Raw genomic sequence first — 137,292 nt, forward strand, 5'->3', positions numbered from 1 at the left:
TCCACATTCCTGTGAATCCCCTTAAACCTTCGGCTTCACTAGGAATTCGTATTCGTGCTGAGATTGATAATCGTTGTGGTGCTACCACATTTCATAGCTTCTTCATTGGGTGTATTTCTGAATGCAGAATTTCAGTATAGTCGAGTTAAAGGTAGTGGTTCAAAATTCACTTACTAATTATGACCTGAACTCATACTTTATCCAGAAAAAAATAACTTCCAAAGAAGCGAAAAAGAAGTAGAATTTACTGTATGGAAGTACCTGCAGAAGTGATGATTTAAACATAGGCTTGTCATAGGAGGGATGTCCTTTTTATTTGATTCCAAATTCACTACTTCTGAAGTAATTCTCAAAAAGTAATTTTTATGTTATTTTTATGGAAGTTATTTGGTAGTAAAATTGTAGTATTATAGAATACAAATAATTTGACTTAAATACATGCAAAAATGCAAAAAAATTTTGCATTAGTGCAAAGTGAATGTAATTTTCATGACTTATAAAAACGTCAGAACAAAGAATTGTTTTCGCTTCTTCGGAAGTTATTAACCATCACTTCAACAATTTATTGTCTTATATTAACATCCAATTTGACTTAAAAGAAAAAGATTTCATACACTTAAAGACAAAATTCTTTCTATTCTTTCTCTGCCGTTACTTACTTCATTATTAGGAGTCAGTGGAGCTAAACTAATAACTAAAGGGATGTAAAGGATGAAACATGATACAAAAGGAGTGGGTGGTTGTTATTTATATTTTGTTTTCAACGTGCAGCAGAGTCATAGGGCATGCGCATTAGAAATCGACCGACTATCAGACAAACAGGCACATTGCATTGCAATTTATGGACATAGCATTTGCATTGATGTTTATTTATGAAATTCCTTCGAGAATTATGAGGTTGTGATCTTAATCTACACCATGTATAACAGAAGGTCTCAAAAAAAATGCTTTTATGACACAGAATGCCCATAAAAAGCATAGTCTGCTAAAATCGACTTTCTGTAAGTTCCACGATTTTGAATTTATTTGTACAAAAACTATTCAAAAAAACTACGCTCCATTCAGCCATTTTTATTTATAAAAACACAAATTTTCTGATTGTTTTGAAATACTTTTCAAAAATTTTCATTTGTAGAAATAACGTTTTTTCAACAATTTAAACTTATTTTTTATAATTTAAATTTATTTTTTAATTTTTATTTAAATTCTAATTTATTAATTATGAGCGATAAGAAAATTACATCCCGTTCAAATCGTTTGTCTGAGGATAAAATATCAAGTTCCGATGAAGAGTTGGTGAAGAAACCAAAAAAACTAGTGGATGTGAGTTTATTTTTAATTTAATCCTTTTTCTATTTTAATGTGTTTTTATTTAAACTTCTTAAGGCTTCTGATATACCAATGGAACCTGGTCACCGAAGACGTCGTGGTGGAAGACGACGTTCACGATCACGAAGTCGCAGACGCCGCAGCCGTAGTAGACGTCGCTAGACATCAAGTATAAATTGTTTGTTGTGGTTGTCTTTAAAATAAATCTTTTGTTTGCAAATTTTTATTAAATAAAAAAATTTTAAATAAATCTATTTAAATTGCAATTGTTTACATAGTATGTAGGATTGGTCAAGATGGGACCAAGGTTTAAAAATATTTCTGCTCATATAGTTCTCGACCCTAATTCTGCAAGTCGAAAAGTAGTAAAGTTGGCATGTCTACTAAACGTTTTCGTATATTTGAAGGACTTACCAAACAATATTTCGCAGAGGCTGCAGTTGCTTAGTTCAAAACTTAAAATGGCTCCTCTGATGACATGCAATCAACATCAAAATACAATAGAAGATGCTTAAATTTCATCGACGTTATTGTGACGTGAGGTATCCGCATTAAATACCCAGCAAAAACTTATATTGACAGTAATGAGCTAATATCACTTTTTACTACTTATACAGTAGCATTTGATCTCAATAAAACCGCTCTCGCTTACTAATAAGTACAAAAATAAGTAATTACAAATAGAGAGTTAAAAAGGTTTCTGTATTACTCACAAATACCGACAAATATACGAACTAGGTTATCGTGTTTCTTATTCCGCTGTCAACATCACAGCTCACTTACTACTTTATGGACTTTCATTTCTTAAAACAGATCTAGTAAAAGCTTACTAATGTCTTTTTTTCTAGGAAATGTAGTGATAACTTAAAAAAAACCTAATTTAATTGTTTTTTCCACAATCACTTGATATGTTTCATTATAATTTTTAGTGTCCTATTCAGACAGATTTTAAAAGTAAAAACTATGTAGTAAGGAAATAATTTAATTTCTTTTTAATATTTTAATCATTTTTTTTAAATAATTTATTATAAATCTATATTAATTTCTTTTTGCATAAGTATGTATGAATGTAATTAAAAATAAACAAATTAAATAAAACAAAAAATCTGAATAATATTTAGTAACAATTTAATTTCTTGTTGTATATTTTTTTTCATTAACTATAGTTTACTGTTTTTAATTTATAACAGGATAATTAAACATATTATTCTTTAATTATATTTTATACAAGTTAAACTTCATTAATTTTGCAAACAAATATTAATGAGTAAAGAAAGTAAATAGTAGCAAAATAAAAGTTTTGAAGGAAGAATAAGAAAATTATGTATGAAATACGGGGGGATGTTTATTTCTTAAAGGTGTAGAACTTTAAGCCAGTCGCACTGTTTCAGCCATTTTAATAGATTTAAGTCTTTTCATGTTTAGTTTTGGTATCACTTTGTATATGAGGTGTGATCTCGAAATTATTAAAATATTTTGATTATGGAGATCGTGAAATTGAATAACTCTGGAATATAGGCTCCAGTATAGGCTTTTTATTCAAAAACCACAACATTCACCGTAATATTACCGACTTATGTACGGATATTTAAGAAAAAATAAGGTTTTTGTAGTAAAATGTTTACATGTACAAAGTACCATTGCACTCACAGCCAAGGCAATCACAATCCAAAAAATATATCGAACCTTGACCGTAAAAATAGCTTAAAGCTACATTATAATCGATTTTCAATATTAAATGAAAACCAATAATTTAGAATAATACAATACATAGGTTATCATTTTAAAGCAAATGTTATTTAAATTTAAGTGCTGTTCATACAAAAGTTTATATTTAACATTTAAGTTAATTTTCTTTCTCAAGACAATTTTATTGCAATTAATACAATTTATTATTTTAAAGTTCTACACCCACCTAAAAAACAAACTTTACGTTAAATATCAGGACTTAACAAAATAAAATAATTAATAATCTTAATATTTTATTTAGCATTTTTTGTTTTGTTTTCTCTTCTTTTGTTTTAATGTAATTTTACAATCTCTCACTTAAAATCTTCCTTCTTATACTACAATACGCTCACTCACTCTTAGTGGCAACGAGATTTTTTGAGTCATTTTAGCCCTCTAACATAGGACGAGGACGTTTAGTACACTGGTCGATGACCATTCGCGCTATACCTTTAATTTCCTCATATGGACTCGGATGGTCAATAAGTTCATTCAGTATTTGTATGCCATTCTCTTGTTCAACAAGTTGACAATATTTGTCTGGATACACCTGATTTGATTTAAATATTCATATTATTTGCAGGCAATTTATATTTTATAACAAAAAAATACTTACTTGTGTTAGATTTGCCAAAGCCCAAACAGCCCAATGTTGGCACTGTGGTGTTTCATAACACCGTACTAGTCCTAGAATAGGTTCAAAACTGCGGTAATTAATATTACGTTCACTTTTAATATCCCAACGTCTTATGGCATTCACCATACTTATAAGAACCTCATCACGTGAAGGTTCTTTAATTGTCCATGCTTCTGCACCATCTGAAGCTATATGTGCCAGCACACCAGCTGCATTGTAACTTACCTAAGTTTAAAAAAAAATAACAAAAATTTAAGTATTTACAAAATAAAAGTATTTTTTAAGTTTTTATGAGCAAATTTTCCATGCAAAAAACTAATTTTCGCATGATCTCTCCAGTTGGAAAACTATTCGTTTCATATAATCAAACATACGTACCTCTATGCCATCACTTTCGGATGATAATAGTTCAGCAAAAACTTCAATAAATTTTTGAGTCATTAATTTTGGCCTCAACCATTTAACTTCGGCTACATTGCCCAACAAGCCCATCATGTTTCGTAGCAATTCATCACGTTCCCTAAATGCCTGCAATAAAACCAATATACAAACACACGAACACATACAAAAAAGGAATGATTTTAAAGAAAGGTAGGATGGTAGGAAAGTGTAAAATAAATACTTACACAATTACTTACATTTAAACATCTCAAAAAATACTCCATACCATGGCCATCCAAAAATCTCTTACAATTAATAGCAGTCTCATCAGTTACATTCCACATAGTTGACCATGCCACTTCCATGACATCATCGAATACCGAACGTGTTAAACGATCTTTAATTAAGCTTAACATAGTCTGTTGAAACAAAAAATAATTAAAATAAAAACTGTAATATAAAATTAATAATGCAAAAAATACTTACACTTACAACTCCAAGTTCACCCAAAAATAGTTTTTGGCGACCATCAACCTGACAGGCCAATGTATTTAATAAATATATAGCTATTCTCTGTACAAAACCTTCTTGTTCTGTTTTCGAAACTCCATACAAGAGTATGGTAATCAGACGTTCATACTCAAACAACTGGAAATGGAAACAAAAGTTAGTTAAATGTATTCCATTCTCAAATTGAGTACATACCACATCAGTGGGCATTTGAAATTGTGTTAAAGTAAGGTAACCATTTCGTAGCATTGTATCGTCGTTTACATGCATCTCCATGCCATTGAGCAATGTCCGTATTATGTGATTTCTTAGAGGTGTACCAAATTTAGAACGATCTCGTCCCTTTACTATATAAAATAATGTCGCACTAAATAAAATAAAAATTGTAAGAATTTAAAACAATTTCGAAATATAATTGACATTAAACTAACCTGCCAGATATTTGCATATGTTTAAATTTCAAATGTCTATCCATAGCAGTCAATACAACATCTAAAGCGGTGTGTATATCTTTGCAGTTTTCAAACCGGAAGAGATGATATAAATCATTGAGAACCTTAAGAAAAGTATGAAATGATTATATTAATATTATACATTGTACTGTAAACTTTTCTAAAGTCTCGACTATAGACTCTTCTATAGGCTCGACTATAGACAGTTCAATAATCATGACTGTTCACTAGACACGACCATAGACTGTTCTACAGTCCTGACTATAGTCTGTTCTATAGTCTCGACTATAGACGGTTCTATAGACTCGACTATAGACTGTTCTATAGCCTCGACTATATACTGTTCTATAGTCTCGACTATAGACAGTTATAGAGTCACGACTATAGTCTGTTCTATAGTCTCGACTATAGACAGTTATATAGTCTCGACTATAGACAGTTATATAGTCTCGACTATAGACTGTTCTATAGTCTCGACTATAGGCTGTTCTATAGTCTCGGCTATAGACTGTTCTATAGCCTTGACTATGGACTGTTCTATAGTCTCGCCTATATACTGTTCTAGAGTCTCGCCTATATACTGTTCTATATTCTCAACTATATACTGTTATAGTCTCGACTATAGACTGTTCTATAGTCTCGACTATAGTCTGTTCTATAGTCTCGACTATAGACTGTTCTATAGTCTCGACTATAGATTGTTCTATAGTCTCGACTATAGACTGTTCTATAGTCTCGACTATAGACTGTTCTATAGTCTCGACTACAGACTTTCTAAGTCTCGACTATAGACTGTTCTATAGTTTCGACTATAGACTGTTCTATAGTTTCGACTATAGACTCTTCTATAGTTTCGACTATAGACTATTCTATAGTTTCGACTATGGACTCTTCTATAGTTCTATAGTCTTAACTGTTCTATAGTGTCGACGGTAGACAGTTCTACAGTATTGACTACAGACGAGTCCGTAGCCTCGACTATAGACAGTTCTATAGTTCTATAGTCTCAACTATATACTGTTCTATAGTCTCGACTATATACTGTTCTATAGTCTCGACTATAGACTGTTCTATAGTCTGTTCTATAGTCTCGACTATAGACTGTTCTATAGTCTCGACTATAGATTGTTCTATAGTCTCGACTATAGACTGTTCTATAGTCTCGACTATAGACTGTTCTATAGTCTCGACTATGGACTCTTCTATAGTTCTATAGTCTTAACTGTTCTATAGTGTCGACGGTAGACAGTTCTACAGTATTGACTACAGACGAGTCCGTAGCCTCGACTATAGACAGTTCTATAGTTCTATAGTCTCAACTATATACTGTTCTATAGTCTCGACTATATACTGTTCTATAGTCTCGACTATAGACTGTTCTATAGTCTCGACTATAGTCTGTTCTATAGTCTCGACTATAGACTGTTCTATAGTCTCGACTATAGATTGTTCTATAGTCTCGACTATAGACTGTTCTATAGTCTCGACTATAGACTGTTCTATAGTCTCGACTATAGATTGTTCTATAGTCTCGGCTACAGACTTTCTAAGTCTCGACTATAGACTGTTCTATAGTTTCGACTATAGACTCTTCTATAGTTTCGACTATAGACTCTTCTATAGTTTCGACTATGGACTCTTCTATAGTTCTATAGTCTTAACTGTTCTATAGTATCGACGGTAGACAGTTCTACAGTATTGACTACAGACGAGTCCGTAGCCTCGACTATAGACAGTTCAATAATCATGACGATAAGCTGTTCTATAGACATGACCATAGACTGTTCTACAATCCTGGATATAGACTGCTTTATAGTCACGACTATACACTATTCTCGGCTATAGACTGTTCTATAGTCTAGACTATGCACTGTTCTATAGTTTCGACTGTCTACTTTTCTACTACACATTGTTCGATAAAAGTGCAAAATATTATATTAGTAAACTTACTCTTGTTAATAGAACAGGTCTATCGTAATAGTACCGCGCAGCAGTTAAAATTTGTTGTTCATTTGCATCGCCGGCAATCTACGAAAAAAAATAATAAATATCAAATACATTAGCAAAATTATATAATAAAGTCTGAAGAACTTTTTGCTCATGAGTCATGACATTACAAAGCATAATAGTACTACACCGTCCCCATCCCCACTTTCTTTCTTACATTTTCCTATAGAACTTATTGAAAAGGTTCATACGTGTTTCATAAAGAGACTCTAAACTGGCTATCATGTGCACTCCGCACGGACATATACTCTTGTCATTATCAATCCGTTTATGGAAACTAAATTCTCTGAGTTAATCAAATTTGTATCCGCTGCAGCAGTTGTCAATCCTTAGACTCTGTTCCTAATTTTGGAATCTGCGATAACTACTGTCATACATATGAAGAGCGATCTTTTTACACTAATACATCCAAAACAAGTGGTAAAATTAAAGTAGTAAAAAGTATTAAAATTCAAATATTAAAAATTAAACGAGATGAAAATCAAATGCCATAGAAGATCTGACAGGAACAGTTATCTCTTATCGTTGTGATATACACTAGTCTTGAAATGAAATTGTAAAAGAATCAATTATACTCTTGTGGGTACAATTTCCGAATTATAGTTAAACATTTCTGAAATATAATATGATTTTTTGCCAGATTCAAACTCTGGTTTAATTTAACAGTTATTGTAATAATAAAATTTTTAAAATTGTAATTTGATAACATATATAAGACCTTCATATGAAAAACATAAAACAAAAGCCATCCATCCTCAAAAAATTCAGAATTTCTGACTTTCTTATTTACAGAATTCGTAAAAAAAAACTTACCTCTATAGCTGGTATATCATGACGTTTGCAAGCCCAATGTGCTGTATGATATAAACCTAAAAATTGTAACGGCCTTTGTGTCCGTGTCGCAAGGCCCGGTATATCTGTATTCACTTTATGACTGGACTCTTTCGTTGCCACACCATTACCAGCCAAATTAGTACCGGATATATCCAAATGTGTTAAATCTCGCAGATTATCCATTAACATTTCAAGCGATTGATCTGGCAAATCGTAGGTGCCATGACCATTGCCCGAACTCGATATCGAAATATCTAATGTACGAAGACGTCGTAAACAGCAAATGGCAGGTAATTGATTTACGATAGGCCAGACGTTAAAGAGTATTAGTGTATGAAGTTTAGGCAGGGTATCCAGGGCTTGAAGACTGAAATTCGCTAAAACACATGAAGTCAAATCCAAGTGTGTTAAATCTTCCAGATGTGCAAATTGCAAACGATGATGTAAAACAACACCGTTCAATACAAGACGACGTAGGTGTGGACAATTGAATTGAAAGTCAACAGGGTCTTTATCATTCGGCTCAGCGTTCTGTAGCATATGCGAGCCAATACCCAATTCCAACGAACGTAAACTTTCACCATAATGAGCGAGTAGTTCGTGAGATTGTACGGTAACGTTGTCGCAATACCACATCGAAAGTGAATATAATTTGTGGCGCATTAGTATTTCGAGTCCTGTAATCAAATAAAATAAGGTATTATTCAAATTTTGTTCTACATACACACAAACATTTATTAGAGCAATTGGTGGTCTGAAAGGTAATATTTCTGTATAGATATCATGTTATCCCGGTAAATTAATAATAATAATAATATGTGTGAATTTATATTAAAATAAATACATATGTATGTATGTCATAGAGAAAACCGTATTAATGTATTGAATTAAGATTAATCACACATAGCAATCACGTCAGGTCAACAGCATTTTATTGAATGAATATATACGGTTAAACGGCAACACACCTTGTAATATCAGTTTATCATCACTATGAGGAAAATTTAAATTGACCGCTTATCAATACATTTCTCGAATGAAATCAATAACGTAAGCGACAATTTTTCTAAATGTGTTACAAAAAAACCAACAACAACAGTAAGAATAAAATCACACAAATGCTATAGATAAGGTTTATTGTAATAAATCAATTAATTATATTACATTTTAATATTATTATAGCAATAGATTATACAGAAGGTGATAGAGAGAGATTGTTGTACTTACCATAATTTGTTAAATGACTATTACGCAAATGTACAACATTTAATGAAGTCCTGTTTGTATCTCTAAATAAACTGATAAATTTATCATCAAACTGTCGATAGAAGTGTTTTTGATACGTATCTATAAGACGATCGCAAATGTCATTTGGTAAGACGATGCCATCCCGTAAATGATAACGTTTTTCATCGTCATTATCGACATCATCAATGTCATGGTCATCGTCGATGTCTTCACATCTAACAACATCTAGATTTTTGCAGATATAACGATATACAATATCCTGGAGTGTTAATGGATCTTCATCCAAAATTCCATTCGACTTTAAACGAACTTTGCCGCTCATTTCAATGATTTTATTTGTTTTCGGTCCGAACGCCTGTAAATATAAATATAAAAAAAAAACAAAGTTATGTAAAGTTTGTTAAAACAAAATCACTTGTTATTGTTTACTATCTGTATCAGATTTGCGCTGTTAATCGCGTTCATTGTTGACATGTATTTATTAATTTTACCAGTTTTCTATTTGTATCTATTTCTAGAACGAATTTCTTAAAAATAATTAATTTTCTAAAAAGTTCTAAATTTCGTTAAAATTTTCACTTCATTTATGAATTAAACGTCTCTTTGTTGAAGGTTAACTATAGTTATCCACGTTTCTATGATTCTTTTCCAAAGTGCCTAAGATTGTAGGATACATTTAAAACAATGAAGTATCTTTTTAAATCATGTGTTATTTTAATTACAATAATCTATTTTAAAAAAAAATTCTTTCTGGTTTCTCATTTTTCAAGATTTTAACAAAATGTTTCGAAAATAACTTCGAATCATCTGTTGTCTACGCATAGTAAACATGTTTGAAAATTTGGATATTTACATGGATATTTAATGACTAATTAAGCAATGTCTTTCAAATGGTATGTTAATTTTAATACAGTTATCTGTAGAAAGAGTGAATAATGATATCTACATGACTAAGCTTTTACATTCTATTTATATTTTTAATACTAACGTTAATAGAAAGTTTTTCTAAAAGAGTACTTTTTAAATTTGGAACCGGAAATGGCTGTAAAGGGTTAGGTTAGACTAACAAGTGTTATGAATAAAAGAGAATCACTAGGATCTAGAGTTTCTAATTTCTCGGATATTTTCCATATCCGCGAATTGACTTTTCAAAATGTTCATTCCCGGAAATTCCCAGAAATTTTATAAAATTTTTTGATATATGATAACCTGCAACTTTTTAAAGACACAATGTATTTTTTTATAAGTTTCGTTCATTTCTGTAACATTTCTAATGTTTAAAAATTGCATATAATTTTTTTCTTTGCCAGAGCAGTAAATCCCGCCCTAAATGTAATTTGTATATCTGATAACATTATCTTCAAAATAATTCAGGTTTTCGTCTTGAAAGCATGACACATAATTCAGTTATAATTTACTATTAAGTAAAATCATCACCAGTAAAAAAATTTTATTAATGCAAGAGTTTCCTTAAATTATCTAATATTTTTATCACATTTGTGAATAGGTAGGTAGGTAGGTCGATAGGAGGATGTAAGAAATACACCTAGGCCACTATCGGGCCTGTTGTGCACTTCTTTTATTTTTTATTTATTTAATTTGTCTTATCATGAAAAAAAAAACGAAAGAATTATTTTTCAGTGTTCAGAAACTCAGTTTCCTGAACGTAATTCCTAAGAATCTTCCAATCAGTGTTAGTCAGGAATGTTATTTCCGGAATAACATCACTTCCTAGATACTTCGATCTAATTTCGACGAATACCTGGCAGTGGCAAAGAAAGTGCTCCAGAGTTTTACTGTCCTCTTCACATGCTCTACATTCATCTGAATCCGCACGTCCAATTTTTCGTAGTCCCGTGTGTCCACTCAGAATACGTACCATCATACTAACTTCAGACTTGCTCATTTTGAGGAGATTTTTCGTCTTGCTCTCATCAGGATCACCCCATAGGATCTTCGTGGTTCTACCCATTGTTTCATTATTCCAAGAGGCCTTATGGGATTCTCTCACCCATATTTTTAGTTCAGCTTTTGTTGCGTCGAATGGTTTTGCGTTTGTCAGGTTAACTGCCTCGAGCTCCCTTCCCTTTAAAGCTATTACATTCGCCCTTTCGTTACCGACTACTCCCGAGTGGGCTGGTACCCATATGATGTGAACCTTACCTCTGGGAGAGTATTCAGTTAAAGCTTTCTTACAATCCAATACGGTCTTAGATTTAGTTCTATCGCGTGATATCGCCCTAATTGCCTTCTGGCTGTAGGTAAATATATTAAGCGCTGTGGGCGCCATATTTATTATAATCCAATTTACGCATTCCGTTATTGCTCGTACTTCTGCCTGCAAGCTTGTGTTATGATTTGGTAAACGGTGGTATAATTCTGTTTCTGGGTCTTCAATATAGAAACCCAGCCCCACTTTGTCCCCCAATTTAGAGCCATCCATGTAACAACGGATTCCTAATGGTATTTGCTCTAATGTTCCGCTTGACCAAGACATTCTATCTGGGACCAGCGTTGCAAAGTTTCCGACATATTCTGTGTCTGGTATACGATCAGGCACGTCCGATGATTGTGTATAACCTTCCAATGTGTCCAGTATACATTGATAACGTGACCTATAACCGCTTTTGACCAGTTCGCCTAAAGTAAAGAGCCGTTCGGCTGTAAGCGCCGCCTCATATCCTAAATATGTTTCAATAGGTGGAATATCTAGCAACGTTTCCAGAGCCTTCGTTGAAGTAGTACACATGGCACCACTTATACCCAAGCAGCATGTACGCTGAACTCCCTGTAGCAGTTTGATATTGCACTTTTTGTCTAAAGCAGGTCACCAGATTTTTGAAGCATAAGATAGAATTGGTCTAATCACACTTTTATAAAGCCAATTTGTCATAGTAGGACTAAGACCCCATTTCATGCCTATAGCTTTCCTACATATCGCCCAGCACCGATGTGCCTTGTTGATCCTATCCTCTATGTGGTGTCTCCATTTTAATTTCCGGTCGAGGATTACACCTAAGTACTTAACTTTGTCTGTCACTGGTATCTTCTTGCCCAGGAAGCAAGGTTCAGTGTACGTAGAAATTTTTGTCTTTCTTGTGAAAAGACAGATTTCCGTTTTGCCGGGTTAACATTGATGCCTCTCGGTTGAGCCCAGCTCAAGGCCGTATTCAGAACCTTCTCAGCTCTTCTACACAAATAATTTGGATCCTTTCCATTTGTGAATAAATATTCAAAAGGAATTCCCGCATGCCCCGTTATAACCCCTGCCAGAGTCAATAAGTATCCTGGTTGGTTTCGCATTGGATATTCTATTTTTATTTTTTTTTTTTTATAATATCCATATCAGGATCGGGGTTATCGAAAGCCTTTACAAAATTATTAATAATAAATTGGTTCATCTAAAACAGATTACTACAATTTAATATCGATTATACAATTTGAGAAGTTTTTTCCAAATGTTAATTTTACATAACAATACGCATTTTTATGGATCTGCTTCTCCTTAAATTTTTTTTTTTCATTTAAAATATTTCGCGTAAAGTTAGCATTTCAAAAAGGATAAATTCTTCATATAAATAAAAAGAAAAAAGTATTTTTCTCAAAAAACTAGAAAAATGTGCCTTTTTTGAAATGCATATAACTTTATAATCAGTCATTATTTTTAAACAACTCTTTTTTATTCGATATTTCGTTAGCTTAGTACACAAACGTAACAAGTCCACTTTTTATAAAAATTGAGATTTTAATGCAGAATGGTAGTATAACTTGAAATACACATGATATAATCAAAAAATTACCTTTTTTATACTTTAAACATGTACTTTTGCTCCGGTATGCAAACGTGCTAAGTCCTCAAAACAATAAAAATATACAAAGAAAAAGTGTTAAGTCCTTACAATTTGCTATTATAAACGCATTAATTAGTCATGTAAAAAGAAATATCAATCATTTTGCACATCAACGTCTAGGAAATAGTGTGTAGTTTGTAAAATCTTCAATTAAGTAAGAAATCATGGAATACTTTTTTAAAATAAAGTAAAACAAGTAAATATTGACAATAAACTGATTTTCTTTAAGAGGGATGATATAGAGAATAGCGTAAGTTATGGACCGAATGTCATAGTAGTTAGCAAAGAAATTTTGATTCCTATAAAACTTGTTAACGTTGAATTGCATCGCTATACTGCTATTTTAAGCCAGTTGTGTGCTTTAAAGTCGTTGGGGTAGGGTCAAACATTGCCCTATCCTCATAAAATGTTGTATATAGTGTTTGGGTCCCATAAAACTTGTTTATGTCGGATTTCATCACTATTCTGGTATTTTAAAAACAGTTATAAGCGTTAGAGTAATTTGTTCAAGGTTACTTTATATGGGAGCTATGGTCAAATATGGACCGATACTCATTAAAATTAGTGTAGCAATTTAAGTTCATTAAAGTTTTCTCTATATAGAATTTCAAAGCTATACTGATAGGTTTAATGGATTTATGAGCGTTAAAAATACCTTTCTGAAGGGCATCTTATATGGGGGCAAGGATCAAATAAAGTCCGATGACCGCCATTCTTTACTATATAATTTTTCAATACAAAAAAATAACTTGCTCCAAATTTGATCACGATTACAAGCTTCTCAACATGTTTATTTCTCTTTAATCTCTTTTTCAAGCAGCCGCTTGTATGAGGGCTATAAGAAATAGTGGACCTACACTAACAAAATTTTATACACTTCGTCCGAAGGACACAGCAAAATATTTGTATCAAATTATATCAAATTATCTTCAAAATAGAACCTGTACGTAAGGAAAAAGTTATAAGAAAATGTGCTAAGTCCAGCAAAAAATAAAAATTCAGAAAAAGAAAACGTGCTAAGTCCTAAAAAATCCGCTGTAAATATTCAACAGCATTATTTTTAAATTGTTTTACTACCGATATTAAAAAGGAGATATCTAAGAAAAAAAACTACGTTTACAGATTTTAAAAATATAAAATACAAGAGAAGTTATGAAGTTTTTTGCTTCTCCTGTAAAATTTTCAAAAGAGGACTTGTTACGTTTGCGTACTAAGCTAACGATATACATTTTTTATTAGTCCGATAAGAAATGGAAAAAATCGGTAAAAGTTTGGGCAAGTTATTATCAAACAAGTATGTAGCCAATATTCTACTTTGCCGAACCTTATATACCTTTCACCATAGTATGTTTAAAAAATATAATTTTATAAAACTTCAATTTATTTAATTTTTCTCGACTCAAAAAAATACGCAAAGCAATGAAACCAATACATATCCAAACATACATACATATGTATGTATGCTTTTTTGTTAAAGCATGCAAAAAAATTTTATTTTTTGATGAAATTTTCCGAGGTTGTCTGAGATTTTTGCTCATCCGTCATTTGTGACGGATTTTGCTGATTTTAAATAGGAAACTTCTCGAAAGCATGTCTGACAGAATTATTGAAGATTTGTATCCCGAAGATATCTGGGGTCTTCAGCAAATTGATTTTCACAAAAAGACAGACATGGCTTAATCCACTCCGCTTTCTATAAGGATCCAGAATATATGTATATATGTACATATGTACTTTATAGGGTCGGAAAATTATATTGTGGAAATTACAAACAGAATGACAAGCTTATACATATGGGCAATTGATTTTCACAAAAAGGCGGACATGGCTTAATCCACTCCGCTTTCTATAAGGATCCAGAATATATATATATACATATGTACTTTATAGGGTCGGAAAATTATATTGTGGAAATTACAAACAGAATGACAAGCTTATACATATGGGCAATTTCGAGTCAAGTGACCCAACTTTTAAAATCGAAGTCTTCCGATTAGGCTGAAATTTCCACCAATGTTAGTACTATTGGATAGTAGGACAGGTCAGCTGTATCGGTCAAGAACTGCCGGACTTAAGTGGGTCAAACTTGGACATTTTGGTCATAGAGGGTTTTATTCAAATGAGTGTAACTTTTCACTTATTGGTCCTAGCAAAAATTATCTAAAGAAGTTCAGATAGCTATTTCTTCATTGTTTCCAAAAAAAAAAATTTATTTTTTTTTTCAAAATGGGCCATTTTTTGCTCAAAAGAAAGCTTATACGATTTCCTTTAAGGGCTTTATAGTCCCATAATGGGATGGACTAAGCTTCTTTTGAACAAAAGAAAATACAACAAAAAACGTCTATTTTGAGAAAATTAGGGTAAAATTAAGTTAAATTTTTTAAAAATTATTTTTTTTGGAAATAGAAGAAATGGCTATCTAAGTTCTTGACCAAATTCCTCAAAATCGATTTTTTGAGTTGGGTCTTTGACATGAAATTCCCCATATATTCTCACGAAGGGAATAAAAACGAAAGTATTGTGGTTAAAAATGCTGTAAATATCGGGACACGAAGGAAAAAATAGAATCCTTAAACTTAAACTCGAAAACACTTCCTCTTTGCTTATGTAAAATTTCGTTCAAATCGGACTAAAACTTTAGAATTTTTAGAAATAGGATCGTTAAACCTAACCTCTAAAGCTGACCATTTTTGCGAATGTAAAACTTCGTTTAAAGTTTTTAAAAATTACAGAATTATAAGGGGATCAGTTGAAGACTAATATGTCTCAATCCGCATTTTGGACGAAGTGGCCTTTAGTCTCATTTCCCTTCCTTGTTTCAATTGTTTATTATTTTATGGTAATGGTTCTTTGGATTTTAAATAATAATAAACATCAAACTTTGTTGACCCCTTAAATATTTACGTGCTCTATGTTTCTATATTTTGAAAAGCATTTCCTATTAAAATAATGCTAATAAACAACAAATAAAATCAATTGCAAATTAATGTGTTAAACAAATGTTTGTATTTTAATTTGTTTGTTTACATGCTTACGTATCTACTATTTTTTGTGTTTATGTGTGACAGAGAAGTTGTTACAATTTGCATTGTTAGTTACTTCAATGTTTATACCCTATAGGCTGGGTATTACAAGTTTCTTCAAAAGTATGTACACAAAAAATTGATCTCATTTTAATTTTACTTTATCAAGCTTTCATGGGAGTATTTTTCAATGAACCCTTATTGTTATCGGTATTGGAAAAATAGAGTTTAAAAATATTTTATAACAAATCATTGCGAAACGGTTTATATTAAAGCATCACTTTTTCAGTAGTTAAAGGTATCATATGGTCGGGACTACCCGACAATACTTTCTTAATTATTTTATTGTAACAACTTTTTAATTACAATAACAACAACGGCGGCGTCGATAGAAGCTGCTGCAACAATAACGGCAGCATATCAAACAACATACTGAAGGCAAGGCTAACAACAAAGAAAAAGTGCTATTGGGGAATAGAAAACAAACAAAACATATATAACAAATATATATATATATATATGTATATACATATACGATCGTGTTTTTAACAACCCCCTACAGTTGAAAGTGGTCAGCAATCCAGCCTGTCAGACGGACGGACATAGAGATACATAACCAAATGAACTTGCGACATTCATATAGAAAATAAAAGAACAAACATGCAATCGTATACATACGACGTCATACAATGTTTAGAAGATATATAGTATACTAGATTGTATCTTATAAGCGCATATTACCTATACGCTGCTGCAGCAACAAATTATGTGCAACTCTCACTTTTGTCCTTGCAACCGCAGTGGGCGTGCGGACGGTATGTAATAATGTGGTGATGATCTTTTCTTTTGCCTTTTCTTCTTGAGCTTTTTTCGGAACACTTATCACTTGGCACTATATGCAATTATACAATTATTATTTTGACTTTATTGTCACTCTAATTAAAATTCGTAAAGAAATCGAAATTTAGTTTTTTCTTTTATTTTGTTATGTCGTTTCTTCTGGAATTCTAACAAAAGTCACAGTATAATTTTTTTCTTTATTTATCCACTTCCCATTCACTTTTATTTATGTTTGTGATTCATTATGTTAAGTAGGTTTCGTTTATTCATTTTTGCTTTCGATTTTTATTTGTTTATAATTAATTAATTTGGAAATATTTTTTAGCTTTTTTCTGGTATTCTTTTTGCAAACAATTTTTTTTTCGAGGAAATAAGTGAAATTTCGTTGTTCAATTTTTTGTTTGACGTTTTGGTTGTCATTTACATATGGCTGGTTAACAGAGACCTCCGCCGACGAAAATTAACGGCGTTTGCAGTTAACATTAATTATTTCGGCGGCATATAAAAACCAACTGCAAGCCGACTAAATTTTTAAATATAAAAAAATTAAAACAAGAAAAATTGACACAAAATGTTATATATATTTTTTAATAAAGCATTTTCTTTGAATTTTGCCATATAATAAATTCTGAACAATAACTGATTTTCCGAAAAAATCTTTTTATGTTATCTAAGGCCGACAGTGGTAAAATTTAATGCAGAGATTCTTGTTTATATAAAAATAATGTATACCGAATTTTATTGTTATTAGTGATTTATGGATCTGAAGTGCCGAATAATCGACAATTTCAAAAATTTTAAGTCGTTTTTCCATAAATTTTAAAAAATCAACTTTTTTCAACTATAGAACCCTACTTGGAATATTAAACACCCCAACAATAGTATTAAAAGCACAAAGTTGATAACACTGCTCCAAAAAAAATATTTTAAATCTGTTTACAATCTTACAATCTTTACAATTTATTGTTTAAAATTGTTTGGGTAATTATGGTATCGAATTTTATTGCGGGTGCTATAATCGACGACTTGCTGGAACAGGAAGAGGACGAAATAGAAGCTAAAAGAAGGAAGAGGAAAAAAGAGAAAGTGGATACTACCAAAGGAACCCTATTCTAAGAACAAACTTTTGAAAACTTTAAAGGAAAATGGGACAATGGATTACAAAAATTATATACAGATGACCGACGAAATGTTTGATGACATTTTGTCAAAAGCTTTAATATACATACAAAAACAAGATACATTGATGAGAAAGGCTATACCTGCAAGAAATCGTTTAGCAATAACACTACGTTTCTTAGCAACAGGATGTTCATATGAAGACCTTAAACTTTCAATGGATGTATCTACACAGTCGATAGGAAAAATAGTCATTGAAACATGCGAGGCTATTATAAAAGTTTTAAAACCCTTTATGAAGGTATAAGTTACATTAAATCTGAATTGCCTTTTAAACTTAACCTTTTACTTTAAGTTACCTGAAACTCCTAACGAATGGATGGATGTTTCTGATCATTTTTATGAAAAATCAATGTTCCCCAATTGTTTAGGATTCCTTACCGGAAAGCACATAAATATTGTTAGGCCATTGCAATCCGGACATTCTTATTATAACTACAAAAAAAACGTTTAGTATTATCTTAATGGCTATAGTAAATAGCGACGATTTTTTGATGGTAGATGTATGTACAAATGGTAGAATAGCGGACGAAGATATATTTTCAAAAAGTAAATTTTTCGAAAAACTCGGAAATTTTCAACTAAATCTACCTGACCCGAAACCTGTGCTAAATGGACAAGAGCCATTGCCTTATATATTTGTTTCAGATGCAGAGTTTCCTTTGCACAAAAACGTTTTAAAAACTTTTGACCATTTGAATTTGACGGATGATGAGATCCTTTATAATAGAACACTGAACTCAATTCAAGTAAATGCCGAAAATGCTTTTGGAATTTTAGCTTCTCGCTTTGGTGTACTACGAACAACTATAAATTTAAGTCCTGAGAAATCATCTGTAGTTATTTTAGCATGCTGCTATTTACACAATTATTTGTGTCGTTCATCTAGAACTAAATTTGGAAAGAGTTGTGGCATTATCAGGAATGGAACCAACTATCAATGAAAATTCATCCAATGAAACACAAGAAATTAGGCTTAAGTTTTGTGAAGCAATAAAACAATTGAAGCAATTTAATTAAATTATGAACACTCTTACGTAAATCTCTTCACCAAAGATGAGTTTATTTTTTAAAACAAAAATTAAAATTTATTTGTTAATTATTTCTTAGCGTTCATGATTCATTCTTTGGAAAATGGATAGAGTCTTCATTGAAATTTACCGGTATCGAGGGGGTAGAACATGGTGTAGTATCTCTTGAAATTGAAGTGTGGAAATTAGCAGATTGATTGGTAATACATTGTACAGTGTCAAAATTCAATTTGTTGAATCGTCCCAATATTAAAATTTCTTCGATTGCTCGTTTGGCAAATAATTGTTGATTTGTATTCATTTGCTTATACATGTAAGCCCATCCATTTGCATAAGTATCAGCTTCGTCTTCGACTCTTGCAATTTTTGAAGATGACTCTAAATGATCGACCGCTTTCTTAAGTAATTCAATTCTTGTGTCGGCTGCTAATGATTTCTTGGATACCTGCTTCTTTTCCTAATTATAAAATAATAAAATGTTAACAATAGGGTAATAGCTTTTATAAAATTTTTTAAAATATCAAATCGGCCTTATCTATTCCACATAGTTTTTTGTCTCAAAGTATAATTAATCAGCTCTATTCTGCATTTCGATTACGTTTCCGCATTTAGTTACCATACGATCGAAAACTGCTATTCCAAAAAAAAAAAAAACCAAAATCGTATGAAAATAAGAAAGCAATTTCATTTAATTCCAATGATTTACGATTGTGTTTTCTCCATTACGATCGTAACAACGATTTTATTTCCTGCAAAATGCAGAATACTAAACTTGCCAAACGGAAAAAAATTTGATTCGAATTGAAATGCAGAATAGAGGTGAATGAACAAACGAATACAAAATTGTATGACTTTCACTACATACCACTTTTATAATACCACTTTCTTCTTCATCTGAACTTAAATTCGTTCGACCTGGCATTTCCACATCTCGCAAAAAATCAAAATAGTCATAGTACCATAAATTTGATACATAAATGTCATCTGCTCCAGACTTTTTGCTTCTAAGGACTTTCCTTAATTCGCGGCGATAGCACGTACGCATATTGGCGATTTTCTTCTTTAATTCATCAAGTGTAGCATCTTTTTTCACTTTTTTATATTCAATTAATAGTTTATTATACCTCTTATTGCGAATGTTTTTATTTTTATAATTTTCATTTTTGCAGTTCCACAGTTCCGGCATAGTTTTGTATAATTCTATACAACTACGCAACTTGCTTGTATCTTCCATTTTTTATCCTTTTTATAAATAAATTGATTATTGATCTGCACAACACGTACATTCACGTTGCGACAAATTTGTACAACTTGCTAAAATACCAACAACCAATAAAGTAGCATCACTTGAACATCTATTTTTTTTAAACTAGATAAATGAAACATGATATTTGTTAAAATTTGTGAAAAGTTAATTATTTTAATTTTTTCCATACAAATTTTTTGAACGTTTGTCGTTTCATTTTATAAAATGAGACCGTCAATATTTTAAACATAAAAAGTAATTTCTTATTTATGTTGTCTTTACATTGTTGTTAAAAGAAATTTTATAAACAAAAAACATATGGTTTTGATCCAATCGACACCAGAGCTCTGCGCCGACAAATATTAACGGCGGCGGCGACTGACACTAAATATGTCGGCGGTGGCTTAAAATCGACTGTAAGCCGGCAAAGTTTTCAACTACGTTTAGTTTTTAAATTTTCAACGATTTTATACTATGTTTCCACTGGCTTGAACTCTGCTAGATTTGCGTAAACCTCTTCAAGGTGTTTTTACTGAGCTTACTCGTTTTTAATATTCGAATTTTCGAACAAATTCTGTCACTTTATTTTTTCATATCCACAATAAAGTTAATTTTATTTAAAATTACATATTAAAAATAAAAAATTACAGTTGTAAGCGAACAAATTTATTTATTAAATGCCACTAATTTTAAAATTATAATTTGTTATTATTTTCACTTCGAAATTAATTGTCACTTTTTGGATAAAAACATTCATTTTGAATGTATTGCCCAAAGAAGTATTTGCTTATCCTATACACATTGCAGTGTTCCATAAGCAAATCTTGTTCGAAAAAATACATTTTCGGCATGTTTTAAATCAAATCTAGTAGATTAACTAGATTTGGATGTGTCAAAAATGTATGGGAAATCTACATGATTTCAACTAGTTTTGCCCAAATCAACTAGATTTGCTCAAAACACCTCAGTGGAAACATAGCATTAAATAAAAACGGAATCCAAGAGATCAGAAAGTGGGATTTTGGAAGCAAATATATTGTTTATAACAACAAAACAGAGCAAGCTCAAAAGTGAGAAATTATGCAGGGATGAATAAAAAATTCTTAAAAATTAAAAACAAATCCTTTCTCCAAGTTTTACGAGGATCTGCCGATATTTAACCCATCATCCATATAAAACATCTTGCAGAAAATCAGTTTCTAAAAAATTTTGCATTAAGAAAATGATCTCCATCACCTGGATAACAATCTTGCCACGATGTGGCTTTAGTGTCGGCTGTGGTTCTTTTGCATTGCAAATACACTCGGTATAAGCCCTTTGTATTTGGAAGACACTGAACTTAAAAGCTTTCATGACCAAAGGTTATCCCACCTATCCTCATTTTCCAATTTTTCCTATAAAAAATCCCGTCTCCTCCTCTTCCCCATCCCCCACTTTTAAGGTTAAGGTGGTTGGTAGCAGAATCTGAATGGCTAATCAGTGGACCTAACAGTCGCAAAGGTAGAGCTACCGCACAACAGAAGCTTCATAATTGCCTCAAGCTATATGGCACATGAGAAGACAGCACCACCAGACGAAGTGAGCGATCTCCTGGCCGTAATTGAGACATCTGACGACATAATCCTAGGCTGTGATGCCAATGCAAGGCATACAATCTGGGGTAGCAGTGAAACTAATGAAAGGGGTGAGTCAATCTTTAATTTCATTAATACTAACAACCTAAACATATGTAACGCTTTCAACAAACCTACATTAATTTTTCCAAGTACGGATAATTACAATGGGTGGGAGGAAGTACTGGACATTACACTCATTAACGACAGATCTAAAATATCAGTTGACAGGTGGAGGGTATCCAATGAAAAAGTCTTTTTCAGACCACAATTGGATTCTCTTCGATATTATACTACAAAACTCGACGGAAAAAATGGTCTACAGGAACCCAAGAAGAACCGACTGGTTTAAGTATAAAGGGATCCTTAGATATAAGCTTAAGAAAATTCCCGTGGTTGATGATTCAATCGCCGGTCTTGAAACAATAGAGGAAAATTTTAGCAAAGTCTTAGGCAAAGCTTTCGAAATCTCCTGCCCGCCCAATCACAAAGGTAAAGAAAAGCTTCCCTCCATGGTGGAATTCGGAGCTATCCAGGTTACGTAAAGAAACACGTAGGGCCTTTAACACATGCTACAACAATAAATCGTGGCAGCCATACCGCGACAAACTAAAAGTCTATAGCACTCGCAAAAATAACATCATGGATAAGTTTCTGCGAATCTATAGATAACACAAAGGACTCTGCTAGACTCAGCAAAATTCTTGCCAAGGGCCAATCTAATCCAACCTATATTAAGAGGAAGGACGACACTTGGTCAGAAATTTCGGCAGAATCTTGACACCCTACTGAATACTCACTTCCTTGGCTGCAAAGATGCTGTCAAGGAAATCTTCATAGTTTTCCCCTTTCAAATCACCAGGACCTGATGGTATTTTGCCAAGGATGTTACAAAGTGCAAAAGAATATATCATCCCCTGGCTTCATAGAATATACACGCTCAGCCTCTCTCTCAACCATATTCCGGCAAATTGGAGAAAGGTTACGGTCGTTTTTATTCCCAAAGCTGGCAAAAGGAGTCATGAAAATGCGAAGGACTTTAGACTAATTAGTCTTTCATCTTTTCAACTCAAAACGCTGGAAAGACTCATCGACTCACATATTACTTAGGCAACGACTAGAAAGCTCATCACGGCTTTCAACCAGTCAACATGCCTACCTCAAAGGACGATCTACTGAGACAGCTCTACATGAGATTGTAAGAGTCATAGAAAGATCCCTCGAATTCAAACAATACACTATGGGAGGCTTCCTAGACATAGAAGGTGCTTTTAATAACGTAAATATTCTGCAATTCAACAAGCTCTTGCTTATGTGGTTGTTGAAGAGTATATCAGCAACTGGTTGGTAACTATGTTGAAATCCAGAATAATTACTGCAAGTCTTGGTAATAGCGTTAAGTTCAAATAAGTGGAACGAGGCACACCTCAAGGCGGCGTAATCTCCCCACTACTTTGGCTTATCGTTGTTAACTCGATTCTTAAGGAACTGGACAACAGAGGGATAAAGGTTGTTGCTTATGCGGACGACGTTGTGATACTGGTATCAGGAATGTTCCCAGACGTGATTAGCGACATTATGTCTGGAGCTCTGGTGCTACTCAGCAACTGGGCCACAGACAGTGGTTTAGGAGTAAATCCAAGCAAGACAGAACTGGTACTATTCACAACAAAGACCAAGATTCCAAGCTTCAACCTGCCACGGTTAAAAAACCGCGAAATCCCCTTATAAAGCAATGCCAAATATCTAGGAACTATTCTAGACTCCAAACTATCATGGAAACTCAACATCCAACACAGAGTCGAAAAGGCAACGGTCGCCTACTATACCTGTCGTAAGATATTTGGAATGAAATGGGGACTTAGTCCCAACATAGTCAAATGGATGTACACGGCTATAGTACGTCCTGTTCTTACATACGGATCTCTTGTTTGGTGGACTTCAACTAAGAAGAAGTTTGTTGTAGATGAGCTATACAAAGTTCAGAGATCATGCATTGGAATAACAGGTGCTATAAGAACTAGTACATCAGAAGCTCTGAACACTATATTGCACATCTTACCTATAGATCTGCATATAATGGCCATATCTGCTTGCAGCGCAGTAAGGCTTAACTCATCCGGAAGTTGGAGATCAAGAACATATGGACACGCTAGGATTTTAAGCTTGTTACCTCCGATCTTGAACCAACCATCCGACTATATTACCCCACACACGGACTTTGATAGAGTCTTCAAAGACAGAGTTCCTTCCAGGAGCGAGCGCTGCAGAGGCAATCTACCGAACGAATATACCACCAGAATCTTTACAGATGGTTCTAAAATGAACTGCGGTGTTGGTTCTGGTGTCTTCTGCGAAGAAGCTGGGGTAAGTCTATCCCACCGCCTTCCCAACAACTGTAGTGTCTTCCAGGCTGAAATATTAGCAATAATGTCAGCCTGTAGGGTATTACATGACCTCAATATTCGCGGGAACATAGGAATCTTTGTCGACAGTCAAGCGGCACTTATCTCACTAAACTCTTATACTACTACTTCCCTATTAGTTAAACAATGCAAGAAGGATCTATCAATGCTGGGTCGTCTGTCTGACATTACCCTTGTTTGGGTCCCTGCGCATAGGGACTACTACGGTAATGAACAGGCAGATGAGCTTGCCAGAATGGGATCTGCTCTTGATATCTCCGACGCCGTTTTAGTAGCAACTCCGTTAAGTTTTATCAAGAGCAATATCCTCAGATTCTTTCTTCAAAAAACAGAAATCAGGTGGAATAACCTAGACACATGCAAAGGGGCCAAGTTATTGTGGCCCTCCTTCAATGAGAAACGCACAAGACACCTTGTAAACCGAAGTAGGCTGGACATATCAAGGCTGATAGCAGTAATAACAGGACACTGGGTAGTAGGCAGACACGCAAGTCGGCTTGGTCTTCCTCACAATGATCATTGTCGCAGTTGCAAAGACAAGGAAAAGGAAGAAACGGTCTTCCATCTCCTCTGCGAATGCCCTGCTCTTGGCAATCACTTCATATCTAACCTTGGTGAGATATATGAGTTTAGGCTTAATGATATCACAGCTACGGGCTGGATCTAATACTAAAAAAATACAACATCTGACGAGTGGAGTGGTCCGGTCAAAACGGAGTCTCTTAGATTCTACTTGACAGTGAACTACCACGTAAACCAACCAACCAAGGAAATGATCAATGACGTAAAAACAAAGATATTTTATTTGTTTATTTACTAGCTATACCCAGTGTGCTGTGCTACCCTAAAAGCAATATAAATAAGAAACCTACTTAAAGATTTTGATGATTCTAACTACAATGGTTTTCCAATTATTGGTAAAAAAAAATGTGTGGTAAAAAGCTTTTATACACTTACACTTCTAAAGAAAATCTTACCAATACATATTTAGAGTTAGGTTTTTTTGACAGCTGAGTTAGGTTTTTTCCGGGAGAGTTGGCCTTCAACGGTAATATTCTATGTTTCTAGGTTTAATATTATAGAAACATCAAAAAGTTCCTTTTGAAGAACGATTCTCAAGTGCTTAATTACATGTTTCTAAGTTCTAAGTCAAAAAAGTACCAGTGTAAGTACGATAAAGTACCAATAAGTCCCATTTTATAGATTCTCATTTACTCCGGAGTCTACTTGCTTAAAAAGTACCTTTGTAGAACGAAAACGTTCCGAAAAGTCCCTTAATTATTAATTTTATGTTTCCCCGTGTCTATATTAGCCAAATATTTATCACGATACTTGACAAAACGTCGGCAGAAAAACTGTCAGTTTTTTGTTTACGTTAATGCATAGGGGTAACAAAATGCTGATTTTATCACGACAACTCACAGATAATTCTATTGAAATAATGCTAAATTTTATAAAAACAATTAAAATTTAATGAACATTTTGTAAATAAACACTAATTTCACTAAAACTTATGTTAAAACTCAATTTTAATTGCACAAAAACAAAATTCTAAACAAATTTTACAATAAAATGACATTTGTTATCAAAACAACGTTGTCAAAACAATTGTTTAGACAACACTGTCATAACGACGTTATAACGCTAATAAATGCCGTCTGTACCTGCTAATTTTTTATCATGCCAACAATAAAAAGACAAACTTTAAGACAAACTTTTATGGACTGGAAAGCTTTTATAGTTACGAACCTCAAATTTTGCAAGAACTACATTGGCATCTACTTGAATAATTGGAACAAATGGATAGTCTACCGAAGCACATTGGACATAGCTAAAACATACCTTTTATTAAAACAACTTAGAGTGCTATATTCGGCTATGCCGAATCTTAAATACCCTCCACCAGCAAGCTACTTTTTATTGAAACCCATCTATCTAATTTTTAGATAACTTGCCAAAATTTTTGTCGAACTAATTTTGATTAGGTCCAGAAAAATTTATATTAATACGCCAGTTCGAAAACATTTTAATAGAATGATTTATCTATACACAGAACATACTCATGTCGAATTTCATCCGGATATAATAATTTAATAACGAATTAAATGTTATTAAGTGATTTTCAGAAGTTAACCTTATATGGGAGCTAAGACAACTTATGGACCGGTCAAGAAAAAAATCCGTATAATGATTTATATACATATATACAAAATACACATTTATGTCAAATTTTATATCTATGTATAAATGTGCGTTTAAATAATTTTCAGAAATGGTCCTTTTATAGGAGTTGTGACCAATTATGGACTGATCAGGAAACAATTTCGTATAATGATTTATATGCAGAAAAAGATAAAGCCTAATTTTACTAAAATAGCTTTATTAATCAATGAAATATGTGCGTTTAGGTGACTTTAGAAAGTGGACTTTATATAGGAGCTATGAGCAATTAAGGGCCTATCCGGAAATTTTTCGCAGAGTGATTCATATGTGCACAAATCATATTTTATCAAGATATCTTTATTTGATAATTAAATATGTGCGTTTAAGGGATTTTTTTAAGTGGACCTATTACCAAATATGGACCGATCCAGAAAAAATTTGGTACAATGTTTTATATGCCTATCCGAAAAAATTTCGTAGAGTGATTTATGTAAAGACAAAACATATTTGTGTCGAATTTTATCAAGATAGTTTTATTTGACAATTAAATATGTGCTTTTAAGTGACTCTCAGAAATGGACCTTATATGGAAGCTATGACCAATAATGGACCGATCCGAGAAAAAAGTGGTAGAATGTTTCATATGTACACAAAACTTATTCAAGTCGAATTTTACCCCTATAGCTTTAGAATTCAATGAAATATATGCGTGTAAGTGATTTTCGGAAGTGGACCTTATATGGGAACTATGACCAATTATGGGCCTATTCGGGAAAAATTTCAGAGAGTGATCCATATTTGGACAAAACATGTTTGTGTCGAATTTTATGAAGATAGCTTTGTTGGGAGTTATGACCAATAATGGACCGACCCGTAAAAAATTTATATAATGATTTGTACGTACACAAAACATATTCAAGTCGAATTTTATTCCAATAGCTATAGAATTCAATGAAATATATGCGTGTAAGTGATTTTCGGAAGTGGACCTTATATGGGAGCTATGACCAATTATAGGCCTATCCGGAAAAAATTTCGTAGAGTCATTCATTTTTAGGCAAACCATATTTGTGTCGAATTTTGTCAAGATAGCTTTACTTGACATTGAAATATGTGCTTTTAAGTGATTTTCGGAAGTGGGCCTTATATGGGATCTATGACCAATTATGGACCGATCCGTAAAAAAATTTGTAGAATGATTTGTATGTATACAAAACAGATTTGTGTCGAATTTCATCAAAATAGCTTTAGTTGACAATGAAATATGAGCTTTTAAATGATTTTCGGAAGTGGGCCTTATATGGGAGCTATGACCAATAATGGACCGATCCGTAAAAAAATTGGTAAAATGATTTGTATGTACACAAAACATATCCAACTGGAATTTTATCACAATAGCTTTATTCATCAATGAAATATGTGCGTTTAGGTGATTTTCGGAAGTGGACCTTATATGGGAGCTATGACCAATTGTGGACCGACTGAGACCTACGTTGACAGTATGATTTCTCTTCATATTATATTTACATGTACAAAATTTCGTGTTGATACCGATATATTTGGGAGTTATTAACGATAAACTAATTTCCGGGAATATATAACTTTGTATGGGGGCTATGGAAATATTGGATCGATTGTAAAGATTTTGAATATAATTGATCACTGCCCTGAAAAAATAATGTGTGACAAAATTCATCGAAATATCTTTGGTAGTTTCTGACAAAACTTCAAAAGAATTTTGAAACAAACGTAATTTTTTTCGAGGTTGTCTGAAATTTTTACTCATAACTTTTTACGTTGTGAACTGATTTTGCTGATTTTCAATACCAAACTGCTTAGGATAATAATAAATATTTTGGGTGAATTTGGTTGATTTCCTTTGCTTAGTTTTAACGTGAGCGTGTTTTACACAGACAGACAGACGGACATAGCTAAATCGACTCAGAATTTGATAAGGACCCAGAATATATATATATACTTTGTTGGGTCTTAGATGAACATTGAACTTCAAAAAATAAAATAATTGAAAACGAGGTTTTGGTAATTGAAATCGTTTTTCAGTTTTTTCTGTGTATAACAAAAATTGTATATTCAATTACTACTTATAATATAGAAAAATAAATATACCCAGCGGTAAATGAAACAAAGTACTTAGATAATATTCGATGACATCAGTATGACGTTCTAAGCGAGCAATCTAAGTACTTAGAGTGCAATATATGCGTAATCCAACATATCATGCACTTTAATTATAACATAGATTACGATTTAAGCAGAGAGTTATCTGCCTTTTTCATGTTTTTTTTTTGTTTTTATTTCTTTATAAAAAAAACTTAACTAAAGTACCGTTTTATTTTTCTTTTGTATACTACATACATGAAAAGAAGAATATTTTTGTTTCAGTTTAAAGTTGATCTTTTGTAAGTGACGTTGTGTTTTGTTAAAAAAGTTATTTTATTGTAAAAATTTAAAATAATTGTGGTGATCTAAATGGCAGAAACGGACTTAAAAATTGGGGTAAATTTACTTCATATATTCTTGTTTTAATACTGACAATTTCCTCTTGATTATTTACAGGATCTCTAAAGGAAGATGACCGAAAGTTTCAAAAGAAAATTAAGTTTCATTTCATTTATCTTCGTTAAAATTGTTTAATTATATTTTTATTGAATTAACTATAAAACATGTTTATTATTTGATGATAATTTTTAAATAAACTTGCATAATGTTAAAAGAAATATAAAAAGTATATATTTTTTCTATAACAAATGCAAATAGGATTGTAATCTACATACATTACATTCTTATTTGCAAGCGTTTATAGGCGTCTTATTAACTTCGCTTAGAACTCCACACATTATGTAAGTGAAATTTTAATTTGTCTTAATAACATTGTGGCTTACATTCTAAGCGAGAGCACATCGATGAGGCAGCCTAGGACACTTTTATGTTAAATCTAAGTGGAAGAATAAGTGAAAGCATCACCACTGACTGCCACGAAATATCACTTAGATAAGCGAGTACATAATGTGTATTTTTACCGCTGGGTAGAACTGAAACTGAGAATAAGAAATATTACTCTCTCACATGTACAGGTTCTGTGTGAATTTAATACAATTGTATGAGTATTTTTGTTTTTGTTTACATAAAATAACAAAAATATGAAAGTACAAAATGTATCCGAATACACCATACCCTACCACATTGCGAGTAAGTAGCAATAAGTTATTTAGTATTTTTTAATGTAGAAGTTATATTCAAGAGATTGATGTTTGCTTAATTAATGAATGTACTACTCATTATAACAATATATAGTCAAAATTTCGTATATATAAAATTTGTTGAGTCGAATTTTATAAATACTCTATTCTTGTATAGCATGTACCGCTTACAAAAAAGTTCAATAGGCTAATTTATGGGCGGATTACATCATTACATCGACGCAGGTGTTACAAACTTTAAGACGTGAACAAAATACCGCTCCCATTAGTGTGGTGTAGGGTGTATTTTGACTGCATTTGGGCTGCATTGAAATTAACAATAATCGTTCATATCAAGCGTTAATTTTAGCATTAGCACAATTCCTTTGGCAAAATAGCCCCTGCTGCTGCAATAAACACTGCTAAAAGTTATGTTTTCCCATAAAATTATTGAAAACATTTTCAGAAAAAAAAAAACAAATTTTTCAATCGTTTTTATTTTTTAATATTATTTTCAAGTGTCAATATTGACTCAACCCAGCAACCACAAAGAGTTTATTTAAAATTAAAAATAATTTTTAATGAAGATCTTTCTTACATTGGTCAACTGATATTGAATAAAAATGGCTAATTCAAACCATTATTTCATAAAATATCGAAATATAATATCAAACAAAAATATAAAAACTTTTTAAACGAAAGAGTTTGTGTTTGTTGGGTTACATATTTTTCAACTAATACATTCTCACGACTTAGGTTTTTGACAGCAGACTTAGGTTTTGTTATACTCAGTTTCAGTTCTATGTATACCTTTTCTATGACTTATAATCAGCGTTACCGTTGTGAGACTAAAGTCGCAATTTGACCCTTTTTCGAGTGCTTTGCCACTTTTTATGACCCCTTGTCAAAATGAACTAAATTTACGACTTCTTTCGTTTTTTGCCACTTTTTGCCCCTTTTTGAATAAAACACATTTTTGTGTTCTTATACCCACCATAAAAAAGATGGGGATTGTTTTTGTCATTCCGTTTGTAACACATCGAAGTATATCCACAAAAGTATACATACATATATATTCTGGGTCCTATTGAATTCTAAGACTATCTAGCCATGTCCGTCTGTCTGTCTGTTGAAAGCATGATCGAGACCGAACGAAAAAAGCTAGAGCAATTTTACACATATATATCCTATATGTTGGGCTTGTTTAGTATTGATAATGGACAATATTAGCCAACTTTTTCGCATAGCCTCCATACAAGTGCCCTCCGAAAAACAACTTTAACAGACATAGATACCCCACTTTCTCAATGTCTAGTTATATTTTATCGGAACGATACATTGACAGTTTTCATACAAATATATTTTTAACCGGCAGAATATCTAGAGGTTAAACGATAACCGGAGATTGAGATAACGGATAACGGAACTAGTTTGATAAAAACCGAAATCTTTGTTCAAAAATGTATAAGGATCGGAACATATTTGACCCAATTCCCATATTTAGGGTCCGCTTCAAAAAATTACTTTAATGCTAAATACTGGCTTGGTAAACCTGTTTATATGTATCTTTCTTTAAAAATGTATATCCCCCAGAAAAACAAGTACAGCAATGAAATTCGACAAAAACTCATTTTATATTAACCGAAATATTTTAGTTAAGTTTTAATAAGAATCCGTCCATAATTGACCTTTTTCCCTTTAGACGGTCCTCTTCAAAATATAAGTTTAACGCTCATAACAGTCTTTAACTTCTATAGAATCTGAAAACTGCATACTAAATTTTATGAGGATCTAGATATAATTAACCCATAAAAAATAAACAAATTAATCTTTTTACCAAATTTTATGAAGATTGGTTTATAGTTGACACTACACCCATATGATCTTCATCTCCTACAGAAAATAACTTTAACACTCATTACAGATTTAAAAGTGTTGTTATACCTATGAAATTCGGGATAAATAAATTTTAAAGAAACCAAAATATTTCTACCAATGTTTATGTGGATCGGTCTATAAATGTTCTTACCCCATTGAATGCACTATTCCGAAAATAGTATTGATGTTCATGAAACTATTGATATACGATAATGAAATTCAGTATTATTGATTAAATCCTAGTCAAATATAGGATTAAATTCCGAAAATCGCTTAAAATTTATTTATTGGTCCAAGATGTGCCAAATTTTATAAAATTATCTTGTAATTTGCGGTTAAGATATGAGCGCATAAATTTTATAGCAATATATGTTCTTACATGTAGAAGACGCTCAACGATTTTATGTAGGCTTTTATATATGTAAATCTATTTCTGTATATTTGACTGTTCTAGGCATGACTGGGCCCACAAATAGTGAGCATGGTAAGTGGAATTTTCAAACATATTCTGAGTTGATCAAGGAGTTTACTCTGTATTTCGATTCAAAAGGTCTTTCGTAACACAATGTATTTAACATACAAATTCGAAAATTTGTTCATTCGAATCGAGTTACAGAGTAAACCCCCAGTATTTGATATTCAAAATTGGTGAATCGTCTAACTGGAAAAATATTTTATGAATGTCCTTAATACGCTGAAACCTTAGAGCTGACAGCTAAAGAACGATTTAAAAAATATAAAAATCGTTGATTTAATACAAATTTATGTCTCTTCTCAGCCTCCGTTTATTCTATTTCGGAAAGATATTACAACGATAAATGCAGAAGATGGGGTAAATTATTTGATAGTGGGTGCATCGACAGAATTTTTATTTTACATCTGAGCATTATTATTATAATTTTATGCTAATTAAAATATGGTTAATTATTAAATATGGTTAATTATTTACTAATTTAATGCACATTTAAATACAAATGAAATGATTTTGCCTACGTTGACACTTTTTGTGTTAAAAATCCCCTTTCAGTGCGACTTTTTGAGAAAAATACCCTTTTTGTGCAACTTTTTTTTTTTTAAATACGTATTTGATTACACATTTTTATGATTCAAATACAAAATGAATTGAACCCTTTTAAAATTTTCGATTAATCGTTTAATTGAAAATTTTTTAAAATTATTTTTTTCTGTGTACAAAATGAATGAAATATGATTCTTAGGCCCGGTAACTTATCTCCAATGTTTAAATTTCTATAATCAATGATTTAGAAATCATTGTTTAATACTTAAACTTTTAGAAATTAATCTAGATAACTTATTTGAATTTAAACTATGATTTACAAAACATTTTAGAGAATGGTACAAAAATTTACTTTTTCATAAAAAGGTTTCGAAATTGGCTAAATATTTAAAAAAAGGTAACAAAATCAACTATATTATAAACAAGAAAGAAAGTATAATCAGTCATGCCCGTCATATAATACCGTACAGCAGTTATTAATATATTTAAGATCTTTTTATACAATACAATCGGTTTCATTGTTTACCACTTCTGTAGGATTTTACCTCAATTCCTAGATATTTATCATATTTATTAACTACAAGCTGAGTTTCTGAAAGGGACTTTGTATGGGAGTTATAGGTCAAATATGGACCTATACACATAAAATGTGAGGTGATTTGTGCTGGGGGCTATGGTCAATTATGGACTTATCACTACGAAATTCGGCAGCTTCAAAAAAATATGTGTGAGTCTTATTTGTAAATAAATTCGGAGGTATATGTATATTGCCAGTTTTCTGGCAATATAAACAGCATTTTACCAAATCTTGTTGTGTAGTTTTCACTTATACCTCTTTTTTCTAGGCACTATTGATAAAAAGATGATAAGGACTCAATATTTCAATGGATAAGACGAGTTGGAGGGGAGCTTGACCTTGTTTTAAAAGTTATTTTTTACTTTTTTGAAGATTTATGACAAATTTTCACTCAAAACAACAGCATACTAGCATCCGAATTGTAAGAAACTCTTCTATCTTCATTTTTGTTAAAAATAACTGAAATTTTAATGCATTTTTACATTTATTTTTAATAAAAAATGATTGTCAAACATAGTTTAAATTTTTAAACACAGAAATTTCTATGTTTAATTTTAATCAATGATTTAGAAAAATCATAGATTAACATTTGATAAGTTACTGTAATTATTAAATAACCAATGATTATACACTTAATTTCTGATTAAAGTTTGATAAGTTACCGGGCCTTATTACATATTATATACATATGTATGTATGTATATTTTTTTAACAAATTATCGCATTATTGTTGACTTGAGCAGCCCAAATATGTGGCATTTCATTCACAAACAAATTTAGTACGTTTATTTGTTCAAAATTTGCCTATAAATTTAATATATTTTTAAAGAAAATTTAGACGTAACCGACGCCTGCTGTTCCAAAATTCATAAACAGAAAATATATGTATGTGTACTTACGTCTTTTTTCTTTTTCTTGTAAAGTTGAATCTGTTAAATCTATAGCTACGAAATTTTCAGAGATGATGCTAATAGACTTTAATTATCGATTTCTATAAAAAAACTAAAATCGAAAATCATGTCGCTTACGTCCATTTTGCAAAAAGGGCTCGATATCAATCGAAATCTCTATAGGCCATAATTGACACTGCCCCCTTCAATAATTGATTTTAACGTTTTCTACGTACTTAATAATACTATAATAAAACAATTTTTGTTGGAACGAAAATATGTCTACCAAATTTTATGACGATCGAAGCATAATTCACCCTAAACCCATATGAAATCTTCTTCAGAAAATGACTTAAACGCATATAAATGGCTTTCAAATGTCGATGTCGACGAAAAAAACACTTTTAGGAACCGAAACCTACATTTATGAAAAATTAAATTATGAGGATCGGTCCGCCAATATAACCCTCTTACAGAAAATCAGTTTATAGCTAATACATCATTCCAAAAGTTATCATTTTATGATAGAATTATGGTAGAATTAAAAAAAAAAATACTTTAAATTATAGAGAACTTGGTCCATAATTGACCCAATTCCACATTTAAGTTCCTAATCCGAAAATCACGCTGACGTTCTTATTAATCTAATGATCAAAGTCCATATATATATGTATATGACCACTTCCGAAATTTGCTTTTTTACGACATATGATTTGCCGAATATAACTCTTACTTCTTACTTATTTTAATCATAAAGAAATTACCGCTAAAATAGGAATAGTCTGCCTTTAGAGTTGCGAGTTTTCATACACTCTAATAATGTTTTCAAAGTGAAACTTTTGGAATATTTTTCAATCTCTTTGTGATCCCTTTAATTGATGTTGTTCTGGAAGAAACTGATTTTCTGCTCTGTTTTGTTGTTATAAACAATATATTTGCTTTCAAAATCCCACTTTCTGATCTCTCGGATTCCGTTTTTATTCAAAATCGTTGAATATTTAAAAACTAAACGTAGTTGAAAACTTAGCCGGCTTACAGTCGATTTTAAGCCGCCGCCGATATATTTAGTGTCAGTCGCCGCCGCCGTTAATATTTGTCGGCGCAGGGCTCTGATAAATAGCGGAAAAATATTTGTTTATTTTGCAGCCCTAAAACGTAAGAATAATAAAGTTTAAAAAACAAAATGAGTAATATTTACATACAAGAACCACCAACATCGGGCAAGGTAAAACATTCCCATTGCATCACAAAATTTTCGAAAAATAATTAACATGACTTATAGGTTCTTCTCCAAACCACCGTGGGAGATATTGACATTGAATTATGGTCTCGTGAGTGCCCTAAGGCCTGTAGAAATTTCATACAGTTGTGTATGGAAGGCTATTACAATAACACAATATTTCATCGAGTGGTAAAGGATTTCATAGTACAGGGTGGTGATCCTAATGGTGATGGCACGGGTGGTGAATCAATTTATGGTCATCCATTTAAAGATGAATTTCATTCACGTCTTCGCTATACCAGGCGTGGTCTGGTGGGTATGGCTAACTCAGATAAGGATGACAATGCTTCGCAATTCTTTTTCACTATGGCCCCGACACCTGAGCTACAAAATAAGAATACCCTTTTCGGCAAAGTGACGGGAGATACAATTTTCAATATGCTTAAATTGGAGGAAGGACTAGTAGATCACAATGAAAGGCCCATGTATCCACATAAAATTATAAAAGCCGAAATACTCAATAACCCCTTTGATGATATTGTACCCCGAGAACTGAATAGAGAAGTTAAGAAAGAAAAGAAAAAAAAGAAGGAAAAGGGTGTCAAGTAAGTGATTAGCTATCAATATATGTATAAACATTCATTAATCGTATTTCTTTTTATCTAGAAATTTTGGTTTACTGTCATTTGGCGAAGAAGCTGAAGAGGATGAGGTTGAAACAAATGAATTTGTGCAAAAGAATGCTGGTAAGGCAAAATCACTTCATGATGTAGTTGATGATCCAAAGTTAAGCAAGGAACCAATCAAAGTAAAAACTGAAAGAGCCGATGAAGAATCGGAACCAGAAGATTATCATGTAATCATAAAAGAAGAAAGACTGGATGAAGACGAGTCAGCTGAAAGAAAACAGCGTATTAAGGATAAACTTAAATCAAAATTAAACAAGAACTCTAAAAATCATGTAAAACCTGTAGAAATAAAAATAGAAAGTTCTGATTCCGAAGATGACATGCTGTTGACACACGAGCAGGAAAAGAAACAACAGAGCGAAAAAAAGAAGTATGTATACAAAACAAAATTTCCTATATTCTGTATATAACTTTTTAATTTTTTATTACAGAGAAGAAATTCGCCAAGAAATACATTCGTTGAAAAAACAATATCAAACAGATAAGAAAATTAAAGACGAACAATTGGAAAAGAAAATGCAAAAGGACACCAAAAGAAAAACAGTGGATGGCGAAGATAATGAACTTATTAAAAGTTTTATAGAAGAAAAGGAAAAGTATGAAAAACTTAAAACGAAAATACCTAAAAAAGGACCATCACGAGAAGATTTTACGTTAAGTCTACTTTCAAAATTCCGCTCTAAATTGGATGCTATTAAACAAAAAAAGGAAGAGGACAATGAAGAGATTGAAGAAAAAATTGATGAGATGGAAGTGGAAAAAGAAATACAAGGCGATGATTGGCTGTGTCACACTTTGAAATTTCAAGATGATGCCCCCATATTGGCAAAAGATGCTTCAACTAAGGGTGACGACTGGTACGATGTTTACGATCCACGTAATCCCCTTAATAAGCGAAAACGTAAAGAACTTGGCGGCGGTAGTCGTTCTCATGGCTCCAAAGAAATTAAACGTGTACGATAATTTATGATATTTCAAAGGAATTTATTTAAAAAAGAAGGAAATTTGTAGACAGTAAAAAATACATTAAAAGAAATGCACAAAAATGCTTTTTGTCACAATGATGCTGTTTATGGGGAATTTAAATTTTGTTTTAATTATTTTTCTCAAAGTATTTGGTTTTTTCTTTGGGATTTGGCACAATCTGAAATGGATAATAATAAATATGTATTAAAAAATAAAATTACATAAAGGTTTCTCCAACATACAGTATCAGCACCAGGTTTCCAACCAGCTGGACATACTTCTCCATGTGTATCGGTATATTGGAATGCTTGCACTAATCTTATAGTTTCATCAACAGATCGACCAACTGGCAAGTCATTCATGGTGATTTGACGTAAAACGCCACGTTGATCAATAATAAAGAGACCACGCAATGTATGACCCAAGTCATCCAAATAAACGCCATAATCTTTGCTAATTTTATGTGTTAAATCGGAAAGAAGAGGTATCTTAACATTGCCCAAACCACCCTCTTTGCGTGGCGTATTAATCCAGGCCAGATGGGTGAAATGCGAATCGACGCTGCAGGCAATAACTTCGGTATTTATTTCATGGAACTCTTGAATACGATCGGAGAAAGCGATAATTTCAGTTGGGCATACAAAAGTACTGAAAATATAAAAATAAAAAAATAACAAAAAGCTAATTTTTTAACGTTTTTCTATTTTTTTTTTATTTTTTACTCAAAGAAATGTTACAAAATTTTGATATTATGCGAAAGGCTTTCAATAGACTTATTCAATGCAATTAACTGAAATTAATATTTCGTAAATCTCTTTTTCTACTATGTGTACATTAGGATCGTTCTACGGTACTGATGTGCCCAACGACATGGGTCAAAAGATAAAAAGTTAATTTTTTACGTTTTTCTTTTTTCATGTTTCACACAAAGGAATTTTACAAACTTTTTTCGTAAATCTCAATAAATTTTGCTGAAACTGTTTTTTTTTATGTTTTAATGTAGATCAAATCTAATTTGATTTCTTCGAAATATTCAAAACGTTATTAATAAAGCACGACATCAAATAGATTTTTCAGTAAAACTGTCAATTCCTGTGTTTCAACTTTTTAAAAATTTGTCGGTCTGTGTAATTAATGTAAATAATTAACATTTTAATCTATAAAATTAGAACACTCTTTTGGATTTAAAATTATGCTAAATCGGTAAAAGATGTTACTTACAAATCTAATGGATAGAAGAGCAATACCACATATTTGCCAGCAAACTGTGATAAAGATAGTTTAACAATTTCTTTGTTAACTACGGCAGTACCTTCAAATGGAGGAGCTGGTTTTGAAACTGAAACAAAATAAAATTTATGTTTCTTGGGTGTCATAATTAAATTTAAAAATAACTACTTACTGACTGCTTTCGTTGTTTGCAGAGTGTGATCACCCTTGGGCGCCTCAGCTGGATATACCGAACCCCCGGCAAATGAATAACAAGAATCGGCATCGTCTGCTGTGGCTAATGTTTGTGAGACTAGAGCCGCCAAACTCACCAACAAAATTGTGTAAGGAATATTCGAAAACATTTCCTTTTTAAATTAGGCAACCTAATGGAAATAAAAATGAAAACAATATTAGTTTTTACGCCCACTCTAACAACAAGCTCAACGATACCAAATAAGCCACGCAGACAATTTTCAAAATTTTAATTAGATTTATTTTGTACGATAAGAAAGAAGAAATGTGCCACAAGTAAAAGAGTTTTAACACTTTTGAGTGTATGTTTACACAGTTGTTTGTATACCAAGGAACGCTATATTTAATTTATTTGCTCTTATTTTATTTGTTATCAATTATTTTTCAAGATTGCTTTTGTTATCAATTATTAAAATAGGTGGGAAATTTTCGCTTTATACTTTAGCAGCTATTGAAATAAAATTATTGAAATTATATTGTGCTAAAACTGTTTCTGGGATTTACAGTTTGATAAAATTGTTAGGTAGGTAGGTAGGTAGGTTGATAGGAGGATGTATACTACATCAAATCCGAAGAAATACACCTAGGCCACTATCGGGCCTGTTGTGCGCTCCAATTCAAGAAAAAAAAAAAAAAAAAAATTGTTCACTGAATGTATTATTTTTCCATGTTCAGAAACTCAGTTTCCTGGACGTAATTCCTAAGAATCTTCCAATCGGTGTTGGTTAAGAATGTTATTTCTGGAATAACATCACTTCCAAGATACTTGGATCTAACTTCGACGAATGCCTGACAATGGCAAAGAAAGTGCTCCAGAGTTTCACTGTCCTCTCCACATGCTCTACATTCGTCTGAATTCGCACGTCCAATTTTGTATAGATGTGCTCGTAATCCTGTGTGTCCACTGAGAATACGTACCATCATACTAACCTCAGACTTGCTCATTTTGAGAAGATTTCTCGTCTTGCTCTCATCAGGGTCACCCCATAGAATCTTTGTGGTTCTACCCACCGTTTCATTATTCCAAGAGGCCTTATGGGATTCTCTCATCCATATTTTTAATTCAGCTTTTGTTGCGTCGAATGGTTTTGCGTTTGTCAGGTTAACTACATCGAGCTCCCTTCCCTTTAAAGCTATTACATTCGCCCTTTCGTTGCCGGCTACTCCCGAGTGGCCTGGTACCCATATGATGTGAACCTTACCTCTGGGAGAGTATTCAGTTAAAGCTTTCTTACAATCCAATACGGTCTTAGATTTAATTCTATCACCTGATATCGCACAAATTGCCTTCTGGCTGTCGGTAAATATATTAAGCCCTGTGGGCGCCATATTTATTCTAATCCAATTTACACATTCCGTTATTGCTCGTACTTCTGCCTGGAAGCTTGTGTTATGATTAGGTAAACGGTGGTATATTTCTGTTTCTGGGTCTTCAATATAGAACCCCAGACCCACTTTGTCCCCTAATTTAGAGCCATCCGTGTAGCAACGGATTCCTACTGGTATTTGCTCTAATGTTCCGCTTGACCAAGACATTCTATCTGGGATTAGCGTTTCAAAGTTTCCGACATATTCAGTGTCTGGTATGCGATCAGGCACGTCCGATGAATGTGTATAATCTTCCAATGTGTCCAGTATACATTGATGACGTGTCCTATAACCGTTTTTGGCCAGTTCGCCTAAAGTAAAGAGCCGTTCGGCTGTAAGCGCCGCCTCATATCTTATATATGTTTCAATGGGTGGAATATCTAGCAACGTTTCCAGAGCCTTGGTTGAAGTAGTACACATGGCACCACTTATACCCAAGCAGCATGTACGCTGAACTCCCTGTAGTAGTTTGATATTACACTTTTTGTCCAAAGCAGTCCACCAGATTATTGAAGCATAAGCTAGAATTGGTCTAATTACACTTTTATAAAGCCAATTTGTCATAGTAGGACTAAGACCCCATTTCATGCCTATGGTTCTCCTACATATCGCCCAGCACCGATGTGCCTTGTTGATCCTATCCTCTATGTGGTGTCTCCATTTTAATTTCCGGTCAAGTATTACACCTAAGTACTTAACTTTGTCTGTCACCGGTATCTTCTTGCCCAAGAAGCAAGGTTCAGTATATGTAGAAATTTTTGTCTTTCTTGTGAAAAGACAGATTTCCGTCTTCGCCGGGTTAACATTGAGGCCTCTCGGTTGAGCCCAGCTCAAGGCCGTATTCAGAGCCTCCTCAGCTCTTCTACACAAGTAATTTGGATCCTTTCCCTTTAAAAGTATTACGACATCGTCTGCATAGCAGACAGGTCTAAGTCCTTTCTCGGTTAGGGTCCTTAGGAGGCTATTAATCGTGGTGACCCAGAGTAAAGGTGACAAAATGCCACCCTGTGGTATACCGCGAAATACCTTTTTCCTGATAGTTATATCGTACATCTCGCAGCTTATCCATCTGTTCCTTAGCATGTAGTTGATCCAGTTACGGAGCACCCGGTCAACATAAAACTGGTCTAGGGATTGGATAAGGGTATCAGTGTGCACGTTATTGAAAGCGCCTTCGATGTCAATGCATACTGCCAGTGTATACAGTTTGCTATCGAAAGATTCACTTATGTAGTGGACAACTTCATTTAAAGCGGTCTCCACCGATCGTCCCTTTACATAAGCATGCTGCTTATATTTAAGGTCATTGTATGGTATGCTGCTTTTAACCATGCTATCGACTATCCGTTCCAAGGTTTTAAGTAGGAAGGACGTAAGACTTATCGGTCGATAGGACTTAGGTGTCGCATAGCTAGGTTTCCCTGGTTTGGGTATAAATATTACCCTTGCATCCTGCCATTTAACTGGGGTATATGCCAATTTTAAGCATGCAGTGAATATCTGTGACAGATGTACGGAAACCAGTCCCGCCTCCATCTGCAAAAGTGCCGGGAAAATTCCATCCGGCCCTGCAGCTTTATAGGGAGCAAAGCTCTTGATTGCCCCTTTAACCATGTCAGTTGTAATAACTATTTCCGTGTTACCCTCCCCTTCCTCCAATATCGGTTCATCTATGTTATTCGATATACCGGGTGGGAAATGAGAATCCATTAGGAGTTTCATTGTCTCCTCCATATCCTCAAGCCTCCTGCCCGTGTCATCGATCATAGATTCCGGTTGGACATGAGTTTTGGATAGGAATTTTTTTATCTTCGATACCTCATTTACGCTATCTACCTGTTCACAGAAAAGTTTCCAGGAGTCTCGTTTGGCTCTTCGAACGATTTTCTTATATTCACCAAGTTTATTACGATACTCATCCCAGTATACTGCGGTCTTTTTACGCCGTGCCCGGTTAAATAGTTTGCGAAGAGTCTTCCCAAGGTTCCGGATCTCCCCAGTTACCCAGGGTTTTTCCTGGGCAGATCTCCGCTCTCGCAGAGGGCAGCTGTCCTCGAACGATTCAACCAGGGCACTTGTGAACGTTTCCACTTTGGCATCTATATCCTCTTTATTTCGACATTGAAAAGTGTCCTGACCTAAACGGTTCTTTAGTAAGGCCCCGAACATTGTCCAATTAGTTTTAGACTTATTCCGAAACTTTATCGGCTTTGGTGGTGGCCTTAGTATTTTGAATCTTATGTACCGATGATCAGAAAAGGAGTGCTCGTCCGAAACTCTCCAATCCTGAATTTCGTTTATAAGCTCTTCTGAACATATAGTTATATCTAATACTTCTTCTCTGATTCTATTGACGAAGGTAGCTTTATTACCTAAGTTCAATGTTATCAAGTCTTTAGTATTAAAGAAATCCATGAGGGCTTGTCCCCTGCGATTGGTGTTTGTACTACCCCAAGCTACATGATGCGAGTTGGCATCACAACCTATTACAATTTTCTTATTTTTCCTTTGTGCCTCTTCAACCAGTTTCATCAGATCCGACGTTGGTGGTAGGGTCGGAGAATCGAAAGGCAGGTAAATAGATGCAAGGTATATGTTGCCTCGACCTTGCTTCAGCACCGTTGCATCCGATGTTGATAATCCTGTTGAGAGGAGAAAACATAAGTTCTTGTGACATAAGATACATGTTCTCGGGCGAGATCCTGTATCAGCGTAGAAAAGTTGGAAATTTACGTGATTTAATCCAGAAACCTTGTTGCGAATCGTCCAAGGTTCCTGGATTAAAGCTATATGTATTTTACCTGTGTTGATTTTAGCCATCAGAGCGTTGGTAGCTGTCTCGCTCCGATGGAGGTTTATTTGGATAACCTCAATCATGGTCATCCATTAAACTGTCTTCCAGCGAGTTGGTGGTCACCTCCTCGCTCTTTGGATTTGACTCCTCCGGATAGCCTGAAGTGGCTATTAATGCAGTGAGTACTGTTGATGGCACTGCGGTGTCCTTATCAGGCATAGGAATAGCAGTATTTTTAATAGACACATTCCCAATTCTGGAGAGCATTGCTGTTCTGTCTTCTGGCGGGTGAGTGATTTCCTCCTCGCTTTTAGGATTTGACTCCTCAACATTGCTAGTACTTGCTAATGATGCTTTGGGTACTGTCTTAGGTGTTTTAGTGTCCTTGTCGGGGCCGGTTTTGACAGCCCTTTCAATCGGCGCCTTCCCAATTTTGGAAAGGGCAACTACACTTTCTTCTGGCGAGTTAATGGTAAATTCCTCGATTTTAGGATTTGACTCCTCAACGTTATCAGTAGTGGATACTGTGGTCTTAGGTTTTTTAGTGTCCTTTTCGAGGCTTGTTGTAACAGCCCTTCCAATCGGCACCTTCCCAATTTTGAATATGACAGATTTAGAGGCGAAGTAAGCCCTACCTTTATTCTTGGCAAGACTAGCCATGGATTTCTGGTCGATACCTATTACAAATAAAGTTCCCTCAGGTTCTTCTTTCCTGTAAAAGACATCCCATTTTTCCACGGCCAGCTCAGCATTTTGACCTCCAAGAATTTCCAGTATACGTTCATTAGCCAGTTTACTGCCCCATCCTTTTATGTAGACAGTGGACTTTAGGAGCACCGGAAGCTCGCTCTTCTTTGCCAGTCCCAGCCTAGCGCCGTCCCAGGGAGGAGGGATACTTTCCACCAAGTTCTTTAGGGTGCTAACACATTGGTGAGATGCCAACCTCATCAACATCACGCCCATGCTGAACTCGCAGCTCTCGCTCTCTATTGGTTGTTTGCCCTTTGAAGCTATTGCATGGTCCACTATCTTATTGTTGACCAGGTCTTCTATTTTACTCTGTTGGTCTATTGGAATTTTGCCTGTCGGATTACCGGCATCGTAAACTGCATAGCAGAGATCGTCCCGGTGCCTACTTCTGGCAACTTTGGCGTAAGATGGCGGCTCTTTACCTTTTCCTCCGTCTAGCTTCTCCTTCCTCGTTTTTCGGGGCTTCTTTTGAGATTCCCTTACCTTCGAGGTTGATTTCGCCGACGTGTTCGTCTTCGGAATATCTGGCTTGGCGTTGTCACCCTTACTCGCAGGATTCTCACTTGAGATTCCTTTGAGTGAAGTATGGCTTGGCTTCGACTGTGTATTAGAAGACGGGGAGCTCTTTTTCTTCTTAGGCTTATTCTCAGTTGTCAACTCCTCGGGTGACCTGATCCTTTTTGCCTCAGATCTTGTGAGAGAGTCCGATTCCTTTGGAGTGTCGTGGGATTGACTAACTATGATTTCCTGAAGCATCTTTTTCAACTTCCTCCTCTGTGCTCCAGAAAGTCTTTTCTTAGTAATAGGTAGTTTAGCTATGCTATCACTCACCTCTTTCACCATTTGCTCTACTTCATCCTTTTTGGGATTTGCTATAATGGTATTATTATTATTATCATCTGAGGATTCAGAGTCGGAACCCTCACCTAAAATTGTTAAAACTTACAATTTTTAAACTTTTATTATAAAATATTTTTATGTTGTTAAAATAAATAACAAAATAAATGATGCCGGTTACAATGTTGCCGATACTTTTTCTCTAAAGTGAAAGCTGTCAGATAAATTTAAAACGTTGCCACCAGAGCAAGGTATATAAAATAAATATACCTTGCCACCAGAGTATGCTTCTTGATGGTTGCCACTCTAAAATAAATTTAACCCTTGAATATCGATGTTATAAAATATGTACTAAACAAATTTAAATACCGTTCGTAATTCAAGTACAAAGTGAATAAATTTTCTACTAATCTTATAAAATTACGGTAATTTTTCTAAAATTCGTACAAAAGTATGAAAATTAATAGTTAGTTAGTTTGAAAGGAGGATGAATATACATCAAATCCGAAGAAATGCATATAGGCCTCTATCGTACTAAGTGGTACCTTTGCTTATGATATCGTTTTCGCGGTTTTCGCTATAATAATTTTCAAAAATAACGATAGTAAAATCGCCTTTCCTCAGCTTTTTTAGTGAATGCTATTTGGTACATAAAATTATATTTTTTCTGTTTTTACGCTAAAATAAGATAAGACATTTGGAAAAGGAAACATAACATGCAATAAGAATAAGAGAGAAAATTCTTATCTTATTTTAGCGTAAAAACAGATATTTGAACAAGTTAGAGTGCTATATTCGGCTATGCCGAATCTTAAATACCCTCCACCAGCAAGCTACTTTTTATTGAAACCCATCTAACTATCTAATTTTTAGATAACTTGCCAAATTTTTGTTGAACTAATTTTGATTAGATCCAGAAAAATTTATATTAATACGCCAGTTCGAAAACATTTCAATAAAATGATTTATCTATACACAGAACATACTCATGCCGAATTTTATCCGGATATAATAATTTAATAACGAATTAAGTGGTATTAAGTGATTTTCAGAAGTTAACCTTATATGGGAGCTAAGACAACTTATGGACCGGTCCGGAAAAAATTCCGTTTAATATACAAAATACACATTTATGTCAAATTTTACACCTATGTATAAAATGTGTGTTTAAATAATTTTCAGAAATGGTCCTTATATAGGAGTTGTGACCAATTATGGACCGATCAGGAAGCAATTTCGTATAATGATTTATATGCAGAAAAAGATCAAGTCTAATTTTACTCCAATAGCTTTATTAGTCAATGAAATATGTGGTTTAGGTGATTTTAGGAAGTGGACTTTATATAGGAGCTATGAGCAATTAAGGGGGCCTATCCGGAAAAACTTCGCAGAGTGATTCATATGTACTCAAATCATATTTTATCAACATATCTTTATCTGATAATGAAATATGTGCGTTTAAGGGATTTTTTGAAGTGGACCTTATATAGGAGCTATTACCAAATATGGACCGATCCAGAAAAAATTTGGTAGAATGTTTTATATGCTTATCAGCAAAAAATTTCGTAGAGTGATTTATGTAAAGACAAAACAAATTTGTGTCGAATTTTCTCAAGATAACTTTATTTGACAATAAAATATGTGCGTTTAAATGATTCTCAGAAGTGGACCTTATATGGGAGCTATGACCAACATTGGACCGATCCGAGAAAAAAGTTGTAGAATGATTTAAATGTACACAAAACTTATTGAAGTCGAATTTTATCCCCATAGCTATAGAATTTAATGAAATATATGCGTTTAAGTTATTTTCGGAAGTGGACCTTATATGGGAACTATGACCAATTATGGGCCTATTCGGGAAAAATTCGCAGAGTAATTCATATTTGGACAAAACATGAATTTTATCAAGATAGCTTTATTTGATAATGAAATATGTGCTTTTAAGTGATTTTCGTAAGTGGGCCTTATATGGGAGTTATGACCTATAATGGACCGATCCGTAAAAAATTTTGTAAAATGATTTGTACGTACACAAAACATATTCAAGTCGAATTTCATCAGTGATTTTCGGAAGTGGGCCTTATATGGGAGCTATGACCAATAATGGATCGATCCGTAAAAAATTTGGTAGAATGATTTGTATGTACACAAAACATATCCAACTCTAATTTCATCACAATAGCTTTATTCATCAATGAAATATGTGCGTTTAGGTGATTTACGGAAGTGGACCGTATATGGGAGCTATGACCAATTGTGGACCAAATTAGAAAAAAAACGTATTTTTTTCCGAGGTAGTCTGAAATTTTTACTCATAACTTTTTACGTTGTGAACCGATTTTGTTGATTTTCAATACCAAACTGCTTAGGATAATAATAAATATTTTGGGTGAATTTGGTTGATTTGCTTTGCTTAGTTTTAACGTGAGCGTGTTTTACACAGACAGACAGACGGGCATAGCTAAATCGACTCAGAATTTCATAAGGACCCAGAATATATATACTTTGTTGGGTCTTAGATGAATATTTCTTGGTGTTACACACGGAACGACAAACTTATATATACCCTCTATCACCACTGATGGTGGTGGAGGGTATAAAAAGGAAATATAACATGCAATAAGAATAGAGATAAAAATTAAAGAAAAATCTGAAACAAAGGGAACTTAACATGCGTATTTTGTTATACATAATCATATTTTGCATTATTATGTTGCAATAACTGAAATTTTTAAAGATTATATATAAAGAAAAATTACCAAAAGCTAACAGTCAAAAACAACATTTGAAGATTATTTTTAATTTAATCACAGTCTTAAAAACTAATATACAAACATCGCGTGTACATTTGATTTATGTACATATTTACATCAGCATTGCCTTCGAAAACTAAAAAAAATAAGTCAAATAGACTGCTTACATATTAAGATTTCTACAATTCTTGCGTAAACGATATAACTCCTGCATGACGCCCGCTTGAAACTCGTCTTTTATATCTATTGGCAGGTCCTGCATCAAACATAGCACTATTTTAATGAATGATTCATCTGTTGTCTCCTTCTTTTGCACAATCGGCACAGCTAAGCCTCTTTCAATATTCTCTATAGTCTCACCAAATTTTTGGCAGAGGCTATCTAGAGTGTGCATAGATTTCTTTGGTGGGGTTGGAATGCTCATTAGAGGTTCCAACAAGCTATCACCACTGCATGTGGCTTGTTCGAAGTCTGTTTCTATATCCTGTTGCTTAACATTATAATAAGAGCTAGAAAATAAAATTTAATTATTTAGAAAAGAACAAAATTAATATTACTTACAACTATATACCTACCGTCGCGGTGCGAGAAAATCCTTTAAAAATAACATGGGCTGCATAAATTTCCATTCTCCATTGGACATTATACTACCTGATAGGTTTTCCATTTTTTTCAGCTCCTTACAAAAACGTTCTCGTAGCAATTTCCATTTGTGTTTGCAGTCTTCTCCTTTAATTCATGACGTTATGGAAGTTAATAGCCGAAAATTGTAATTTATTGTATACATATATTGTATACATACCACTTTTGCTGCAATTTTCTCCTATTTCATTCCATGTCTTGTCCTTGATACTCCTATTAAAGTAAAAGGGATCACTTTTGTCGTAGAGACATTTCTTTTTTTCCACATTCGCAATTAAATTTAAAACAAAAACGGATTCTTGTTCCATTTTAGTTTTATTTTCCGTGTATACAATAAATAAACTGCTGATTCCGTACGGAATATGTTAACAATTTTGGAACTTTGTTTAAGCAAATAACAAGTAATAATGACGAAACTTGACGAATAATTTCATTAAGTACATTATATTTGGCACATTTTACATTTATATATGTATGTATGTATGTATGTATGTATGTATGTATGTATGTATGTATGTATGTATGTATGTATGTATGTATGTATGTATGTATGTATGTATGTATGTATGTATGTATGTATGTATGTATGTATGTATGTATGTATGTATGTATGTATGTATGTATGTATACACAAAGTTGCTTAAGCGACACGGCCACACATCAAATTTGTTTGACACAAACGGTAAGTTTTTTGATTGTGTTAGTGAAAAAACTCACATGTATATATGCAGTGTGAGTTTTTTTACTAACACAATCAAAAAACTTGCCGTTTGAGTCAAACAATTTGATGTGTCGCCAAGGCGCTTAAGCTGACTTAAGTTAATGTTAAAACTGAACGAAAAACATGCCAATTGCACACAATAATGGCATCAGACAGCTTAAGGTAACGTCAAAACCGAACGAAAAGTCTGTCAAATGCTTAAGTAAATCCGACGAGATTTTTAGGTGACAATATTGTAAATACAGTGACTGCCCTGCCAGCAACTCAACTAACTTTAAATGCATTAAGAGCCGACTTTTTCATCAACTAGTTATGGTTGATTCTTGGATTATTCTTAATGGAGCCAACTGACTATTTTAACATGGCGATGTCCTACGCAGTAGTCAATTGTCCGACTCTGCATGACTTTTCAACTAGCTTAAAGTAAGTTACTAAAAAATTAGCTTAAAGGTAACTCTTTATTAACTAACTTAAAGTTAGTTTCAGAAAAGTCAAGTAATAGTTTTCTTTTGTATTCCCTACTGTATTAATTAATAACATTTTATTTAATATATTTAAAATTTAACTACTAGTTATCTAAATTATATTTCGCTTTAATACAAGTTATGATATTAGTTCGTTAAAATTAATAGACATCAGTTTTCTGCAGGGGAACTAATAATAACACCGGTATCCATAAAATTATGAATGATTTGTTCATTATTTCCATGATTCCCATTGACCCAAATCTAAAATAAATTTTAAAATGTTATGTGTAATGTTAACTGTTGATGTATTATATTTACAGTATTAATCAGCAGAATTTAGGGACCGAGTTTTGAAATATTTAACCTTTTATAATTAATTTTTCCAATTTACTGACTCTAATTTCACAACGTATACAAGAAAATGACAAAAATGTAAAACAAAGTTCCAAATAATAAAGAAACATGAGAAAACATGTCGAAACAAAATGCTCTCCAGATAATTTTGGGGTACTCCGGCATTATATGATAGTTAGCTTGTAGCTAGTCTTTAAAAGTCGGTTGTTTACGTTAATAAATACCAAATTTTGGAACATTTCTGCATTACATTGTTGCTCGTTTATAGTCAGTCTACTAAAGTTAACAAATAAAATCATAATAATAGAGAAACAAGAGAAAACATGTTGAAATACAATTAATTCTCTCCAGATAATTTTGAGGCACTTCTGCATTACATTATAGTTAGCTTGTAGTTAGTATTTAAAAGTCGGTTCTTTACGTTGCCAAATACAAAATTTCGGGACAGCTCTGCATTACATTGTAGTTAGCTTATAGTCAGTCTGTAAAAGTAAACTAGAAGTGAATTTTTCTCGTAGTCGACTACAAAATTGCTGGCAGGGTGTTATTAATATTCGGTTTTTACATTTCCGTTTTTTCTGTTCTTAATTTAAAAAAAAAAAAAATAGGTATTTAAAAAAATATTTTGTACTTATTGTTGTACATATGTATTAAGAGCTTTTTATACATATCAAATTTTTTATATACATCCATTAAATATAATAAAAAAATTTAAAAACATGGAATATTACATAAATTTATGCTTCATTAATATTCGGTTTTTTTCTAACTTGTTACATAATTTCTTAAAATATGATTTTAAAAATAAAAATATTATCAGGTAGACTAGCCATTATTTTTTACAACTTCAGATAGACGATTTGGCATATTAGAGATAATATTTTTAAATAATCTACCCTGACTTTATCCCATTCTTCTTACAGTCTTTGTTAGGGCTCATTTTTAAAAGAAATTGGACTTTTCCAATCTAAATGCTTCCATAAATTTTATATGAAATTCATGTTGGGAGATTGGGCTAGTGTTTCAATCACTTTTGGACAATTATAAAGCAACTATTCAAGGACAAGATGCCTTTGATGTTTAGAGTCGTTAACTTGGTATAATTTAAATGTTCATTCAATTTCCGTATTTTCTGCTCATTGCTTTAAATTACCCCTCAAAACAGTCAAATACAAATCTTTGTTCATGTTAATGTCGATAAAAGCTAGGTTTCCGGCTCTATTTGATAATATAGAGCCCCAAACCATCACATATCCTCCTCCGTGTTTTACTGTGACGTTTTTTCCATTCAGCTCTTCATTTGGTTTCCGACACACCATTGTTCTTCCGACACTTGAAATATATTAAATACGCTCTTATCAAAGAAATATAACGTCGTCCCACCAAATTAAATCTTTTTTGAGACGTTCATTCACAAATTTAGTTAGTACGTTCCATGCTTATTATTTACTATAGGCTTCTTACTAGACACTCGGCCATTATATCCCTGACTTTAAATCTTTCGATGAATTGTTGTTTCTGAAACAGTCTTTATTAATTACTCTTTCACTTCAGAAACAATTTTAGGTGTACCTAACGCGGATTTGTCTTGCTTTTTCTAAGTTTTAGACACTCTTCTATATCCGTCAACTTTTCCGGCTATCTCGTTTTTCTTTAAATGAATGCGACCTTCATATTTTTACCTTTGTACAATATCACCGACAGTATTTTGCTTCATATTTAATATTTCATTAATATTTTTATAGGTTTTTTTCATTTTCATAAGCAAAAGTATATTTTTTCCAAAAAATTATTTTTCCCCTTACGACCGATCGATTTTTTTATAAAAAAAATATTTATAAAATGATTCGACCATTATTCACACAATTTTTGAACAGTTGCAGCGATTAATTTTTTCGTAAGAAAAAAAAAAAAACGAATATTAATGAAGCATAGATTTATAATATAAATCTATAAATTTTATATAATACTAGCTATACCCAGTGTGCTTCGCTACCCTCATCGTAATGAAATAAAATAAATATTATTGTAAATGTATATATATCTGCAATATCAAAAAGTCCCCTATTTAAATTTATGTTTATATATTCAATATTTTAGAAAACTCAAAAAGTACCAATGAAGTACGAAAAAGTAACAAAAGACCTCTTTTATTTAATTTCATGTTCCTAAGTTCAATATTATAGAAAATTAAAAAAGTACCAGTTGAAGAACGAAAAATTACTAAAGGGTCCCCTTTTATAGATTCTCATTAACTCCGGGCTCCACATGGTTAATTTCATGTTATAAAAAACACAAAAAGTACCTTTTGAAGAACGAAAAATTACCAAAAAGTCCTCTTTAATATGTTCTCACTTACTCCGGGCTCTACGTACTTAATTTCATTTTTCTAGGTTCAATATTATAGAAAATTCAAAAAGTACCTTTTGAAGAACGAAAAAGTGCCGAAAAGTCCCCTTTTATAGGTTATCACTTAATCTTGGCTGTACTTGCTTAATTTCACGTTTCAAGGATCAATATTATAGAAAATTCAAAAAGTACCTTTTGAAGAACGAAAAAGTACCAAAAAGTCCCCTTTTATAGATTCTCATTTACTCCAGGCTCTACATGCTTAATTTCATGCTTCTAGGATCAATATTATAGAAAATTCAAAAAGTACCTTTTGAAGAACGAAAAAGTACCAAAAAGTCCCCTTTTATATGTCCTCACTTAATTCGGGCTCTACATGTTTAATTTCATGTTTCTAGGTTCAATATTATAGAAAATTCAAAAAGTACCTTTTGAAGAACAAAAAAGTACCAAAAACTTTTATAGTTTCTCACTTAATCCAGGCTCTACATGCATACTTTCATGTTTCTATTTTCAATATTATAGAAAATTCATAAAGTACCTTTTGAAGAACGAAAAAGTACCAAAAAGTCCCCTTTTATAGATTCTCATTTACTACGGGCTCTAAATGCTTATTTTCATGTTTCTAGGTTCAATTTAATAGAAAACTCAAAAAGTACCAGTCGAAGGACGAAAAAGTACCAAAAAGTCCCCTTTTATAGATTCTCATTTACTTCAGGCTCTACATGCTTAATTTCATGCTTCTAGGATCAATATTATAGAAAATTCAAAAAGTACCAGTCGAAAGACGAAAAAGTACCAAAAAGTCCCCTTTTATAGATTCTCATTTACTAAGGGCTCTACATGCTTAATTTCATGTTTCTAGGTTAAATTTTATAGAAAACTCAAAAAGTACCAGTCGAAAGACGAAAAAGTACCAAATAGTCGCCTTTTATAGATTCTCATTTAATAAGGGCTCTACATGCTTAATTTTATGTTTCTAGGTTAAATTTTATAGAAAACTCAAAAAGTACCAGTCGAAGGACGAAAAAGTACCAAAAAGTCCCCTTTTATAGATTCTCATTAACTAAGACCTCTGCATGCTTAATTTCATGTTTCTAGGTTAAATTTTATAGAAAACTCAAAAAGTACCAGTCGAAAGACGAAAAAGTACCAAAAAGTCCCCTTTTATAGATTCTCATTTACTAAGGGCTCTACATGCTTAATTTCATGTTTCTAGGTTAAATTTTATAGAAAACTCAAAAAGTACCAGTCGAAGGACGAAAAAGTACCAAAAAGTCCCCTTTTATAGATTCTCATTTACCAAGGGCTCTACATGCTTAATTTCATGTTTCTAGGTTAAATTTTATAGAAAACTCAAAAAGTACCAGTCGAAGGACGAAAAAGTACCAAAAAGTCCCCTATTATAGATTCTCATTTACTCTGGGCTCTACATGCTTAAATTCATGTTTCTAGGTTAAATTTTATAGAAAACTCAAAAAGTACCAGTCGAAAGACGAAAAAGTTCCAAAAAGTCCCCTTTTATAGATTCTCATTTACTCATAGAAAACTCAAAAAGGACCAGTTGGAGAATGAAAAGTACCAAAAAATATCACTTGATACCGGGGTTCCAAATAACACCCCATTAGGATATTTAGTGTTTCTAAATTTAAAAATTTTATCTAAATTGGATCATTGTGGTTGAATAAAATCAAATTTCCCGTTTTTACCCCTTTTGGTACTTTTTTCCTCCCCATTAACGAAATAAAAATTCTATTCCAAAAAGTTGCAACATAGTAGTGGGAGCCCGTTATTATGTATTCATATGTATAAGTTAATAAACCAAAAACAATGTTTTATGAAAAAAGTACCAAAAATAGGTACAATTTTAACCCCTTAAATGTCCGAATATCCAAAAAGTACTAAATTCATATTTTTATTTTTTCGTTAAGTTATGAAGGAGTCAAAAATATTTTTTGAATGTGCACTGGTTTAAAAGATACATGGGGTGCGAAAAAAGTACCAAAATACAGTTTTTACCCGTTTATTCCCTAAAGGGGCCGAATTTTAAAAAAGTACCAGACACCTGTCCGTTTATTTTTTAAATGAACGGCGATAAGCTTTAAGCTGTTTTTGTATCTTTTCTAGTTTAGGAGATATAAGGTTACCGTCTTAGTGGATTTATTTGGCGGGAGACCAACCTCCTGTCCAAATTTCAGCTCTTTAGCTTCAACCGTTTAGGCTGTGCGATGATGAATCAGTCAGTGAATCAGTCAGTCAGTCAGTCAGTCAGTAACGTTAGAATTTTATATATATAGATTCCATGTTTTAAAATTTTTTTATTATATTTAATCGATGCATATAAAAAATTTGGTACGTATAAAAAGCTCTTAATAACAACAATAAGTACAAACTCATTTTTAAATACCTTAATTTTTATTTAAAAATTAAGAACAGAAAAAACGGAAATGTGAAAACCGAATATTAATGACAGTCACTGTAAGTACACACGTATGTACATAATAAAAAATATTTTTTTTTATTTTTTTATTTAGTATTTTATTAAAACATATTAATTTTTTTCTTCTTTTTAATTTTTTCAAACGATTAATCGTCGATCGGTTAATCGATTAATTTTTGTCGATTAATCGCTCGAATAATTGAAAAATGACAAATCTCAAATGAACCGAATAACTTCTATCAATTAACCGATTAATGAAAACTTAATATTTAACAATAAAATGGCACATATATGTATGTATGTATATCTCATTCAAGATTTTTTATATATCGTCATATGAAATCCAAAAAGCTCTAAGTTACATTGAACAAATTTTTCAGGAGAAGCAAAAACCCTTCTAAAATGATAAATAAACCAAAAATGTTCAACATTTTCTCAAGTTAAGCTTATTTTTTATTAAGAAATTAGTATTTGAAGAAAAATGTGCGGTTTTCGTTTTACTTACGGAGATATGAAACTTACGCCCTTGAGAATTAGTTTTTTCTGAAAACCAAAAGGGCGTAAGTTACATTAATAAATAGTAAGGTTCAACATTTTTAACTAAATTTCAATCGGTTTTTGTTTATCAAATAAGCCGAAATATGGAAGGCATAAGGCTTCTTTGCTTTCGTAAAGATTTTCGAAAATAGGAATTTTTCTTTGAAAAAAATCTAAAGCTCTTATAATAATATCTAAATCGCAAGGATTCGCTAAAGGTGTCATTTTTGTTTTATTTAATGCCAACTTACAACATTTTACAATTTCGAAGTTAAAAATTCAAAAGAATTTTAAAATTTTTATGAATTTTAAGGTAATTTTAGAACAAAATCTTTTAGAATTTCTTTGATAGGGACGTTGATTTTAAGTGTAGGAGTGTAAAATTTAGCAGGAACATGTATTTTGATACGGTGTATCATAATCAATCAAAAAGTCGATTTTGATCTTTTTGTAACATAGGGCCTTTTGGATTTCATATGACGATATGTACATTGTACATACATACATATATTATATTTCAATAATGATTTTGTTTGATTTTTTTTAAATAATCTCTTGAAGAAGTTGCCCAGGAAATAATTTGGACTGAATGTGCTCCTCCAAATAATCAAAGAACATTTATATTCCTTCTGTTGACCACTTTTTGCTTGGGTTTTCTCTTTAATTTCTTTGGAATAATTGTTACCATGGGAGATCTGGAACCTTAGGAAGATGGAGTAAAAAGGCCGCAAGACAAGGATTTTCATTCACTAAAAATGAAAAATATGCACTAAAAATGTAAAAAATATGCATCAAAAAATATTGGCTTGTGAAATTTTATTAAATAAAAAGTCAGCATACTTTTTAATATATTTAAACAATTGCCTGATGAAAGATTGATTTTGTGAAAGAGTGTTTATATGGGGACAAGGGTAAAAAATTGTCCGATCCTAATAAAATTTGTTAAATGGATGTATTTTTGTATAAATAATTTCTGGATGATATTTTATACATATGTGGGCTAGGGTGAAAATATGTATGTGCAAAATTTCACCAAGTTATCAGTTTTTATCGACACATAGATGGAAAGACTCGGAAAGTAATTCTGAGCCGATTCTTTAAGGACCAATATTTTTGGACGTTACAATCAGCAGCACAAATGCAAAATACTCTCTCCACTAGTGGTTTAGATTAAAAAAAAAATAAGTAAAACTGTGTAATATTTTAAATCGAAATTTTTTATATTTATTAAAAAAAATATAATTTTATAGTTATTATTCCAGAATACAAAATTCTAACGCATTCTAAAAAGTGTCTTTAACAGATCCTTCCAAATGACGCCTATTTTATGTAAAAAATCCTATTTTGCCAACTACAGTATTTCCTTTATATTTCATATGTAAATATAAAATTTATTGTAAAAATACATGTATGTAATACAAAGATAACTAAACACAATTTGTGTTAGAAAAATTACAAAATGTGCTGCAAGAATGTTAGAAATATGCATGCATGGATCAACTACATATAGTATTTATAAAAAACCGACTTTTCGCAAAACTGATTTTTCAGTTAACCGAAAAAAGACTATTTTTGGAAACCCGGTTTGTCGGTTAACAGATCGTAAAAAACCGATTAACCGAAATGTTTGCAAATATTCTAATATTTAGTTGAAAAATGCCATTTTGCGAAATATTATGAATTACTTAATAAGTGAAAAAATATTAGCCAAATAGGATAACCCGTGCCGGAAATCGTTTGAAAAGTTAAAAATTGAGTAAATAATAGGACTTTTTGAAATTTTTAAAAAAATAAAATTTTACTTTCTTAAAATTTCGACAAAATCTTATCTTCTAAAGTAAATTATCTTTCCAACTAGATATAAAATATTAATATCGAGCGACAAATAACTGCATTCAAAACGAAAACCAAACAAGTAAGAGTTCTATATTCGGCTGTGCCGAATCTTATATACCCTTCACCATGATGTGTTAAAAAGCAGTCAGTACAAAAATTATTACAAAAAATGCAAAAGTTAGTCTTTATAGAAGGGAAAAAGTACTAAAAAGACCCCTTTTAAATGTTCTCACTTACATGTACATTAGAGTGGGTCGGTCTCTATGGACAAAAAAAAAGTTGAGTCAGTCACCCCCTAGGATTAAAGATATATTAATAACATTTCCAAAAATATAAAAATAATTTTTTTGCCACGCCTAGAAATACCGCCCTTTTTGTTTTTTATACATTACGTCGCCATTTTAGGTCCGATCGTAACATATCATATATCAGTGTTTGTGGCTGGACGGCAGCTACATTTCACTCTTAGACAACTTTTTAATTCGACGTCATATTCTATGCGCGACTTTCGATATCTCGGATCCTTCCCCAAAATCAGTAATTGCGGCTATGCAGGATTAATGAGCATTTAATAATATAAAATATTTGCTTTTAAAATGTTCACTTTTACGCCTAAACACCTATTTTACGGATATTTTAAAATGTTATATCATATTCATACACAACCATTCAAAAATTTATTTCAATATTATTTTATATTTTTAATGTATCAAATTGAAGAAGTTTAATTTTAATTCTATTAAGTAATAATGTTTTAATGGAAAATTTATTATTTATATTAATTGTCTGTATTATTAAACTACACTATATGAAACATTGTTTTCAAAAAATATGTTTTTACGAAATTTTCAAGAAAGTTGTCTACTTGTTCCTTAGAGTACTATAAAAAATTAAATCAATAAATTATAAAGTTCACTTTGCATTTTAAATCATTGGTATGTGCTGTTATTAATTCTAATAAGTTCAAATTTGAAGCTACAAAATGCATTTTGAAGCCCGTGATATTGAAAAAACTAAGTTACCAACAAACCGCCAAGTTATTCAGTTTTTTTATATTTAAAGTCAACCGGCACCGCTATTGTTAATAAAAGTCAAAGTTTGCCGAGATATATTCAAGAAGTGATAAAAGTGATAAGTAATTTATGGAAGAAGGCAAACATTCCTATTATCAGTAATACATCAATAAGGAAATTGTTAGTCCGACTTCTAGATTTTTACTATGAAATTATAAAAAAAACATCAAAATTTTGTGAAAGTAACTGGAACGTTTTATTTCGAATGCAAGTGTCCACTAGAAACAACTCCGGAATGCATATGCAATGAAGAATTTAAAATACCTAGCAATAAGTTATGCTTTTTTATTGACCAGTGTGGACCAAGATCTTTAAACATTGATTTTGCTGAAAATAATCACACGGACAATGACATCATTGATCATGACTCAATAATCACTGATCCATCTCATTGCACAGTTTCGTATGTGCCATGCACCAGTGAAGAAGATTTCATTAATGACACCATTGATATTTCGGCAGAGGTGGAGCCAATTAAAGTCTCCGAAATATCATTACAAAACTTTTCATTGGCGCTGGATCGCACAAACACATCTGATCGTTATGGATCTCTTTTGGCAACAACCCTTATAAAGGATCTAAACATTTCTATATGTAGAAAAACAAAAGAATTAGGCGACACTAGTCAACTAATTTTTAAATACTTAGATAGCCTTATTGTTGATAAAAACAAAATCCAAAGGGAGCGATGCAAGTTCAGGGCAGAATCCAAAGAAGTATCTACCAACAAATCCATATTAAAATGTATTTCCTACGACGGAAAAAAGGATTCAACATTAAAAAAACAGTTATTTGGAAAACATGTTCGTATCTGTAAAAAAACTGAAGAACACGTCACAATTTTACAAGAACCTCATTCTAGATTTCTGGGATATACAACTCCAGAAATTGGTAGCGGGATTGCGATTCAGAAAGCAATTGTAGAATTTTTAAATTCTAAATCTTATTCACTAAATTATTTAGTTGCAATAAATTGCGATGGAACCGTTGTAAATACTGGTTACAAATCAGGTGTAAATGCATATATGAAAAAATATTTGCAAAGACCATTACAGTGGAATATATGCTTACTACACTTCAATGAGCTGCCACTTAAGACACTGATAACAAATATGTTTGGGAAACAAATTGGTCCGGGTATTTGGGCGGGAGAATTTGGAAGTGAATTGCTAACATGTCACCAGCATCCTGTAAGTTTATCCTTGTTTATTTAATTATTGGTAATATTTTGATTACAAAACTGTTTTTTTAGGTCGTTAATGATTTTCAACCCATTCTGATGGGAACTATGCCTGACAATATAGCTGATTGGAAAATTCGTGATGACCAACTCTACCTCTATCGAATGGTGTTAGCAGTGAATAATGGTCTTGCTAGGTGGTTAACTACAGCTTCTAGATTGCTTCGGCTTTATGTGTCAAAAAAAACCCATCAGAAAGCTTACGAAATTTAGTTAACTTTGTTGTAAAAGTATACGCTCCATTTTGGTTTCTGGTTAAAAGCGAACCACAGGCCATTCATGGAAGTCGACACATTTTTAAATATATAACTTGGATCCGAGAATTGCCTGACCATATTCAAAAGATAATTCGTACAACAATTGAACATAACAGTTATTATTTACATCCCGAAAATATTTTAATGGCAATGATAACTGACCCTGATCCAAATATTCGTTATCAAGGTTATGACAAAATAAGAAATGCTAGGAGGGATCCACCAGCAAAAATTAGAGAATTCCACGTTCCTAAATGAAATATTAATTTCAATTGTACCACATACACTGAAATAATAAACTGGGAAAAAATTGCGATTACTGAGCCACCGATTCTTTATTTCTACACAGATGAACAACTTGTTCAATACCAATATTCTACATACGATGTAATTGAAGTACCAGGTAAATTTATCTAATTATTATAAATGATATGTAATTGATAACCATTAAAAATATACTTTTAGAATTTCCATGTCACTCTCAAAATGCAGAACATTTTGTACGAATGGTAAGTGAATCTGCTGGTAAAGTAACAGATGATAGGCGTGTTGGATACATATTTGCAAAATTAAGAAGTCGTGAGCAATACCAACAGCTCGAATCTCGTCAAAATCTACAAGCATAGTTGAAGTTTATTTAAATACTTTAATAATAATTATTAATTTGCTAAATTTTTATTACTATAAATTTACTTTTCTTTTATTTACTTATTTTAGTTCAAGGAAAAAAAAAAAAAAATAAAAAAATAAATGTATTATTTTAAGTATTTATTAATAAAATTTTTCTTACTTATTAACAACTACTACTGAATAAAATGGCCTTTCTTGATTTTGATAATGGACTTAAGGATCCGAAGATCCAATTTGGTTTGTAACGGAAAAATAAATACATATATTTTGTTTAGAAATTTATTTAATGATGTTTTCGATTAATGGCAATGCAACGCATATTTGAACATTTTTAAATATCTATAAAATAGGTGTTTATGCATAAAAGTGAACATTTTAAAAGCAAATATTTTATATTATTAAATGCTCTTTAATCCTTCATAGCCGCAATTACTGATTTTGGGGAAGGATCCGAGATATCAGAAGTCGCGCATAGAATATGATGTTGAATTAAAAAGTCGTCTAAGAGTGAAATGTAGCTGCCGACAAGCCACAAACACTGATATATGATATGTTACGATCGGACTTAAAATGGCGTAGTATATAAAAAACAAAAAGGACGGTATTTCTAGGGGTGGCAAAAACATATTTTTTATATTTTTGGAAATGTTATTAACATATCTTTAATCGTAGGGGGTGACTGACTCAACTTTTTTTTCGACCCACCCTAATGTACATGCTTAATTTCATATTTCTAAGTTCAATAATATAAAAAATTCAAAAATACCTTTTGAAGAACGAAAAAGTACCAAAAAGTCCCATTTATTGGGCTCTACATGCTTAATATCATGTTTCTAGGTTCAATATTGTAGAAAATGCAAAAAGTACCTTTTGAAGAATGAAAAAGCACCCCTTTTATAGGTTCTCACTTACTCCAGCCCCTACATACTTAATTTCATGTTTCTAGGTTCAATATTATAGAAAATTCAAAAAGTACCTTTCGAAAAACGAAAAAGTACCAAAAATCTCCTTTTATATGCTATCACTTACTCCGGGCCCTACATTCTTAATTTCATGTTTCTAGGATCAATACTATAGACAATTCAAAAAGTACCTTTTTGTTGGCAACCCCAAATAAGAACAACAATGTTCTTTGTACCTGTGTACACTAAACAGGTATATGCAATCGAATAGCTGATAATTTTTTTGTTTTCGTATTTGCATACCTTTTCTCTCAAAATTTGTTTTTGTTTATATAAAATTTTTGTTTAAATAAAATTTGAATAATAAAATAATTAAACATGTTTAGTTTGTAAAAAAATAATATTGTTTGCACAAAAAATACATTTCAACCATCTTCCGCATTGCGCCCTTTCTTAGGTCCGCTGTCTCTAGCCAAACTTTATCCGTTTAGAACAGAACTTTAATGGCACAAATCAGGTCATTCCAGATATCAACTATCCCCCGTAATGCGCACGTTGCCAAGGCCGTTGTCGTTAGCCAAACTTTGGTAGCCACATCACAACTTTATTGGCACAAATCAGGCCAATTCAGATATCAACAATCTTAAGTATTGCTTCATTAGCCAAACTTTGGTAGCTAAAATCTCGCTTTTTTGGGTATATTGCCAGGTCCTCTGTAACATTTACCAATAGGATCCATATACCTTAAAATATGTACATATATAAACATACATACAGTGTCTCACATAAGTATTCGAATTTGGTTGTACTTTGAAAAGAAACATAATTTAATAATATTTTTTGTGTGTGAAATGAATAATTAAATTTGTTATATTGTCTAGAGAGTCCTAAGGTATAATATCACACTCTTTAAAATTTGGAAAAATTACATTTACCTCAATTGATTTAACTTTTTTAAAAAAAGTCCATAAAATTGCCTCACAAAAGTATTCGAATTTTTCCTGTATTTCATATATGACCATATTATACGAAACACAAAAATTATAATCGAGTGGTTTCTTGCTTAAAATTGTATTAAGGGGTTACTATCAACCGAAATTATATATTTTGGGTCCATTTGTTCCACAATTTTGGAGCATTTGTACCATCTTTTCATGTAATATCATTAAAATGGCGATTTTTGACCATATTTGCAATTTTTTTTCCTTTTTTTGCAGAAATAAGGTATCTAAAAATAATAATTTTTGTTATAAGGATCTGTACTTAAAAGTTCCAAGATGTATTTTTGGTATCATTCTTCTGTTTCTAATTAAATTGTATGGATCTTAAGTCCCTTTTCGTACCACTAGGGTCGATATTTTCCGACAAAGTTGGCTAGTATACATTCATGTACATATTAGCACTAATATATTTAAAATTTTCAATACATTATATCGGTATACAATTCCAAAACATGCCTTTACAAAACGTCATCCTATACAGTAGATTTCAGTTTTTACTATTCGTAACTTTCACGCTTATGTTGCCCATTACAATAACACTGTAAGTCCAAAATTTTGGGTTTATTTTAATCATAGTAATCAATATTTAAACAGGTATCGATATTTTTGAGTTAGACCATAATTATATAGTGGCATGCAGCCTGGAGGTCATTGGTGCATAAAAATAATGATACTACCATATTGAATGGTGTTTCTTCGAGGCATGTTTTGGAGTTGTACACTTCCACAATACATTGAAAACTTAAAATATATAAAAGCTGATATCTAAAAGAATATATACAAGAAAACTTTCCCGAAAATTTTTGACCCTAGTATTATGAAAATGGACTTAAGTTCCAATATATTGAATTAGCGACAGAATAATGATATCAATAATAAATCTTGGATCGTTTAAATACAGATTATTGTAACAAAAAATACTCTTTTTAGATACTCCAAGGGTTCTATTAAATCCCAATATCAAATTTTGGTTTTATCTCTGGAAAAAAGAGAAAATACTACAAATATTGCCAAAAAATCGCCATTTTAATGATATTACATAAAAAGAGGGTACAAATCCCCAAAAATTTTGGACCAAATGGGCCAAAAATATATCATTTCGGTTGATAGTAACCCTTTAAAACAATTTAAAGCATAAAAACCATTCGATTCTAAAATTTGTGTTTCGTATAATATGATCAAATATGAAATACAGGAAAAATTCGTATACTTTTGTGAGGCAATTTTATGGACTTTTTTAAAAAAAAGCTAATTTAATTTATGTAAATGTAAATTTTTCAAGTTTTAAAAAGCGTGATATCAAACCTAAGGAATGTCTTGACAATATAACAAATTAATTTATTTTTTTTGCACACAAAATATATTATTAAATTTGGTTTCTTTTCATAGTTCACCTAAATTCGAATACTTATGAGAGACACTGTATATGCCTTAACATTCCATTTAAAAACACTGCATATTTTTTTAATAAAATTAATATTTTTTTAAAGAAAAACATCAAAAAATATTTTTATTTATTTTGACATTGAGCTCATACAAGTACAAAAACAAAATACATGTTGTTTTTGTATTGTTGTAGTGATACATATACCTGGTTAGTGTACCCTATTTATTTTATTATTAATTATTGTTTTTAAATAAAGATTATTTAAGATTTATTTAAAGATTAAATCTACCACCTGATAATCACGAGGATTTTAAAAATAAAAAAATTGCAACAACATTGCGAAATAAAACACGATTTTTTTGTTGTGAGTGAAATAATTAAACACAATGACTTCTTCGGAACAAGTGGTTGGACAACTCCTGGCGCATCAACAAGACGCTATGGAAAAACAACACCAACTAATGGAAACGCTGATTATGGCTACACAAGGATCAACGGCAAGTAATGTAAGTGGGTTTTTGGAATGAAATTGGACACTGCCCTCATTTTAAAGCTCACCGACAACTTAAACCACAAACCTGTTTTACGTCTAAAAAGCAACTAGACAGTTAAATTAAAAAAAATGAACGTGAAGGTATCATTTCCCAAATAAATTTTTCTGAATGTGCTGCACCCATTGTGGTGGTGAAAAAGGCTTCTGGTGATCTACGTATTTGTGGGGATTACTCCACTGGACTAAATTATCAGCTAGAACCTCACACATTTCCACTACCTCTTCCAGATGAAATTTTTATAAATTTTAACAACTGTTCAATATTTTCAATAATTGATTTACATATGTATGTATATCATGCCTACATGTAAATAGAAGTCGATGATGACACGAAAAAACTACTATTAACACTCATCGTGCATATATCTGTCATGTTTTTCCTGATGGCAGCGAAAAAACAATTTATCATGCGTCAAGGTCCCTCACTCCAGCTGAGAAAAATTACTCTCAAATTGTAAAGGAAGGATTGGCGCTGGTTTTCGCTGTAGTTAAATTCCATAAATATTTATTTGGTAGAAAATTTATTCTTCAAACAGATCACAAGCCTCTGCTTTCAATTTTTGGAAATAAAAAAGCCAAGCGATGGGCTCATGCACTCACGTCATACGATTTTACTTTGCAATACATTTCAACTCATGAATTCGGAGCAGGTGATATTTTATCTCGTCTAATTGCCAATGTACCAAAATCAAACGAAGACACTATCATCGCTTGTATTGAAATGGACATCAGATGACATCAAAAAGGTAATTAACGATATCACAAACGCTTTGCCGGTAACATTCAACATGGTTTGTGCTGCAACTAAAAAGGATTCGAATCTCCAAGATCTTATAAAATTCTTACAAACTGGTAAGTGGCCAAAAGAAAAATCTTCTTTTATTCAGTGTTATTTTTTCGAGAAAACAAGATTTAAGTATTGTTGATGATTGTCATAGGCATCTACAAAAACATACAATGAGCAAAACCATCAGGAAACGTTTGCGAAAATGTTTCGCTCGAAAACTTTCAGTTTTGCTCCCATTGTTCTTTTCTAGCTGCGTACATTTGAGTTAATGAACATGATGTGCTCAAAAGCAAAAACAATACAAAACCAACTGAGAAAATCGTTTTTGTTGTTTTGGTTTTCTTCTTGTTTTACTCACAGCAAAGTTCAAACCGAAACAATTGCAAACGTTTTGTTTAGTTTATTTTCGTACCCTGCTATTGATAGCTCTTGATAGTCTCATTGTAGGCTATAGAGTAACGATTGACTTCCTCGTAGGACAAGCCTATGTTAAAGTGTTTAATCACCTGGGTTGTCGGGTGGATAGGGGCCACCATAATTGGCACGTTAAGTGGTTAGTGGTTACTCTCCCGCCGAACTGCTGGGTCGCTAAACTTCTTCGGACAATTTTTGCTAGGACCAAAAGTGAAAAGTTACACTCATTTGAATAAAACCCTATATGGCCAAAATGTCCAACTTATTTGGACATTTCGTTGGGAGTAATTTCATTTCATAATTGGGTATTATTTCATTGGGTGTTATTTCGTGTCATTTTTTAACAAATGAAAAAAGTTTCCAATAAAAATAGAAGCATTATTGAATTGAGTTGTAACAAAAAAAATAGATTTTAATTATTTGCTTATATCGACTTCTCGATGATTTTTGACTTTTCCCACTTAATGACTTGTTTCAACTTGTCTTGTCTTTTCCTCTTGCTCACCCCCTTTGCAAAACAAACTAGTATCGCAAAGTGGTGTCGCACACTGGCGTCCGTTCTGTAAAACACATCTTATTTCGATATTTTATTTATTTAAATATTTTACAATCTGGCTACATATACACTTAACGAAAACAGCTGTTTTTAAATTCTTATTGGAAGAATACAACAACAACGAGGTTTCTAACATTATTTTTTTAATGTTAACATCTAACAGTTGCGTCAACAGTAAAATTAAATAAAGAATGTTTCTTTTACATTAGTGGTTCTAAAACAAAAATAATAACACTTTCCTTAAAAGGCATAAATTATTATATTTAAATAATATAGAAGCAAATTAAACGTGTTCGCATCATAAGAATCGGGAAAAAGTAAGTAAAGATGACATCAGTGGAGAAAAATTTGTTTTTGCTTGTGTTAACTTTCACCGTTTATGTTGTGTGAATAAAACAAATAAATATGTATGAACGTTGGGTGAATAACAATAACAATCAATGACGTAGTTTTTCATTTATTTACTTTTTATATTATGCAGTTTCAATATTGAATGAAAACAAAACAATTGCAGTTATGATTAATATAGACTTTTTTATATTCCGTTTTGTTGCAGATAATTTGTCAATTTTAAAAAGATTTTCAATAACCAGTCTAGACCTTTAGACATTCAACAGAAAAATGTCAATGCCAATGAATAATGTAAATCAAGGAGGCTACGTTCCTCCCGGCTATGCGCCTAATGCTGCTCCAGGAAATTATAATCCAAGCGCACCGCCACCAGGCAATTACGTGAGTACCTACTTATGCACAAATTTTTATTATTTTTCTTTAAAAAGATACAGTTTTGCAAAACGCCCCTAAAAGTTCTATTTGAATGTGTGTTTTTACCAAAATGTTTATATTATATACTGACTACATATATGCCAAATTGTTGAAATTAAAAAAAAAAATACCTACGAATATTTCATTGTTTGGATATGTAGACAACAAATACGATGATTCGCTAAACGTATTATGTGGTTGGAAAATATAGCGGCAGTTTAGGGACCACTATACTTTCTTTGCTTTTATTCTAAATAAAAAATGTTGGATAATATTAATTTGCATCATAAAAAATTATCACACTCTTTTAAATCTTTCCATTTCCATCACAAACCCGAATATCTAATACATTTAGTACGATCGTTAAAACGAAAAATGTTCAAATTCATAAAATCATCTTAATGAAAAGACCTTATATTTATGTAGGTGGTAACTACTAGGCACCTGTGCTTGTTTCACGAAATTGATACATATTTATGAATGATTTATTTTTATTCGGTAATCTAAATTTTAATACGAAATAAACCTTATATCTTAACCTTCGGTCGCTGTAATTTTTTTAAGGGACTTAATTAGATCGTCTTTGAATATATTTTTAATGAAAGAATGAATTTTTAAATTTAAAATTGGAAAATTTGGACAGTTGATGTCAACGAAAACAAAATTTTTTTTTATGTAATCACGATTTAGAGGAAACAATATCACATAATTCTATTCTGGTCAAAAGTGGAACTATTTTTCCAAATTTTCTTTATAAAAAAGAAAAAAACCTTTTCAGAATAAAAACACTTCAATTTTTCAAAGAGGGATAGCAATTACATTAAATTATGTTTTTTTAAAGTTTTAAGCAATTAATTTACTAAGTAATAATTCCATTTTTTATCTGAATGGAATTCTGTGACATAGCTCAATATTCTGAATTTATCTAATTACTAAGAGTCATTTATATTTGGCAAATTTTAGCCTAGTTAAGCAGCGAGAAGTGGTTCAAATTCAGCTAAATATTTAATTTATTTAAAAAAAGTGCTATTTTTGTTGTCTCCACTGTATGTTCATATCTAAAAAATTATTTTTTGTTTCTTTTTTCAAACATATGACGTCATTTTGTACATTACTTTTTATTATTATTAATCTTAATTTAGTTACAACGCATATTATTTCTAATAATGTTGAATTTGTTATTAGTAATTAAGAATAATTGCTTATCAAATCCTAAATTTCCTAAATAAGTTTTATATGGTATAAGGAAATTCAACTTGATTTTCGTCTGGCAAAATTGTAAACTGGCTCCTAAGTCTAACAATTAGACTAGTAAGCAAATGAATTCATTCTGATTTTTGTATTGGTTACGGTAGATATTTGTATTTAAGCTATTGCCTTTATTTTCTATAACCAAAGCTCTAAAAGAATTCATTACCTAATTCTTTTTTTGAAATTGAGTTATATTTTAAAGAATTAACAATTCTTCAAACTCATTCCCTTTGATTTAATTCCTAGAATTAATTCATAAAGCTTTCGATATAGTTGAATTAATTCTCTAATAAATTAATTCCTATAGAATGTTAAATTCCTTTAAAGCCGAATTAAAAATATAAGGGAATGAATTCCAAATTCATTCTTTCCAAGCTTTGTCTATAACAACCACATTTTATATTTTAATTTTATAAAAAACTGTTCCTAAAAGTTTAATTTGGGCAAAAAAAAATTAAATTTTTAAAACGGAATTATATACCTATTTATGTATTTGTCGTTATTTAACATCCATCGCGGTAAATTATTTATTAAGTGATTACGCACTTGTAACGGAAATGCATTCTAATTGAATGTGGAATTATTTCTATATTTTTTTTTTCAGAAAATGTAAAGAAGCTACCACTTTTTTCGAAACGAAAACACTAGACCCTCGTTCGCAATTTTACTTAAGTTTTGATAATTATTTGAAGTTTTCAAAATTTAAGTAAAATTTCTTCCCTTAGTTTGAATATAAAACCGTCCCGAATTTTAGAACTTGATAACAAACAATATTAATTGGGATCAGAACGACGGAATTTAAACTGTTCTGATCAGATTGCATGAGGAGTGTTTAATTCTTTATATAGAAAAATTTAAATTTAGATTATATCTAAGTATGCATGTATGTATGTATGTATATTAAGGTAATAACAAAAATTAGGCCCTGTAGCCAGTAGTGCTCTAATAACGAAAACCTTTTTCTGTGGTCATTTTGCTGCAAAAACCTTCCTCGCAAATCGATTTCCTAAAACCATTCACAAACAAATTTACATGGATTTTTAATAGTATATACTACTTGTGTGGGTAATAAATTTGGAAGAGGGATAAACAGCAATCCCTACCCTTGCTTTTTCTCCGTGTAAATACCGCGGATAAACAATAAAACTAGGTTATATCGAAAATTTCCTGTTTTGTATTAAAACTATTTGCCGCGAAAACTTTCTTAACGCCTGAGAAAAAGTGATGTTTCGGCGTCAATCCGATAAGGTTCAGTGAAAATACACAAAAAAGAATAAAACATAAAGGATTATTAGTTTTGTACAAAGGAGAAGAATTGTCTTCCTTTATATAATATATTACCTTAAGAAGTTGTGCACAACAAGAAGTGCTCTTTAAGGCTTCAAAATGACGAGAGGTCAACAACTACTTATTTCTAAGTATATGAAAGCTAACAAAGTTTAAGTACAGTTAGGGCCAATCTTTAGGTGAAAGATTAGCGATTAAATTAAAATTAATCCTCGAAAGATGTTTTTGAGTACTCAATTAGTTAATTTTGTTTGCAAGTTTAAGCGACCAATGAAGGTGGTTTAATCTTAAGCACGAAATGCAAAAGTGTAAACAGCTGATGCAAAAAAATTAATAAAATGTTTATAAATATAAACATTAAAATGTTCTATTTATTGATTAGTATAAATTATGGACACTTCAAAATACATTTTTTTGTTTTTAATTTAAGTTTTCATTAATTTTCATATTAAATTTACAATTGTCTTCTTTTTTATAAAATATGCATTGTTTTGATAACAAACAGTGAAGTTTTCTGTTGTTTTGTATGGCAACACTGCGTTTAAGTTTAATCTTGTACTCAAAAACATCAAAGGGGATTAACATAAGATTAAATTTATTTTTAGATTAACTAATCTGATTATTAATTGGCATTTGATTACCATCTCAAAAACCCGCTCTTAGCGGTTTAGTCGTTGAATTAATAAGAGTTTTCCAACAAAGATGTAAACTAAAAGTAGTAAATCATTAGGATTTACACTTAGAGGAAAAATAATAATCGAATAACATAATATTTGGGTGTGCCTATTACATCGTTATATTAGGAGTGCCATAAATTTGCTATACATTTTTGCACAGCTCTGAACGCATACAATATTTTGTCAGTTTAGCATTTTCTATAGTTATATGAAATGAATGTAAAATATATTTTTAGTGATTCAAGTTTTTAACTTTATTAAAGTTTCAAATTGTATAGAGATATTTAATATGTTTAGTATGATGAGATATTAAAAAATGAAAACAAATATTGCTTTATAAAAAAATGTTTACATATATTCAAAATTATCGTCGAATGGACGATTTGGACCACCACCTGGGCCTCCAGGACCACCAGTCATTTGATTAGGATTAGGCATTCCGCCGCCACCCATGGGTACACCACCTGGACCACCGCCAACGCCACCCATTTGTGGTCGAAATTGTTGACCGGGTGTCGATTGTTGCTGGAGTAAATGTCTAAGACCGGGATTATTATTCATCATGGGTCGGACCATGCGTTGTTGCATTTGTTGAGGAGGCATTTGTTGCTGCTGGGGATTATTAGGATTACCACCAGCCATCATGGGCATACGTTGGTGCTGCATCATGGTCATTTGTTGTTGTTGCATAGGATTATTGCCAACCATCTGGTCGGGTCCACCAGACATAGGTGGTCCGCCCATCATTTGCTGATTCATGGGACCACCGGCCATTTGCATGTTCATTTGTTGCTGTGGATTGTATTGACTAAAATGCTGCTGTTGTTGTTGGTTAGGATCCTGTTGCTGCTGCTGTTGTTGGGGATTCATGTTACCCGAGATTTGTCCAGCCATTGGATTTTGTAATTGTTGCTGACCTTGCTGCTGCTGCTGTTGTTGTTGCTGCTGTTGTTGTTGTTGCATACTATTAGGTCCACCACCAGCTGTTTGTTGCATACCCATTGACTGCTTCTGCTGAATGACTTTTCGCAAACGTTCCACAAACATCGATTGATTATTAGGTATAAATCCTAGGAATGCATTCTTTTCAGCCGTGTATAACAGAATCAAAACTTTAATATCACATGCCGGCATATTTGGTGGAGTTGTAAAGTGTACACAGCCGGCAAAAATTGTTGTCATGTTTTTGGCCAGGGCGTCTAGTGCTTCGCATGGTTGCGGTTTAAAAACTACCATTTTGGAGTCTTTGAGAAATTGTCCTCCGATATTACCTACCAAATGCTTAGGCATGAGCTGCATTAGTAGTTTAGGTGGCCAGTTTATAGCCTTGATTTCAGGTTCTCCGTCTTTGATGTTGGCGGTTACAGTACATTGTAGAGTACGAGGTATTTTCTGTTGATCAGGCTTACTTTTCTCTACCCACTCCAAGGTGCCCGACCAAATTTTATCACGCATAACAGCTTGATCTGAAGATGGACCAGGATTTTGTTGGTTTGCCATCGAAGTATTCGGCTGGTTGTTGGCAACAACTGGAACTTGTTGCTGTTGAGGATTTGGTCCTCCAGGGCCTGACATATTTGGATTCATAACATTTTGCTGTTGCTGTTGTTGTTGCTGCTGTTGTTGAAGTTGTTGCATTTGCTGTTGCTGCTGTTGATTTAACATCTGCATACGTATCTGTTGTTGTTGTTGCATCATGGGATTAACGTTTTGATTAGGCGGAGCGCTAAGTTGGGATATTAAAGCAGAATTTTGTACAGGCATGCCACCTTGATTTACTGGTCCACCCATTGAAACCATAGGTCCTCCAGGTGCATTTGGCAAAAATTGTGGTCGAGCTTGCTGTTGTTGCTGATTGGGATTGAATACCCAACGGTTGCCCTGTCCCTGGAAATTGGGATTTTGCATGGGGTTTTGTCCACCAAATTGTTGCTGTTGCTGCTGCTGTTGTTGTTGCTGCTGTTGCAATAGCTGTTGATTAAGTGGATTACCAGGTTGCTGATTAGGATTCATACCACCCATTTGAGCAACCTGTTGCTGTTGGAGTTGTTGCTGTTGAGGTGAAGCATGCGTATTATCCATTGTCAAACCTGTATTTTGTTGCTGAGCACTTTTTTGCTGTTGTTGTTGTTGCTGCTGCTGTTGTTGTTGCTGTTGATTTGGACCACCCACCACTTGGTTCGCTTGGTTGCCCATCGCAGCTGCTGCACTATTTGGACTTTGTGGTCTTTCTTTAAGGTGGTAGCCCTTTAGTAATACCAAATGCCTAATATTTTTGGCATATTTTTTAGCTGTTAATGGCTGGTCGCCATCAGCCTTCATAAAAATTTTAAATAATATTGGTATTTTACGTGGTGCAATAATAGAAAGATTTATTTTGCGTTCGTGGAAAAGTCCCGCTAATTGTTCCACTAAGAATAGTACATTTGTTTAGTTTTCGGCAATAAGATATCGATCCATTTAAAAAATTACCTGTTTTTCCTGTATATTTCCAACATTCCATAACCGGCATTGAGTACGGGGAACTGTTACACATTAATATACAATGTTTTTGAGTTGACAAATTTCCATCCTTGTTATAACGCGCCCGATGCTCTTTCATGTCATCGAAACAAATATGAGCTGTTGCTAAACCTTCTGCCAGATTTGCACATGATTCCATTCCACCGCCTGTCAGTGGCAGACGCTCAAACAAATCCATAACTTTTTGAGGCGATGAATATGGTCCGAATGTCGTACACATAGGTTCAAGTAAATTTGCTGTGGTACGATAGAGTACCACGCAATATTGTGTAGAATATCGTTCCGATATTAGGTATTCACGATCTTCAATGGGTCCTTGGCTGAAATGCTCCAATGTTGGTACTATGTAATTTGTTTTCAGTTCATTGATGTATGCCCCGTTGGCTGCCGAACCTTCGACCAAGAAAACCACATCTGCTAAAGTCTCCATTTCCATTTTTTTGTGTACAATGCAGTTCTAAACAATTTAATTTGTTTGTAATATCAATTTGATTTGTTTTATTTCATTTATATATACAATTTTCTACTTTCTTCTGCAATTGCTTTATATTTTTGCAATGGTTGTGAAAAAATTAAAAACAATTTATAATGTTGCCATATTGATTTTTTAGTGTCAATTGACAGAGTTGTATAAAAGTGTAGCAGATACCATATGTTTTAACAGCAACAGCATTCGTATATTTTAACGGAGCAGTATATGTTAAAGCAATAACTGATAAATGTTATTTAATTTTAAATATAACGGAAATGTCTGTTTTACAAAAATCTAAATTTTTTGTTTATAAATCAGAGATACTGTTCTAAACTTGGAAAGAATTTTAACATTATAATATTTTTAATAATGCTGAATATGTTTATTATATTATCTAATGTCCGAAAAAGCAAGATTAGTTTTTAAACTTTAAAGCGGTGAGCGTTGCGGTGCCGGAGAATAAAAATGTAATTTTTTATGTTTTCTCCAATTTGAAATTTTTTTGTTAAAGAAATGCTATAAAATTTTGATATCATGTGAAAGTTTTTTATCGTTTATTTTTTCTTTGCAATATTTAAAAATTTTAAACAAAAACTAGTTAACAATTTCACATAGTCACAGCAACGAGCCCTCATGTATTTTTTATACTCTATATTGAAGTATGTTCTTAATTATACCACTCGGCTCAAAATGAATTTCTGAATCGATTAAGCAATGTCCGCCCGTCTGTCCATGTTAACCATGTAATCAAACTACAGATCGCAATTTTGAAGATAATTTTGTAAAATTTGTAGCTCATATGCTACTGGACTCTAAAATTGGTATTTGCTCATAAATATGCCAATAAAATATATCGAATAAAAACAAACTGAAATGCTTCATTAAAAAATAAATCGTATATTAGATATACCATAAGTTCTGTCATTCTTGACTATAAAGCTACGTTCACAGTGATGAAGTACTCCAGCAAATTGTATTTTTCTTTCTTTTTATCAACAATAAGTATTTTAAATTTCATTTTAATTCACTCCAGAGTGGAGTTCTCTGCCATTGTGAACGTTGCGTAATTGTTGTATAATTCTTCGTATTATAAATTGATATTTGATCTAATTTTGGCCGGCAAGTACAACTAATAACTCGAATCGTTATTGTTCCGGATTCATAAATCGGTATTGTACTGTTGTTTTATTTGCAAATTGTAATAAGTGCATTTATTTGTCGTTGGTTGTATAATAACAATTAAATTTATCAATGTTTAACTATCACCTTAATTTTATCGCATACTCATATTAGAACTAAAAGCATTTTAATGATTAATACCATGTAAACGTTAAAGCCAACAACATCAAGTAAAAATTTTAAAACAAATTAATTATATTATTTTACAACAATTATATTAAGTATAAAACATATTCTAAATTCACATTTACTAATAAATAATAAATGTTTTCTTAAAAAAAGGGATTTGTTCCTGGACAACAGCCACAAGGTTACGCACCTGTACCTCAAATGCCTTACGGTGAAGTGCCATTTGGTGGTGGAGCACAACCACCATATGCGAAACCACCTGCTTACGGTGGGGCACCACCACCGCAACAAATGCCCTATGGTGGAGGACCACCACAGCAGTATAATGGAGGTGGCGGTTTTCAGCCTGGATATGATGCACCAAATGCTCCAATTGTAACTCAACCAGGCCAACCTATGCCATCAGGTCAACCAATGGGCCCACCCGGTAAGTTAAAATGCAACTTTTCTTTTGGTTATCTCGTCCTAACTATTCATCTTGTTCTAACTGTGTACAATGTATGTGAATATTATTTATAAAAATATTTTATTCACAATCAATTGTTGTTATTAGTTTTGCATCTTTGGAAGAGTTAACATACAATGCATTCTTGTATTCGATTAAGAATGAAGAGATCGTTTGTATATAGTATACGACGTTAATTAAGACTGATAATTATTTTAATGTTCTTCATATTTTGCGTTCATGTTTGTTATATTATTGTTATTTTATAGCTGTGATGAATCAGAGTCAATAAACTTTGAATGCAGTTCATTTATGTTACGTCTGTTTTAAATGCATACATCTTCATTCAGACATGTTTACAATATTTTAATATGTTTTTCCATTCTTTAAACAGATAATAATATTGTTTTTAAATAATCTCAATGACCTAAAATTTCTAGACCTGAAAAAAAGTACAAAATATTTGATTTACAATTTATGTGAAATTTGATTCACAGAAAAAAATATTTAAATAAACGCATAATAAATAATCAAGGCCTTTGATTTTTTACTTAGTTTTCTACCCATATCGATCCAAATATCATGCTCCAATTGTCAAATCCATTAACTTTAACTTACAGGTTATAGAATTTTTAAAGAATTTTAAAAGCCCATTCCTGGACTTCGTATAATGAATGATGTATACCTCTGATATTTGTTAATATGGCCTGACATCCGATATTTTCCACAACATAATGTTAAGGTGTATATGAATCTGAATGACTGAATTTTATCACGTTTGCTATATAAACAACATTTTATATTTATTTGTATGGTGGCTATGTGAAATTATGAAACAATGTTTCAGACTTACATACGGACATCGGTAGATCATCCTTAAAACTCATAAGGACCCAGAAAAGCATGCTTCAACTTTTAGTCCCAAAATAAGATTTTGTATATGATTTAAACGCATTTTATTTGGTTTCTACAAACCGCGTAAATCGAGGGTTACCTGTATTTGTATCTAGTTTCGCTGAGTAAATAATACGACTATAACTAACAACATAGTGTTAATCTCAAAGATAAGATTTAAGGAAAATTAACTTATTTTCACTGAGTTGTCTAAGATACACTTTTGAATAATAAATAATATACCTGGTTTTATTACAATTATTATTTATTTATATATTTATTTATTCACATACATACACTCCCTAAATCTTTAAATACATTTCTTTGCTTTCCTAGATAAACACATACATTAGTATAAACAGTTTATTCATTGATATATAAATCTAGATGCCTTTCATTATTTATTTCCTACATACGATGGCGGTAATATAGTAGTCGACGTCTTATCACTTGTTCTTTAAATTAAACAATAAAATACTGGCAAAGATAGAATTTTTTTCCACTGCTGCCAGTTATAAACAGAATTTTAAAAATCATTAACAGTCACACAGTGAACCTTACTTGAATACAACAGCGGCGGTGGTGGTAGTTGAGATATTCAAACATTTTTATAAATAAAAAACAATTAAAACAAATTTGAATTAATTATGACAGTAATTAGTGATTTTAAATCAACTCTAGAATTAACATCAAACGCCCACAATAATAGTGATGCTTTACATCATACATATGATGATAACGATAAATATCATTCAAATAATAATGAAACCAATAATGGTTCTAAAGTTTTACGTATCGTCTGGCATACTCTGTATGAAAAATATGAACATTTTCGCAAACAAACAAAATTGTTTAAAAATCTAGTTTATCGTGAAGGCAATAAACCATTGGCGAAAAAGTTTCGCCATTCATTGCGTTTAAATAAATCGGCGAAAAAGAAAGGTTACAAATATTTTCTTAGCGATGAAGATCAAAGGTAAATTTTGTTATAATTTTTGCTGTTTAAATTATTTTACAAAAATCTAATTCAATTATAAAATTTTCAAAATTTGGTCTTGTGAAATCAAAAGTTAGTAAATTTAAAAAAAAAAAATCAAAACGGGAACAAATTCTTGAACTTTATATTTTAACAATAATTGTATAATAACAAACATTTTTATTTTAAACAATCGATCATCATCAAAATCGATTAAATCACAGATATGTATATGAAATGTAATCTATTCCATATAGGCTCTAATATATTATCAAATATGTATGTATGTATATGACGTATTTACCTGCTACGAATTGAATAAATATAGTTTTTAGAAAAGTATAAAGAAATAATCATTTTTCTTATGAAGTTTTTGAAATAAACTTTATCTTGCGTTCAAGTGATTAGATTAATATTTATTTATATTAAAAAATTTCACGCTTTTAAAGTTATACTGTTGACCATAAATCATATGACGATATTTTTCTAAATCTACACAATTAAGCACAACCAGGATGAGGTTTAAAATATATGATTTATTTAAATTATTGAAATTTATCAGTAATTGTTTTACACAATAATATTACATTTAAAAACAATTTACATAAATATTATTTTTCACATTTAGTTTTTGACTTTGAAATATTTACCCTTTTGTTACTCAATTAAGCATAATTGTTACATTTGGATACACATGCCGCCGCTAAACTGTAGAAACGTGCCATGTATATTAGACCTGCCCTTGGAATTAGTTTTTTTTTTTCAAGTAATACTAATTTAATAGTTTTGGCAACTAGGGCATCCTTGGTTAAGTTTGGTTACGAAAGGTTATGCATCAGAGAGGTACAAATCCATCCGGATGCCACTGAGGTCCATTGTCATTCCCTTTAGAGTAAGAGAAAATTCAATAATAAAGAATAATTAAGAAAAAAGGTCTGAGACTAGACTGAGGTTCGCGGCAAAAAACCTGATTGCTGAAAGTAAGAAGAAAATTCTGATCGTCAATTAGAATGCTCTCTATATTTTCAAATCGAAGAAACGGCTAATTCCCCCGATAAAGGGTTTACAACAAAAAATTGCTCTCACACCGAAATTGAACTGGATAACTTTAGACCATTCAGAATAAAACATATTTTCAGGGACAAGACTAATGTTCATAGTAATTTCCACAACAACACGTTAAGGTTTACTAAACAAAATCTTAATTAAGTGGACAAATATTTGACATTGTGTATATAAATGAACATACAAATTGAGATGTATGTATTCTAATATCACCTACACAAATTAGTTTTCTTAAATTGCTCTTTTTATATGCACGCAAAAAATGTCACTTTTTCAATGATATTAACAAGAAACTAAACTAAACTAAAACTAAATTTATTGTTAATTTTTCTTCTTGCAGGCGACTGGATGAGTATACCGCCCGGCATTCCGAATTGTCCGCGCGGTTTGGAATACCTTACTAGTATAGATCAACTGTTAGTTAAGCAAAAAGTCGAATTATTAGAGGCTTTTACCGGTTTCGAAACCAATAATAAATTTTCCATTAAAAATGCTCTCGGTCAAAAGGTCTACTATGCCGTCGAAGATAATGATTGCTGTACCCGAAACATGTGTGGTCCAGCACGTCCATTCGATATGAAAATTTTTGATAATTTCCGTAATGAAGTTATACACGTACATCGACCATTGGCCTGCTCCAGTTGTTTGTTTCCATGCTGTTTACAATCAATGGAAGTCTCGGCACCTCCTGGCAATGTTGTCGGTACCATCGAACAGGAATGGAGTCTCTGTGCACCAGCATTTAGAATTAAAAATCATATTGGTGATACTGTTTTACGTATTGAGGGTCCATTCTGTACATTTTCTATGTGTGGTGATGTTGAGTTTAATGTAAGAAATTTTTGTTTTGTTCAATGTTATGTTATGTTATTGTTTAACATATTTTTCTCGATTTAGATTCTTTCTTTGACTGGTGAAAACATTGGCAAAATTTCCAAACAATGGTCTGGATTGGCACGTGAAATATTTACTGATGCCGATTTCTTTGGTATAACTTTCCCCTTGGATTTGGATGTTCGTATGAAAGCTGTGCTTTTAGGTGCAACATTCCTTATTGTAAGTAAAATATCTACTAGATTTTCTAATTTCTTATTTATTTATTTATTTATTTATTTATCATTTCGATAAATGATAAATATTTTATATAACACAAAAAAACTATGCAATATTTTTATATCATATAACAATATAATAGGGAGGGTATGTCTGTCTGTCCGTTTGGCTGGCTGTTCATGAAGACCTTGTGTAAGGTACAGGTCGCAATTGTCAAGTTGAATTGACGAAATTTTACACATACGCCTTTCTTGGCCGAAAGGCGAAGCATATTTCAATTATATCACATGGTTCCTACAATGTGATATAATGGACCTCATAATTAATCAGTAATATAATTACTGTTAAATGTATGTTAAATTTTCTATACAAATTCACAAATTATGTTACATCAATCAAAGATCGTTTCATTTAGAAATCTTTTTGGAAAAAATATGTCATTATATAGAAAATAAATTATTAACATTTTTTAATTTCTTAATATTATTTAAAATTAATACAGCGAATGAACAAAGTATTTTTACAACAAAGAAAAATTAAACATAAAATAGTTCACTTATAGTGAGTATTTAAATTAATCAAAAGTTATTCATTCCACTAATTTTTTTTTGAGTATTGCTAATATAAGTTGTAAGAATAGATTGACCGCCAGTATCCCAGTATATTAATTACTTTCCATATTTTGTTTATTTTCTATAAATAATTAATTATTTTTTTTTTTTATAAAATTACAGGATGCCATGTTCTTTGAAAAATCCGCTAATATTGAAAGTGATCGTCCCGGAATGCTGTAGACATTTTAAAACCATAAACATTTATTATTTTTATTATTTTATTATTACTATTATTTTATTTGAAAAATATGTCTATGTAACATACATATGTACATATACTATCTACATACATGATTATGTATAATTTATTTAAAAATATTTTATAATATTCTGCTTGGTTTTACTTACAATTATTAATTTTTGTATTTAAAAGTATTTTTTATCAAATGAAAAAAAAAACTACAATCAACACCAAACTGTTTTCTATTCTGTTGTTGCTTTAAATAAATAATTAAACTCAGGATATTATTTATTTATAATACTTATTGTTAAAGTATAAAAAAAGTTATTTCTTGTATGAATATGAAAATATAAATTTAATTCATTGTTAATTAAATAACGTTTAAATCGCCTGTGTATTTTATTAAAATCTCCCTAAAATGTTTGAATCTTGTGCTATATATATTTTTTTAATAAGTAACAATTTGATTTTTTAATAAAACAATTTAAAACTTAAAAGCATCAATCTTTTCTTACATTTAACGCTGATTTAGCGATTGACCTTAGCATATCGTCATATGAAATCCAAGAAGCCCTAAGTTACAAAAAAATCAAAATCGACTTTTTTTATTGATTATGATGCACCGTATCAAAATACATGTTCCTGCTAAATTTTACACTCCTACTATTAAAATCAACGTCCCTATCAAAGAAATTCTAAAAGGTTATGTTCTAAAATTACCTTAAAATTCATGAAAATTTTAAAATTCTTTTGAATTTTTAACTTTGAAACTGTGAAATTTTATAAGTTGGTATCAAATGAAACAAAAATGGCACTTTTAGCGAATCCTTGTAATTTAGAGATTATTTTATCAGTTTTAGAATTTTATCTAAGAAAAATTCCAATTTCCTAAAATCTTTATGAAAACAAAGAAGCCTTACGCCTTCTATGTTTCGGCCTATTTGACCAACAAAACCCGATTTGAATTTATTTGAAAATGTTAAAACTTACTATTTTTTAACGTAACTTAGGCCCTTTTCGGTTTCAGAAAAAACAAATTCTCAAGGGCGTAAGTTTCATATCTCCGTAAGTAAAACAAAAACCGCAAATTTTTCTTCAAATAATAATTTGTCAATAAGAAATAAGCTTAACTTGAGAAGATGTTGAACATTTTTGGTTTATCTATCATTTTAGACGGTTTTTTGCTTCTCCTGAAAAATTTGTTCAATGTGACTTAGGGCTTTTTGGATTTCATATGACGATATATAGCAAAAGGGAAATTTTGCTGGACCTTTTGAAATGGGGAACGTTATCTACGTTGTAATTTTTTAATGTTTATATCATAAAACAAGTGATATATTTGGCTGTGTCGAATAATATTGAGAAAAAACAAATTACGTTAATTTAAAAAAATCGATGACAAGCTTTTAGGTAAGGTTAAGAAGGGTTATGCACAATAAAAAGGTCCAACTCCACTCGGAGACCATATTGTAATTCCCTTCTTAGGAATGGCAATCCAAAAATAGAGCAACAAAATGTTAGAAAACCAAAAAGAGAGAGAAAAAGCGAGGACTAGAAACAGGTCGACTTCCAAAGGGTCTCATCGAACTAGTACCCTATAAAAGAAAGTCTGATTCCCTTGATAAAACCTAGTAGACTGCTTGGGTTAAGTCCCGCAATTTCCTCATGGCAAGCTTTTAAGTGTAAAAATTTCAAATTTTCTGAAAATTATTTTTAAAATTAATAATTTTTAAATTTGAAAATGCAAGTTGACCTTAAATAAAAAATAGTTTAATATCTTTAAACATCCTCACCTAGGACATCGCAACGTTAAATGGGGCATGATTTTTCATACATTTCGATTAGTTTTGAACCAGTCCTAGTCCTCCTGAGAATATTGTTTTCTCACATGTGCGGAATAGTTTCTATTAATTTTATGTATAATAATTTTAATACATAGTTTCTCAATTAAAAAAAAGTCGCGTGGCTCCAATTGTTTAAATATTGTTTAACTAAAATATCATCTTAATTTATGCCCCTATTATGGTTTACAACTCAACTCAGTTGAGTTGAAATTGAAACAACTCAACTTTAGAACAACTCAACTTATATTTGGTATTATGAATTACAACCAATTTCAGTTGTAATTGTGTTGATGTTGCCAACCTAAAAAGTGCTTTTTTGTCATAAAATTAAGTGAAAAGTTTATGAATTTCTGTTTTTCGTAAATGACAAATGTATTGAACATCTTTTTATTGTAAATTCGCTTGAAATCAGTGATTAATGAAATTTAAAAAAAATGTTTAAAAAAAAAACTTTACTTTGTTTTATTTTAAAAATTTATTCTAAACAATTGAGTTGTAATTTGTTACAACTGCTTTTGATAAGTTGTAATTTTTTTCAAAAAAGTTGTAATAAATTTCAACTTTAAATTTTAAGTTGTTATCGATAATACCAAAGACCAAAATTTCAACTAAAGAAGAGTTGAGTTGTAAACCATAATAGGGGCATTAAACTAGTAAGAAATATTTAAACAGTCACATAAATAAATTTAAAAAAGTGTAGAAAACTGTTTTACCTTACTTGTTTTAATGAACTGCCTTATCAAATGAACTATTTTATACAATCAGCTGAGAGAAATGTAAAATACCCATAACAGGGATGGAAAGTAAATGTACCAATAAAAAGACACCAATTGGTACATCATTTGTAATATGTAAATGCAAGTCATTTTTAAATTATTTTTTTAATAAAAATAAAAATTTAATTTTATATAATAAAAACTGTAATTAAGTATTTTAAGGTGATACATAATTAAAATCTTTTAGAAATCACAAGTATAAATTATAAATTAATAAAATAGTGTTATAAAATTCAAAAGTACTATTTATTATAAACTATGTACATACATACTTATGTACCCATATCTGATAGTTTGTTTACATTTTTTACGGTATCCAAACGCAAGTTGAAAGTTCCAATAGTGGATCCAATAAACAAGTTTTTTTTGTGTGTTTTCTTCATCTGTGCTTTTAGTTCTTTATTTTAGGTGAAACGTGATGAATGCTCTCCTACAATAAATATTTTGGAAATTAAGTAAGATACAAATAAAATATTTTCAGACAACAATAAATAAAAAAGAAAATATAAATAAAATATAGTACATACATACAACAAATACCACCAGTGTCTGTCTTCTATTCCATAAAGTTGTTTTATTTATTTGACACTAAATACAAAAACAACGGAATCATTTACAAAAGTACAAAAGTCAATTTAAACAAAAAAGTCAAAGAAAGTTTTAATAAACTATATTATTATTTATTTAACACAGAAATAAAATAAGCAAAAAGTGAATAAAATTAAATTTAAAAAATGTTGCTAATTTCAACAATAGTTTACTATTTAGTGTCATTCTACAAAATATTTAAGAAATTTCTGTAAGTAAACAATTTCATTTATTTTTTATTTTGTTAGATAAAACTTTGTATGTACTTTAGTTATTTGTTAGTATGTACAACGTTTACGTATAGACATACAATATATTTTTTAAATTGTATAATACTAGTATGTATAATGTGTGTGAGTTCTTTATTATTTTTTTTTTGTTCCTCTCCAAGAACTTTCCAAATCTGTATATTAGTGTGTATATTATTTAAATAAACATATTCATAGCAGGCATGGAAAATTCTGTACTATTGTAATTTGTACGCACGACATATTAATTACTTTATATATATTATAAATTTTTGCTAAATATTTACTAAACTGGTCATAACAATAGTCCATAAAGCTACCAATAGTCAATATTATTAATATTAATACACAGATTAATCAATTGACTAGACAATGTCGCTCATTTACTGCAAAACCGGCAAAATTAAAAAACAGCATTGAATGTTTTATGACATTTTACTATTTGATATATCTATAAGAAGGGGTTAAAATGTTTCTCATCTGACCTTGAACTAAGTTTTATAAAAACTTGGCTTTTTATTTTGTCGGTTACAAAATGAATAATAATAGACATTTTTGAGTCTCAGTTCAGTATTGTAGAATTTGAATCGTAATTTTCGGGCTTCATTTGATAATAGCACCCACACAAAGTCCCTTTGAATGTCTACAATTCACTTATAAAGACTAATATTGCGGTCAAATTCAGCACAAATAAAAATTATGTAAACATAAATTTATCCACCAAATTTTATCGGGATCGGTCCGTATTTGCCCCTAGTTCCCATATAAAGATTCTTTCAGAAAATTAGTTTTTTGTCAATAAATTGCTTAAATATATCGGACCCAACGTAAAATTTAACATAAATGCTTTATTATGAAAAATAAATCATATTTTCATTCATAACTGGTGTATGGTATCATATGGTTGGCCACAACCGACTATATTTTCTTACTTGTTAGTATGTAGAAAAGTCCATAGAACATTTAATAGACTAATCCTTATACCGGTCAATAGGTTAGCCATCAAAATAATCAATAGATAGATCTATTAGACCAGACCATAGTCTGTAGTTATTCGGTGAAATAGTCCACAGAATATTTAATAGATTATTTCTTAGAAAATAATAAACTATAAACTAGTCCTCACATAATTTGAACAAAAATGGAAAAAATACTCTTTTTGGTAAAGGTTAGTATTATTTATTTTTTTTTAATTTCCATGCCTGATTCATACATTTAATATCAGAGATGTAACTGTTTTAATAATTTCAAATATGTTGTAGGTATTTTCATTTTGTATTTGTAATTCTTGATTTTACGAATATCGAATCGGAAGATTTTCACTGAATTAATAATGTTTTTCAAATAATAACACTGTGTGACAGCCGAACACAATTAAAAATCCGCTTTTGAGGAAAACTCCCTTTCGGTGTATATTAGAAATTCCAAATATGTACATATGGTAGAAATTCAAAGAACTACTCTACTATGTAGACGATCTCATGTGGAGAGCATATACTAGGGTATTCAAACAGTTAATCGTCGATCGGTTAATCGATGAATTTTTGTCGATTAATCGCTCGAATAAATGAAAAATGCCAAATTTCGAATAACGAATAAACCAAATAATTTCTATCGAATAACCTTTTCATATAAATTTCATACAAAATTCAATATCTTTATAATAAATTTTCTTCCTTTAATATAATTATTTTCCAATAATGAATAAAATTTATTTGATGATTTTTATATCAATTCTTCAGAAACATTTTAAGAATTTGTTCTGATTTACCTGCTTCTAGAATGGGTTCATACGGAAACACTTCAGATTCTTGGACAACAATATTTGAAATAATGATATCGCCTTTACTTATACAACCACTTTCGAGGAATATTGTTGTGTTTCTTAAGTATTTCTAATAAGTTCATCGGCAATAGTTATACAGTTCATTGGAACGTATTAATTCTGAAACTATTTGAACAAATCTCAAAAACTTAAAATTAATTAACATAATTTTTTATATAGAAAAGATTTCACATGTGAAGAAATAATTTCTAATACATATTTGAAAAAAATCATTAAAAATTGACGTAGAATTAACTCAAAGAAGTTGAAAATTTTAATTTTGTGTGTTGTAGGAAGAAAAAGATTGTAAAAAAGCCATTATATTAATAAAGAAAGATCCAGTTTCACTTCGTTTTATTTATTTTTATTTATTTTACTTATTCGGTTAACCGAATAATTTTGAATTATCCGATTATTAACCGGCTAACATAAAACCTCAAATAATTATTTTTTCAAATAAGACGAATATTATAAAAACCCGAATAATTGAATACCTTAGTATATACACTTTTTGCAATTTTATCAATAATAAATCTTTTTTGTTTTTCAAAATATAGACACCAAATTCTTTAGTTTCTTAATTTTAACCTGTGATTTTAGTTTCCAAATAAAATATTTTAACAAACACTATACAAGAAAAACTTTTATGAATCCCATTCCTGGTCAAAAGAATTCGTTATTGATAAAACAGTAAATAATGGAATTCGGTGTGTAAAATATGCAAGAAAAGTTCATTGTCATGAATACACTTTTATGTTGACATTACCAGTCACAAATAATTATTTTATTTAATTAATATTTTATTAATATATTAAAAAATCTGAAAATAATGAATTAAAATTGTGAAAATACCATGAATATTTCCTATTTCATTGTATTTATAAAAGAGCAAGTGTTTCAATTGTTTCGAAAGCAGTTTTTTACAAATTACCAAATTCTAATTTAAATAAAGAACATTTAATTCTGAACATTTACGTTTATGGCTAATATGTAAAGAACATATTAGTTGTTTTCGAGATATCAATGCAGCTTTTAGATCTCCTAGTTTTTGAAAATCAGAGACAAAAATAAAATCTAATAAATAAAGATCAATATTTGAAAACTTCAGTACTTTTAGTATCTCCCTAATACAATTTAATACATTTTTTCTTAAAATATTCCTATTGATAGTAGAGTAGTAAACTCTGTTTCGTGAGTCTCTTCAGAAAATTACTTTAACGCTCTTTATTTGTAACCAAATTCCAATATAGCGACATAATTCGACATAAACATAAGAACTGAACTGTTAAATTTTATGGCTATCGGCCCATAATTGATCCTACCCCCATATAAAGTCACTTTCCGTATAGCATTTTCTGAAAGTGACTTTATATGGGGGTAGTGTCAATTCGACATAAACAGGATTTATAGGAACTATTAAATCTATCTTTCAAATTTAATGATGATTGGTTCATAATTTACTCTACCCACCATATAAAGTCCTCCCTAAAAAGCTAATAATTTCCTTCAAACTGCGAACGAAATTGGACAAAAATTACTTTAACGCCTATGACTGGCTTAAAATACTAGTATATTAATGAAATTTGACTTAACAAGTTTTATTAAAACAAAAACTATCTCAAATTTTATGAGGATCGGTCCATAATATAAGAAACCCTTATTTATTATTCAATAACTTTATTATTTTATTTTAAATGTATTTTAACTTAGTAGATTTTTCCTAATACTCGAGATTTGTCAAAATTTAATATTCATTGAAAATAGTTTTTCATATTAATAAAAAATGACTTTCGTATAACCTTTGTAATATAAAGACGTGTTTTAACAAGAGTTTTAAGTCTTTTAAATCAAAAGTACTTAACGTTTCTAAGATGTAAAAGCTTTCAACATTGAAAGTGGACGAGGCAGAACTTGTTCTACGTCTCTCAAGTTTCCTCGGTACCGATGAAATTGGTGAGAATAACGAGGATATTGATGAATTTGAAGAAGCGTCTTCAAATATCGCTCCTCCTAAAGACGAGGAATCAAACGTAATTTAAATTCCTCAAACCAGAATTTGACTCATAGAACGCATTATCATTATCTGTTGAACAATTTGTGCAATACAGGCATATCGATGGGAAGAAAGGTGTTTTCTTCTCGCGTTGTACAGTAAAATGAAAGGCTCCGCTCGTTAGAGCCTCTTTAAGTTCTGCATTCCAATTGAACGTCACAAGGTGAAGCAGAAATTCATTTTAAAATGATAACTGCCGGTCGAAAAAGTGATGAAAAAGTAACGGATTATTGTTTTAGAATTTGAAAGCTAGTTAAACGATACATGTTAAGTGAACAAGTTAAATATTTTCGGGTAGGACTACAGAATCGCGAAATTCAAGTTGAGCAGCGATAGCTCATAAAATCGATTCTGTTAAACAATTACAGGAAATTTTAAGTGAGTATGAAAGAGATGTGTCCTATAAAATTATGTTAAAAACAAATGATACTAAAAAGAAAAGAGCAACCGGTACAATACCTAATAACATTAATAGTAACAATCCGAAAAACACAAATAAATCGGGGAAGAAGTAAAAAAAAAGTGATCGAGATGTGACTGACGGTCTCATCGAATTTAAACGTATGCTTTTTGGTCTAAAAAACGCGCCAGTGGTTTTTCAAACATTAATGGTAAAAATCGATATGGACGATAACTTATGGGTAGTAATACAGAACAGGAGTTGTTTGATAAAATAAGAATTGTACCTAAAGTGCTACACGAAGCAAATTTGACATTAAACATAAAGAAATGTGAATTTTTAAAAACTAATATCGATTTTTTAGGACATCAGCCAACTCCTAATGGCATTTGTTGTGCGCATGCAATTTTCAAGATAATTTGATGAACTTTGTCGTGTACTCTTCTTTTAATCCAAGGACGAAGTCTTTGATGAAATAGGTCAATTTCGGAATTTTGAATATTTTTGTGACAGGATACCATTGCTAGAGTGTTGTGAGAAAGACCAATAAATTTGTTTTACATAAAAAATAACTAAAACTTCAAATATATAATTTTTTCTTCCAAATTTAACCCTTTTTCAAAAATTTTTTCATTATGAATAATTAAAAAAATTGCCGTTCTAGATTTTTTACAATATTTTTTTTTTAATTTAGACGACTTAAATAAAGAAATTCATAAGGTTTTATATCAAGAGCAAAATCATTGTAAAAATGTTCTAACTTCTTATGTCTTGCAAAAAATTATTTTCATCTGTAATTCAGAAAAGTTCAATCTTTAATTAGTTTTTACAAAAAGTCAGTTGAAAATATATGAAATATGTATTATATACGTTCACAATGATAGAGTAGTCCAGTAAATTGTATTTCTGTTTCTTTTTATCAACAATTTTTAAATTTGACTATCTCGGTTCAATTCACAAAAACACATGTTCCAATTGTAAAATTTAAACGTTCATTAAAAATACAAATTGTCATCAAAAATATATTCAGATAACTGTTATTTTGTTAAACAAATTTGTTGATACATTTTTGCTTGCCACAGATATGAACTGCAATATTCTGGATAAATTAAGTTGCAATTGGTCTAGGGGTGTTTTACAGAGAATCTCTTACTTATATTAAATTAAACCAAATTGTACTGGTATTCTTATCACAATGTATGTATCTGCAAAAATAAAATTTTATATTTACATACATATACATACATGTACACATTTGTTATTCACATTCGAATTAAATATGATTGTCAACACCTTTATTAAGAATGGTTCATAAGAAAAAATATTTAATATGTATTTACATACAGTAAGAATTAGGTGTTAATTTTGGATATTGGCCAATTTTTCGAAATAGCAGCTGGAAACGCCTTTTGTCCAAGGGCGAGCGTTATCGAACCATGGAAAAAATACATTTGTATAATCATTGGTTTTGACGGATGTAATGTCAAACAATATATCGAACAATCGATATTTTGTAAACTATGTAAGATACTTGCACAGACCTAGATTTTTAGCCCCTGCTGAGTGTTTAGAGTTAGCCACTGCTTGCAATATTAAACCGAGTCTTAAATACACACCCATCATAGAATTAACAATATAATTTATCAATGTCAGAACTTTAAATATATTGAATAAACATTACTATAAATACATATATTCAAAAAATTGATTAACACAATTTAATCAAACATTATAATCTAATGACAAGGTCGGTTTTATATCAAAACAAATAATATAAACTTTATTATTGTGGTTATAAATCGAGAGAACTTTACACATATACAGTGTTAAAGTTTTCTAAACTAATAAAAAAATAAATAAACAAAACAAATTATTTATATGAAAGAATAAGGTATTATAAAGATGCCCTTCATGTCCACGCATACATATGTACATTCAGTCATATATATGACTGTCATATAAATGAAGGGTCTATTCCGTTAATCCCTATCTATCTATCTTTAACAGTCCCACAGAAATAATATAGTGGTGATTATCGGGACTTTACCAGTTAAATTTCATAAAAATATGCCATCGTAAAATTTTGCGTTAAATTAATTGTTCCGGTCTTTGTTGTTGAAGCCACCATATCAGTGATATCCACATTTTTGCCTCCGCTTATGCCAATGTAATTACGCACAAATTGCGATGTACTAGAAGCACTTGCCGACAGGACTTGGGGTATAAACAAGAAAACTTGTTGGCTACATACAAAACGATTGGTCGATCATTGATCAATTATTGGCTACAGCGTGGTCCTCTTTGCTGAGTAATACCCAATGGATACATTTTCAGTGCTGCCAAAATGCTGCACCGTTACGGGTTGCTTACAGATGTCCTCAGAACAATATCTTCGTGAGGAAACGAAGATTTTACCGGTTAAGGAACACAACACTACGATCTTCAAACAGTTCTTTTTGGGATGTCTCTCCTAAGGCATGTCAGATCTTGTTCGAGAAGGATGTTATATACGGAATAATATCACTCCCAAGATATTTGGATATAATTTCGGCGAAAGCTTGACAATGGCAAAGAAAGTGCTCCAGAGTTCACTGACCTCTCTTCATTCGTCTGAATCCACACATGCAATTGTGTATAGCTAAGTCCGTTATCTTCTGTGTCCACGTATTCTGTATACGTACTATCCTACTAACCTTAGACTTGCTAATTTTGAGGAGGCTTCTCGTCCCGCTCTCGTTAGGGTCACTCCATAGGATCATTGTAGTTCTACCCACCGTTTCATTATTCCAAGAGGACTTATGGGTTTCTCTCATCCTTATTTTTTATTCTGTCCCCGTTGCGTCATATGGTTTTTCGTTCGTAAGTTTATCTACCTCGAGCTCCCTTCCTTTTAAATCTATTACGTTCGTCTTTTATTACCGACTACTCCTGAGTGACCTGGTACCCATATAATGTAAACCTTACCACTGGGAGAGTATTCGGTTAGTTTTTTTTTACAATCCAATATGGTCTTATATTTAACTTTATCATCTGATATCGCCCTAATTGCCTTTTGGCTGTCGGTAAATATGTTAAGCCTTGTGAGCGCCATATTCATTCTCATCAAATTTACGCATTCTGTTATTGCTAGAACCCCAGTCACATTTTGTCCCCCAATTTAGAGCAATCCGTGTTGCAACGGATTCCTAAGGGTATTTGCTCTTGACCAAGATATTCAATCTGGGATTAGTGTTTCAAAGTTTCCACAATATTCTGTGTCTGGTATGAGATCGGACACGTCCAAATAGGATTCTTATTTTTGTTTAAGGTTACATTAATAGTATATGCGTAATTGAGACAAACGACGATGAATTTTTTGGAACGAATATTTAAAGAGATATATATTCATATCACATTGCTTCGATGGACAGTGTTTAGAATGCAGCCTTCTCTTATTTGTATTATGGTTCAGAGGGACCTATTAAAGCATTGTGCAAGTAGTATATGATACGTCTGCTGCTCCGAAAACTGCCTGATCACTATTTGTAGAATGGTTCCATGACTGATCATTGGTCATGATTTTTAATTCCTTACACAATGAGTCAGTCTAACATTTACGAAACATCAGATTGAAATTATTCTCAATTTTGTTGCAACACATTCAAATACCAATTTTCTTTTAACGTTCCGGTATTGCAAACCCTAATGTGAGATATAATAACAATATTAATTTTAACTAAAGAGAATTCTTTGTTATGTCGGGAATTATAAATTTTTTCACGACTCTCTTATTAGGCACTCTTATTATCTGCATGAAATGTTGATTGAAAAATTTAAAAACATTAAGTTGATATTAACATACATATGTATAATTGTATGTATGAAGCAACAAAAGCATGAATTAAAAATGCTATTGTATTTATATATTTTTAAACAATTATCGTCGTTATCCTTATCACAAAGTGACAGACAGAATGAGTGTCTGGCAGTCAGACTAGTTAATTGTTGGTAATGTTGGCTGGCCTGTGTTTTGGTTCTCATTTGTTGTTTTTATTTTTGTTTTTATGCTCAGTTTTTTACTAGTACGAACTGAAAATATTGAAAATAAAAATTAAATATGTGTTAAATAATAACAAAGCAAAAAACTCAAAATAAACTGTTGATGTATATTTGTTTTTATTTTGATTTCATTACTTTTTTATTTTCTGTTGTTTTTTTATTTTTTATTTTCATTTACCACTCATAGTCGGATGACGACGATCACTAAGAGTCACGATTTTCTTTTGCTATAAAGATTCTCGAGTATTTTCTTGGCGTTTTAGTTGATTTTTGATCGGACTACAAAATAGAAACGTTTTTATATTTTCACAAGTTGTCGTCGGTCGCACTATTCGGAATAATTTGTTAAATAAAAGAAGTTACCTGCAAGTGCTTCAACAGTTAGTGAATAGTAAAGAAAAAAGTCTTATTAAATTCTTGTAATTTTAAAGATTATAGAATTCAAGGCTTCTGCTATAAATTTTTTAATAATGTTTACAACTTAGCAAGTTTCTGCTAAAGGAAAAAGTTAAAAAAAGTTTTCTTATATAAAAAGTTTCAAAATTATGAAATAATTTTATCAGTTTTATAAAACGAAAATTTATTGTTATTTTTAAATTAAATAAATGTGCCGCAATTGACTGACTGACCTGAATTGAATTTAATTTTAAATTAAAATTCTGTAAAGTCACTGCCTCCCAAAAAAGGAATTAATCTAAAGAAATGGTAAGTTGAAATTTGCAAAAAAAAAAATCAAATAAAAATATGTTACTATTGCAATGCCTTACCACCCCTCTACTGAGAGGTACAGTCAGCCTAGTAAAGAATAATAATAATAATATTAACATCTTTTTTCTCTTTATTTATTAATAATTTGTTGTTACTATGTGGGGAGTATATTTTTCATATGCTCCAATTCTTTTGTGGTTTTTGTTGTTGCTGAAATGCGATAATGTTATCATTTTACTGTCTCAATGCGAAGTGCACCTTTTACAGACTGTTTGTAATAAGTACTTATCGTTCATTCAGATAATGACTCCCCACATTACAGTAGATATTGAAAAGTTAAAAAGTTCATACTTATTTGCTTGTCTAGTTTGTACAATTTTTACAAATCTTAATGTACTTCCTAATCAATAGTAATTCCCCACAGTAATTCTTAAATTTTTCATCCTGTTTTTGAATACATGTTTGGATGAATTAACAAAAAAGTTGTTATCACAAATAAATGTATGTATGTATATGTATAAAACTTCTCCTGCTACTGTCCTATTGTGCTTTTAAAAGACAGTCCGAATACGATTAAATCGCCTTGTAATCGAATAATGATCACCTAATATTCACACCAGAACAAACATTTTGAGAATTGGGGTCTTTGAATGAACTAAGCTTTAAGATATTGTTTGAAGGTTGAAGAGGGGTAATGCTAGCACTATTTTCTTTGAGTCAGTCTTATATACAACATGCATTGGTATACTTCCATGTTTTTCTTTATTTTATTTTCTTCATTTTATTTCAATGACAATTTTGTAATTTTTGGTTCCGTTTAAGGTTGCCAATTTTATTTCAGCTGTTTGTTGTTTATATTTCTTTAAAAGAAAAAAACCAAAATAGATTTCTGTAAATACATACATACAAATACTTACATATATACATAAATTTGTGTTTATATATTAACAGGTGGGGGTATAGGAGGTATATTTTTTGTTTACCACTTGTCTGTAAGAAAACACATATTAAGAAACGATTCCATATGTTTTGATGACAAACTGTTATCATCAATGTTACAACCAACTCGTGGAACTAAAAAGTCCAAAGTACAATTGATTGTAAAATTTTTTATTTTCATTTGCATATTTTTAGGCTTGTTGATAAACAGAAAAAAAACAATAATTTAAACAGAATAAACGAAATCAAAACAATGTTGCATTATGAACCAAAGTCAATATCGTTATCATTTTTTTTGTAAATAGTGCTGTGTAAGATTTTTTAACATGCCCGTCTGTCAATATGGCGTAAACAAGTGTGGTCCAGTTTAGCAATGAAAATCTGCCGGAAAGTAGTTTTAACAGTCATAAATACATTGTACATATGTATGTATGGTAAACGATTGCACTTTCCCCGTTTCTTTCCACCCGCAAATGCAGTTTTAACAGTCATAAATATGTACATTGTACATATGTATGTATTTATGTTGTTTATGTTGCAATCGTGACAAAATATATAGTGAAAAGTATGGTGAATTATAAGGTCCACTTTAGACAATGACATTAACGTTCATAATTGTCTTAAAATATCATTATAGAGATTATATATAACATAAATAAGTTTATTAGTAACAAAATCTGTCTATAAATTTTATGGGTCAATATATTGAAGTTCAAATCCCAAAGCATTGCTGTTAGATGGGGAAAACCGATTTCGAACTCTATAAAGTCTACATTCTGGCAGTAGCTTGCAGTCCAGCAGACTATCGTTACGTCAACAGGACTTTATTAGAGGGTGAATTGCGTCTCGTCTTAGTTGACATCATAGTTAAAGGTGGTCACCTTTAACAGTATATACTTTTTAAGCTTTTGGGAAATAATAATAAGGTCCTCAAGGCCGGTATCTTTAGGTATCGATAAAGGAACTTTTTTGGCTTAGTGGAACTTTTTTGGCTTAGTGGATAAACATTTAAAGCTGCCAAAATGCAGCCTTAAGGTTTATAACGGACTGCTTGCAAATTAACTTAGAAGACCACCTACACGTTAAAACATGGATGTTGAACATATCAGATTCATTCTGTGGTGTAACCGAAGGAGTCATTCAAACCTTAACATCATACGGTCGTATGATGGTTTTAATACCCTACCTCTCAATAGTGGGGAGATGTTTGCAACACACAAAAATATTGGAACTATACTCATCTTAAAATATACTAATCGGCTCAGAATCACTTTTTGAGTCGATATATATTGACCCAAGGACGAAGCCTGTGCCTCCACCCAAAAATATTGGTTCTACAACGACCTTAAAATATACAAATTGGCTCAAAATCACTTTTAATATCAATATAGATTGACGTAGCATATTAAAAATGGTTAAAATCGGTACATTATTTCGCCAAGCCCCCGTACAAAAGCACCCTCTAAATAGGACTTATGAGCTCATAATTAAAATCGATAAAACTTAGTTTTATATAAGTCTAATTTGACCCTAGACTCCATACAAAGTCCCCTTTAGAAAATGACTTTAAGGTCAAAATTCACTTTTTAACACTAATATCATCATGCAATTCTGCATAAATATATCTAAAATTTATAATAATAGAGCCACATTTATCATTGCCCCTATACAACAACAAACTGTTGAAATATTTCTGAATTAAGGTAAAAAAAACAAATTAAATGCTTTATAATTTAAAAATAAGCCACATTTTTATCATACTCATTAATGTAGGGTATCATATTATCGGTTATGCCCGACTATATGTTCATACTTGTTTCCTTTTTATTTGTAAAATATCCTTTTTCCTGCAGGTTTAAAGAACAATTTTTTAATATTTTGGTATTTTTTGGACTTATTATCAGGATTTATAAAAATTATCAGAGAAATATTCCATGAGGTCAGATAATAAAATTTCAGTTAAAGTACTATTTTTTAAGAATTTTAAATAAAATTACTGAACATTTTAAAAATAGCTAATGTTAGTTAAAATAGATTTTTTTAAATTTCAAACATTCGTAAACACATGCTGAAATATTTTTTAAAAATCTTTTCCGGAAATCAAAATAACAACTAGTTATTGACAAACAGCTAAAATGAAAGTGTACTTGAAATTGATGTTAAGTATGTTAATTGTAAAATGAAGTTGCAATTTTAAAAACACAAAATTGTATATGACAATATTCTCAAGTAACAAGTATACGAGTAGATAGATACACACTAGTAAGAGTTTAAAACCTGGTCTGAGTTAGACAGATACTTAGACGTTTGCTTAGCTACTTGTCTTAATAAATTTTTCATTTTTGTTTATTTATAAACTTTTATTTATATTATTGAAGGCTTATTAATGTTTTCGTTTATTTTTTAAAATGAAGTCTACAACTAAATAATAAAATTTGTTATTTTTTTGAACGTTTTTATTTATCGTTTGTATTAAAAAGTAAACTTTTGTTTTTTTGTTTTGATAGTTCATGAAATTGATGTGTTTACAAAAACAAAGTTTATTCTTACATGACATAATACTAATTGATAATAAAACAAAATTTAGTTTTTAAAATATTATAAATTTATTTTTCTTTTAATAAATTAGGACGTTTGCTTTAAATTTTCTTAAATGTATTTCTTTCTATTACTGTTAATAAACACCTGAAAGTTTTGTAAAATAACTTGTTTAATATTCCTTTGTTTACGTTATCGTTTGGGAATGGGGTCTATTAAGTCTAACCTTTTCGATTTTTTTTTATTTCCATTATATTTTATAAAAGCGTGTACTTGTTAATTACTCCAAATTTGGTTTAGTATCATAATAAGTATGAATATACAAATTACTAATCTTATGATATTTCTTATCAATGTCTGTTTTAACTTCGATTAAATAATAAATTCAAATATTAGTATTTAGCTCTGTTGGAGTATTATTATTATTAATGTATAAATTTCATACTTATCAGTAAATGAGGAAATTTCATTCGGTCAAGGCTTGATTTTTTGATATGTACATAGAAATAAATTTTATACATACATATGTATCGCTCATTTATTGCAAGTCTGACATAACGCAAAAAACTTCGTTTCGAGAAAAACGAATTGTAATAACAATTTCTTAAGTAACTTAAAATTAAAACATAATTTCTTTTATAATACTTATGCGATAAAATTCGACACAAATAAGGATTATTGGTATACGCACAATTGGGACGAACGACGAATTTCGTATAGCACGACGAACTAGTCGACAAAAATTCGTTGCGTAAATTCGTCGAATGGAACACAATCAAATTATTCGTACTGCGAATTCGTTTCAAAATTTGTTTGTTCGTAATTGGAAAAAGTAAGAAAAAGGTACAAAAATTATATTTTTGTGAATCTCCCCGATTTTGAGATAATTTTAACAGCTTTAAAATTTATTCGAACATTATTTCGAAATTAGAAAATGTAAGAAATTGGCCTCGAAAAGAACTAAAATTATATTTTTAGGAATATCCCCAATTTTGAGATTATTTTAACAGCTTCAAAATTTTTTCGAACATTACTTCGAATTTTTGAACTTAAATTAAATATTCCAACATAGCATTGTAGTGTCATCAAGTGTACTCCAGACTTCCAAATTTCAGACAATTCGGGCCACGAGAACTGGTTTTAATGGCTTTAAAAATTTTTCGAACTTAAGTTCGAATTTTCGAAAATTTTATTTTTTGTTTTTATGGCTCAGAGATTATTTTAAGAGCATAAAAAATTTTTCGAACATAACTTCGAATTTTCGAATATAATTTCGAATATTCGAACATAATATTGTATTGTCATTAGCTGTACTCACAATCTCCAAATTTCAGCAAATTCGGGACACCGGAATTGGTTTTAAAACAATTTTCCCCAATTAATTCGTCGTTCGTCTGAGTAAGAAATAGAAATAATCCTATCGCATAGTTCGTTACGTACGACGAATTTCGTCATACGCAATGATTGTGTACATTTTCATATACCCAAGTGTGTTCTATTTCTGACGACGAATATTTGTTTCGAAAAATTCGTCGTTCGTCCCAATTGTGCGTATACTATATATCAACCGAACCAAACTATATTTTTGTAACGCGGAGTTTTGAGAAACGCAGATTGTCTCCATCATATCATATCAGGAAAAACACATCTTTAGCTATTTTTGTGAAGTTATAACAGCCGAAAGACAGTTTTATTTTTAAAATCTATTACATCATCTGAAAGTACAACCTGCCAACTTTAAAACAAATATTTAACTACTGTTATAACTTCTTTCTTCTTCGACATATCTTAACCTATTTTCCCCATAAAAATACTTTTGGAATTGTTTTAAAAATGTCTTCAATTTCGTCCGTTTGTCGTAAACTAAAGGCAATTTATTATATGCTTCAAAGTTTAGGTTAAGACATCTCGAAGAAATGAGAAGATATAACAAAGTCGAAAGATTGGACTTCTGGCTCTGTTATAACGTCTAAAAAAGGGATTTTTTAAAATTTTAGGGCTTGCTATCTCGAAATATCCGATGGAGAAATTCTGAAGTCAGATTCGGATTCAGCGTCTCGAAATCCTTGATGTATTTTTAAAAATTTTGTCTGTAAAATATGATAGTGTTGTCAATAAACCTGTATAATATTCAATATTGATAAATTTTACATATTTATTGACCACAAATAAAATCAAATTCTATAGAGTTCTGTTTATAATTCTTTTAATCTCAAATAGATACATATCTTTTATCGAAAATCCTTAATGGTCACAGATTTTGAGTAAGACATAGATAGACGTTATAATATAATATAAACAAATTTCTAATAATTGGGAAATTCGTTCAGTCCATAATTGACCAACGCTCTAACGCCGATGGTTATCCTTACCTAATTTTTTTTCAAAAATATAGATTTATTATTTTTCGAAATTCTGATAATTGCGGTTTGGATTAGAATGAAAATCTAATGTTAATTTAAAATCATATCGAGAATAAACTATTATATTTTGATTGTAACATTAAATCGGTTCAAAATCTTAACATAAATATTGGCAATTTCGTGTCAAGTGACCCAACTTAAAAAATCGATTAGATGAATTTTGCACCAAGGTTAGTACTTTTGAATAGTCACAATTTTCAGCTCTATCGATCAAAAACTGTTGGGGTTAAAGGGGGTCAAAGTTGGACATATTGGTCATACAGGGTTTTTTTCAAATGAGTTTAACTTTTCACCTATTGGACCTGGCAAAAACTGTCCAAAGGACTTTAAATAGCTATTTCTTCAATCTTTCCGAAAAAAATCTATATCGATTTTTTAAGTTGGGTCATTTGACACGAAATTGCATATATGTAATTAAAATAATCAAATTTAAGAATGTGAAATAAAGCCTATACGAACAATTTGACTGAAATTTTAGGACTTTGATAACTATGTACATGAAGTATCTTCAATTGTTTGCATAAGAAGCATCCTACTATGCGACCTCCAATATTTTACGTTGTTGGCTAGATTTTATCTCTTTACGTATTTGGGAAATATTTTGCAATTTTTTTTTTTCAACAGTGATGTATTGAAATCATCAAGTGTACAAGTGTACTACTCATAACTGTGGCAACCCAAACGTAAAAACAAGTAGGAAAGTATAGTCGGGCATGGCCGACAATATGATACCCTACACCACTGAGTATGTTAAAAATGTGGATTATATTTAATAACAAAGCATTTAAGTTGTTTACCTTAATTCCGAAATATTTTAACAATTTGTTGAAAAAAGTGATTTTGTAAAAGAGAGGTTATATGGGGGCAAGGGTAAATATGGGCCTATTTTTATAAATTTTGGTGCATGGCTTTACGTTTACATTAGAGTCATATATGCTGAATTTAATCATGATACTAGCGTTTATTAATGAATTATTGACCTTCAAGTCATTTTCTGAAGGGGACTTTGTAAATAAAGTCCGATAATTATGAAAATTGGTAGTATTATTAAGACGTATATAGAACTAAGTTTTGCCGATTTTTGTAGAGATACTACAATATTTAACATAATTATGAATTCAAAAGCCCTTTCCGGGGGTAGTGTTGTATGGGGGCTAGGTGAAATAATGGACCGATTCAACCATTTTCAATAGGCTTCGTCATTGGGCCGAAAAACACGTATGATCCAAATTTCATCAAAATATCTTGAAAATTGCGGCCTGTACCTTGCGCACAAGGTTTACATGGACAGACTATACTTTAAGGTGGGTGTAGGACCAATATTTTTGTGCGTTACAAACATCAGCACAAACGTATAATACCCTCCCCACTATAGTGGTGTATGGTATAACAATAAAGAAAGTATGAATAAGATTTTATTTACTTACATACATGGCAAACAAGATCACCAATTTCTAATCGACTATCTACATCATACATATGTATATAGTTATATCTAAAATCAGGGCAATCAAAAATATGTCAAAAGATATTATTCGCGTTCCGCTGTAAATGCGAAAAAGTCTTCTTTTACATCCATCAAATTCTTTTAAGATCACATTATCGGTTACTCTGTGTATTTAAAGTATTAATGATTAATAAGTAGGACGTAATCAATTTATTAATATTTAAAATTCATTCCGTATTTGGCATATACAAACCATGTGTATAGACAGTGTTAAGTTTATTATAAATTTCAACTGGGTATTAAAATAAAAAAAAAATAAATCAAGTTCATTTTAAAATGTAATTTTTGTTTAAAATAGAAAATTAACAATTACCTTAAGTACTTTAAATAAAATTTTGATTTATTTTAGGAAAGTTTATTTTAATGGCATAATCTTATCTAAGAGCTTGTACTATTTAGATAGGACAAGTATACTTTGTTAATTTCGCTAAAATCTCTTTTGTTTTTTCGTAATTTAAATGGTTTTAAATACAATTCTATAAAAAATTAAAACTATAAAAATATTGTCTATATTGTTTTATATTCGCCATATAAATTTTTATTGAAAAAGATTATATTATTGTAGACTTGCCCTTTAGGGAAAGTATTAACGCCCTACAACATTGCGATGTTAATGTGATAGATCCTAGAACTGCCAAAAGAACCGGTAGCATAGCTAGTTTTGTTATAGTTGTTTTGTAAAAAAAGCTGTCGCTAGGTTAACAACCTTTGGTCGATTGGGACTCGGGTCGTTCCGGATCTAAGATCCAATAGTCCTGGGAACGAGTTTGTTTTAGTTCTCCATCTTGGGTGTCAAAAATTAATGTAGATATTAACTAGATATATGGTGGTCTCCGGTAGGTAAGTGGTTAGAGTTCTAGTGTAGTAGACCGGAGATGGTTTGTTCGATTTCCACCTGAGGCACTGGTTAAGGTATTTCTTCGGATTTCTTTGATTTAAAATAGATCTAGACAAGTAGCATTTCATCAAATTTTGCTGGCATGTATGTAGGTATATTTCATCAATTGTTCGCTGAAAATATTAATAGTTCTAGAACTAACAAGCTGTTCTAAAGTGATCAAAAAATTTTTATAATTGAGAATTTTTTAATTCTGCATAAGATTCGTTTGCTTTCTAAAAAACTTAAAATATCCAATAAACTAAATATTCTGTTATTATTAGTTTAATTAAGTTATTGTTGATTGCCTTTAATTTAATTTATCTAATAACAAAAACAAAATTAAAAAAAAATCGAAAACAAAACAAAAACATAAATGAAATATTTAATAGAATAATAAATAAAAGTTAAATTCTAAAACAGTAGTTTTTTATTATTATTATTACTAAAATACAACTAAAGATTTTAACTATTTTTGTTGTTGTTTGTCACTGAACAAATAAATAAAAATAAAATAACAAACCAAACAACCAATAGACAAGTCAATCTGTCAGGCAGCAGCCAGTTAGTTAACCAGCCAGCCAGCCTAAGGCGGAAGACTGTAAACTAGCGTGTAAGCAATATTGGTTGGTGGGTTAGCAGACTGAATGACTAATCGACTGACTGTCTCTCTGCCTGTCTAACTCTTTGACTGGCTTAGTAGCTTTCGGGCCAAATAATGTTTGTTTGGTAAAGTTAATATTGTGTTGAGTCTGTTGTTGCTTTTTTCAGACTAGACTAGAGCAGAGTAGGGAAGAAAGGAAGGAAGTATGGCAGCAGGCAAGCACTTGTAGATCAGTTACTTACTATTCATTTGTACTACAATAATATTGACTAGCTGTCAAGTTACTCACTCACTCACCATTCATTCTGATACATACATACTTACATTCACCCAAACAATGTTTACTGCTTTTGGTTTTATAAATATGTTTGGGAGTGTGTACTAATGTTTACGGATGTGTGTGAGTGTGTGAAATTGTGGATAGCCTCGGTTTTAGCCATATAAATAAGGAACACTTATTGTCTCTCGGATTTACTAGTTTCATGTTCTAAACGCAAGTTGGACGTCAATAACATAAACAAAATAAACACAAATATAATTGTTTTTAAGATCAAATTTCCTTTTTTATTGGATTGAATAATATGATAACTTTTAAATATAAAATCGCTTTACTTAAATCTACTGTAATGGTTCGTGTACCATTAGCTGAGGAGCAGGAAGGAGTTTCAACTCATATATGAAAAAAGTGAAAAACAATAACTAAAATAAACCATAGATTAACAAAAAAATAATAATAATGACAAATATAATTAAAAACATACATAACAACTAAATTGAAACATAATTAAGAAAATAAAATAATTCTTTATTATGATAAATATACAACAAAAAATTAATTTTCTAAAATTGCAATAAAAAAATTAGATATGCTTAAATTAAAATATTTTTGAGTAAACTATTAAAATTGTTTAAAAATCAGTGTGTGCAAATGATAACTGAAATTGTGACCGGTAATGAACGAATAATTAATAGTGTTCAACTTCTTTTGAGTTTCTCTAAGAGCTACAATAAATTTAAAGTTCTTTATCTGTAAATATAAAAATCTAAAGGATATTTATTATCTAAGTATGTGTATGTTCAGTGAAAAAATTAGCTTTCCGTAAGCTGTATACGTATGTATATAAAGTGAGACTATTATTATTTCCTTAAAAAATAAAAAAAAGGAAGTAATTGTGCTCATTTAAGTATCGGTGATTATTTGTACCAAATCGGATAATATTAAATCGTACCACATCAGCTCTATAGTTCAAAAATTAATTTATTATAAATGTTTAGACGAGTAATAATTAAATTAGGAAAATATCGAAAAAAGATTGAATCGTTGTTCCGTTAATTACAGAGTAAAACAACAATTGAAAAAAGTTGAAACCCAGATAGTAAAGGATTGAGTAGCGCTAATCTCTCCACAATATAAGGTTTTCGAGATATCTTTTTCTAAATTTTTTTAAGCCGAAGACACCTTTATTTATTTACATATATAATTTCGATTTTAAAATAAAGGTTTACAACCTTTTATATTTCATCATAATTTCTACCATGGGAAATGCCACTGTTTATAGAATGGCTAAACGGGGCACTCCACAATGAGGAGTCTCATCACCTCTCCTATGTATTATTGCCATCAATTCATGGAATTAGATTCCAGGAGGTGTAAGTAACACTTGCTGTTTCTGCCAAACATTTAACAACAATCTCGCATTACCTGCAACGATCACTGAGGCGACTGAGCCGTTGGAGCTACAACATTAGACTCAGTGTTAATCCTGGGAAGACCAAGCATGTTCTATTCTCGAATAGATACACGATTCCCTCCTTCCCTCTTCCTTGCCTAAACGGAGTAGAACTTACACTCCCTGATAGTGCAAAATTTTATTCTTGTGTCGTTCTTGATTCTAAATTATTACTCGAAAGCCATTCGTAAGAATTGGGGCATTAGTCCCAAGACTGCGAAATTGATATTTGACATGATATAAAGTCTATTTTGATGTAAGGTGGGTGCAATTGTCAGGTGAAAGCTTTGGAAAAATTCACCTATTGCAACCATATTGATCACTGGTGCGATTCGTAGCACGCCAACAAAAGCGCAGTTTACCTTTACGTACAGGTTGCCCGCCAATCTGATGGCCAAGCAATTGGCCTTAAACTCGCTGCTGGAGTGTGGAAGTCTAACCGGAATTGTCATGCTTCTATCCTGGGGAACACGACCTATATCCCAGGGAATATCGATTACTGTCCCCACGCTCCTTCCGGACAAACATCAGGATTGCATGAACTTGCCCACTCTAATATGGAGACATCGTTCATTCGTTGTCAAACACGGACATGTAATGTCCTATAGGTGGGTTTTTTCGCAGGATCCGTTACAGTGTAACACAACGGGATCATTAGGACCTAAGTGAGCCGGTCACAGGCCGACTACCTCAACAACCTTAGAATTTTATTCCTTCTTTGAGGTATCAATCGAATATATCAGCAAATACTGAATTATGACAAATAGTGACAAAAAAGTTTGTCCTAAAAAGGAAATTTTTGATTGCTCCAAGGTTTAGGTTAAAACTTTATTTTATTGTCGAGAGATTGGACTCCGATGACATAAAGAACTTTAGAAATAAAGATGCCACTGCGCTATTGCAACTCCTCATTTAGGGTCAAACACTTTTTTCTTAATTTAACACACGAAATCTCGACAACTTGATGTTATTGAGAAATTCATATTCGGATTCAGCGCAGCTCAATCCTTTAGAAAAATATATTTTAATCTCTGGGTTAAAAATTTGTTTTTGGTAAAAACATCAGAGTGGATCGAGTTATTATTATCCCTTTTTAGAGTACTATGACATATTTAATTTAAAAAAGCTTTATACATACATACATATGTATATCGTCTACAAATAGTTAATGTAATTAAAATTGCAAACAACATTTACGAGTTGCGAAATAGCAATGGTGTGATAATTGTAAAAAGTGAGCACAATTTAGTATGGAAAACTAATTTTTAAATTCGGAATAAATTATTAACGTCTTCACTATAAAATGCTACAAAAATAACCAGTGAAAAAAGTTATATATAATATACACCACAATATAAATCGCTAACTTAAAACATACAAAAATGCAGTCTCATCAAGATAATTTCGGCACGGAAGCCCTAAAGAATCGCGGGCATCGACGTTCTGATACTTTAGGAAAATCTATGCCAATAACATCACTACTCCTCAATTATACACCGTCTAGATTACAAATAACGGATAATATACGTAGCGATGCCGGCATAGGTAATATCTCGCCAACACAACAAGAGCTACCGCCCTTGTACTTTCCCATACATGAAAACTCACCCAATCGTGATGTTGAAAATTTGAAAAATTCCTCAGAGCAGCAGCTACTAAATTTGGATACTGACGATGAAGTGGAAATTTTAGAACAGGACTATGAAATCTTAGTATCGGAATGCAGCAGCAGCAATGGTGATTGTGATCAAGAAGGAGATCGTCGAAAGTCCAACTCAGAGGAATATATTTCTCTCATAGGAAATTCTAAATTTTATACACCCTGCTTGACCTGTGTTGGCTCAGCACCCACTGAATTGACCGCCCGGCCAAGTGCTATAAATGAAATGTGCAGACGTTTATGTACCGAAGAATGCCGTTTGCGCCTAAGTTTGGCAGGCTTGGTTACACCATCTGAGAGGATTTTAAATAATCAAGAATTGTTGAGTGAATATGTAAAGAGTTCTATGGAGAAGCCTATTGATGAAATTTATGATACACCTCCACAATTACCTCCTCGACCGGTAAGGAGTGTAGATAAAGAGGAAATGTTACCATTGGCTACTAAACCACCAGCACTGCCCTTAAGACCTCCCGGTAATATAGCCATACAGCGTAAGAAATTTCTTACCGACATTTTAATGCAAAATGCCAACATGAGCAGCGATGATGAGGATTTGGATAAGCAACAACCACCTAAGGAATTGCTGGACATAGTGACCAGTATAGTTGTGCCACCAGCATCACCATTAAACAAATTATCACCTAATGTCGACGATGCAGGAGAAACGCATACAAACATACAAATTGATCCACACGAATTGAAAATGCTCAAGGATTTTCGTGAGAAATTTGAAATTGCGGAAGCACTTGCCAAGACCTCGGCAATGACCTCAACATCAAAAATAAAACAACGTCTGGCCGCTCGTAAACTGGAAATTGAAATGGAGAATGCTAAAGCAATAGCGGCGGCAACAAAACATGAAAATAAATCTGAGAATACACATGCATCCACCATCAGCACCACCACCTTGTCTGCCGGAGGAGTAGATGACAACGGCAAACAACAAACTGGTCTAGACGGCAACGATGTTGGCGTTAAATGTAATGATGATGATGACGATGATAATAATGGCAAAGACGATGTGCAAGGTGTGCCCGATGCCGTTACAACACAAAATTTGACTCACAAAACTCTAGACACTGTGTCTCCGTACTACGATAATGACTATGAACCACCACGCGAATTACTACTCTACCTTGTAAGGTAATTGTGCAAAAAATTTATATTTTTATCTTATTCGTTATATTTATTTTTAAGCAAAGTATTTAGTACATCTGTATGTTTATAAATCATAAATGATTTACAATATATTAATTGTTATATTGCATACAAACATGTATTGAACATAAACGATTTTTAAACTGGTTGTTTTGGAAATAACCGACAGTTTAATATTTTGAACATCTGCGTCATAACTCTCATTAAAGATTTTATTAAATTCAGTTTCAGTTTGTGCTGTGGTCATTCTATAGAATTATTGAATTGTAGTTAAACTTTTTTTTCTAAAACAATTTCAATTGTTTTGTTACAGTAAAAAATATGTATTTTATCATTGATTAGAAACAAATACAATTTCAATTTTATTATTTTTAATGGTTCATGGTAGTTTATTGTATATATATTTTTTCTATTTTATTCGATTATTTTAAGTGCGCAAAAAATGTAATTCAGATTTGTGTATGATCTGTTTAGATTTTATGTTTTGTTATTTTTGTTATTATTGTTGTTGTGATTCAAGTTCAATTGAAATTCTGATATTCCAATTGATATTGCTGATAAAACATGAATACACCTTAAACTATTTTAACGGGGATACTACGAATGTTATTCTGATTTGTTAAAAAATTTTATATTTATTTTTTATACCAAATGTTCTTTTAAACGAATCATTCAAGAAGCTGAATTTAAATGTTTGATATATTAAAATAGGAATTTTAAATCTTAGATCTTCAATAAGTCGACTTTCGAATATTCCAACTTTTCTTAAGTTTAATTAGATTTCAGTAAACTAGAACTCAACAAGATCAAAATTATGTCAATGCTCCATTGAGTCATTCTGAAAAAAGTGGAAAGTATTTACGTAATGTCCATATTTTTGAATTGATTTTGTATGTGTTATATTTTTGAAAATTCGTCTTTTATTTAAAAAGTAATTTTTCGACTGTTCGACTTTCGACTTTTTTCAATTGTTCGAAAGTCATATCAAGGGCAATGCAATAAATTATAAAGATAACATTATACTAGCATACAACTCCAGTTGGCCAATATGTTGAGTTATTCGCCGTTCACAATCACCTTGCGCAATTAGTGAATAAACCAACCAACCATATTTCAAGTGTTGAATGGCACCGAAATAATACCCTCGACCTTTTTCTCACTTTGACAAGTATGAAGTGGATGTTCTTGCACCTCTCGGAAATTGGGATCATTGGACCATCTCTGCCTCCTTTTCGCTTTCTGAACTTTACAACTTCTCAATGTCAATGTCATGAATGGTCGAAAATATAATTATGCTAGGAATGAAAACATTCATTCTATAAAAAAAACTTCTATTAAACGGAAGTGCAAAAACGCAAACAAATCTAGAGATTTAGCTTTCAGAATTTGGCGCAATAACAAAAACGTCCAAAATGAAACGCATTCACTGAGCCGATTGATAAAGCTAACCTTGTAGTTGAGTTTTCGCAAGTAATTATTGTTGCCGGAAAGCTATCAACCAATGCCCGAGCTCGAAAGGGTATCAGTAACTATGCCAAATATAATCTTTCGAGTACATGTCGTTAAAAAGGTTTGAGCGAATCTCAACATAAACTAGTCTCCTGGACCAGATGGCATACCGGCACTGGTTTTGAAGCAACGCTCTTCGACGCTAGCTCGTCTATTAGCTAACCTTTTCAGCACTCTGTATCGTGCCGGAATGTGTTCCTCTGAAATAGGTGTCCACTGAATAAAACACATTTCTCAAGTATCGAAAGAAGCATTCAAGTGTCTCGGTTTTATAAAACGGTGTAAGACATACTTCACTCCATCTGATCTCCTTAATATTTACATAACCTATATACGTTCGAAAATAATATACAACTCTCACATATGGGCCGGAGCTTCGAAGTCTATTGTGGAGCTATTCGATCGCGTATCCAACTCTATTCACTGTTCTATCGTTATTGCAATGGAATGTGTTCCTCTGAAATTAGAGAACGTATTCCGATACCCGTATATTTTTACGTAACACACGTCTTCAAGAATACATCCATTTGTGGTAGATTGGTCAGGGAACCGCACGACACATTACAGGAAAATTCATTTTCCAGCCGCACTGTTCGTATGAGGAACAAATTTTGTGTAGAATTATTTCCTCCACAACCTATTTTCCTGGTCCATAATAAAAAAAAATCAGCCGGGTCATCAGTGCTTGTAAAAAACTACATACATATCATATGTTTCAAAAGTTGGGGCACTTGACATGAACTCCCCCATATGTATTAAACATATACATAAAGTATAAAACCACCCAACCATATTCAACACAATTATGGGCTAAAAAAAAACATTTTAATGTGGTTCAGTAGTATGGAAGCTAGATGAAAAATAGACCGATTTTAGCCATTGGCTTAGTCCTTCGTGAAAATAAACCTACTTTTTTTTAACACTTTATACGATTTTAGAACGAATGAATTTTATAATTAATATACATTTAAAGGGTTTTCATTTAAACGTTCAATAGCTTCGTAAACTGTGCAATTTGTGCATTTTGAACATTCCACTTAATTTATCACAAAAAAATAGGAATTTATTTGCACAACTGTAATATATTTGACTGTGCATATTTGCACAATAATCCATTTGTGCAAGTGTACAAGTTTGCACAGTTGTTTCATGAATATGCTTTTTGCTTAAGATTTTACTATTAAAGATTTTCAATCGTGGTTCGATAAGTTTTATAATAAAGAGTAGTGTGGGGCTATCTCAAATGATCCCTTTTAAGAATTTCTGCTTAAACTAGCAAATTAATTTGCAATTAACTTCCATCATACATATGGACATTGTACATACATTTGTATTTTAAATGATAAGTACAATTAAACGAGTGATTTGTAATGACCTTGAAGTTACAATTAATGTAAGTGAGACAAGTGATAATGTTAGATGAATTTGTGATAAGAAAATATCTCATTTATAATATTTAAAAAATCGTCTAGGTTTTTTTATTAGACAAGACTGATAAGATTTGTTAATAAATTTTAAATAATAGGAAAATATTTAATAATCTACAGATGTTTTATAGAAACATGCAAAAAAAACTTTACATTTATTATCAGACATTAGTTTAATTTCTAACGTCGTTGTGTCTGAAACAAAAGCACAATGAATTTTTAAAAATATTAAATGTTTAAAAAATTTTCCGCAATTTTTGTTTAAATTTATAAGCATATAAAGGCATTACAATGGTAACAGATTTAAATTAAATAGTAATAATTAAATTATTAATGCAATTTTATTTCATTTTAGGAACATTTGTCACAAAATCGTTTATTTGACATTATGATATTGTCAATTTCTATATCACTTTATATGGTCCAATTAACTTTTTATATGCAATAATACAGTGTTAAAAAATTAACGTTTTTTATTAACGTGTTTTGTGTTTGGTAATTAAAAACTCACAAAAAATACGATTCCCTAAGAATCACAATTTGCAAGGACCTACTAAAAGTATTAAATACTTCGTTATTATATTCGTTTTTTTAAACCTAAATAATTAATCATTATTAATAACTAATTAAAAATTACAACAACAAAAATGGAGTTTTTATTAAAATCATCACGTTTAATTGTAACCTCAAGAACGTTTACACGCCGTGTTGCTGTACCCATCCCAAGGTAAAGTTGAATTTATTTATTTACATTTTTTGTAATGAGACTACAATAACTCTTGGTGATTTTTCTTAAAAAAAACGAAATGATGTCATATTTTAAAACAAATATTAAACTTAATTAAAAAACGATAATCAAAGTGTGTTTGGCAAAAAGTGCAGATTTTCAGAAGATATTAATTATTTATACATTTGGTTGAACCAAAGTTTTACATACATATGAAGCTTAAAGCTTCCTTAAACTCAAAAATCAAAATAGAGAATTGGTAATTTATTGTTCCAAAATCAATATATTCTGTCAAAAAGATAAGTTCAACTAAAAAAAATGTTAAATTAAATATAAAAAACGTTATTTTGATACAGTATTGCACGAACCATTAGAAACTTTTTGCTGACAGTTAAATCAGATACTTATATATTAAATTTAAAGAAAGTAACACGGTCTATGTATTTATAGGCATTTATGCCTGAGTCTTCTCTTTTTTTTTTTTAAACTCCTTTTTCTCGTAAATGAGAGAAACATTTAAAATACCAATCGAGTTATTTTATCTTTTTAAATAGAATATACTGGAAATTTATTTAATTTAAATTACACTCTCATCAAAAGTTGCTAAGTTTTCGAACAATACTGTGCTCACCATATAATGTTTATATTGCAGACCAGGCATGGAAAATTTAGTACTTTAGTACACAATATTATCAATACTTTTTCTAATTTATAAACTTTTGGTAAGTAGTCCGCATAGTCAATAGACCAGTTTGTAGGCTATTTTCTAATATATAGTCTAGTATATTTTAGTATATAGTCTAGTATATCTTCTAGTCTATAGTTTGGTCTATAGTCTAGTCTATAGTCTAGTCTATAGTCTAGTCTATAGTCTAGTCTATAGTCTAGTCTATAGTCTAGTCTATAGTCTAGTCTATAGTCTAGTCTATAGTCTAGTCTATAGTCTAGTCTATAGTCTAGTCTATAGTCTAGTCTATAGTCTAGTCTATAGTCTAGTCTATAGTCTAGTCTATAGTCTAGTCTATAGTCTAGTCTATAGTCTAGTCTATAGTCTAGTCTATAGTCTAGTCTATAGTCTAGTCTATAGTCTAGTCTATAGTCTAGTCTATAGTCTAGTCTATAGTCTAGTCTATAGTCTAGTCTATAGTCTAGTCTATAGTCTAGTCTATAGTCTAGTCTATAGTCTAGTCTATAGTCTAGTCTATAGTCTAGTCTATAGTCTAGTCTATAGTCTAGTCTATAGTCTAGTCTATGGTCTAGTATAGTAGTCTAGTCTATAGTCTAGTATATAGTCTAGTCTATAGTCTAGTCTATAGTCTAGTCTATAGTCTAGTAGTCTAGTCTATAGTCTAGTCTATAGTCTAGTCTATAGTCTAGTCTAGTAGTCATAGTCTAGTCTATAGTCTAGTCTATAGTCTAGTCTATAGTCTAGTCTGTAGTCTAGTCTATAGTCTAGTCTATAGTCTAGTCTATAGTCTAGTCTATAGTCTAGTCTATAGTCTAGTCTATAGTCTAGTCTATAGTCTAGTCTAGTCTATAGTCTAGTCTATAGTCTAGTCTATAGTCTAGTCTATAGTCTAGTCTATAGTCTAGTCTATAGTCTAGTCTAGTCTATAGTCTAGTCTATAGTCTAGTCTATAGTCTAGTCTATAGTCTAGTCTATAGTCTAGTCTATAGTCTAGTCTATAGTCTAGTCTAGTCTATAGTCTAGTCTATAGTCTAGGCTATAGTCTAGTCTATAGTCTAGTCTATAGTCTAGCCTATAGTCCAGTCTATAGTGTAGTCTATAGTTTAGTCTAGTCTAGTTTATAGTCAAATCTAGTTTATATAGTTTAGTCCAGTATATAATCTAGTCTATAGTATAGTTTATAGTGTAGTCTGTAGTCTAGCGGAAAATTAGTGCTTTAAACGTAAACAGTGCTCTTTTTGTTATAATCTAGTAGTACATATTATCTCAGAATTTTATTTTTCCATGCATGTTGCAGACATAAACAAATTTAATTAACTCGATTAAAAAGTGATATTTTCATTTTGTTTTTCATTGAAGAATTTTTAATCAAATTTAAAAGAAAAATAAGTAATTCAAATACAAAAGATGTTGTTTTTTTTTATTTTTGTATAAATAAATAATTATGAACATAGATTCTATTAAAATATTTTATTTATAATAAATTTGCATAAATAAACAAAATAACAATAAAAGCAACAAACAGCAAGAAGAATGCGAGTACAACTCGTAACATAAACAATTGTTTTTGAAAACAATTAAAAATACAAAACAATTCAATACAAGATTCTCTTTATCTTCTGTATAATAAACAGGAGCATCTCAATCGTAGAATGTAACGTATATGAAAAGATGTTTTTTACGTTCATGTATCTAGATATTTATTGAAATTAATACAATACAATATTGACAGTATATTACACCTTGTTTAATAATTGTGGGGAAAATAGTAACGATTCTTATTCGTCGTATCAAAAAACTTATAAATCGTTTTGGCACATTTTTCACTTTTGTGTGTCTACCTACCTTTTTTGGTTACAAGTTCTTTTAGATCAAAATATATTTTAGTTATTAAATTATATGCAAATAAAGAGGGTGTCTACTTAGGCTTATGTCAATTATGTACCGAGCTCTATTGAATATAATATTTATTACATAGAATTTTGTAACTATATATTCACAACTAGTGATGCCCCTGCCGTGTTGCAGGCTCTTGATAGGACATGTGGACTCTACACGTAAAGATCTATAAACTCATCTAATAGATAGATAGATAGATAGATAGATAGATAGATAGATAGATAGATAGATAGATAGATAGATAGATAGATAGATAGATAGATAGATAGATAGATAGATAGATAGATAGATAGATAGATAGATAGATAGATAGATAGATAGATAGATAGATAGATAGATAGATAGATAGATAGATAGATAGATAGATAGATAGATAGATAGATAGATAGATAGATAGATAGATAGATAGATAGATAGATAGATAGATAGATAGATAGATAGATAGATAGATAGATAGATAGATAGATAGATAGATAGATAGATAGATAGATAGATAGATAGATAGATAGATAGATAGATAGATAGATAGATAGATAGATAGATAGATAGATAGATAGATAGATAGATAGATAGATAGATAGATAGATAGATAGATAGATAGATAGATAGATAGATAGATAGATAGATAGATAGATAGATAGATAGATAGATAGATAGATAGATAGATAGATAGATAGATAGATAGATAGATAGATAGATAGATAGATAGATAGATAGATAGATAGATAGATAGATAGATAGATAGATAGATAGATAGATAGATAGATAGATAGATAGATAGATAGATAGATAGATAGATAGATAGATAGATAGATAGATAGATAGATAGATAGATAGATAGATAGATAGATAGATAGATAGATAGATAGATAGATAGATAGATAGATAGATAGATAGATAGATAGATAGATAGATAGATAGATAGATAGATAGACTAGTAGTTGTGAATATATAGTAACTATATATTCACAACTAGTGATGCCCCTGCCGTGTTGCAGGCTCTTGATAGGACATGTGGACTCTACACGTAAAGATCTATAAACTCATCTAATAGATAGATAGATACGGTCCATTCTACTTTAAACCTCTTACATTTATCAAAAAGTTTACAACGCAACCTCTGCTTAAAATGTATCTAAACACCGTAATTCATGCAATGTTAGAATTCTGCATGAACTAATCTTAAAAATAAGTGTTAAAAAGTTTTAACCCTTTTTGCACTCTTATATTTATTTCACAAAGTATGATCATGCATAAATGTATTTTTTTGCACTATTATAAAGCTTATTGAATAATGACAATAGCAAACAAAAGAAAAGAAAAAATAACAGGCATTTAACAATAATAAAATAAGTAGGAAAAAAACTAAACTCCAAAATATGTACGAGCAATAAGTACGATCGAATACAATATGTTGAGAATATGTAGATTTGTCCCTCTAAGCGTCTAGCGATTTGTCTGTAGAAAATACAAAGTTTTTTAAGACTATTGAAACAAGATGTCAATTCAACTTCTTTCTCATATATAGTTTTTGTATTTGTTGCTTTTGTTTTTATTTTTTGTCTATATTGTTTTATTTTCCTTTAGCTAATTCTATTGATACTCAAAATTTACACTCTCATACCGCCTGATTGCTATTCACTGATACATTTTTGTAGTAGTTTTCGTTTTCGTTGAGGGCGCACGTGAGATACAAGATACAATATCTGTATGTACATTAAAATAAAAAAAAAAATAAATAAAAACAAAAATCTTTAAACGGCAGCAGTAACAAAAAAATTAAAATACAAAACAAAACAAAAAATAAATTCAACCAGTTCCCGTTCTAATATTTCACATTTCAGCAAAATCAGTTTTATAAAAACCTCTTTCAAGAACGGTTTGCTCAAGAACAAATTCCTCTTCTCTCCAAAATCCACACATTATTTTAAAAATTGTTTTTTCGCAATTTTAAAATTATTTTGCAATTACTCCTAAATCTTAAAAAGTAAAAGTGAAACTGCTGTGTGAATAAACTAAAACTAAAAAAATATATAAAAACTCTTCCTGTGATTTAAACACTTCTTTAAAATTATATACTTTTAATTTTATAAAAATCAACAACAAAAAACGTCAAAATGTCAAATATGGAACAATCGTTGGAAATAAAACGTGCCGGCAAACCACCATGCAAGAATGATCGCAAAGCATATTTGCAAAAAGTCATGTTGACCAGGTATTAATCAATCAAAATCTCTCACCATACTATCGACACACAATTTAATTTTATCTAAATGATTAGCAAATTAATTATTAAATAATTAACTTTACTTAAGAGAACATTAAACATTTTTTCACAATTTATTGATCTTTGAGATTTTAAAAAAAAAACAGGTATTTGCAATGAAATTTGTTTTGTTTTGTTTGTTTTGAAGAAATTTAAATACTTATAATTAATTATATATAAAATTTGAATACATTGACCGATTTTATATCGATATTTATAACAAAATAAAACGAAACAGAAACAAGTTCAGATTCTAACAGATTCTAAATTGAAAGATGAAACAAATATTTTCGAAACAAGATTTCTTTTACTTTCGTTTACATTTTTATGAAGTCTGATCAAGAATGTAATATTTTAATGGTAAAAAATTTTAAATTCTATTTTTTATAGATGATATGCAGTGGGTTCAATGTTTCTTTTAATTAATGTCATCATCCTGTTTGACTGTAAAGTGACGAAGTTTTTTTCTTTTGGTTTAAAGTACATTTTTTTGAAAAACCAACAATTAAGAAAAAAAAAAAAATATATATATATATATATATATATATAGAATATAATAGCTCAGCTTAATTTTTATTTATTTACCATCAACAAAGATGTGTATGTTATGGTCCTTATTAGATTCTATGACGATCTTGCCATATTCATCCCTCTGTTTAAATCACGTTAGAATTCCAGCAGGAGAAGCTTTAGCGCTGTAATTTTTTGTAAAATCGGTACACTGTTTCACCTAGTCCTCTTTGTTGTGAATCCGGAATACAGTTGAAACACTCAAAAAAGTTAAATCCTGTAACAAACTTGGGTTTGGGATTTATATTAGAGCGTAATTTTCCGTTTACAGCTTCAGTAAATGGTAAATGGTTCTAAAGAAAACTAAGTTATTTTTTAGAATTGCATTCTGCATTCTGAAAAGTATAATATCCTTATCAATATACGTCAAAATAAACGGAGTAGAGAAGTCATATCCATAAAAAGTCCAGCGGTATAGTTTTGTGAATGAATGTTTATGAATGGTTAATGTTTATAATTAGTTTAAAAGTAAGTACAAGTTTATCGACGAAATTCGGCATAAATAAGTTTTATAGCAACTTTATGATATGTCCATAATTAATCATTCTGTTGAGCCCGATCCATAATTAACCCAATTCCCTTTAAAAACCCTATTCCGAAGATAGGCCTTATATTCACATTAAAAGTTTATAAATGACTGCAGGATTGTTCCATATATAGGGCCGACTTTCGATAGGTCCATAATTGACCCTAGCCCCAATACAGTAAATCACTTCATAATTAATAAATCGATAAAAAAAATGATAAAATTAATATAAAAATTTCAACAAAATTAGTTAATTTGAGATATTAGTTGCTTTTATAATTCTGTAGAGCTCGGTCCATAATTGACCCAACCGCTATTAAAGCATCTATACCAAAGTTCAGCTCAAAAGTTATTATATGACGAAAGGATCGATTCACATATAGGGCCGCCTTTCGAAATTACCATAACATTTATTACACATGTCTAGATGGTGGATATATAAGATTCAGCATAGCGGAATGTAATACTCCTACTGGTTTATTCTTAAACGAATTATCGCCAGACGGCCTAATATAGAAGCAAGGTCCTATTATGGACCATGCCTCAAAATATCGTGACGAAAATAATATGTTAGTTAGTTAGTTTGAAAGGAAGAAGAAGAAATACATCTAGGCCTCTATAGGGTTTGTTGTGCGCACCTTAACCAATGCCCAGGTGGGATCGGTCTACCTAAAACACTAACAACTAACCTATCGGAGGTCACAGAAAATAATATATAAGTTATTATATGACGAAAGGATCGATTCACATATAGGGCCGCCTTTCGAAATTACCATAACATTTATTACACATGTCTAGATGGTGGATATATAAGATTCAGCATAGCGGAATGTAATACTCCTACTGGTTTATTCTTAAACGAATTATCGCCAGACGGCCTAATATAGAAGCAAGGTCCTATTATGGACCATGCCTCAAAATATCGTGACGAAAATAATATGTTAGTTAGTTAGTTTGAAAGGAAGAAGAAGAAATACATCTAGGCCTCTATAGGGTTTGTTGTGCGCACCTTAACCAATGCCCAGGTGGGATCGGTCTACCTGACTAAAACACTAACAACTAACCTATCGGAGGTCACAGAAAATAATATAGTTATCCACTATCTTTATTAGGTTAGGTTATAAATGCTGCGTGTTATAATTTATGCAAGTGGGTGGAAAAACTTTATAAGGCGATCTATGAAATGAATGATTGGCCAATGTTCGAAAACTCAGTTTTCTGGACGTAGCCTGGCAATGACAGAGAAAATGTTCCAACATTTCAATGTCGTCTTAATCTGTTCGTCCAATTTGAATAGTTGACAATACCTGTTATATGAGTATTCAAATAAAAAGCTGTCAAACTTTTATAAACCTAACCACCTTTTCGTCACTTACGATTAACAGTTAAAATTTTACCTCTTTCAATTAGTTATTACGTTACTAGTGTCAGCAAAATATTTCTATTTGAATGAATAACAAAAATTCCAAAATACTAACATGCGGTAAAGATAATTGTATATGAAACAGTATTCTTTATAGCAAGAACATTTATTTTATATTAAAATTGACGTCATAAACAAATGACAGCAGCACAAGGCATACAAACTGTAGTTTAAACAAATTTTAGACAAACAAATAGCGACGAAGACGTCGCTGTCAGTTAATAAGTCTGTTAGTCTATAATGAAAATTCAAAAAGCTAACAAGTTGTTCTATTTAAAAGATAAAAAATTATTAGTTAATTATAACAAAAATATTGCTATAAATCTATTAAACTTCCGATTTCAATATTAATTACAAAAGCGACAAAAAAACTCAAATACACTAGATAAACGATATTTTGTATGAATCATTTAAAAGTTCTTGAACCTCAGTTTTAATAAATTTATATTTGTAATACAATCTAAATGCAAGTGTGTTCGTATAAATACTGTCCCAATAAGCAAAAACCTTTGAAATGATGTAAATGTGTATTTGAAAACCTATTCAAATTTCATACATAGCCTTTGAGAACAAATTTGAAAATTTTTGTTTTCAAATGGAAAATTATGGCCTTCTCAAACAAAAAGGCAGTTAGAAATCAAACGTATTTTTCAAATGTATTTCAAATTTAAAAAAAGGCTAGAGGTAAGCTTGAAACTAAAAAAATTTTCAAACGTATTTCAAGTATTCTTTATTATTATTTTCATACATATTTCAAACCCTAATTGTAATGCTAACTATTGCAAAATTCATATATTTTTTTACATCACCTGAAAATAAAACATTCATACATTTATTTTAGCATATTTTTCTTTTATATCTCCGATTATTTCTCCTATATTTAACGTTTTTTCGCTCCCTTGCTGTAGAAAAAATGTTCTGTTTTTATTTTTCTAAAATAATTTATTTTTTGAAAGAAACTTTTCTAAGTTCAATTAAAACAAAACTTTGAAAATTTTATAAATATCACACATTATATTTTTTTAAGCGTTTTTTGAAATTATCATGTTTATTTCAAAGGCTAAACTTTAAAATTTGAAAACAATTTGGAAAATACATTATTTAGTTAAGAAAATTTTCAAAAATATTCACAGGTTTGAATCGATGTTTATTGGGGTAAATGTACACCCAGAAAAAATTGTAAGTAATTGTGATCGAAAGCAAATGTATAATGTAATAATAAATGTGTAAAGTGTTGTTGTCAAAATTTTGGCACAGCCTTCATTGACATATGGGTAATTCCATAATGTGACATACTGATTTAATAAATAACTCTAATTGATTGTTTGTATTATTTATTATTTACATTTATTAAAAATTATATCTTTATTTAAGTTTACATATCCTTTAAGTTTACATATCATATTTATTATTATGGTCAATCGAAATTTTTATAGGTATACTCATTTCTTAACCAAAACAATTTTAGGATAAAGTAAAAATTCATAAAACATTCAAAACCGTTTTTCTCGATATTTTTTGAGTTATGCTTGCCTTGTAGAAAATATGTTTTGTTAATCCAAAAGAATTTAAAAGCAAATCGAAAAATATTTATTTTCACCATTTCTGCACAATTTCCCATCCTTGATTTTGGCAATACATAACAACTTAAAGCTTTATGCGTTACGTTTTGTTTTTATAAACTAACAAACTAAGCACCAGAACAACATATACCATATGAAGCTTTACGTTGTTGTTGTTTTTTCTTTTTGTCAATTTGTCAAAATTTTTGTCAAAAATTTTCGGAGGTTGTCTGCGATTTTTGCTCATATCTCTGTTATTTACATATGAACAATGGACCGCACAACACATTACAGGGAAAATGCATTCTTCAGCCGCACTGTTCGTGTGTAAAAAAAACTTCCTGCAGAAGTGTTTCCCGCCACTTTAAATGTGAAAAAGTTTAAATCAAACACTACTCCCTCTATCCTCCCTCCCACAACCTATTTTCCTTGTTCCAACACAATGCACTGCATAAGTAGGGGTCATTCCCTGAGTCCAAGAAAAAAACGATTTTGCTGATTTTTTAGAAACTTTTTGAAGGATTCCGAGGATTTCTGGGGTCTTCAGAAAATTAATTTTAAGAGACCACAGACAGACAGTCCGACATGGCTTAATCGACTCCGCTATCTGCAAGGTTTCAGACCATACATGCATGTATGTGTACTATATAGGATCGGAAAATTATATTATAGAAATTACAAACGGAATAACAAACTTATATATACCCTTCTCACGAAGGGTATATTTTATATAAAAACTTCCCGAAGGATTCCGAGGTTTTCCGAGTCCGACATGACTTAAACGACTCCGCTATCTATAAGGTTCCAGAACATACATATATATAGATATATATATATATATATATATAATATAGAATTGGAAAAATATAAAATAACGGAATAACAACATGATATACCCTTCTCACGAAGGTGAAGGGGATAAAATAAAATGTTTCTATTGTTAGGTAGTTTTGGAGTTATAAAGTTGTAAAGTCCGCATGGCTGTTAAAGAAAGTTTTAAGTTGCTATATTTGGTATACCCTACACTAACTATGTCCGTAACGTCGGAATTTAAAATTAACGTCCGACGTCCACCATCTCTTCCGTAGCCCATTCGTCAATCATGCTCGATGCATTTCCCTGGGAATACAGATTCCAAAATTATCGGAAAAATCCCGAGACAGTGTCAGTTAAGTAAGTTGACTTAGGTCCCTGTAAATTCTATGGCGTCGGAGTTAATTTAGTATATACCAAATATTATAACTGTCCAACACACAAGAACAACATTCAAATTTTTAAGTCTCATACATCTGTTCTATATGACGTTTTATGAAAGATGGATGTGAATAATTCCCTAATCAAAATATACTAGTGTAGAGTATTATACGTACGTGTATACCCGATTATACTTTCTTTTTGTTTTCATTTCAAAATGCATACAAATTTAATCGCTGTCCGGTTGCTGACAATTTCTTTATCATGACTCTGAGTGTGTTTTATAGTAAAATTCCATAAAAAAAATTATGTTCAATTAAAATTTGATAACAATTACACTAAATAAAACTTATAAACAATTTGATTAAAAATTAAGTACTATTAGTAATATAATATTAGTATTTAGTACTTATTGAGACAAGTTGACTTTGGCGTTTACTTTTAATTTTGTGTGATATCATTTGTAATTTCAGTAAAGTGTCTGGCAGTAATATGAATTTAGGGTCTACGCGTAATAGTCACACCCTATTTATGATAACTATTTATTTAAAAAAGATAATATTTAGAACCCCGACCTTGTGAGTATATGCTGTAAAGGCAGTGCTTAGCAAGAATGTAATCGTTTTTGCCTGTTCAAATTTAAGACGTTTTATTTTTATTTGTTTTGTTAAAGTTATTTATACATACATGTGGTTAAGTTTGACATAGTAACATTGTCATTGTGGACTTACTTTCTGTATGATATTCTATATTTGTAATAATTAAATATGCAAGTGTTTGCTGTTTTTTTTATATTTATAATTAATTGTCTGCTTCTTTGTTATTTTACTAATATTATGTTTCTATAGTTTCTTATTAAATACAATTATAAATATTAGTTTTTAATATTTCCCTTTTTTGTATTTTACAGAATGGGTTCATTTAATTCGGCCCCAAAAATAAATAATTCCGATTCGCAAGATGATAGTCTAGTGATACCCAAAGGTCTAAGCACTCCAGAGCTTCTGCAACATTGCAAACATTTACGTGGTGAGAATCAGCCGCCGCTACTAACACGTTTCTTTTTGAAACCCTTGTCTACACTTTCTGCTCAAATGGTTTCATCAGATTTAACAGATGGTTTGCGTTGTCTCAAATTAGATACTGTATCTCGAGGTAAAAAATTGTTTTTTTGTCTTTATACAATTGTTTAAGATTCGAATATATTTAGAATATTATTACCTTACTTACATTTAATTGTAAGTTGTATACAATTTGGTTTTGAATTAATGTAAATTTTCTATTGTCTTTTTTGTGCTACTGCAAATTGCCTAAACTTATACAACTACGAATGACTACAGTATGCAGTGCCCCCATATCGGATCCAAATCATATACGTTTGTTGCAATGGAATCTTTTATCACAAAGTAAGTTTGTATATATCGTTGTTAACGTAACTGACAGGATATTGCGTAGACATTGGGATTGATTTAAATTTCTAATTTATTCTCAAAATATATGCGCATATATTTTATTTGTAACAATTTTGAGATAAATTTAAATGATTGGATGTTTTTATAAATGTTGAATTGAAACTGAAATTTATTTTGAAAAATTTTATAGACCAACATACATATGTATGTATATATTTATGTAAAATTTTAAGATTACAAATTGGACATCTTAAACTCATCGGAAGCAGGTCCAGAGGTTTTCAAAGTATGGTGCCTCTGTTGGTTTAGAGATCAATACAACATTTTTTATTTTTCTTAGTTCTTATTAAGCTTTATTTTTAAATTTGAAATCTTTCTTAATAATTCTCAGCTCTTGGTCAAAATAATGATGGCTTTGTGCGATGTCCCGAAGAGGCTTTAACTTGGGAAAATCGTAAATTCCTAATAGTACAAGAAATTTTACAAAATAATCCCGATATAATATGCTTACAGGTAAAGTATCGCCATTACAGTTTAACATATTCAATCGTATATGTATTAAACCTATTTTTCATTCAACAGGAAGTGGACCATTACAAATTCCTTCAAAATATTTTGGGTACACAAAACTACGAAGGCATTTTCTTTCCTAAACCTGACTCACCTTGTCTCTATATTGAAGAGAATAATGGACCCGATGGCTGTGCCATTTTCTATAAACGCGATAAATTTGAATTGAAGAATTTCGACACACGCATTTTAGAAGTTTGGCGTGTTCAAAGTAATCAGGTAGCCATAGCGGCCAATTTGAAGATTAAAGCAACTGGTCGTGAAATTTGCGTATGCACTACACATCTTAAGGCTCGTCATGGTTCATTACTTTCGAAACTTCGCAATGAACAAGGTCGTGATTTGATACGTTTCGTTAAACAATTTGCTGGTGATCGTGCTGTACTGTTGTGTGGGGACTTTAATGCTGAACCCATCGAACCTGTTTATTCTACCATTTTGAATTGTGAATTTTTGAAATTATCCAGTGCCTATTCGGATATACGAGCTGAAAGTGATGAATGCAATAATGAGAATATCACCAAGGATAAATTAGACAATTGCGATAAAGTGCAAAAGTCCATACAAAATGAGCCGCCATACACCACCTGGAAAATACGTGAAGATGGCGAAGTATGTCATACAATAGATTATGTTTTCTATACCAAGGACAATTTGAAGGTAAATTACACAGGGCCACAAAATCTGAAAAAATTAAAAAACAGTGACTAGATCATAGTTTTCTAAAGAATTTTTAACCGACATTATCTCAGTAAATAGAAGAGATATCTAAACAAATCAAAAGCCTTTTTTGGGTAAAATTATGACAAATTGTGACATATAAGTCGTAAAATCTTTAGAAAGTATACTATGGTCTCTGCTCTTTTTACTCATATTACCAATTATGTATACTTAATATTTGTATCTTACAGGTAAAAAATTGTTTAGAATTCCCACAAGGTGATGAAATTGGTAAAAATCGCACACCCAGCTTCCAGTATCCCTCGGATCATTTCTCTTTGATTTGTGATTTTGAAGTTATAGATCAGCAGCCTAACGATGCCTCAGAGGAGAAAAGTAAAACTCAATGAGTTGTAGAGAAGAGTGAATTAAATTTTTTTACGTTTTAAGTTTAAAACAAAGGGAATGAAAGAATCGAAGTAGAATAAGGATTTTATGTTTATTTGATTTTTATTTTCGACTACATCACATACTTTACTTACTACCGCAAACAATAATACAAAGACACCCTACATAAATACAAACCGTCAAACACAAACATACATCCACACAGATGCAGATTCACTCTTACAAATTGTGATATTAGTTTTTAGTTACATACCTATTCACATACATATTTACTACATAATTGATACATTGAAACAAGTACATATGGCTACACGCAACATACATACATACAAAATAGGGATTTACGAAATCTAATGCTAAATATCCCAAAACTTTCGCATTCGAATGGAAAAAAGGTAGCGTTTATTTGTTACATCCATAATTTAAACTTACATACAACATACACAAACTAGTTATCTTTTTTTGTAGTTTACTTTAAATATTTTGTGAATTTATTTTTTTGCGATTGTTTTTTTTTTTTTTTTTTTGTTTATATATTTTCGTTTTTTTAATACAAGACATTTATCAATAACTTTTATAGAGGTAATAATAAAATAAAAAGTAAAAAATAAATATTTTATAAACCTTGGTCTTTTTATTATTATATTTACCGTCTACATGGGAAATGTCCCATAATCTAGAGCAAAGATAAGCTAATAATTTATTATTTAACTATGTATGTATTCTTATCGATGTGATGTATTCAGATTTAACAAAGAAAATCTAAAACTGTTTTTTCAGTACGTCAGACATTTCTACGAATTTACGAATTTCTAAGTAAAATTCGTGTTCTCGATCACGCTTTATATTTTTGTTTAGAAATTTCCAAACAATTTTGGAAATAAGAGAAATAAATAATAGTTTTGTTACTCGCTGATCCGATATTTTAGCCATAACAGCAATTTCAATAACTGGGCCCAAATTATGGAGATTTCGATCGATATCGTATGCCATAATTTGTTCCCTGTATTATAGCATTATGTTACCAGATTTTTTTTTTGATACATCACTTTAGTGGGGAGGGAATATTGGGTTTGTGCTGATGATTGTAACGCATAGTAATATTGGTCCTATACCCACCTTAAAGTAAACCAATCGGCTTAGAATCATTTTACGAATCGATTTAGCTATGTTCGTCTGTCCGTCCGGCCAAGTAAACATTGTAATCAAACTACAGCTCGCATTTTTGTAGATAAATGAATGAAATTTGGTACACGGTCTTCTATTATCTCAGTGAAGAAGCCTTATGAAAATGGTTATGATCGGTCCATTATTTCACCTAGCCCACATACAACTGAACCCCCGAAAAGGGCTTGTAAACCTTGTAATCAAAGTACAGGTCGCAATTTTGAAGATAATTCAATGATCTATTGTATTAGAGACGAATCATATTGAAAATGGGTAACATCGGTCCAATATTTGGCCTAGCCCCCATACAATTGAACCCCCAGAATAGGGTTTTAAGTTCATAATTATGTTCAATAAACTCGTATCTCGACATGAAGCTGCAAAATCAAGTTCTATACTATCCTTCATGTATTTTTTGGTGACAGGGCCTCATTAACCCTCGCCCCTATTAAAAGCCCCCTTCGAAATATGACATAAATGTACACAATTTTATTCAACAAAAATGACTAAAGTATATCTGAAGCAAGGTACAATTCAACTTAAATTCTTTATTATGAACACTAAATCACATTTTATTTTTATAACTGGTGTAGGGTATTAGACGGTCGGCCTCGTTCGACTACAACTTCTTACTTGTTTCTCCGTTTTTTGAAATTTCGAACCCTATCGCATTTTTTAAGATAAATGAAAAAATGAGCTTAAATATGCATACATACCGTCACCTAAAACGCAAACGGCCCTAACTAACCAATAATTCAAAATCGATTTTATTGTTGATTCTAATGTATTACATCAAAAGAAATGTCCTCACCAAAAATTGGACTCCTCCAACCATAATTATCGATTTTATTGACAAAAAACAAAAGGCCCTATCTACAAAACATTAATATTAAAGGTAAAAAGTCCAATTTATCCATTTTTATATACGCCATTGTCAACTATCATAACAAATGATAGATTTCACTATTAAACTATTTGTTTATTTACTACAAATAAATCGCGTTAATAGAAACAAACTTTTCAATTTAAATAGTTTTTTGCTTCTCCTGTAAAATTTTAAAAATGTTAGATAGGGCCGTTTGCGTTTTAGGTGACGATATGTAAATTTCATATTTTAGTTCAAGAGTTATTAAGGTTGTATATTGTTTTTTCATTTTAACGGAGGGTCGAAAAGCATCCTGGGAATTTTCAGATAGTTAAATGAAAATTGGCATATAGCTCTAAATGCGTTGTAAATAGTGAGCTTACCACGTTTGTTAACATTTAAACAATGGATGTGCATAAAGTTTAGATTGCGACAACTAATTGTTGCAATATTCACAAAGTTGCGTGGTCTACATTACATGTTGTTGTTGTATGTATGTATATACTTGACAACGGATGTTATTGAAAAATTTTTTGTCAATTTGGTACCACGCGCGTATAGTTTTTTCCTCTGTGTACAGAGAATTGAATTTCCTACAATTTGAATAATATTTTTGCTTATCATTAGTTGGTTTCGAGCTGTAGTGCATAATTTTTGAATTGCACTAATATTTTCAAATCTTAATATACTAGATTGTACCGATAACAAATTAATCATAATTTTTACTTTACTCAGAATCTGTTAATATATGCTTATTAGAGTCCTGCATGAGTAACTCGATTTGCCACACACAATGAGTGACTCACTGTTTTGCACTTAACTCATTGTTTGTTTAGAATAGTATTTCCAAAGTTCTGTTATACTCAAACGTTGTGAGTACTATCAAGTGAATGTGCACTTCATTTAAATCGAGTGAGTAAACAATTTGATTATGTTAAAACAATACAAAATATATTGTTTGAATCGAATGAATCGATTCAAACTTTTTCTTGAATAAATGGTGAACATTTTGAATGCTGTTTAAACTAGTTCCCGTTCCCGAATTCGTTGAAATTTGGTAGTCTTGAGTACAATTGATGACAACATAATATTATGTTCGAATATTCGAAATAAAGTTCGAAAATTCGAAGTTATGTTCGAAAAATTTTGTATGCTTTTAAATTATGCATTGCGTAAAGCTGATAAAACCAGTTTCCGTGGACCAAATTGGCTGAAATTTGTCAGTGTTAAGTACAGTTAATGACGCTACTATATTATCTTCGACTATTCGAAAATTTGAAGTAATATTCGAAAAATCTGTTAATTTGTCGAACATATTTTTTTTTGCTGTCACTCGATTCACTCACTGTATAGTACTTGACTTGAATCACACAAAGACTCTAATTACTTGTATCGTTTGAGCACTCCTTATTTTCAAATATACTATTCATTTCATTCATAAGACAATGAGTGAGTCAAACACAGTATTTGAAAAAAATCAAATGTTTTAATTTTTTATTTAAGTCACTCATACAGGGCTCTAATGCTTATACACTGTTACACATTTTACCTTAGAATCGCTTTATGATAGCAATGTCTGTCTATCCATAATTACAGATAGTATCACAGGTATCAAGAATTGAAGACGGTTCTCTATTTTAGAGCTAGTTGAAGTCGTAGTCTGATTTCAATGAAATTTATTGGAAATATTTTACTGACAGACTTTGTAAATTATGTCCACTAATTTTTTTGAAGTTATATTCATCATTATGATCTGTGACCCTATCAGAAATTTCGGATAGAGGGACACAGCACAAGTTAGCTCGAGTTTTTAATTTATTGGCATTAAAGCTATGCAATTTTGTGAAAAAATTTCCCATATAGTTATGTATATTATATGTATGTAATCCAATGAAATAACTCAGTATATAAATTACTCAATAACTTAAGGTCTAAGCCGCGTTAACACCATCTCCGGTTATCGTTTAACCTATACATATTCTACCGGTTAACTCTTTCACGTATACGGGACACCGGTGTCCCAAGATTTTTCTCGATTTGGAGCGTAATTTTGAGTTAAGAGCTACAATTAATGATTATTTCCAAAGAAAACTAGGTTATTTTTTAAAATTTGATAGCATTTTATGCAAAACATAATAATATCCTACGATATCCTTCGAAAAAACTTTTTCCATTTTTCATCAAAAATAATCGATATACGTCAAAATAAAGCGTCTAGTGAAGTCATATTCTTAAAAATTTCAGCGGTTTAGTTTTGTGCGTGAAAGTGTTAAAATATTTTTTGTATGAAAACTGTCAATTTAACCTTACATCAAATTGGTTGACTCAAACGGTAAGTTTTTGATTGCGTTTGTAAAAAACTCACATCCCATATATACATGTGAGTTTTTTTCACTAACACAATAAAAAAACTTACCGTTTGAGGCAACAAATTTGATGTGTGGCCATGTCGCTTTACGGTTTACAACTCAGTTGAGTTGAAATGAAAACAACTCAACTTCTTTTTGGTATTATGAATTACAACTCATTTCAATTGAAATTATTTGAGATTGATTGAGCAGAAATCGTATTTTTCGTAAACGACTAAAGTATTGAACATCTATTCTATTCATCTGAAATGAAATTTAAGACAATTTAAAAAAACTTTTCTTCGATTTTTCATAAAAAATATTATAAACAATTGAGTTGTACAACTGCTTTTATTGAGTTGAAATTTAAAAAAAAAAGTTGTAATAAATTTCAACTTTAAATTTTAGGTTATCAATAATACCAAATAGCTAAATTTCAACTACAGAAAAATTGAGTTGTAAACCCTAATAGGGGCATAATTTTAGTAAAGGAATAATGAAAATGGAAGATACCGTTTTTATGATATCCTTGACTCAAGGACATTTTTTGATATCATTATCCTTATTTTAAAACCATAATATTTCAAATAAAGATTTGGCAAACTATGTTATATAGGCATTAATTACAGTCTAAAATTATTAAAATCGGATAAATATGTTAGAATATATGTATACTATATCAAATTTAATCCTGTTTAGAAAACCCGGCTTTCATCTAAATCGGAGAAAATATGTGAAAATTTTTATATTTTCAGAAGTTAAAATGCATATAAATTAAGAATACGAGCTAACTTTTTTAAAACCTTTGGTTATTTTGGTCTATTAATTGTCTACTTTCATTTCCCGTTGGTCTCATTCGGGAAAGATTCGAAGACCCAAAATTTGTTGAGCTTTATTAGAGCTTTAGAACGTAAAAGAAATTCGTTTTAAAAGAAAACAATGGCCTTTATTTTGATTGACTGATGGTTATCGGCCAGATTTTCTTGGGAGATGACATTGCTCCAAATGCTATTGATAAAATGTGGCCATAATTAAGTATACACGATTTTAGGTAAGCTGGCAATTGTACAAAACCACGTGTGGTTTGGCCCACGCTTTATTGGTGGCGTGTCATAATGTCCATCGACATTATGACACACTAAATTAAGACATAGTGTCCATGGACGCTATGAAATTTCAAAAGTGTCACATGTCTATAAGCAAAATGACATAAAGTCCGTGGACTTCAAAGAGTCAATTTATCAAAAAAGGCATAATTTGGCGAAGCCGGTATTCGAATTACCCCAGAGTTTAAAACCCCCCTATAACATAAACCAAATTTAGGGACAGAGAAGATGAAAACATTCATCAAATATTCCATTTAAATCTGTCAAGCGATATAGACTGTTCCCTATTGTTCACTGTGCACTATTTATAAAATCCCAAAAATTTACGACGGAATTTGTTACTGTTTGAATTGAAGCTTAAAAAATAGTGTAAAATATAGACCTCATAAAGATATCAATCGTTCATTATTGTTTTCTTAAGCACATTTTAATAAATATTTATTTATAATAATATATAAATTAACATTTAATAAAAAAATAATTTCATTCGATGGGATTTTAAAAGGGTTTTGTGAGATTGACTTAAAAACTACTTAAATTATTTACATTTAAATTTAAAATGTTTTTAAAAGATTTTATGTATTCCTTTCTGATTGAGGATCGGCCACACCAAAGGCGGATATAAAAACATTTACTACCGTAACAATAAAAATACCAATAACTGTATAATTATTGACTTTATTAGCACGACAAATCTCCTTTTCGTTTTTAACATTGTATTTACTATTGAGTATTAAACCAACTCCAACTATGATCTGCAAATATATAATATAACAAAAAATAAATGGGGTAATGTTTTAACAGATATACAATGTCTTAAGAATGACTTACTTGGAAAATGATGCTTAAAGAAATAAAAATTAAACTGGCATAATAGTAGGGATGTCGGTCATAGGACTCCAGCACATAACGCAATTGATTGGCATTGGCAGATAATAAGGCCAGATCCATCATTCCTTGTGCCAAAGTCTTTTTGTGTTGGTAAGCATTTATATCAGGAATAGGGGTCTCGACTCCATTAATATTTACAAAACCTGCACCATCATAACCGGGAAAAGCAAAACTGGGACGTCTAGTGGGTGGCTTCACAGGATGGTGATTTGCTACAACACCATGTTCATCGTTTGGCAGTAGACCATCATCGACACCCATACGTGGACCTATAAAATTTGGTCGATCATCATATTCATCGTCGTCATCAGTTTCAGGAACTGAATTTTTCAAGTAAATTGGGATGTCAAGCAAAATAAAGAAAATTATAAATAAAAAGCAGTGGGATAGGGTACAAGCATTACATACAACAATATAAATGTTTAGGCAATGCCTCTTACCTGCTCTTGGAATACGTGGTATACGACCATCAATATCATCAATTTCTGAAGGTGGATATAAATCGTGTTGCTGCAAATAAAAATTTTAAATGAATGTAAAAATAATCACTATTTTATTCGTTATATAAGTAAAGAATTTAATATGATTTATAAAAAATAATATCTATAACTAAACTAAAAAGAAATCTAGAAAAAGTTAATTTTAACTTCAGAGCAGATGCATTGCCAACATCATACGATCGGACTTGACTCAAACCGTCACCTTAGTAACCCTGCAGTTCGGGGGAACAGTACCGAAGTACAACTTTGGGTTACCCAACTACTCAGATAAATAGTAATAACCCAAAGGAGTCAACACTTTATTTTTGTAAGTGTCTACTCTATAGATTACTTGCATACAGTGAACATCGTCTCCGCACTCGCTTACGAAAGAAACGAATCTCGTTTGAAAGAGTACATTCGTGACGAAAGGCGAATTAGAGTCAAGCAAGTGGTTAGACGTTAGAGGAAATAATTTTCGGATGCATTTACTCTTTGTCGAATTGCTGGGAAATCCATTATTCAATACAACGATTTACTCATTTATTATAAACCGAATATTATTACACAATCGTTGTTATTTTAAAATTTCTGAAGATTATTCTAGTTTTAGATCTTGGGTTAATAATGTATGTACCAAGGTCTATCAAATTCTTCTGTGTAATAATTCAGCAGTTCGAAAAAGACTCAATTCATCCGAAAATTACAATAACATCTACTAACAACTAACCCCTTGGTTGGCTCTAATACGTCATCACGAATTTACACTTCATGAACGACAACTTAGAGAGGTCTCTGTGTAATGTATGAAGTGATGATTGACTTTCTCCTAGGATATCCCTCAGAACTGCTAGAGTTAATTATGGACTGATCCTTATAAAATATTTATTTCTGTGAAATGTCATCCCAATACGTAAATTCTGAACAAAATATAATTTTCTTAAGGCTAAGCACAATTTTAACCATACACTTTTAACAAAAGCATTTTTAAGCAAGTAAGAGTGCTATATTCTGCTATGCCGAATCTAATATACCCACCATCAAACCGTATGCCGTATTTTGGTTTAGATTAGACCGATTTTGGTTTATATAAAACATGTTTTCCCGACACTTTCCGCATTAAATTCGGTAGGAAGATTTACGTTTGTATAACAATTTCTTAGGTTTTGGCTCGTAAGAAACTTACTTATATATGTCAAATTTCATCTCTACATTCGTACTTTTAAGCCAGTAATGAGCGTTAAAGTAATTATCTGGAGGGGACCTTATAGGGGGGCAGGGTCAATTATGTACCGATCTACATAAAGTTTGCTAGAGAGGATTTTGCTCGTAAGAGACTTACTTATATCAAATTTCATTGCTATACTCGTATTTTTAAGTCAGTAATGAACGTTAAAGTCGTTTTTTGAAGGGGACCTTATATGGGGGATAGGGTCAATTATGGAGCGATCCACATAAAATTTGATAGAGAGATTTTGACTCGCATGGAACTTATGTGTGTCGAATTTCATCGTTATACTCGTACTTTTAAGACAGTAATTACCGTTAAAATCACTTTCTGAAGGAGACCTTATATGGGGGGGGATGTAGGGTCAAATTTTGACCGATCCGCATAAAATTTGGTAGAGAGGTTTTGGCTCATCAGGGACTTACTTATGTCAAATTTCATTGCTTTAATCGTATTTTTAAGCCAGTAATGAGCGTTAAAGTCATTTTTTGAAGGGAACCTTATATGGGGGGTAGGGTCAATTATGGACCGATTCACATAAAATTTGGTACAGGGGTTTCGGTTCCTAAGATATAAAATTTGCTAGATAGATTTTGACTCGCATGAAACTTATATGTGTCGAATTTTATCGCTATATTCGTATTTTTAAGCCAGTAATGCGTTATAGTGATTTTCCGAAGGGGACCTTATATGGGGGGTAGGTTCAATTATGGACCGATCCTCATATAATTTGGTAGGGAGATTTTGGCTATCATGAAACTTATTTGTGTCAAATTTCATGGCTATACTCGTACTTTTAAACCAGATATGCCCGTTATGCTATCCGAAAACGTGGACCGATATTGCCCATTTTCAATACCAAACAAGCCTTATCTAGATCATTCCGTTCGGACTCTATCGTGCTTTCAACGGACAGACAGACAGACAGACGGGCGGACATGGCTTGATCGTCTTAGAATTTAATAAGGACCCAGAATATACTCGTATATACTTTTGTGGGTCTATGACCAATATTTCGATGTGTTACAAACGGAATGACAAAATCAATATACCCCTCATCTTTTTTGATGGTGGGTATAAAAATTTTATTTTGTTTCAGAAATAAGATTAACTGAAAAATAATGCTATTTAAATATCAAATTTAGAGTCGACATTAATATTAATAAACATTTGTATGTAATATTTTTTAGTACATACAAATATATGTATGTATGTATGTATTTATGTATGTATGTATGTATGTATGTATGTATGTATGTATGTATGTATGTATGTATGTATGTATGTATGTATGTATGTATGTATGTATGTATGTATGTATGTATGTATGTATGTATGTATGTATGTATGTATGTATGTATGTATGTATGTATGTATGTATGTATGTATGTATGTATGTATGTATGAATGCTAGGGTTTTCCAGCTAAAAAAAAATAAATTTTTCAAAGTAAATGTACTTTTTATAAATTTTTAAATAATAACTCAAAAAAGCTCATAATTCCTTCCTAAATATGAACCAATGTATTTCGAATTTTACAAAGCCGCCTTCAAACATACATAAATAAAACTTGTATTTCCAAATAAAAATTTTCAGGAATATGTTTGTTTATCTGTATGTTTGGGTATTTAATAATATGTATTAGTCATACGTTAAATTATACAATGACCTTATGCATACATATTTATCAGACAATGTTGTATTGTAAGCACTCTCATATTCGTTCGAATTTTATATAAAAGTTAATCATTACATCTTCATATTTTAAGATGACAAATCTATTCTCTCAAAAAAAGAACATTTAATTCCAATTTTTTTACATGATCAGAATAATAAATATTTCGAATACTTCCTTTACGATACGTCAATGCATCAGATCCTTTTATAGAACTGTATGCGCTTTTTGAAACCTATTTACAATACGTGTAAATTATGTAAAGAATCAGCCGCTGCAACAGCTGAACAACTTTATCAGAGAATTTTTTTTAGAATTGCTTTTATCGTATTGCTTTGTTTAAAAGTACTTATTTTTAATTATAACTGTACAAATGCGGCATAATAAAAATAACTTAAGAACTTCATATCGAAACTAAGCATTTGATTTAAAATACCATTGAAAATAGCAAAAACTTGATATTTTTATAAAATAAGCTTATCCAATGTTTTCAAAACTTGCTAACGGTTTTTATTGCTTTAAAACTAAATGGATTAAATGTATCTGTATTTGAAATGCAAATTTTCGAAATTATTAATTCCATAAATAGGGACAGTAAAAAGCGTGAGTGTCAATAATTTTCAGAGGTTTTTGAACTACTAATATACATATTAATATTTAAATTATGTACAACAAATTTTAGTCTGCGTAAGTTTAATTAATTGAGTTTTCGTTCATCTCAACAATTGTTGTGTGAAGTTTTTGTATAATTTTCGTTTAATAATGGGATAATTGCAAAATATTCGGTTAATCGAATAACTGAAATATGACAGTTTTCCCATAAATATATACTAATTGTTTCTTTCTATAATCAATAACATTTTGTATAATTTTCTAATTATACACTTAATTTAACTTTTAAAATAAATTAATAATGCTAATAATTTAATAGTTTAATTGATTTTTAATAAAAAATTATTAATAAAAAATATATTATATATTATAAACTAATACATAAAATGGAATTTCAATTGGAATGGAATTTCAACTAAAACAAATTCATTAATTGCTTGATTAATTATTTGAAAATCAGAAATCAATGATTCTTACGAAATTAATCGGATTATCGAATTACAAATTATCGAATGACGGTTAATATTTTTAATATAAAACTGTGTGTATGCTTTCGAATATCTTTCCTGAAATTTCTAATAAAATTTGTTAAAATTTTACTGAGGTTTCGATCGGTTTCGAATGCCACAATTTGCCTCAGAGATGTGTCACTGTGGGCACCACAGAAATCACATAGTCAAGGAAATTAGGGTGGGAGACCATTTTCCCTTATGTATGAACTCTCAACATAAGGGAATGGTAATTATAAGGGTACCACAATCATCACAAAGCCTCCGAGCGAATATGCGAGCAACCCACGATATTTACTTTACTTTAAGATATTTATTCAAAATTTCGTTTTCGTTTATACTACTAGTATATTCATATTTGGGAATTGTAAATAAATAAATAAATAAAATCCCTACGATATTGATAATGAAAATTTAACTAAATCGGGAAACCTTAAACCAATTTAAACTCGAAATGAATTATGTTGCTATATATGTGAATTTATTTTTGAGGTTACATGTTTAGGTCGTAAAATTATATATCCGTAAAATATTTTAATGAGCACAGGATTTTGGCATAATGAAAAAAGAAAGCTTTTATTTGACACTAATATTTTCGCAAATCATATGGCGCTATAGTTGTCTGAAAGCAGAATGTTTTTTTTTATTTTTCTTTTGCGAGAACTACTTAATCCATTAATAAAATTTACTACAAAAAATTACAACATTTTTTCATCAAGTCTTTGTTAAAAATACTAAGAAAAAGAAATTTAAATTTTGCAAAAATTTTAAAAAGTTCGCATTTCCCTATTTTTTATGTGCATTTGACTAGGAGGTTTTAATTATAATGAGATTAAATTTACGCGGTATTACAAAATATTTACGTCTATACTCGACATGTTTGTTAAGACCCTGCTCTTCCTTAGATCTCTGACATCAACAAGATATACCTTAAATTGCATTATATCTCTACACTTATTAAATACCGTTGCTTTAATTTAATTTGATTAATGGCGCACATGGACTAATAGTCCATAAAAAAATCCACGAAAAAGTATTAATAGAATTATTATAAAGATTTTTAAATGTTTAAAGTCTTGTGACTATTATTTATAAAGGATGGCTCTGTAAGTTATCAACTTAGAGTATAGTTTTGATAGTTACTATGGTAGTAGTTACATAGTTTAAATGTATATACATCAAATCCGAAGAAATGCTCCTAGGCCTCTATCGGGCCTGTTTTGCGCTCCTTAACCAGTGCCTCAGATGGGAATCGAACCCACCACCTCCTGTCTACCTACCGGAGGCTTTGGTAAATTATACCGAAATGTATCAAAACTTTTACTAATTTTAAAAGATTAATAAAATGCGAAGCATTTTCATTCAGTTTCATCGATTCTTAAAAATTTTTAATATATATGTATGTATATTAGATTTTCGAAAAATTCTTATTATACATTAAATTTGTATTCTTATCAATCTAGTCAAAATTCATCAAAACATTATTTTAATTAAATAAATTCATGCATAAATAAATAAGTACGCCGGCATTTGATTATTTTCTTATTAAATGTTGATTTATTATAAAATTTGACTCCATTTAAAAAAATAAAATGATTTTTTTATACCAAAATATAAAAAAAAACATTTATTTAAAGCTGTCAGTATTAAAAAGATATACATTGATAAATAGAAATAATTTATAACTATTTACTTAGTTATTTTTATTGAATATAAATTTTAAAATAATTGCAGTTATTGTGAATAAATAACTGAATATTTTTAATATTGAAAGAATTAACTAACAACTTACATGATCATTTTTATCTGTTAGATCCTCCATTTCTTGACTTAAATTGTTGTTTTCCATTTGTAAAGATGTGTGTAGATGATGATCTGTCATGTTGTTATTCGAGTGTGTAGAATTCGCGTGAATTGTTTAAATTCTAAAATATTTATAAAATATTTATGGACTTTCACATAAAGTTTTTAATGGATGTAGGTATAGACTTTCGTTTTAAATGCCCCAATGGTTTTTTATCACGATTTTTATTTGTTTGCGTTTGTTATATTTTCTTTTCTTTGTTTTTTTATAAAAATTTTATTAAGTATTTATTTATTATAAACTTTTGTTGTTTATTTTTATTTTAATAAAAATCTTAATTATTATTATCTGCACCGTTTAACGTATTGGCACTATTAACAGTCTCTGCAAACTGAATTGTTGATGCTGTGTATTTAATGCTGAGACCTAATGTCCGAATTCATGGGATTCACATAGAGATCATTTATTAATGCGATATTTGTATTTGCTCTTTTTACTCTTAGGCAGATGTTCTCAATATTTGTTTTTATATAAAATAAATAATGTAGTGGGAATCACTATTAATATATGTATAATAAAAAAATGCACTGAATTCTACTCCGGAATATTTATGTTATGAATACACCTACATACATATGTATGTATGTATATTGCATAGGGGAATATTTGAAAATAAACTGTGGACAAAATTGAAAATTGTTCTTAATTTTTTAATTTTTCAGAAAAATTAAAATTTTTTGTAATGTTACAGTTATTTATTTGGAATGTGACGGTTATTTATGATTCATATCAGGAATGGCAAATGGAATTTTCAAATTGCACAAAACAACATTTAAAAGTGTACTTTTTTTGAATCCGATTGAACCAAATCTATATTTTTGCAAATTTATATCAATATAAAGCAAAAGCATTTCAAGCCGACTTCTTCAGTCAGTAAAATTATCAATATTTGTATGTATTAATAACCAAATTTATCAATCAATGTACTACTAGTCCATTGACGGGAGACTAGACAATAAACTAGTATAAAGAGTTTTTATACTACATAGTACAAAGACTAAATCATAGAATAAGTAGTCCTAGAAACATTTTAAATGTCTAGTTGAAAACTATAGATTATCATTATACTAATCAATAAATACGACAATTTATTCATTAGACTGGTTCTTAGACTATTGGACTATTGACTCTATGGACTAGAAGATAGAGTAGTCTATAAACTAGACGAGAGACTAGTCCTAGAGATTAGACATTATATTCGTGTATTGGGTCATTGGTGTACTAATGTACTTTTGAAGATCGAATTGTACCAAAACGAGTACAATTGTACCAATTTTGCCAACCCTGATTGATACACTATTGGTAGCGGCTTTAAAAAAACTTTGAAAAAATAATTTAAAAAGTATATCGAGGGACTATATTCAATAGTCTCTATCTAAAATAATACAAGTTTTCAGGAGAGCAAAAAAACTGTTTATTTCGCTAGTTCGTGAAGATTTTTTAATTTTTTCTTTTACAATATATTTTTACGACCATATTCTAAACCATTATATAAAAAGAATTTTAATTTTTGCATTATTTACAAAATTATTCACAAATTTATATCAGATAGAGCTTATTTTTCTACGAAAATGTTCATTCAACCAACAGATAGAGAGTTTTTCATGGAAACATAAAATTTTTATTTGAATTAAAATCAATAAATATTATATTTTATACAATTTAATGGAGGAAAAGAAACCAAATTGTTGAAAAAACAACAGATTATAATGTTTTGGTCCAAAATCAATGTTATATAGTTAAACACGACAATAAAATTGATTTAATTAGTATCATAATGAGCGATATCTCAAAAACTATTAGACCGATTTTAAATATTTTGACGGATTTGTGTTCAGCATGTCCAAATTATTAAGAAGACTTTTTTTGCAACAGAAAATTATCCAAAGGGATCGAGTTTGAAGCAATTTTTGGATAAGATAGAGAGTTTTGCATTCAGAATTTTTCTTTTTTTAAGATAGAGAAATTTAAAAAATGCTATAAAATTGCCAAAAAATATTTTTTTTTCTTTGAAATTTATATCACTAATGCGCGATAGTTTGCTGAATATTTTGCCATCAAAATCTCATTTTCATAAAAATGACAGATAGCGACTATTGAATATAGTCCCTCGATATACTCTTTTTATAATTAGTCTAGCTCACGAACGGTCATCGCTGCATTTTAAATATTTTGGGAATCATACTTTAGTATGACGCATTCTAAAATCCCGAATTTTGGATTATGCAAGTCTTATATTAAATGAACGATATACAGTTCATATTATTTTTTCATTTGGGTTATAGTTCAAATATTTCTAATTTAAATTCGAACTTAAGATAGGAATTGCATATTGAAAATGGGAATTTGCGAACCACTGACATTTTCAAATTCCCCTAAATTATTGAGAACAACTAGAAAAGAGCTCAAATATGTTGTTTTTATGAGATTATCTCATAAAGATAGATTTAAAAGAGAAATATACAAAAAGAAATAGTAAAAACAATAAAATAAAATCACAGTGTGCTTTTTCAGAATATAAATATTGTGTAAACAAAAGACCAACAACCACAACATATTAACAAAAAATATACACAACTGAGAATTAAAAACACAAACTTTTGAAAATCAAATATGTACCTACCTACAAACATACATACGTCATAATTTAATTTCAAACAACTTTTATAAACTAGAGTTAGATAGAAATTGTACTTTTTTTGTTGAATATTTTTAAACTCATTAGTTATACCAATTTCACATTATTACCATAGAAAAATCACTAAAATCACTTTTGGGGGATTTTTCCGAAGTAGACACAATGACTAATATTTATTTTAACATTATTTTTATGGAAAAGTGAAAAATACTTTACCAATCTTTTAATAAAGATTACAAAGTTGAGTAATTTTTGAGGTATTTTTTTACAGAACAGGTTTTTAGTTTTATACAAAACGGTTACTTATAGAGAAATTGACAACTTTTGAATGGTAGTTTAGTTTAACAAAATGCGTAACGAACTCGTAAATGTCCACAAGAAAACTAGAATTATTTTTGCAATACTTTTCTTTTCCTCTAAAGAGAAGGTGGCGTGCTAAACATTCATTACCCAAAGTACATAAGAATGTGTACACTTGTAGTAGTTGTATACTATTAAAAAATACATACAATTAAAAACAAACATTTGTAAAAAATTTAAACCACTATATTTTAAACTGCTGATTAGTACTCAAAGAACGTTTTCAT

General features: G+C 30.8%; 9 protein-coding genes and 1 pseudogene across 25 annotated transcripts; 4 read left to right on the forward strand and 6 right to left on the reverse strand.

The window, feature by feature from the left end:
- Positions 1 to 2,301: 2,301 nt before the first annotated feature.
- LOC119600581 (protein zer-1 homolog) lies at positions 2,302 to 17,263 on the reverse strand. 2 transcript variants are annotated; one of them, XM_037951036.1, is made up of 11 exons: positions 16,742 to 17,263; positions 9,106 to 9,481; positions 7,858 to 8,555; positions 6,988 to 7,065; positions 5,017 to 5,141; positions 4,781 to 4,952; positions 4,562 to 4,723; positions 4,333 to 4,494; positions 4,073 to 4,222; positions 3,674 to 3,919; positions 2,302 to 3,607 (listed from the first exon to the last, which is right to left on the reverse strand). In XM_037951036.1, exons 2-11 carry the CDS (start codon positions 9,446 to 9,448, stop codon positions 3,446 to 3,448), a joined length of 2,298 nt encoding a protein of 765 aa, XP_037806964.1. In that variant the 5' UTR covers positions 9,449 to 9,481; positions 16,742 to 17,263; the 3' UTR covers positions 2,302 to 3,445. The 2 variants fall into 2 exon arrangements, with proteins under 2 accessions (XP_037806964.1, XP_037806881.1); XM_037950953.1 differs by having other exon boundaries at positions 2,471 to 3,607; positions 4,321 to 4,494; positions 16,742 to 17,236.
- A 30-nt stretch (positions 17,264 to 17,293) lies between these two features.
- LOC119600759 lies at positions 17,294 to 19,022 on the forward strand (annotated as a pseudogene).
- Positions 19,023 to 19,057: 35 nt separating this feature from the next.
- Positions 19,058 to 20,641, reverse strand: LOC119600693. The gene is made up of 3 exons (XM_037951168.1): positions 20,487 to 20,641; positions 19,916 to 20,419; positions 19,058 to 19,507 (listed from the first exon to the last, which is right to left on the reverse strand). The coding sequence occupies exons 2-3, from the start codon at positions 20,282 to 20,284 to the stop codon at positions 19,133 to 19,135; spliced, it is 744 nt and encodes a 247-aa protein (XP_037807096.1). The 5' UTR covers positions 20,285 to 20,419; positions 20,487 to 20,641; the 3' UTR covers positions 19,058 to 19,132.
- Positions 20,642 to 35,145: 14,504 nt separating this feature from the next.
- Positions 35,146 to 37,012, forward strand: LOC119604516 (spliceosome-associated protein CWC27 homolog). The gene is made up of 4 exons (XM_037957225.1): positions 35,146 to 35,286; positions 35,344 to 35,888; positions 35,950 to 36,342; positions 36,404 to 37,012. The coding sequence occupies exons 1-4, from the start codon at positions 35,245 to 35,247 to the stop codon at positions 36,933 to 36,935; spliced, it is 1,512 nt and encodes a 503-aa protein (XP_037813153.1). The 5' UTR covers positions 35,146 to 35,244; the 3' UTR covers positions 36,936 to 37,012.
- On the reverse strand, positions 36,936 to 44,380 carry LOC119604588 (peroxiredoxin-2). 5 transcript variants are annotated; one of them, XM_037957507.1, is made up of 5 exons: positions 44,261 to 44,380; positions 38,341 to 38,533; positions 38,160 to 38,277; positions 37,181 to 37,586; positions 36,936 to 37,116 (listed from the first exon to the last, which is right to left on the reverse strand). In XM_037957507.1, the coding sequence occupies exons 2-5, from the start codon at positions 38,510 to 38,512 to the stop codon at positions 37,066 to 37,068; spliced, it is 747 nt and encodes a 248-aa protein (XP_037813435.1). In that variant the 5' UTR covers positions 38,513 to 38,533; positions 44,261 to 44,380; the 3' UTR covers positions 36,936 to 37,065. The 5 variants fall into 5 exon arrangements, with proteins under 5 accessions (XP_037813435.1, XP_037813592.1, XP_037813360.1 ...); XM_037957664.1 differs by lacking the exon at positions 44,261 to 44,380 and adding an exon at positions 44,146 to 44,207; XM_037957432.1 differs by lacking the exon at positions 44,261 to 44,380 and adding an exon at positions 38,601 to 38,862.
- Positions 44,381 to 46,920: 2,540 nt separating this feature from the next.
- LOC119605666 lies at positions 46,921 to 47,965 on the reverse strand. The gene is made up of 3 exons (XM_037958949.1): positions 47,710 to 47,965; positions 47,483 to 47,636; positions 46,921 to 47,416 (listed from the first exon to the last, which is right to left on the reverse strand). Exons 1-3 carry the CDS (start codon positions 47,855 to 47,857, stop codon positions 47,071 to 47,073), a joined length of 648 nt encoding a protein of 215 aa, XP_037814877.1. The 5' UTR covers positions 47,858 to 47,965; the 3' UTR covers positions 46,921 to 47,070.
- A 17,150-nt stretch (positions 47,966 to 65,115) lies between these two features.
- LOC119601115 (phospholipid scramblase 1-like) lies at positions 65,116 to 78,987 on the forward strand. 2 transcript variants are annotated; one of them, XM_037951907.1, is made up of 6 exons: positions 65,116 to 65,370; positions 65,610 to 65,785; positions 73,490 to 73,763; positions 77,057 to 77,547; positions 77,614 to 77,772; positions 78,504 to 78,987. In XM_037951907.1, the coding sequence occupies exons 2-6, from the start codon at positions 65,675 to 65,677 to the stop codon at positions 78,561 to 78,563; spliced, it is 1,095 nt and encodes a 364-aa protein (XP_037807835.1). In that variant the 5' UTR covers positions 65,116 to 65,370; positions 65,610 to 65,674; the 3' UTR covers positions 78,564 to 78,987. The 2 variants fall into 2 exon arrangements, with proteins under 2 accessions (XP_037807835.1, XP_037807887.1); XM_037951959.1 differs by lacking the exons at positions 65,116 to 65,370; positions 65,610 to 65,785; positions 73,490 to 73,763 and adding an exon at positions 75,330 to 75,651.
- LOC119601057 (mediator of RNA polymerase II transcription subunit 25) lies at positions 69,261 to 72,130 on the reverse strand. The gene is made up of 2 exons (XM_037951788.1): positions 71,506 to 72,130; positions 69,261 to 71,444 (listed from the first exon to the last, which is right to left on the reverse strand). Exons 1-2 carry the CDS (start codon positions 71,990 to 71,992, stop codon positions 69,382 to 69,384), a joined length of 2,550 nt encoding a protein of 849 aa, XP_037807716.1. The 5' UTR covers positions 71,993 to 72,130; the 3' UTR covers positions 69,261 to 69,381.
- Positions 78,988 to 81,506: 2,519 nt separating the features above from the next.
- On the forward strand, positions 81,507 to 121,636 carry LOC119601234 (nocturnin). 8 transcript variants are annotated; one of them, XM_037952238.1, is made up of 8 exons: positions 90,562 to 91,041; positions 107,775 to 108,146; positions 118,748 to 118,852; positions 119,185 to 119,429; positions 119,615 to 119,680; positions 120,078 to 120,199; positions 120,269 to 120,916; positions 121,168 to 121,636. In XM_037952238.1, exons 2-8 carry the CDS (start codon positions 108,067 to 108,069, stop codon positions 121,324 to 121,326), a joined length of 1,425 nt encoding a protein of 474 aa, XP_037808166.1. In that variant the 5' UTR covers positions 90,562 to 91,041; positions 107,775 to 108,066; the 3' UTR covers positions 121,327 to 121,636. The 8 variants fall into 8 exon arrangements, with proteins under 8 accessions (XP_037808461.1, XP_037808378.1, XP_037808166.1 ...); XM_037952533.1 differs by lacking the exons at positions 90,562 to 91,041; positions 107,775 to 108,146; positions 118,748 to 118,852 and adding exons at positions 81,507 to 81,639; positions 81,878 to 81,983; XM_037952381.1 differs by lacking the exon at positions 118,748 to 118,852 and having other exon boundaries at positions 90,568 to 91,041.
- A 5,575-nt stretch (positions 121,637 to 127,211) lies between these two features.
- Positions 127,212 to 137,088, reverse strand: LOC119609581. Of its 4 annotated transcripts, none has more exons than XM_037964679.1 (5): positions 136,816 to 137,088; positions 133,996 to 134,433; positions 128,142 to 128,211; positions 127,642 to 127,970; positions 127,212 to 127,565 (listed from the first exon to the last, which is right to left on the reverse strand). In XM_037964679.1, exons 2-5 carry the CDS (start codon positions 134,083 to 134,085, stop codon positions 127,386 to 127,388), a joined length of 669 nt encoding a protein of 222 aa, XP_037820607.1. In that variant the 5' UTR covers positions 134,086 to 134,433; positions 136,816 to 137,088; the 3' UTR covers positions 127,212 to 127,385. The 4 variants fall into 4 exon arrangements, with proteins under 4 accessions (XP_037820607.1, XP_037820451.1, XP_037820530.1 ...); XM_037964523.1 differs by having other exon boundaries at positions 127,215 to 127,565; positions 127,642 to 128,021; positions 136,922 to 137,085; XM_037964602.1 differs by having other exon boundaries at positions 127,215 to 127,565; positions 127,642 to 128,021; positions 133,996 to 134,128; positions 136,922 to 137,084.
- Positions 137,089 to 137,292: the final 204 nt, after the last annotated feature.

This window comes from Lucilia sericata, unplaced genomic scaffold (genome assembly GCF_015586225.1).
Source record: "Lucilia sericata isolate MDLA Ls3-8-SP2 unplaced genomic scaffold, ASM1558622v1 Contig000000F_arrow, whole genome shotgun sequence".
NCBI classification, from domain to species: Eukaryota; Metazoa; Arthropoda; class Insecta; order Diptera; family Calliphoridae; genus Lucilia; species Lucilia sericata.

Bases quoted from the DNA above. Each gene is read 5' to 3' on its own strand.
- LOC119600581 (XM_037950953.1), bottom strand. From the start codon at position 9,448: ATGAGCGGCAAAGTTCGTTTAAAGTCGAATGGAATTTTGGATGAAGAT. The intron at 4,495-4,561 runs GTAAGTATTTTT...TTGTTTCAACAG, and splicing joins GTGAACTTGGAGTTGTAAGT to ACTATGTTAAGCTTAATTAA. The intron at 3,920-4,072 runs GTACGTATGTTT...TTTTAAACTTAG, and splicing joins CCGAAAGTGATGGCATAGAG to GTAAGTTACAATGCAGCTGG.
- LOC119600693 (XM_037951168.1), bottom strand. From the start codon at position 20,284: ATGGAAGATACAAGCAAGTTGCGTAGTTGTATAGAATTATACAAAACT. The intron at 19,508-19,915 runs GTATGTAGTGAA...TTTTATAATTAG, and splicing joins AAAGTGGTATTATAAAAGTG to GAAAAGAAGCAGGTATCCAA.
- LOC119604516 (XM_037957225.1), top strand. From the start codon at position 35,245: ATGAGTAATATTTACATACAAGAACCACCAACATCGGGCAAG. The intron at 35,889-35,949 runs GTAAGTGATTAG...CTTTTTATCTAG, and splicing joins AAGAAGGAAAAGGGTGTCAA to AAATTTTGGTTTACTGTCAT. The intron at 36,343-36,403 runs GTATGTATACAA...TTTTTATTACAG, and splicing joins CAACAGAGCGAAAAAAAGAA to AGAAGAAATTCGCCAAGAAA.
- LOC119604588 (XM_037957507.1), bottom strand. From the start codon at position 38,512: ATGTTTTCGAATATTCCTTACACAATTTTGTTGGTGAGTTTGGCGGCT. The intron at 38,278-38,340 runs GTAAGTAGTTAT...ATTTTGTTTCAG, and splicing joins GCAAACAACGAAAGCAGTCA to TTTCAAAACCAGCTCCTCCA. The intron at 37,587-38,159 runs GTAAGTAACATC...TTATATTTTCAG, and splicing joins CTCTTCTATCCATTAGATTT to TACTTTTGTATGCCCAACTG.
- LOC119605666 (XM_037958949.1), bottom strand. From the start codon at position 47,857: ATGGAACAAGAATCCGTTTTTGTTTTAAATTTAATTGCGAATGTGGAA. The intron at 47,637-47,709 runs GTATGTATACAA...CATGAATTAAAG, and splicing joins AGAAAATTGCAGCAAAAGTG to GAGAAGACTGCAAACACAAA. The intron at 47,417-47,482 runs GTAGGTATATAG...TTTATTTTCTAG, and splicing joins GATTTTCTCGCACCGCGACG to CTCTTATTATAATGTTAAGC.
- LOC119601115 (XM_037951907.1), top strand. From the start codon at position 65,675: ATGTCAATGCCAATGAATAATGTAAATCAAGGAGGCTACGTTCCTCCC. The intron at 65,786-73,489 runs GTGAGTACCTAC...TCTTAAAAAAAG, and splicing joins CACCGCCACCAGGCAATTAC to GGATTTGTTCCTGGACAACA. The intron at 77,548-77,613 runs GTAAGAAATTTT...TTCTCGATTTAG, and splicing joins GTGGTGATGTTGAGTTTAAT to ATTCTTTCTTTGACTGGTGA.
- LOC119601057 (XM_037951788.1), bottom strand. From the start codon at position 71,992: ATGGAAATGGAGACTTTAGCAGATGTGGTTTTCTTGGTCGAAGGTTCG. The intron at 71,445-71,505 runs GTAATTTTTTAA...TACTATTCTTAG, and splicing joins GAAATATACAGGAAAAACAG to TGGAACAATTAGCGGGACTT.
- LOC119601234 (XM_037952076.1), top strand. From the start codon at position 103,045: ATGCAGTCTCATCAAGATAATTTCGGCACGGAAGCCCTAAAGAATCGC. The intron at 119,430-119,614 runs GTAAAAAATTGT...GAATGACTACAG, and splicing joins ATTAGATACTGTATCTCGAG to TATGCAGTGCCCCCATATCG. The intron at 120,200-120,268 runs GTAAAGTATCGC...TTCATTCAACAG, and splicing joins CCGATATAATATGCTTACAG to GAAGTGGACCATTACAAATT.
- LOC119609581 (XM_037964523.1), bottom strand. From the start codon at position 134,085: ATGACAGATCATCATCTACACACATCTTTACAAATGGAAAACAACAAT. The intron at 128,022-128,141 runs GTAAGAGGCATT...TGAAAAATTCAG, and splicing joins ACCACGTATTCCAAGAGCAG to TTCCTGAAACTGATGACGAC. The intron at 127,566-127,641 runs GTAAGTCATTCT...ATATATTTGCAG, and splicing joins CTTTAAGCATCATTTTCCAA to ATCATAGTTGGAGTTGGTTT.